Source organism: Alligator mississippiensis, chromosome 7 (genome assembly GCF_030867095.1).
Source record: "Alligator mississippiensis isolate rAllMis1 chromosome 7, rAllMis1, whole genome shotgun sequence".
Taxonomy (NCBI): Eukaryota; Metazoa; Chordata; order Crocodylia; family Alligatoridae; genus Alligator; species Alligator mississippiensis.
In genome coordinates this window covers 51,327,629-51,471,380 of record NC_081830.1, presented here as the reverse complement: position 1 = coordinate 51,471,380, position 143,752 = coordinate 51,327,629, and the positions used below count along the sequence as shown (strand labels likewise).

The 143,752-nt window shown below is 43.9% G+C and overlaps 2 protein-coding genes and 2 long non-coding RNA genes across 6 annotated transcripts in view; 3 read left to right on the top strand and 1 right to left on the bottom strand.

Annotated features, from left to right (window-relative positions):
- LOC132251421 (uncharacterized) overlaps nucleotides 1-1,667 on the top strand; it is a 7,647-nt gene extending 5,980 nt beyond the window's left edge. The window contains exon 3 of the long non-coding RNA XR_009463448.1: nucleotides 1-1,667. This exon is cut by the window's left edge and continues 4,581 nt beyond it. This is a non-coding gene — a long non-coding RNA (uncharacterized LOC132251421).
- A 41,736-nt stretch (nucleotides 1,668-43,403) lies between these two features.
- Nucleotides 43,404-48,518, bottom strand: LOC132251422 (uncharacterized). Its single transcript, XR_009463450.1, has 2 exons — nucleotides 48,117-48,518; nucleotides 43,404-47,376 (listed from the first exon to the last, which is right to left on the bottom strand). It is a non-coding gene; the product is annotated as an uncharacterized LOC132251422 (long non-coding RNA).
- SERPINE2 (serpin family E member 2) lies at nucleotides 48,514-95,545 on the top strand. 3 transcript variants are annotated; one of them, XM_059730947.1, is made up of 10 exons: nucleotides 48,514-48,617; nucleotides 76,375-76,648; nucleotides 78,251-78,370; nucleotides 79,907-80,134; nucleotides 81,375-81,572; nucleotides 88,939-89,137; nucleotides 89,267-89,367; nucleotides 91,542-91,628; nucleotides 92,664-92,747; nucleotides 94,860-95,545. In XM_059730947.1, the coding sequence occupies exons 2-10, from the start codon at nucleotides 76,396-76,398 to the stop codon at nucleotides 94,895-94,897; spliced, it is 1,308 nt and encodes a 435-aa protein (XP_059586930.1). In that variant the 5' UTR covers nucleotides 48,514-48,617; nucleotides 76,375-76,395; the 3' UTR covers nucleotides 94,898-95,545. The 3 variants fall into 3 exon arrangements, with proteins under 3 accessions (XP_059586930.1, XP_006276541.1, XP_006276542.1); XM_006276479.4 differs by having other exon boundaries at nucleotides 78,248-78,370; XM_006276480.4 differs by lacking the exon at nucleotides 78,251-78,370.
- A 13,593-nt stretch (nucleotides 95,546-109,138) lies between these two features.
- On the top strand, nucleotides 109,139-136,819 carry WDFY1 (WD repeat and FYVE domain containing 1). Its single transcript, XM_006276478.4, has 12 exons — nucleotides 109,139-109,398; nucleotides 117,425-117,492; nucleotides 118,531-118,604; nucleotides 119,364-119,418; nucleotides 120,965-121,115; nucleotides 124,994-125,106; nucleotides 127,624-127,750; nucleotides 129,085-129,190; nucleotides 130,093-130,194; nucleotides 130,945-131,075; nucleotides 131,578-131,686; nucleotides 133,710-136,819. Exons 1-12 carry the CDS (start codon nucleotides 109,262-109,264, stop codon nucleotides 133,767-133,769), a joined length of 1,233 nt encoding a protein of 410 aa, XP_006276540.1. The 5' UTR covers nucleotides 109,139-109,261; the 3' UTR covers nucleotides 133,770-136,819.
- Nucleotides 136,820-143,752: the final 6,933 nt, after the last annotated feature.

The window sequence follows — 143,752 nt, the reverse complement described above, 5'->3', positions numbered from 1 at the left end:
ATCGGTAGCTAAGTTGTCTTTCTGTATTTGTATTAAATTATTGAATCAGTAGTTTGATAGCAGCATCATGTAGGCTATTAATAGAAGACATTATGTGGACTAATAAATCCTTATTACACTGGTTTGGAATCCTAATATAAATTTTAAAGGATGTGAATCCATTTTGCATATAGGTCCCCATTTTAAGCCTAGTCTTTCAAGCCAGAGAAAACATATAAAAGGAAATATTTAAAGAAAAGCAATTCATTTTCCTCATAAGTTTCTGTAAGTCTCGTAAGTCTTAATGCTAATTACCAGAGACCTCCTTGTAAGAATGTTATTGCCAGTAAGTCAACTTCTTGTGCTGCCCTCCCTTCAGTAAGTAAGTTATAGTCTCATGGTCTGTTTATTTAAATTTTACAAGTTAATTGAGTGTTTGTGAAATGTGCCAGATTGAAAGCCCCCAAAACTGAAGTCTTCTATGTATCCACAGATCAGATGCAGTGTGGGTTGTGGTAATACAAGTTTTCCTGCTGTGCCCTGAAAATATGTCTCGTCTGATGTGGAGTGGCCCCCTCCAAGGGTGACTTTAGTTCAGCCTATTAACTATTTACTTGATCTATCCTCTAGGACTGCCAGTAAGCATTCCAGTTATAATGGTGTTTTTGTGATGTGGAGGTCGGTCCACTGTGAACTGGCCTGATGCCAAACACTTATTCGCATAAGCCAACAAACAGCTGTCATGTGGTAATTACTTGTTGTTGGGGCAGGATGCAAACTGGTAGAGTGGATTAAGATTAAATGGGACATGGGTACAATGAAGAATGAAGATGCAATGCTGATTACGTAATTTTCATCAGCAGTGTGGAAAACCATATTAAAAAGTCCCCAATACTAAAAATATGTCATTTTATTTCTAACCCATCTGTCCCTTTTCCTCTTTGAATGGGTCAGTCCACTTATCCATAGAAACATAGAACTCTTGTTTCTTCTCCAACCCATATGGTCATTCAAATTCCCTGTTACAACTTCCCCTGGTATGCAAAATTGGACCTTTTAGTACATTTTACAATGAGCAGGGAATTCCTAAACTCATGATGTTTTACACCCACAGTCACGCCTTGCAAGGTATATGTAAAGCAACAGAGCATCAGGCTCTCTCTGTGTAATATGGATTCACAACTAAAAGTTTATCATTTTTTAAATAACAAGTAGATATCAGCACAAAGATTAAATGTGTGAAACAGGAAGACTTGATATGTACTTACTCATCTAAGCTTGATCTGTGTAGACTGTGGAAATGTATTTGAATGATATATTATGTCAGTAAATGTAAAACCACTTTGAGGTGGTTCTATTAGATGCGACTGAGACTAGAGATGCGGGAAGCCAAATTGGCTTCTGCAGGTTCCACCATGTAATTCGACCCAATGAGTGGGAGGAAAAAAGGAAGCTAGGCAGGGGAAGAGAAGCACTTATAAATCTGCCTCTGACTTTTTCTAAGGCTGTTTTATTTTTTCCTGAAAGACATTTTTCTCTCCCAGTGGGAGAGCTTCACTCCCACTCATGCTCCTTTTGTAAGGGTTTCATTTCAGTGCTAACTTTTCTCTTCTTTCCCGATTGGTGTTTGTCTGGTTTTCTTCTTTCTGATGCTTTACATTCTACACTTCTTTCTCCTCCTGCCTGCTGACTACCACACAAGTTTGGAGCTAGAACATCTGAGTTTTAGTCCTAATTTTGTCTAAGATTCTTTTCCTTGTCTGTAAATTGAGTATCTACATGGCTGTTAAGAGATCTAGGCTCAAAAATTTCAACTGTAGTCTTTTGGTGCCACTCCATCAGTGTTGGTGCCCATATCCTCACCAATGGATGTAGCCATTGGAAGCGTTCTGCTGCCTGATAGCATAAAGTCACCAAAGGGTTCTTTGACACTCCCATACTGGCCAGGGCCTTAAATGTAGTGGCCGTGGGAAAAATGTGTCTGCACCTTGGCAATTCTTAGCTGCCTGAAGTATCTTTGGGTAACGGTGTGAAATACTAGAATTCCGAGCAGCCTGAAGACAGCTCAATTTAGGCAAGTTTCTCGCCCTTAGGATGAGGAAATACAGCACTGTCTTTAATCTACTGAAAGTCCAGAGCCCAGCCCTCAGTTTTTAAAGTGGATTGGAAAACTCATGAGAGGGCCCATATAAGTGAAAAGTAAGACAATTATATTAAGTTTTATTTTCTCCATGTTCTCCTTTTCTGCACAGAGTCCAATGTTCTACTGGGAAAGAGAAGATCATCATCAGTTAGTAGGAATCTATGGGCTGTGTCTTTTTAAGCTCTCTGAGTAGAAGACCCTGGTCAGAAAATGATGACTCAGTAATGGAGACATCCTATCCTGCTGTTAGTTACAGATGAAAACCAGTTACTTAAGTGAGGTGGTGACTCCGTGCTCCGTTTCCTTGAGCTAGCCAGGCTCTCTCAATGGCTTTGTTTGTGATACAGCAATCTGTTTCTATGGAAATGGCAATGATGTGACATTTCAATTCAAAATAGCTTTTTGCAGGATCAATTAGAAGAAACAAGCCTGTGAGGGAGGTATTTCCACATCAAAGTCCACTGAAATCAACTACCTGAAGCAGTAAGGCAAACTATAAAAAACATACAAAAGGTAAGTGGATTTCTTTAGGCTATAGATCATAACATGCAGAGCTGAGCACAAGGTTTTTTTCTGGTGCACAGCATTTTAAATGTTGCTCAGCTTCTAACAATTTGTTTTCCTCCCTTGAGGTCTGTAACTAATTCAGTTTATTATGGTTACCAAAAAAATTTATTCTAAAAGCTGATCAACAAACTTTCTTGAGAGAAACAGCTCTGTCAAATAAAAATCTAGAATTCAATAACAGTAAAAAAACCTGTTGGTTTGTGACAAGGTCTGAAGGTTTTTTCAGACACCGTGGTGGAAGAGAGGTTAACTGGGACTGTTGTCTGTTATATGGTTGAGTGTGGAGGAGAACGGGAGCAGCAGCTACAAGGCCAGTAGAATGCACTTCTTTCTCCTCCGAGATGGCTACGAAACTGGGCATATTTCTGGCAGTCAGGATCTGGTGCTCTGAATAGCTTGGCTTTTTTGTTGTTTGATTTTATTTTCTGTTGTTTTTAATCCTTTGCTTATGAATCAATAAAAGAAAACTCTGCCACTGGGAAGAATTATTCACCTTCCCTGGGCTGGTGGTTTTGTTTACTGGCCTATAGAGCCAAGTTGTGCTTGAGTTATTAGTCAATGAGGTACGTGCTTGTTTGAACAGAATCAGTTACCATGTGAAGATGAATTCCTGAACTTGAGGAAATGAGAGAGTTGGCCAAATGTTGATGTTAGTTACATGAAAGTAACCCCAATGAAATAAAGGAGTTAGTGTGGTTTTACTCTTGTGTAACTGAATGAGTCTTGCTCAGCATCTTCAATAATTCATGATTTTAGGACATGTTCTAGCCTTGATCTCTGCTCTCTCAATGCTGTCCTTCAGTGTTAACCTTTAGAATGTGCTGTGTGAGGTGAGTAATGAGGGATGCCTGAATAATATTTTTGTGATAGTATTTAGTTTATAAAGAAAAAAGAGAAGTCCTGTCTTCTCTTAGTTCAACTCTGGGCTTGTTGCCTTGATTTCATTCTATATGTGGGTACCATATATTTTTAGAAGTTTTTTATGTTCAAGTAACCTGATTATATATACTTATATAAGTAAATAAAAATTCTGTGCAGCTATATGCAAGATAGCATGCTCTCTAATATGCACAATAGCATGCTCATTATTGCCTAGTGAAAGTAATGTTGCTGATATAAAATTTGTGTAAGAATAATTCAATATGATTACAGAAATATCCATTCTTCTTCCTGTTCTTCCAGTACAGCTAGAAATGGGCAAGGGAGAGGATGTCTAAAGAACCCAGCAGGTTATCAGAGACCTAATTAGCTATTGCGTGGAAATAGTTCTTCATATCATGTGACTGTATGCCAGTGATTATCATCCTTTTTAGACTCAAGGTACCCCTTGTTAAACGCATGGCCCCCCTCAGAGAGTCCCAGCTCTTAGTTTTCAGTCTTTTTAACTACAGAAAAATAATGGAGCAATTGTTTTGTTGTGAAGAACTCAGAAAGACCACAGCAGGTCAGACTGTATTTAACACTATGGATTCCTGTGTGAAATCTCTGGGTTTATCTTGTGAACTGTGTGCGCCCACCTAACAGTGCTAACATTATGTGGCACACTATGGCACTGTTGAAAGGATCTCAAGGCCATGGCACCCAGATTGAAAATCACTGTTCTGTGGTAATCACTGACAGGTTAAATAAACAGGTTGAAAACTTTGAGGAATGTAGCAGTCATGAAAGACCCTATTCCATATTTAATCACTGATAACACATCCTTTTTTGGAAGCAGGTTGTTAGTAAACTTTACTTAAGTTTACTGTAATGTTAGTTAAAGATTGGAGTATAACATAGAGCTCTTTGCCTGTCACTTGTCTCACTTTATTTTCATGGGACAAATTCTGGAAGGCCATATGGGCACCTAATAAGGAGCCTGTATCCAATAGTGCAAGGATTGGCCTGCTTCAGTCCTGTCTTCCTTGCCCGAACTCAAGAAGTGGCCTCTCCTTAAGCCTTTGCTCTCTACTGTCTAGGTAATTTAAGGACATGTCCTAAGGATTAACATTTGGTGCTAGATTCTAGTTCCACTTCATGCATTTAAGTGGCACTAGCTCAGCCACATAACCACAGTTTTTGTTACTTCACATAGTTTGGGATTAAGTATTGCCCCACACTTCCCTTCTGAATAACCCAGTCAAGTGTATAATACTGGACAAGTCCCAAAACATGAGTCCTGGGAAAACCATGACTAGTAAGTGTTAGGTGGAGGAGGAGTGAGATGGCTGAAGGGCACTCTCAGCAATCCCTAGGTCATGGCTCAGTGGTTAGAGCACTTGCTGGGAAGCAAAAGGCCTAGGTTCAAACCATCTCTGGCTAAGGAATGCCTAGAACCTGGGTCTCCCTCTCTCTTGGCAAGTGTCCTAACTATTAAGCTATTGCACTATGAAGTGGAAGGCCTATTTCCTACTCCTCTGTTTTATTTCTGGTGACTGTACATGTGGGGCAATCCTAGGGCAGCGCAATTCCAATCCAGGTGGAAATGGAATCCCAACGTACGCCTAAATCCCAATAATTGCAATTTCAGTTATTTATGTACCACTTAGGCAATGAAGGGTAAAAAGAATTGCTCTACATATTTTTGGGGTGTGCATCCCTTTAAGATGCTACAGGCCTATATTATTAAATTAATAAAATGTGCTAATGTTGGTGTCTGGAATAATCAGTGCACAGGACTACTGATGTACAGAAAGCAGCCCACATTGCTACTACCTTGATAGCAGATATGTTTGAACAAGTAGTGAACAATGGAACCACTTTGAGTGCTGATTTGGGAGTGGGGTGAAGAAAGTAGTTGGTGGCAGTAACTGTGCAATTGCAATTGTGATCGCAGCGGCAACCAGAAATCACTGCTTTCCTTAGGCCCTGGATGCCCAGCTGTGTCCCTACAATACTTCGGAAGATGTCTGTACCTTTGACCAAAATTTGTCTCCATGTTTCAATAAGTGAAGTTTGGCTCTGTATATAGCCACTTCACAACATGCTAATTAATGTTACCTTAATTAGTATTCCCTTAGACATAATTGGCTCTGGTATGATTTGTGACCAAGTTAAATTGATAAAAGTTAATGCCTTGATCTCTCTTAAAATACCCACTTTTCCCTTTTCCTGAGGTTACCTACACTTTAAGCATTTTAATGCCTATTCACGTTACCCTGTTACTGTGAGATGCTGCTCTTCCTCAGATGTGTTATTTGTGTTTTACTTCACTGTCAGAGTATTATCCATATTGATTTGCAAAAATGTTCTCATATAGTTTCCAGAGAGATGCAGCATTGAAGCTGTTTTTCAGACAATATTAACTAAACCTTCCAGGAACATCACTATTCACATGACAATCCATCTGCTATTATTATTCTTGCTGTAAAATAAGAAGAGGCTGCTGCTTATACTATAAACAGGCTGGTGGTTCTTGTTGGATCTGAATATGAGCATACCAGGCCTGCCCTAATTTTGGTAGTAAGTCTCAGTATGATTCATCTGTGAATAAAGTACAGTACTGAATCATTCAGAGTCCAGTTCTGCCACCCTTGTTCATGAGCTATACCAAATATGTGATCCCACTGAAGTGAATAGAACTTGTCACACACCATACTGAGTAGACCTGGGATCTGTTCCTTGTTAAACCAGTTCTAGACCAGCTTAAAATGATTATGTGATAAGAGGTGAATTGCTCATCCCCATACAGTATGTCTCTGCCTCATGTAACCTTGCTGCCTTGCATATTGCAGATCGTTAAATCATGAGTATGTCCTGACTGGTACTGTACATGATGGTGTATGCATGAGAGAACTCAGGCCTCATAACTAGATGCATGAGGTGGAAATTACATAAGGAGTTTCTTACAACCCGAATATTGGTGCATATTAGTGTTGCACTTTGTACTTCATGACCTCCTGTGTGAGGGATGATTCCTCAATATGATGCCAGATGCCTTCAAGGATGGGAAAAATAAATAGTAACAGCTAGTAAAATAATAAGTGTGATTAGTATGAGATAACATGAGCAAAGATCTTTTGCTGTGATCCTCTACTCAGAGGTGAATTTCATGCACATTCCCTATCTGATATTGTTTATGTAAGTTCCATCTTTTACTCATTGGAGAGCCACACTCATTTGTCCCTGTCTTGATTATTCTTTTATATCTTTCTCTGCATATACCAGCTGGTTCTACGACTGACAGTTTCATACACTGTTTTGATCTAATGCAAATTTTTCCATTCAGCAGTCTCATGCTGTGGGAAATACACTGTTGTATAACAAGTGACATAAGACTAAGCTATTATATATGTTTGAAGTATACAGTTCGTAAATTAAAAGTGCATGCTGATAGTTTAGTATTGATTTCTGAGTTTATAAAAATACAGGATTTTTTCTTTAAAAAGCCACAATCATCTAACTCCTCCTGCATCAAAATGCCAAAAAAAGTGTGTTACATGGGAAATGTCCCACCCAGTCCTTTCAAATGTAGTTTGTTTAATCATGTATTTATAACTCTACTGTCTTATACAAAATAGAGCAATATAAAACTCTTTATTGTTTTACTTCATGCTCTGTTGCAAATAAATACAAGCCAAATTTACTATAGCAAATGCACAGGGTAATTAAATGATGTATTTATTGGCTTTCATTAATTTATTTTCAGAGAAATCTTTCAAGTTTTCTCCTTCTTCACACTAAATCTTTGGTGTTTTCCCTCCATTAACTTACATGCCTTTTGTTTTCTGGAAATGCTTCTTTTTAAAATTAAAGAATGTAAACTAAATTTTAAGGGGTACATTTTTAAGTGAAGGGCTAGAGAAGAAAGGCTCCTTTGGCGAATGTATCTTCAGTTGTTCAAGCTTTATTTCTCAGTTAAGCATGTTGTTCTGCAACACACTTCCCACCTTACAAAATGTGGACAGAGCCTAGATTTACAGTAACTTTAAAGCAAAATATATGGCTCAGCTGGTAGAGCATTGGTCTGCCACTCCAAAGGTTGCAGTTCAATGGCAGACTTTCTTACTTTCCTGAACTTTTCCTGTTGTTTCTTGTGTCCACTTTACCATTCAACCTCAAGCCGTGTCGTATTCAAGCAGAGAAAAAGAGAAAAATCCCAGTTCGATTAAACAGAAGGCAGGGCAGGGTGGCACCTTAGAAGCTAACTACCTCTCCCTAGTTCAGTTAAAGCACTTAAATATCCACTAATCAGCAGAATGCTTAAGTGCTTTACTGAATTAAGACTGGCGTGTCCAATTTGGTTCAGTAGGCCTATTTTAGAACTTAGCAGGCAGCTGAGAACAGATATTTAAGGAAAATAAGGAATACAATGCATTGCCATTATGCTGACTTGAATTTGTTTCAGTCTTATCTGGACGGCTCAGTTTGTTCATATGAACTTATTAGGTTGTGGATTGAGATCATTGTTTAGCCAGATGCTTGTCTTTCACTATCCTGCAGTATTATGCTTGTTCTTTCTAGTTTTGTGTCACACTGCAAACTTGTATCATATCTGAACACATTTTAGTTTGATACAACATAGCCCATTAATTAGCAAACAAGGAAGAAGATGCAAGTTGTGTTCAATGCTCTTATCTGTGTAGCATTAAACCTTGCTGTCTAGGGTTAAATCACGGGTAGTTGGTGGGATGATGAAAATAATTTGTTCTCATCTATGCTGACTGCTAAATTATGGTAAGGTGCATGTCACCTAGTTTAGCTGTTCACCATCCCATTCAAACACAGTTAAAACTCTGTAACATGACTAAACCAACAGCTTGCCGTTTGTTGATGAACTTCATTACGATGCGCAAGCAGAGATTGTGTGGTAGTTCTGTCTTCTCTGCTGTCATCTGTAAATTCCACTCCCAGAATTCCCATTTGGGATAGAGCCAGTGTAGGTGGCTCTTCGAAACCTTTTCCATCTGAATCAAAGAAGCAGGGCTAGAAGGGACTTTCATAGGTCATCTAGTCCAACGCCCTGCCTGAGGCAGGAACATCCCTATTCAAAGCATCCTATACAAATACATTGTCTAAACCTAGCAAAACTACACAGTCAACCCAGAGACAATTCAAGAAAACACTCTAATCTGCCTCAAGCAAGGAGACCACAGCTGCCAACATCCTGCTGCTGCAAAGATTGTTAAAATATGCTCAAGAAATCCCTGAAAGAGGGCCATGCCCCTTCAGTAGAGGGGAAGGCAAAGCCCCCCACAGTCTGTACCAATTTGACCATGGGGTAAAATTATTTTCTGTGTCAAATATGGCAATCAGCCTGGCCCTCAGCAGAGAGACAAGTTCCTTTAGGCAGGAGCCTCCAGGGCTATGTTCCAGTAGGAGAATTGGCACACACCAGTCAAAATCCCCAGCACTGGCTGCAGCCAACACCCAGTGGCTCTGAGGAAGGCTTATCCATCCCCCAACATGTAGCAACAGGAGGAAAAAAAAAATCACTCCCAGGCCAGCGAAGTCCTGAAGCATGGGAAATACCCATAGTAGAACATAGCCATAGCTACACCTAAATTATCCCTGACCAATATCTGTCCAACCTCTTCTTGAACACCTCCTGTGGCAGTGCACCTTTGGGTGCCTGCCACTTTAAGGGTTGGGTCAGGCATCCAGCAGGTGCCTGATGGCAGCAGCCATTATGAGACTCTAGTATACAAAGGCTGCAGTCTGCTGCTGCCAGCCTGGATAGAAACATTGCCTGCAGCAGGAACAACCAGGAGCTAAGTGCAAGAGCTTATGGGGATGGCTAGGAGGCTCTTGGTCCTGGGCATGACCTAAAACTGCACTCTGCTGGGGATGGGTGGCCTAGTGGGGCTCCCAGTGGTGCGGGAGCTCCCAGGAAATACCAGGCCAGTTACCACCCCAGTGAAAGGTGGGTCGGGGTGTCTTAATAACGCCAGCTCACACAACCAAGTGGGTAACCCCATTGTAGGGCCAAGAAGGTGGACCCATGTTAGAGAGTGGGCTAGAGGCTCAGAAGATTGACTTGAAAAGCCCTCATCTGGTCAATGTTGGGGCCAGGACCGGAAGGGTCAAAAGGGCCAGGGCCCACCACGAGGGACGCCCAGAGCTGAGCGCCTGGGATTCCAACTGGCCTTGGAGGTGAGGCCAGGGCCTGTGTAGCCAAAGGTCCTGTGGGGGCCATGCCCAAGAGGGGGGAGAATACAGGGAGCTAAGTAGCCCAGTATGAAGGCAGAGTAGGCTGCCTGATGGGAGGGATCCAGTTGGGGTCCTGATTGGAGGATTATAGGGCCCAATGTGGGGCTGGAGATGTTAAGAACTGTGATGCCATCTGTGAAGCATGGCCTGCAGTGTAGGGGAGGTCAGAGCCACAGATAGTGCCCCCTAGCATTGGGGCAGGGAATGGGCAGCTTCTCGCATTATACTGTCAGTTTATGGAAACATCCAGGACATGGCAGGTGAGACTGGGTGGACTGCCCCACAGGGACAGGTGGGTGGGCCAGCAGGAGATCCAGCCCTGAGAGCTATCCCCTGTCACACCTCCGATGATGGAGCTTTCACAACTTCCATGGACAGACTGTTCTACTTTCTCACTATTCTGACAGTGCAAAAATTTTCCCTGCTATCCACTCTAAATCTGCTTTACTGCAACTTCAAGTCTTTGGTCAATGTCCTCCTCTCTGCCGCCAGTAGGAGAAGGTGTTTTCCTTCTTCTTTATGGCAGTCCTTTGGAGAATGATATCATGTCCCCTCCTAAGTACCTTGTTCTCAAACTGAACATGCTGATTCCTTCAAACTCTTCTTGTACATCTTACCTTCAAAATCCTTTGCCATTTTTGTCACCTGCCTCTGGACCCTCCCTAACTTCTCTATGTCCAAAATGTGATGCCTAAACTTCACACAATACTCTAGGTGAGATCTAAGCAATGCTGAGTAGAGAGGCACTATCACCTCCTGTGTTTTGTACCTAAAGGAAATGTTTTGTTATTGATGCATCCCAAAATCTGCAGTCTCATGTTGAGTCAGTGATCTACCAAGACTCACAGATCTTTCTCTGTAGTGCTGCCATCCAGTTGATGTGCCTTCTATATGGTTTAGCTATGTGTGCTGGAGTTTTAAGGGGGTGGTGCTTTCAGCCTAGTCCCTTTGCCCACTTGTAAACCTGCTCTTCTTCCCATAATGCTCAAGAAGACGGTGGAAGAAAGATCAAAATCTTGCTTCATGTATTTACACAGATCCCTGAGCAAGGTAGTTACTATATTAATTAACATACCTGCCCAGTAAGAGGAAGGTCTAGCTCTAGTTCCTTCCTCAACCTTTATCTTTAATCTCTCAGTATAGAGATTAAGTATGCAATAACTGCCTATAGCCACACTAAACATAGGATGTTGACAGACATGCAGCTCCCTGGTTTAACTCATGGCACTTTACAGAAAGCGCCATGAGTTAGACCAACCGCACCCCCCCTGACCCAAGAAACATTTGCTGTTGGGTTGGTGGGGAGGGAGAGGTTGATCAAGCTCTACTTTGGAGCCAATCCAGCTGGAGAGCTGCCTGCCTGCAGCCTGTCTCCCCTATCCCCATCTCCACCCTTTCCCCAGACAGGGCTGTCCCTTTGGGGGCGGGGGGCAAATCAAGGTGACTGCCCCAGGCCCCACACTTTAGGGAGCCCTGCAGAGCTGGGCTGCCACCACTGGCTTCACGTTTGGCCGCTCACTACCCCCCCTCCCTGCCCACTGCTGCCCGTGGCGACAGCAGCTTCTTCGCATCAAGGTTACATGGGATCGGGGCAGGGCCCCTCAAAGACTGCTTTGCCCCAGGCCCTGCACCCTGCTCAGGTTCGCTCTGTCCCCAGCTCTGGTGCTGCCTGCAGGATGGGAGGGGGGAGAAGGTTGGGGGGATGGAGGCTGTGGGTTGCCCAGCCTGAGCTGGAGAAGGGGTGGATGGACTGGAGCCCCCCGCTCCTCCCGAGGGGTGGCCAGGGGGCTCCAATTCACTTGTCCCACTCCAGCTCAGGCTGGGTAAACTCCAGCCCACAGCTCCCTTCCCTTGTCCTCCTCCCATCCTGCAGACAGCACCAGGAGTGGGGATGGGCTGGGCTGCGTCAGCCCACCCTGCTCACATGCAAGGACTTACAGAAGTTAATGAAGGTATGCTGCTTTGGAGCACCTTCATCTGAACCCTCATGTAATGAGGGTTAATTTGTTGCATGATTGGGCACTTTTAAAGCACTCTGCAGCTGTACACTTCTGTTAGGGCATGGCTAGAGAGTGCTTTTCAGGGGCCGATAATGAAAAATGCCACTTCTGTCAGAGCCTACGGAATTCAATGTGGTTATTTTAGGTGGAATGCTGCATGGAGTAAAACAAGCATTTACTTTCACTTTGGCATTTCTTTTCATTAGAGCCTTTAGTAACATTCTTTCCACTGCAAAACCTGGTATGTTTTTTTTTTTCTGATTGCAGTCCATTTCATTCAGCTAAGCATAATGCTATCCAACGCAACACACTTCTCTAAAAGTAATTTTATTGCTATCATGGAAAGTACTGTATGTGAGGCTGCAACCAAAGTTCACATAAACAGCCACATACTCTGTTTCTAATCTTTCTGGTTTTCTCTCTAGCACTGCTGTTAGCAAATTTGTGCCTGTATATCCATTCTTAGTTTTGATCTGACCTCTTTTTTTCCCTTTTTTGTTCAGTTACCATTGTAGTACAACTCTGCCCATGATGTTATTTCCCACTTCACAAGCACTTGAGGCTGAAAAACTAGAGTGACCCACATTCCAGCAGGTCAGTTTCAAGTGTTCCTAAATCACAGTTGTGGAAGGTGTTTTCGGTGACTAACAATGGAAAGATTTTCATGTTTATGATGATGGTGTACCTCTGAAAGATAAACCTTGAAAGTAGGCTCTTTTTTATTTAAATAGCAACATCAAAGAAGGAAACTTCAAAGTTTTCAGAATAATCAGATCTCGGGTTCCTTCCTTTTGCCTCCCCTCTCCCCTCTCTTTTACTGTTACTAATAAAAGCATAGCTATCAGAAATAGTGAATGGCCTTTCAGGTTATCAACCAAAAGAAAGAATTTTCTTAGACGATGAAAATCTAATCGAACACCAAGGCTGTTGTGGAAAATCAGGGGGAGAAAGTTGGACTTTTAACTGACTGAGAAGCTTAGACACCCTGCCTCTAGGACTAATTCCTGACCTCAACAAAGATGAGGGTGGGAGCAGTGCTGTTGTGGAAGCTTGGTGCTGGATTGCCTATAGCATTAGTCTTAATTAAATGTGTATTTATATAACTAGGAGCTCAGTAATGAAAGTATCCTATAGCACTATTGTGCATTGTATTTCAGCGCTATAGAAACACCAGTGGAGCAACTCCTGCCCAATAAAATCACATATTCTAGGTAGAGACAGCCATGGCAAAGACATCCTTTGTGGTTCTCCCATTACAGATTTGTTTGAACTACTTTCTAAAGCTTCTGATGGCTGACTGTAAAACAAGGCCCCAGTTGATTAAGGAATGGGGTGAGTTTGGCAGCAGAAACGAGAAGTTCACTTTAAATTCAAACGAGTTTCCATTTTCTTGGTCCTTTCCATGATTTGCTGCAAAATCCTTCATGTTTTTACCCAATTCCTTTGCTTGGCTGAGTGACTAGGAAGATTGTTGATGACCATGTTTTGTTTTTTGGAAACTTCTTGCTTGACACCTACCACTGTTCCTATTTCATGCTCATGCCACTAAAATACACAGTTGTTACTGCACCACAGTTGTAGAAGTGGAAGAGGCAGTGGGACCTAGCAGATGGACTGCTGCTCCAGGATTCAGGAGACCTGAGTTCTGTTCCAAATTCCACCATTGACTTGGCATGTGAACTTGAGCAAGTTATTTAATTTATTTATGCTTCAGTTTCCCCATCAATAAAATGGGTGCAATGCCATTAACCTCCAATTCCATGCTCTTTCTGTTCGACTGATCTAAATAGCTATATGATAGGTAGATATTATTATATGACCAGAAGACAGTGATATCATTAGAATAGTTAAAACAGATGCCAAAATAGTTAGGATACAAAACATGGAATATCAGATTTCTGCATGGTAACCATCAGCCAAGTTTACATTTTTATAAAACAGATACAATATCAAGGCAATCACTGGAGTGAAAGCCCCTACCTGATGTCATTGAGTAACAGCAACCAGCACTTCCCAAGAGGAATATGAGTGATTCTCACACTCAGGCAAAATTCCAGACAGCACTGTTCATACTGCATGGCTCCTTATCCAATCTTTAGTTAATTTGTATCCTTAAGCAGAATCAGCCAGGGGTTATGAATTTTGCCTAAGAAAAGGTAGCAGCATTAGTTCCTTTGTAGAACCCAAATTAAGCAAAAGGTTGCATTCCTTATGAATGCCTCAGGTTGAGCTGCGCTGGCAAGCAGGAAGAGGCACACCACTAAAGTACAAGTGCCAGGAGGTCTTATGCCTGTAGGCTATATAATGTTTCTACTAGCACTGGGGAGCTCAAGGAAAGTGTCCCTTGTCAGGTCTGTTCAACAGGTACTGCAGAGTTCCCTCTTTTTATCCTGACATGAGTCAGGGTATGTTCCTTCCTTTGTCTAACCTAGTAATATCCGCTTTGGGACAACTAATGAAACTGCCTTGTGGCAGGAGGCAAGACTGTACAAACAGTTTTTTCAGCTGATCTGCATGTCTGTCTGTAAAATTCCTCACCAATATGAAACCTGAAACATGTAGAGTTTCATTCAGTCTAAAATGATGTCTTACATTTTACATCACTTACAATAGAGAAAACCTGTGCCAGTGGTGGTGGTGTTTTTGTAATCTCTCCTCCCCCTCTGTCTTTCTCCCAGTCACGTGTAGCATATGGTCTCTCATCTGGGATGTGGACAATGCAGATTCCATTTCTCTCAGGAGAGCACACTAACAAGGTATTCTGGCATTGAGTGCGCTTCCTGTTGATGATCTTCCACTTTGCATAAGCAATTAAACATTTACTGGATCAAACAGTGAAACCCAGGTATCCTGCCTTCTGGGTGAGTGAGTGTCCTACCATGCAGAGGAACCCTTTTCTCTGTCTCAGTTACTATTGAAGTATTTCATATGAAGTGGAACAGTTCCCCTAGGAAAGACTGAGAGAGACCTACCTCAGAGTAATGCATAGTAATGAAGTCTCTTGGAAAGTTAACATTGGAAGGAAATGTGAATATGGAGGTGGGAGGAGAGCAGGAAAATAGAGACAAGGATCTAACCTGAATACCAGTGAAGGTCAAAGCATCTCAAGAGTCATTTAATACTAGCAGTAAGTTGATGTGGAGGTGAGGCAATACTCTCACATTTTTAGGTGTATTGTAAACCAAGAAAGGAAATGACTGGTGGGACCCAAAAGTGAGTAACATTTTGGGAGTCATATGTAACTTGTCTAAAACTGGTTCTACAGCATGCAAATTTTGACAGGTGTGTGAGTCATCACCAGATACAAAAAGAACTCATTTGAACATCAGAATGAGTCCAAGCTGGATCATTAAAAGAAATGGTTTGAAGTCTTGAGCTTTCCATAGGTATTTGCACAGCAGAAATATGTAACAAGTTTGGTGGAAACAATGTGAATGTTTTTCCCTGTAATAGATACCTGGAGGTTAAACTCCTGTTTCTGAATCAGCTCTGATTATAAAGATAGGTACAGCATTAAATTAGTGCTTAGATATAACTTGAACTATAACCATTCATTTCCTTGTACATGCACATAGATAGATAGATAGATAGATAGATAGATAGATAGATAGATAGATAGATAGATAGATAGATTGTTGTAGAAATCATTGGCAAAAGAGGCTAGTAAAGCTGTTACGCAAATGGGCAAAGGCAGTCTGCGTGTTCCACTTTTGGACAGCATTGGAATTGTCCAAGATATTGCTTCACTATAATGTGCAAAGGCTGCAAGGAAAGGAGTCCAAAAATGCCTCCTTATTTTAGAAGCAGAAAAACTGCAGGGATTCAGAGTAGCTACAATGTGGTACTTTAAAGAATGCTGATCTACATTATAAGGGACAATGATGCAGTAAATGTATTTAAATCACTACAGGCAATTATCATACCTTCTAACTGTAGGACTTGAAAGCAAGATTTCCTTACATACTTTGACATTAGGGCCAATAATTTATTCAGGACAGTGAGTATGAGTAGGTGGCAAAATACATTTCTAATTGTTCCTATGGCTAAAGATGAGCATTCAGACTTTCAGGTGGTAGTGGTGTGATTTTAATTAAGCTTGCCAGTAGGAACAAAAACCAAGTGCAGAGAGTCAGTATGGCGTATCAAGAAAGACTGAACACTAACTTTGATTGTTGTGCTCTTAGATGTCATCAGAATGGCAGATTTTCTTGCCTGACCCCAGAGGTCTTTAGTAAGGTAGAAAAAACCATCAGACAAAGTAAAGCAGGGACAGGCAAAATATGGCCCGCAGGCTGGATCCAGCCTGCCAGGCCATTCTATTTGGCCCATGGAGCCTCTAAAAAATTTAGTAAATGTATATTTCTTTGCCCCGGCTCCCTGTCAAAGCTGGCCAGAGCCAGGGTCAGTAGGACCCACAAGGAGCCCTTAGCAGGCTTGTGGGCTTGAGCAGCCCAGTCCCGCCCATCCCTAGCCAGTTCCCTGCTTTCCTGCCCTGCCCTGCTCCAGCACCACATGGCTGTGGCTCCCAACTGTATCCCCAGACCGCGAAGCATGGGACCATACTGGTAAGGTTGTGTATGTGTGTGTGTGCACGCAAGTCTGCAGGCACGGGGCAGAGTATGTGTGTGTGCAGGCACAGGGGCAGAGTGTGCGTGTGGGTTCATAGGGTGAATCCTACATGCACACCCCTCCATACACATGCACCTATGCCTCCCTTCGCACTGCCATACACAAACCCCAGTCACCCTCCCCCTCATACCCACCCACACCCCACACACCCACAGCCCCCACAAACCTATACCCACCCCCAACAATGTACAAGAATAAGACTTCATTTTAGGTTATTGTGCAGTCAGCTCTGCGTACACTACACAAACACATGTAAATCGGGACAAAAATATTATTTTGAAATCAAATTAATGAATGTTGTAGATGACAACTTTTTAGAATATAATTTGATATTTTTCTGGTTATGAGGTGACAAAACCCCTTGCTGAAAGGAGTACTTCTGGGGGCAAGGGGAGGGACTTCTGGTGGCAAAGGTCAGGGGTTAGGGGTGGGACTTCTGGTCACAAGATGGTGACATGGGGGTGGGGCACCTGTCAAGAGGTGGGGCTACCCATGCGGCTCTTAACAGCTCACCAAAACTTGGTAAGCGGCCCTCCACCTGAAATAATTGCCTGCCCCTGAGGTAAAGCATAATACCATAAATTCATCTTGGCAAACTCAGTAGTAGCATTTGATCAGCTTGGAAGAGGTAAGCTAAGACTCTGCCTGGATATCAAACAAGACAGTAAGCAATGTCTGCCACCCAGCAGGCTTGCAGTGCTAAAACTGTCCCAGATTAAGCATTGACTGCACTAGAGTTCCACTGCAAATTAATTTAGCCCACTCCAAGTTAAATTCATTACAGAGTGCTTGATGAAAGAAATCTCAAAAATGTTTGCTTAGCAAAGCTCTGAATCCATCTGGGTTTGCCAGACTGCCTTGGGTACAGAATATCAAAGCAAATATACCCAAATGTTGAAAGTTTGTATTTCTAGATATTTTAGTGTGAGGAGCTAAAAATAAGCACATAATAGTAGGTTCAGGAAAATATTAAGAAGGTGTGGGAACAGAAACTTGAGATGAAATAAAAACAACTCTCATTGATTATCCAAGAACCTAGCTCATAGTGTTGCAAGAGAAAAGCCCAATGCTAATTTTTAATAGAAAACTAGCAATGGCTAAAGTGAACTACAAAGCAGATTGGCACAGGTTTCCAGGGATGGCAACATGTTGAGAAAAATCTACATCAAATATATTGGCTTCAAGTGCAGTATTGAGATAGCTGTTAAAGAAGGGAATGCTGATTATCTTGAGGCCAGTTTAAATCAGCATAAAGTACTGAAAGCAAATGATACAATTTGCAATTCTTAACACTTAAGTGTGACAAGGAAAAAAATAGACCCTTATTAGTGGTGGCATATGCCAAACCCTTACTTGCTTCAGATTGAGGCTTCTGTTACATATCTATCGAATAATACCCAATAGCTGGCCATACTCAGATTAGTGAGGTACAGATATGTCCTTCTCTACCACAGTATTAGAGAACCATGCCCTCTTCAATGTATTTCTCCTCACAACCCCACAAAGGTAGGGAAGTGTCATTATCTCCATTTTACAGATTAGACCTGCTACAAAGTGAAGCTTCATAGTTTCATAGAAGTAGGGTCAGAAGGGACCCTAAGCCCTGCTGCCCCCTGATCATACAAGTGGCCCTCCTCTGGACCCTCTCGATACCGGCCTCATCTCTCCTGAAGTGCAGCGCCCAGAACTGGACACAGTACTCCAACTGTGGCCTGACCAGTGTTGCATAAAGGGGGAGGATCACCTCCTTGGACCTGCTCGTGATGCATCTGTGGATACATGACAGGTGCAATTAGCCTTGCTGACTGCATCCTTATATTGGTGGCCCATGTTCATTTTGGAATTGATAATGACTCCAAGATCTCTTTTTGCTGCTGTGCTTTCAAGAACAGAGTTCCCCAGCCTATAGGTATGCTGCTGGTTCTTCCTGCCCAAGTGCAGTACCCTGCACTTGTCAGTACAGGTCAGTCGCATCTTACGTGGGGATTATGTTCTAAAGGCAGCGCGTAAGGTGAAAATTGCGTATAGTGAAATCACGTATTACCATGCCAGCAGTGACTGCCTCTGCCTCCAAAACCTCCTGCTGCCGCCGCGGAGCCATGCTTAGAGCTGCGCGACCAGTGGCAGCGGTGCAGCGCAGGGTGGTGGTGGGGATGGCTGCATGCTGCCCAGCCACCATCACACTGCCACTGCCACCCAGCGGCCGGCCACACAGCTCTGGGCATGTGTGCAAACTCAAGCCCCGCCCCACCTCCCACCCCGCGTATAGTTGAATTCGCACAAGTTAGATGCGCATATGATGTGACTGACCTGTATTGAATCCCAGTATTGAATCCAGTTGTAACCTGTCCTTCCCTTCTAGCATGCTCACCTTGCCCCAAATCTTGATGTCTTTAGAGAATTTGAACAGGGTGCTTTTCACCCCCTCATTCAAATCGCTGATAAAGAAATTGAACAGTATGGGCCTGAGGACCAAGCCCTGGGGGACTCCACTGCCCATCTCCCTCCAGATCGAATATGACCCATCCACCACCACTCTCTGGGTGCGGCCCCCTAGCCAATTTGCGACCCATCTGACTATGTAGGCATCAATGCCACAGTCACCTAGCTTTTTAATGAGAATGGGGTGGGAGGCAGTGTCAAAGGCCTTCCTGAAGTCCAGAAAGACTACGTCCACCGCGATACCTGCATCCAATGATTTTGTGACCTGATCATAGAAGTGACTTGCCCAAGTCTTCAAGAGGAGGTTAGACGAGTATCTAGCTGGGGTCATCTAGACCCAGCACTCTTTCCTGCTTATGCAGGGGGTCGGACTTGATGATCTATTGAGGTCCCTTCCGACCCTAACATCTATGAATCTATGAATCTATAAGAGGACAGAGGCAGACTGTGGTAGGCCCACGCCCAGCTTACCTCACCACTAGGGCTATGTGAAGCTCCAGGTGCTGATTCAATTTGGAGGAGATCTGGCCTGATTCGGTGGACAAATCTCTAAATCTGAATTGAACTGGGGAACCAATAAAAAGGTCTGAATAGTTTCGAAGTTCTCCGGATCTTCAGAAAAGATTTGGAGAGCTTTGATGATTCAGATAGTCTCCAGTGGCTGCAGGCGGTCTCAGAGCTGGTAAGTAGGGGCAGGGGAGTGGGGCTGGAGGGTGGGGGGAAGGAACCATTGGGAGACCCCTGTCAGCCCCCATCCCCTGCCTGCTATCCCAGCCCACCCCCCCCATGGCTGACCCACCTGACCCCAGCTCCCGGTGCTGTAAAGAAGAAAAAAGCCCTGACTCACGGGGTGCTGCTGGGTGGGGGCCAATCCCCACTGCCCCGTGCTGCATGGGGGGCTCTGCCATGAGCCCCCTTGACCCCTCCTGCTCTCCCAGCACCCCCATGGCTGCCCCCATCCACCCCAGCTCTGGCCCTTCAAGAAAAAAAACTGAGAAAAAGCCCGGGACTCACCGCTCCTGCAGTGGCCTTGGGGCTTCAGTGGGCTCATGGAAGAGGAAGCAGGGGGCAGTGGGGATCCTTGCTGGGCAGGAAACGGTGAGTCTGGGGATTTGTTGTTTTTTTTTCTTAAAGGGCCGAAGCTGGGGCAGGCAGGGCAGCTGGGGGGGGCTGAGGGAGTGGGGGGGGAGGGCCAGGGGGCTCCTGCAGAGCCCCCTATGCAGCATGGGGCAGTGGGGGGTAGCAGGGATCTCCCCCTCACCCAGCAACACCCAGTGAGTCTGGGCTTTTTTTTTTCCAAGTGTCGGGAGCTAGGGTGGGTGGGGCAGCCATTGCCAGGCTGGGAGAGTAGGCAGGGGATGGTCCTGTGTGGTTTGGAGATTCAGCGGTAGCCGAATCTCCAAATCAGATTCGGCTGAATCGATTCGGGACAGAGATTCGAATCACTGTCCCCCAAGTCGGCTAAATCCAAATACAAAATGAATACTAGCTGCTTTGCACAGGCCTACTCACCACCATAGCCCCAGCATCTGGCCTGCGACTGGCATAGCTGCTGCTCCACAGCTTGATGCACCAGGCCCTGATCAGAGCATGGCTTGGCAGCTGCACACTGAAAAGCAGCCCGGAGACTAGAAACGTGGTGGGACATGTCAGGTGCCAGAACCAGAACCAGACACATGCCCCACTGCCAGAAACACCTTGCTGCCACTTTTGCCAGCCAGTGAGCTCGGGGAACTGGCCCAGGCCCACCTGAGCCTGAAGGGGGCCAGACCAGAGGGAGGCTTTCAGACCCCAGCCAAAAGACTGCCCGAAGAAAGGCAGGTACAGCTTCTGTGGCCCATCGGGGCCCAATCCCCTTGCCGGAACCAGGTAACCAGCAGCGGAGCCAGCCAGCCTGCACCAAACTGGAGCCTGCTCTGTCAAAGGTCAGATGGGGATGGGAGAGGGCAGGCCAGTGGGCCCAGAGGGCACCCGACAAGGGTGAACCCTGGAGGGACAGCCTGCAATGCTCTAGCCTCCTGGCAGACTGAGTTTGTTTCTTATAATGTGTTCAGATGGCTGTTAGCACAATGGGATCTCTGTGGTGCTAAGGGCAAATGCAGTAAGTAGTGTTTCTCATACTGGCTTTTGCTGGTACATCTATGGAAAATTAAACAGCACTAGGCACAGCTCACTAAGTGTTTGAGACTTGTTTTCAAGAACCTCAGTTAAGTAGTCCACCAAGAATAGGGAGATAGCTGTTAACACTCTAGAAATACTGGGTGAAAGTTTGACGGTCAAAGCCAGAAAAGGAGTTGAAAGTAGAGTAGATGGCGTATCAAAAGCACATTGGAGAAGGTGTGAATAGAGACGTTGCTGTCCTGGTATATCTCATGATGCTGTACTTGCTAATACTGGAACAAAGGCTTAAAGATATAGACGCAGTGAGTGCTGTCATATTGCAAGTGTTGTGGAAACCTCACAAAACTGATGGTTCCATGAACATTTTCAAGTACTGATGATACAAGAATACTGGGATTTCAAATGGTATGTAACAGGATTGGTTGTGGGATGGAGCAAAGAGAACGCAGCAATGGCTGAAGAGAACTGACATTTGTCCCTGGATGGGCTGGCTATGTGTGATCTATCCTGTATGGACTGTAGCACCAATGCTCAGTCAACTGGAGCCCTATCAACCAATGATCCAAGGGCAGTCCTCCCCTCCCCATCTCAGGGAAAAATGGGTATGGAGTGCAGTGGCTTAGAGTGTATTACATTGTGAGTGGAATGAGCAAGATCTGACAAAACAGCACTGTCTTTTCTGTTTTTGAACTTTAATATTCTTGATTTTGAAGAACAACTTGGAACAACTTTCAAGGGAAGATATGACCAATTCCAAGAAGTAATAGGGGATAGAGACATATAAAAGAAATGTTCAAAATGTTGTATATTGACCAGCTGTGAGTTTCCAAATTAATGCTCAGCAGGTTTAATGCCTAGGTGGACCATACACAGATGCCAGTTCTTATGAGTACAGTTACTGTGTTTGTGCAAACAGATTTGGCATGCACAGTGGTATGGATACACATTCTGAAAGTATAATATCTATTTGGAGAGATGTAACTAAGCTTGGATTTGGAATATTTCTTTGAACCAATACCAGTGTTTCAGCATCACTCTGATAATGATTTGAAGAAAAAAAATTGTGTGATAGTCTTGTCCTGACAAGTTATATTCATGCTGAATAGAGTGAACAGGTACCAATCTCTGATATTCTTGCATCTCCTGTAGCGTCCCACATCAGAGTAATGTGAATTTTAATTCCTAATAGATCAACAGTAAAAGACATGATTCTCATTTTCATTTATGTTCTTTTTGCACCTTTGGATTATGCATGATACAATCTATTAGGATCCTCTGTATCTGATAGGAGAAAGCACATGGAAATTGGGTATCTGGAGGCTTACTTAGATGTTTCAGAAAGTTCCCAGAGAGGACTAAATTTTAGAACAAAAAAACAGCTCCCAGCAAGCACATCTCAGAGTACTGTTGAAGAATGTAATGCCTAGAAGTGACCCTGAAAAACAGATTCTCCAGAAGTAAGGAGAATTTAAAGTGCTCTCTGCATGAGCTGGATATTAAAGATTGGAATTTTTTGGACAGTAGCATAACTAAGGGTGGGAAAGATGGGCATCAGCCCTGGGCTCTGAATTAAGAGAGGCACCAAAATCATCCTCCAACCTCGCAGAGTTTGCACACTGGCAGCTAGAGCAGTGTCTTGGTCTTGCAGCAGCTGCTGGTGCATGGACACTGCAGGGCTGCTTTAAGAGCAAGAAACAAGGTGGAAAGAGCATACAGTGGCAGTAGCGGTGCAACAGCAGTCAGGAGCCGGGTAAGACTCCTGCACCACCCTCCCATCCCCACTTCTGGAACCTGTGCCCCCTGGGTACAAACCCTGCTTGTTACCTACAGGTTTTAGATGCCTTTAAAACTCGCTAATTAGCTGCTCTTCTCTTGCATAGAACATTATAGTATCTTCTATACATGAATATTCAGCAGTAAGTGATAATCCTTTTTTTTAATGCTCTTTTTTTTTTAAAGCAGAGATACAAACACTCAGCAATGCCAGTGATTTTTCTTTGGCCTGTGGCTCATACAAGGCATTCACAGGAAGTACTGTGCAGGTCTGACGGATACATTGAGGATGTTTCTGGGTCTTCTCAGTAACTGGCAGATTGCCAAAAATAGCAGCTTTGTGATGTTCCAGGACAATAGAACTAATATAATAATGGCTTTAAAATGTACATCTTGTGTCATTTCACAAGTGCCCTGCAGCTCTCCATCCCTGATGCATAATTACAACAGTCTTCCATTGGGGACACTAATTGCAGGCATTTTTGAGCTGCAGACATACTGAGCTGCCTGGACATGTAAATGTTCTTCTGTGATTTCTGAACTTCACAGCACAAAGACTGAATTATACCTGGCTGATTTAAAATGCCAAGACTGGCAGGAACTTCATTAATATTCTATAGCAGAAAAATGGCTGTCAGTGTCTTTTGTTCAGAAGATGATAGTGTAAGTCTGTTGTCTACATCTCAGTGGACCTTCCTAGAAACTCTAATACAAGTACTCAGAATTGCGAAGGAGTTAACCCATTAGATAGACAAACATGCCAGCATTTCTTTAATGATCCTCTGTGCTCAAGGCTTGACAACTTTCTTAAACTCTGTCATTCCAAAGGAAGGCATTGGAGCCACAAGAACAAACATTTTAGGAGTGATGTCAGACCTGATCAGCCAAATCAAGTCTGAGTAGGGAGACACTGTTGCCAGTGTGCTGGATTCCAGCTTTAAAGTTTACCCATCTCGTTTTGGTACAACCCACGCGACTGCAAAAATGCCACCCAGAAGCTGGCTGAAGAAAGCCAAAAACAGAGAGAAAAAAATAAAAGCTGAAAAGAAAGTCAACGTTGTCCAGGCACTAAATGAAAAGATTAATTTTATTTGGTTAGCCCAAGTGTAGGTAGCCGCTGTGAGAAGATCATGCTGAGGACTAGATTGTGTGCAGTCCTAAAAAGGGGTACAATCATATGTAACATGCAAGATAGAAGGCAGCAAAAAGAGATGGAGTCTGCCCAGGGAGTTTGCCCAGGAGGGAGCCAGAGAGCAGGACACTCTGTGCATGACCATGCCTGTGTGTGTGGGTTGGAGTATGGGCAAGGACCCTGGTACAGGTTCTTGTAGGTTCCCTTCCCCCCCCTCTCCCTCCCCCCCCCAGCTCCTTTTTAAAAAAAATCCTTACAGTGTAGGTGTGCTCCAGGGAGAAAAAGAGGCACAAATGGAGTCTGGGTCAGCTGTTGTAACCTACATGGGATTGTTGCCCTGTGAGGTCATGCCAGCTCTCAGGATCTCAAAATTGCACTGTTAGACAGGAGGGTATGACACAATTGCACATATACAAACACACAAATCAATTAGATGCATACACACACACACTACCAGCTCAGGCACATACACATCCAAACCAGCCTAGGCACATGCATTCCTATTACCAATTCAAGCACGTACACTATACACCCCAAAAGTTAGATACAGATCACTAATTCGTATATCATATACACAATGACATATATATACACACACACACACTCACCAGTTCACATACATACAGCCCACCTACACACAGGTAAGTTCCTAACTTGGATGGTACAGCGTGTATGTGTGTGCTTGAGGTACTTGGGGGAAGGTTCAGGTGAGAGAGAGAGAGAGAGTTGAAGTGTAGGGAGTGGAAGTTGCCAGAACCAGGATTAGAACCGGTGGACTACAGAGCAGCTGGCTGAGGAACTGAGGCTTGGGTTTACTTAAGATAGACTGGGGCCGGAAGCTGGGGCAAACAGCTGCGATTTTGCTGGGGGGGGCAGATAAGTGGTGGCAAGGAGGAGACAGCCAGGAAAGAAACGGAGGCAGAAACCTGGTTGCTCAGGGGAAAAGCAAAAGGCAGTGGGGATAAGACAGTGGCAAAGAAACAGGGGGGTTGGAGGCAGAGAGGCACTCAGGACAGGTGTTGGAGGTGGCAGTGAGCCAGACGCAGGAGAGAGAGAAATGAGACAGAGGGGTGAGGAGCAGAGATTGGAGCAGAGTCAAACCATAGTAAAGCAAAACCCAACTTAGGGGTCCAAATAACAGTTTTATTAAACAGATAACACACTACACAGCCCCATGAAGTTATTGGTTCACACACACACGCACACATACACCCCCCCCCCACACACACACACACACTGGCAGCAGGAGAAAGAGACTCAGAGGAAAGGTTGGAGTCCAGGTAGGGAAGAGAAGCAGAGTCCAAGTCCTAGGTTGAAGAGGGGGTAGGGGTGATAGCTACCTATCCAGGCTCGAAAGGGGTCCTTGTCCAGTAGGTGTTGTCCATAGGGGGTCACCAGCAGGGCCTCTGGGTGGATAGGTGGTGTGGCATGGTGCTGGTCCAGATGGAGAGGGTGTCCCACTGGGTCTGTCTTCACTGCTGCTTTTTATAGGGGCAGACTTTGTGTGACAAGAGGCATGCCCAGGCAAGGGTCAGCCCCTGGTGTACTGAGCATGTGTGCTCCATGCAGGGATGTGCAGTTTCAGGTGTCTGTAATGGTGGGGTACAATGGTAGAGTTGCTGGTTCTTCAGGGTCTTTTGTCTTTCAAATGCTGGGTTCTTGTCTCTGTTCCTGGGTGAGGTCCATGGTGTTGATGTGAAGGCTCTGGCTTATTTGACAGTGGGCTGATGTTCCTGGGAGTAAGGCTGCTAACAAAAGATGGGATCCATCTGACAAGAATGGGGAAAAGCATCCTTGGGCATCATCTGGCCAAGGAGGACTTTAAAAAAGGTTTCACAGGGGATGATGTTCAAAACCCTCCAGCAATAGAGCACTCAGTCCAGGCGGGGAAAGCACTCAAAAAAGCAACTCAACTCTGGCAAGGGCCAAAGAGCTACAGGACTGCAACAGGTGGCACAAAAAGGAAGTGAGGAGGTAAAAATGTAAAATACAACAGATGCATGTATGTGAGAGGTATGGGGAAAAACAAGATGGGCACATCTGGACGATCATGCGCATGCATTTCCCTGGGGACAAATAGCAGCAGCACATAGTTGTGCCATTGCTACTTGTCCCTGGGGAACGCTCATGCATGTGCACTCTGGCTTGTGGCAAGTTGCCCTGGATGGGATAGGGGAGGCTGGGGCCAGCACCTGGGCTGGCCCCAGCAGCCTTACCTGGGGTTCTGGGGGCTTCCTGGAGTTTCAGTGGCAGGAATCCGGTGTGCAGAGCCTGGGTGGCAGCTGGAACATGGCTCCAGCTATCCAGGCTTTGGTTTTGGGCAGTGCATGCTACTGCCACATGCGCAACTCTGCTCTTTTAGGTACAGGCTTTTTTGACACCAGGATGTCCCAGTATCAAAAAACAGCTGTGCCACAAATTTGCAGTGTAGTGAATATCTGCATGTGTGGTGCTACATACTGCATGTGTCTGCTAATCTGGACATGCCTAATGAGTTGGAAGCTGCAACCTATGAAAAGAACTACAATCTGATTACCATCACTGAGACCTGATGGGATGGGTCTTATGACTGGAATGTAAACAGTGAAGTTTACACTTTGTTTCAGAAGGACAGAGTTGGGAGAAAAGGTGGTGGTGTTGCCTTGTATGGCAAAAATGCATACGCTTGTTCCCTGGTTCAGGAGGAAGAAGACAGCAAAGCAGAATGAAGATGAAAGGTGAAAGACATGGCACTGATATAATAGCGTGAATTTATTATAGGCCATCTAATCACAAAGAGGAGGCAGATGAGACGCTCTTCAAGCAGGCGTCAAATCTATGGGATAGTACTTTAATTTTCTGGACAGCCGCTAGAAGAACAATGCAGCTAAACATAAAAATGTTGAGCCGGTTCCTAACTTGTGTGAAAGACAACTTTCTTTTCCAGAAAGTGGAGGATACAACTAGGAGATAATCTGTGTTGGATCTTGTCCCCTGACCAACGAGGAAGAACTGGTAGAGGATGTGAAGGTGATAATTAGGCCTGTGCGAAGCAGCAAGTCTTCGCTTTGGATTTGGATTCAGCTGATTCGGAGGACAGTGATTCAATTTGGAGATTCGAATCACTGTTCCAATTCGATTCGGCCGAATCAGATCCGAAAGATTTGGCGCCACTTTGGAGATTCAGCCATAGACTAAACAGGCAGCTGATATGGCTGCCTCCAGCTGGCAGGTCTGTTGGGGTTGGGGGAGGGGGAGGGAGGAGCTGGGTCAAGCTGCCCAGCCAGGGCAGGGGGCACGGGTCACTTTACTTACGAGGGGCTCAGGATGCGGGTGCGGTACCACTTGGAGTGGGGCTCTGCCCTGCTGCCACTTGCCTGGGTAGGGGGTGGGGGCTGGGATGCAGGCACAGCTCGTTCTGGGCAGAAGGGGGCAAGCGGCAGCAGGGCATTGCCCTTGCTCCCAGTGCTGCCACGCCCACCTCAGTGCCGGGAGCAGGGACTCTGTCCTGCTGTCACTTGCCAGCCGGCATGGAAGAGCAAGCACTGCCACCGCTTGCCAGCCGGCATGAACGGGCAGTTACTGCTTGCCCAGCAGCATGGAGAGACGTGGAGGGTGGATGCTGGCGCCACTTTCCACCCAGTGCAGCAGGGTATGGGATAAGGGCACAGCAGTACTGGGAGTAGGGGCAGTGCCCTGATGCCACTTGCCCCCTTCCGCCCACAGTGAGCCACACCCGCATCCCACCTCCCTTCCCCCCACCCCCATCTGGGCAAATGGCAGCAGGGCAGTAGGGCTGTGTGAAATTTTGCCAGGTGTTTCATTTCAATGATGTTTTGACTCATTTTGAGCTTGAAACAGTGAAATCGAAATGAAATGAAGGGCTTCAAAACAGCCTCAAAATGAAATGAAGGCAGTCAAAAAGTTTTGAAAGCTTTGAAACGTTTTGAAGCTCAAGCTGGGCTTGCCTGCAGGGAAACAGAAAGTAAGGAGAGGGAGGGCGAGCGGAAAGAGTCGGGTAGGACTGCTTTCATATTGACTGTGTAGCTGGCCAGTGACTGAATCTTCCCTGAGGTCCCTTCCAATGCCAGTGCTCTGGGGGAGGGATGGAAAAACAGCATAAAAGGCAGCATTGTTTGAACTGGCCTACTTTCTGCATTGGGGTCTGACAGTTACTGAGCTATTTTCCATCAGCTCGGGAGCATTAGACAAACAAGGCTACTACTGCCATTGATTTGAATGATTTCCTACTTGCTAGCCTAGCAAGTGGGATTCCACAATACCTTAGACCCTTTTATTTTATTATTACATGTATTGATTTATTCTTTTCAATTTTATAATTATATTGGATATTACACTATAGAATTTATATCGAAAGGGAGATGCATTTATACTTTATTTCTATACGTTTATACCTTGCAGAATATTACATACACATTATAGAATTTATATAGGAAGGGAGATACATTTATATATTTTTATAAAAAACAAGACGCTATGAAACGCACCATGAAGTGTGGTAGAAAGGCAGCTGGCAAGCCTTCAGGGAGGGGCAGAAGACAGGGTAGAGTTGTAAGTTCCCCTCCCCCCGAACTGAGACGCAGCCTCTTTCCTACAACCTAGCAGGGATGAGGCTTCCAGAAGCAGTAAGGAGAGGGGAGCAGTGCCAGTGCCACTGTCTGTGCCCGAGACTGCATCCCCTCCAAGTGCACTAGCCATAACCGCATCTCCCACCACCACCATGATAACAAGCAGCAGCACCAGCATAACAGTCTCCTCCACCCCCATTTCACTTCCCATGCTGAGCCTTCTAGTGCCAGAGGAAGAGCTGGAGCTGGATCTGGATCTGAGTGCCCTAGCAAGGGAAATTCTGGAGAAAGAGGAAGAATCGGCTGGAATCAGCTCCACACCCCTCAAGTTTCCCCTAAAGCCAGGTCTTCTTCCCCAGAAGGCACTTCAGAGGAGGCTGAGGTAGAGGTTGCAGAGGCAAGCGGCTCAGCCGAGTCTGCTCTCCTGTTGCTGTGCCTCTGCCTGCTGAGGAGGGAGAAATTGCAGCATCCACACATGCACCTGCACCCCAGAAGTGAACAGGTCGTGTGGTTTGGGATCATTTTGAGCTGGCAGATGATCCCATATATGCTATCTGCCTGCACTGCCGAGCCAAAACCAGCCAGGGCAAGGGAACAAAACACATGAGCACCACGGGGATACTGATGCATCTCCACAGGCACCACCTCATTGCCCTTGCTCCTCCTCAGCCTGGCACCCGTGGGAGCGTGCCCAAAGGGTAGTCCCCCTCTTTCTCTAAAGCCCCTGTCCCCCCAAAGCAGAGGCAGGCCACACTGGAACAGTGGGGGAAAAGCAGACAGAAAGGGGGGGCGCATTGCAAGGGTGAGTGAGATCACCCAGAGCATTGGGGAGATGCTTACATTGGAATTCTGACATACTACAACCTGCCAGGCATCTGACTCCCCAGGTACCTCTCCACTTTTACCTGCACTGCTACATCCTCCTTCCCCTCCCCACCCCCCACCCTAGCCTGTCCCTAACCTCCTGATGCCTCCATTTCCATTTTCACTGACTGGCTTTCTTGCCTGTGTTGCAAGACAGCCTTTGGCTTCTTTACTGTAGACTATCCATAGATGCTTCTCAAGCAAATCCCGGGACATCATTCTCTCATTGTACTCGGCCTTGGTGAGACCGCAGCTGGAGTACTGCATCCAGTTTTGGGCTCCACAATTCAAAAAGGATGTAGAGAAGCTTGAGAGAGTCCAGAGAAGAGCCACGTGCATGATCAGAGGTCAAGAAAACAGACCTTATGATGAGAGGATGAGAGCCATGAGACTCTTCAGCCTGGAAAAGCACAGGCTCAGGGGTGATCTGGTGGCCACCTATAAGTTTATCAGGGGTGCTCATCAGGATCTGGGGGAATGTCTGTTCACCAGAGCACCCCAAGGGATGACAAGTTTGAAAAGACACAAACTCTGCCGCAACCGATTCAGGCTGGACATAAGAAAGAACTTCTTCACTGTCCAAGCCCTCAAAGTTTGGAATAGACTGCCAGTGGAGGTGGTTCAAGCACCCACTTTGAACGCCTTCAAGACACATTTGGATGCTTATGTTGATGTGATCCTATGATCCCTGCTGATTTCCTGCCCCTGGGGCAGGGAGCTGGACTCAATGATCCTCTGGGGTCCCTGCCAGCCCAAATGTCTATGAAGTCTATTCCTTACATCCAGGAACAGCATGCACACACACACATACACCAACTGCACGTGGTTCCTCAGCCTTGACAAAGGGTTTTTCAACCCAAAAGCTTGCTAAGCTTGTTTCGCACAGCCCTACAGGGCAGCGCCCCCGCTCTGAGTGCTGCCATGCCCACGCCCCGCATCCCCCCACCCCCAAGTCCCGTGCCCCCCAACTCAGTTGGGCAGCTTTTCCCGGCCCCAGCCCCCACCCCAATCCCTCCCTTCCCCATGCCCTTCCCACCCCCTCCCCCAGCCCCAACGGACTTACTCACTGGAGGCAGCTTTGTCAACTGCCTGTTTAGTCTATGGCTGAATTGCTGAATCTTTTCTGAATATATTCAGATGCTTTGAATCGATTCGGAGCTTTTATTTGGTCTCCTAAATTGATTCGGATTTGGAGGTTCAGTCCCTGAATCAGGCCAAATCTCCTCCAAATCAAATCAGCTACCAAAGATTTGCACAGCCCTAGTGATAGGTAACTTGGGAGGAAGTGATCATGATACTCTAGAATTCCAGATCCTGAGATGGGGAAAGCATGAAGTCAGCAAAATTAGGACACTAGATTTCAAAAAGGTGAATTTCATCTGACTCACATAGCTAATAAGCATGGTATTGTGGGAGGATAGATTGAAGGATAAAGGCACCCAGGAGGGCTGGGAACTTCTAAAGGGCACACTGGGGCTTATATTGGTCCTGACACAATAGAAGCACAAGAATGACAAAATCCCAGTGTGGCTGCACAAGGAGCTTCTAAAATGCCTCAAATGCAAAAGGAAAGCATACAGGTGAGGGAAGAATGAGCAGGTCCCCAAGGACACATACCAGGAAGTAGCAAGAACCTGCAGGTACAAAATCAGGAAGGCAAAGATAAAGAATGAGCTACACCTGGCAAAAGAGTTTAAGGACAACAAGAAAAGGTTCTATAAGTATGTTGGCCAGAAAAGGAGCACCATGGAAGCTGTGGGGGCTGTGTTACAAGCCAAGGGGAGCTCCTAACCAAAGAGCACTTATACAAATACCTTTCTGTCCCGTGAGGTGCTGGAGCACATTCCATTAATTGAGTCTGCTCTGCACGCAAGCTGATGCAAACTGCACTGCTCCATGTGCAGTTGTATAAGTGGCAAAATGCAGAAAATGGAGGCGGTACACTTTTGAACTAAAGCATCTCTGATGTGTTTTAGTTCAAAAGCACATTGCCACCATTTTCTCAGCACTGACACACATTTTGCTGCTTGTACAACTGCAAGTGTTGCAGCACGTGTAAAAATGCCTGAAGATACAAAGAAGGTGGAGCCACTCAACAGCTATTTTGCCTCAGTCTTCACAAAGAAATTAGGCTGCCAGGCACCTAATTGGGATTCTCTGGATAAGGAAGGGGGCAAGCTGAGGGAGGAGATACCAAAAGAGATAGTACGGGCAGGTAGGTTTTATTTGAGTCTTTAGGATCCAGAGTGCAGCCTGCGTCCTCACACTCGTCTGCCATGCCTTGATGGAAAAAAAATGGAAAGCCATTGGTTGATAGTCATATATAATAAGGACTGCAGATAATGAGGACTGCAGCTTCATTGTCATGATGGGTCCTATTCACAGGGCTCCAACCTCCCCTTTACCCTGTCTTCACCACCCCTGTAGGTGCACTCAGCATCTTTCACTCATAATCCTCTGAACAATGGTCACAGGTTATCCTCAGGAATCTGACCTGAGTGTTCTAGGTCTCAGTCCTTCTCTTCTCTCAGTCCTCTAAAGGTGACCCCTCAGCCAAACCCAGGTGAGGGTACTGTCCCTTCCCTCCACTTTTCTCTGAATACTAAAGTCTGCAAACAGTCTTACCCAGTGCTGGTTAATCCCCTTGAATCCGGGTTTCCTCTAGCAGTCCAGTGTTGCCAGCCAACCGGAATTCTTTGGCCGCCGCATCTCATAGTTTCATAGACATTAGGGCTGGAAGGGACCTCGAAAGATCATCGAGTCCAGTCCCCCCGCCCGAAGGCAGGAAGTCAGCTGGGGTCATAGGATCCCAGCAAGATAAGCATCCAATTTTTTCTTGAAGGTGTTCAATGTAGGTGCTTGAACCACCTCCGATGGTAGGCTATTCCAGACCTTGGGGGCTCAGACAGTAAAGAAATTCTTCCTTATGTCCAGCCTGAAACAGTCTTGCAGTAGTTTATTACCGTTCGACCTCATCATCCCTTGGGGTGCTCTGGTGAACAAACGTTCCCCCAGATACTGACACATCTTGCTGACACATCTCGCTGCACCCTTCATCTTTGGCCTTCTCAAGCCTTCCATTTGATGGTTTCATCAACTCACTGCTCAGCCTAGTCCTGAGTCTCTGCACAGGTATGCACCACTCTTATTCTAGAGACAATGCCTCTTCTCCTGTCTCTGGGGAGAACTGAATCCTGGATCTTCTAATTTAAATGGACCTGCCTCTGCATGGGTCAATCAGATCCCACTCTCACACCACGTGGTCATCTGTAGTCAGGGAATCCCCAGCTTCCGGATCTTAATCTCTTCCAGATTCACCCTCAGCTATATGCCCTGACTGCCAGGTGAAGCTGGGGTCCTTCCCCGCTGCACTGGATCAGCTGTACTCTGGAACCCCCGCTGTTGTCTCTGGAGGAGACCTGACCCCAGCCAGGTTGAGGTAGGCATTTCTATGTGGTGAACACTCCACGTGGGTCTCAATACCAGGAAGTGGTGAGCCTGGCAAACACCGTGTTCCCACACGTAACAGGGGCCAGGAATCAGATCTCTGTCACAGATGGTCAGAGAGCTTTTGTTGGGTCTGAATGAATGCAGATCATCAGGGCTGGATGAGCTTCAGCCCAGGGCCCTGAAGAAACTGGCAAAGGAGCTCTCAGAGCCCTTGGCAATGATTTTCATGAAGTCATGGGAGACAGACCGGGTACCAGAGGACTGGAAAAGGGATAATGTACTGTCCCTCTTTAAAAAAAAGGCAAGAAGGAGGACCCAGGAACTAGATACCAGTTACTCTCAAAGTAACTACTTGGGTGGATGAAGGGAATAGTGTGGATATAGTGTATCTGGACTTCAGCAAGGCTTTTGACAAGGTCCTGCATGACCTTCTTATAAATAAATTGGAGAAACCTGGCCTGGATAAGACTATTACAAGGTGGATAGATAACTGGCTCAATAGCTGTAAGCAAAGAGTAATTATTAACAGGTTCATGTCAGATTGGCAAGAAGTTTTGAGTGGAGTCCCACAAGGGTCTTTCCTGCCCCGGTGCTGTTCAACATGTTTATTAATGAATTAGATGCTGACATAGAAAGCTTCTTGAGCAAGTTTGCGGACGACATAAAACTGAGAAGGATTGTGAACATGTTAGAAGAGGCAAGTGCAATGCAGAAGGACCTCAACAGATTGGAAGGTTGAGCTAGAGCTAACAAGATGAATCTCAATGCAGACAAATGCAAAGTGCTACACTTCTGGAGGAATAATCAAAAACACAAATACAAAATGGGGGATATATGGCTGGATGGGAAAGGACTTGGAAGCCTTGGTAGACCACAGACTTGATATTAGTATGTAGTGTGACGCAGCCACACAAAAGGCCAATACAGTTTTGGGCTGCATCAGCAGAAGTATTAGGTGCAAGACACAAGAGTTGATATTGCCTATTTACTTGGCATCTGGAGTACTGGGCCAGTGGAGATGGAGGATGTTGCTGAGAAATGACCTCCTGTTTAGGGGCCGGGGAAGGCAGCAGCAGTGGTATGGTCTCCCCTTGGAATACCATTCTGGCACTCTCTCTAAACTGGTGCCCTGTTTGCCCATCCCTAGTTATGTGTCTGCTTTACGTGTCTGCCCATCCCTAATTTATGCTTCAGCAGGTGTCTACCCCATGTGGTGTCAGTTCTGGTTGAGAGTTATAATTGAGCCCAAGTAGCCAGGTGCTGCTCTCGAGTACATCTTAAATCAATGGAGTTACTCCAGTAATTTGCATTAATGTAACTGACAGAAGATTCAGGTAAATGAAAATGACATGGCAAGAGCAAGGGGCTATGGCTATGACCCCCACATGAAACATGAATGCCACTCTAGATAGCTGGAAATTGAATGTTATTAAGCAGCCTCTCTTTTTCCTACTGTAATAGGTTGTGGTACAGTTTCATCTGAGAGCTGTTTGCTGAGGCTATGTACTCTGAACACAGCTGTAGCCTACTCTCAGCCAATTCAGTATGTTGTAAAATGAGATTTGGCCACATTTAACTCTGACTGTGTTTAACAACTCAAATTCTATTTCAAAAAGGTCTTTGACCTTTCAATTTACTGGCCTATTCAATCCAAACACTTATCTTTTTATTTAGAAACTAGCCAATTGCCCATCAAGAATGATGGGGTGGGGGAGTAGATGAGAATGGAGCCCGCCTCCCCTCTGTCTGGGCCCACTCCCCCTTTCCTCCTGTTGCTTAGGGTTAGGGCCCACTCACCCCCTCCCCACCACAGCAGTGGGGGGAAGGGAGAAGCAGGCCCGGGCCTGATGCGGGGGAGGACCAGGTCCGAGGGTAGGGAGAAGCTGGCTCACCGTGGCAGGGAGCGGGGGTTAGCAGCAGACCCAGGCCAACCTGGCAGTGGTTGGTGGGGTGGGAGGAGCAGGCTCAGGGCTGACGCGGGGGTGGGGGAGGAGTGAGCCCAATGTGGGGAGAAGGCTCACTCCTCCCCTCCCCCTGCAGTTGCAATGTTGGGCTGGACCAGCCGGGCTGTGCCCGCTGTCCCTTCCCCCCGCTGCAACAGGCCAGCTTTTCCCCCGGGTTCGACTCACTTCCCCCTCTCCCCCCCATGTTTCAGGTCTGGGCCCAGCTTTCTCCTGACCCCACCATCACTATGAACACCATGGCATGCCCACTCCTCCTCCCCTGAATTGGACCTGCTTGGGGACGGGAAGAGCGGGGGAGGGGGGTGGGTAAGGAGTGGGCCTGGCCCCAAGAGGGGGAAGAGGCCTGGTCCTTCCCTCCCCCAGCTGCTGCTGCAACCAGGTCAAGCCGTGCCTGCTGCTCCCCCCCCCCACTGCAGGGGTCCAGCTTTTCCCCTGTTTGGGCCCACTCCCCCACACCCACATTGGACCCGGACCCACTCTCCTCCCCCTCACGTTGGCCCTTGGCCTGCTCCCCCCCTGCACTGGGGTCCAGGCCTGCTCCCCACTACCTTGCCCTTGGGCCCGCTCCCCCCGCCTCCACGTTGGGCCTGGGCCCACTCCCCTCCCCCAGCATGGACCCAGATTCACTCCCCGCCCCATGTTACCTGCAAGGAGCAGGGCGCTCTGTTGCGGCTGCCTCCAGGGAGCAGGGCTGAGGTGGGGGGCAGAGGCCAGCTGTTGTGGCCTCGCCACCCCCTGCTCCATCCCCTGTGTTCCCACCATCATGGTGGTGGGCTGCATTCTGTCAGAATGCTTCTTTGCGCTCCAATTGGCTGATTTGCTGATGCCATCATTTGCCTCCTGGACTTTGTATTTTTTATTGTGCTTTATTTCTCTGAGAGGGTTCTCAAATGGCTAACTGTGGGACAGCAATGTCATGTACTATAAGCTTATTTCTTTTTTCCTTTTTAAAAGACCTCTTTAAAAATGCTTGACATCAACATGCATGAAACATCTCATACGGATTCAGAGTTGATATTTTAATTTTTTGGCCTGAAGTAGAGCAGCTAAAAGAAGTGTAGTTGTTCCCTCCCTAGTTGTTACAACATACCACAAATCTATCTTCAGTAGACAGGAAATAAAGACAATAAACCACAATTTAGCTTGAAGCAATTAGAAAACTTTCTGAAAGAAATGGATTTGCATCATAAGTTAATGTAGTATGTTTATGCTGCAATCCAAGGGATTTAAAAGCAGCCCAGATTCCAGGCCTGATAATAAGATCCTTTCCTTGTTTTTTTTTTAAATGAAAGCAGTACATCTACCACTTGCTTAACTCTTAAAGGGGATAACACTAAGAACCAATTATCTATATCATTCCAGCTGCTGCAGCACAACGTGGCACAAGGATATGTCAAGATTAAACTAGAGGCAAAAAAGATCAAACAGTTCTATGAAGCAGGAAAAAACACATTCCACTCCTCCAAGAAAGTGAATAGCAGAATGCAGAGGAGAATGGAAGCCTGTCCTGGTACATGGAACACTCAGATCAGACCATATGGAGACAGCTGAAGGAAAAATCTATCAGTACAACAACAACAAAAAGAAAACAAATTCTGCCAAATTGAAGAAGGGTCATGCAGAACATGAGAGAAATGATGGGGGCAGAAGCGGCTTGGTAGATTACTCCCATAGTAGAAGTCCATTTAAAAGAAAGCAAAGACATGTATTGAAGCTTAAAAATAGGTTAGATGAGGCACCTACTTGCATGCTTATTTTAAAGGACAGAATGATCAAAACAAATGTTAAAATATGGATATAAAAATAAAAGTACTGGAAAGAAAAGAGATCCTTGCAAGAAATAACAAAGACTGAAAGGCAGTCAATTAAAAAAAATGTGAAGTTTTCTATAGTGAATAAAGATAGGAAAAAGGGATTTTCAGAGTAAGAGCCAAGTTAGCTGCTACTTAGTTAGCAGAGAAAAACTATTTTATGTGAACAGTGGAAAAGGTTTTTCTCATGAGAAATATATGATTTACCCATATTTTGCATCATGATGGCAAAGTAAGGAACCAAATGGATTTTTTGTCACATCACAGAGAACATGGAGAGCCAATGGGAACAGATTCTTGGTAGCAACACCAGTCCAGAATGAAGTTGAATTGAGTTATTAAAATCCTGTCTAGGAAAGGGTTAAGTAAAGATTAACTAAACTGTATGACTACCAGTAGGTCCTATCAATTTCAAAATTGTATGGAAACAAGTGTAAAGCCAGTGAAGCCATTTTCTACACCGGCTACTGCTTCCTGCCTGGATTAAGGTGGGAAGGGAGCCTTGGAGGAAGGCTGGGCCATGTCAGGGCAAAAGGAGTGAGGATGGAGTAGAAAACCATTTCAGTGGATCTCATTAGCATAACACCAGTAGTATGACACCAGTAATGTCAGTGGCAGTAAGAATAGCCCACTACTGCTCTAACATATATCAGACCAGAAGAGCAATTTTTCTGTCACTTAGTATCTTACTTTATACAATTTAAATCTTAAAGCATATTTTTGTGTGCAGGTTTTTTTTCCCCAGCAGCCATTATAATCATGAAGTAAAACATAATAAAGTATCAAAACTGTAGAGTCCCTTTCATGAAGGGACTCCACCTGGGTTTTTTGTTTTGCTCACTTTACTTTGCTGATTATTTAAGTTGCTGGGTATTAGAAACAAAATTGCTCTGCCTCATGTGATTCTAAAAACTGATGGACTTTGCATCAAAAACTAAGTGATAAAATACAACTTGGTTTATTTATGTCAAATGGCAAAAAATACTTAACCAAATTTGAAAATATCACTGAAAAGAATAAAAGCACAACTGGCTTCAGCCAAAATGGCTACCTTGATTTGAATCGCATGTAAAAGTGCTTTGTTAAATGGGTTTTTCTGTTACTTTTCACTAACTACTTTTCTTTACATTCCTTCTCTCTGTTCGGGAGGAAGGTGGTTTTGTGGGTAAGGCACTGCGCTGGGATTCAAGACTGATTCCAGCTCCCAGCTCTGCCATAAATTTCCAAAGTGAACTTGGGTCAATCCCTTCATTTCTTCTTACCTAGTTCCTCATCTGTAAAATGGGGATAAGTCTTCCTTCGCAAGGCAGTCTTATCCCCACTTGTATTGTCACTAGACTTTCTAGCTGGGATAGCTTTACTTCATGTCATGCTCTAGATTGCTTAGAATTACTCTCTCAGCATGAAGGTTCGGACATTATATGGTTCAGCTCCAGAGTAGATGTCACTATCTGTAAATTCACCAGAGTCCATCCCATTTTCTTTAACCACAGGTCTTGTTGTGTGTTCCTTTTCTCATTTAGGCTGGCTTGTTGCAATTTACTCCACATTCGGTTTCCATGGAAATGATCGGGAAGAGTGGAACAGTTATAGAATGTGTTTGCCTGTATGTTTGTTAGCATGGCAGTGAGGGAATTGTACACACATTTTCTGTGACCTATGCTGACCACCAGTAATGAAAAGATTCAAATCAAGGATTTGCAGATGTATTAAATTCTTTAATACAAGTGAGAACAAAAATACTATGGTGACTACTCTCTCTATAGAATATTTTACCTTCAAAGCAACACAATAAGCATTAACTAATTGAGTTGGGCAATGCCCCTGAAATACGATTAAGTAAAAGTTATCTCCACTGTACACATGGAGAAACTGGAACATACTGAGACTACGTGGCTTTCTTAGACCTGATGCACACAATATATTTTTACCTGCATAGCTATCCATTGATGTTTTCTGGGGAGGTGGTGTAACTATTCTGACACAAAAAACCTTATATGTCAGGATATGTCTCAGGGGCCTCTGCTGAAATAGCTAAACCAAAATTGATAGAGCTAGGAGTCTCTGCAGTGTCAACAAGCCCTTAGAATCATCTAGGAATCCTGTAGCAAGCTGAGAGCACAGTGCAGGAGTTCTTAATTGTTCAGACAGTTGGTCTCTTCCCTGCTTTGTTCCCTTTACCTGTATAAGACACTTGAGCATGGTTAGAGTTCCTTACATTCTTCCCAGCACCAGGTCTGTCTAAACTGAGCCAGGGACAAAACCTCCATGCTATAGTAACTTGGCCATAGATTTCTGAAGACATTGAGGCTTATGGTCTACTTAGCATTCCAAGTCATAATTGATTTAGACAGCTAACTCCCATTTTCAGAATGACTTGGGCACTTAGAAGCCTAAATTTCAGTGAAAGCCAGTTAGATTTAGATGCCCAGGTAGAAAATAGATTAATGACATCTCCTGAGTAAGTATGTCCCTGTGTGTCTCATTTCATGATGAAATACAAAACTTTTCTGCAGGATCAGAATGACCTTAACTTATTTTGGTTTCTTTAATCTTTACTTTTATATTTGAATTTGTTCTGCCCACTCCAATTGATTAAGAGTATAATTTAAAACTGAATAAAAGATTGTGACAGTTTAAGCAACCCACACAGTGAGAATAGGTTGTGACCCCAGTGTAATCATCTGTCTCCATTTTTCTAGAGCTAAATTACAGGCAACCTAAAGTGAATTTCAAGTCATCTGAATGATGTGCATTGAAAAGGAGTTGAGAGTAAATAGCACATCCTTGGGTGTATCTACATGAGACGCTTTACTGTGCAGTAGCGTAGTTTACTGCGCAGTGTGTGCATCTACACGTGTGCATGCTTACTGCACAGTAGGCTTTGCTAATCATGATAAATTTGCTACCTGCAAATACAAGTAGCAAATTAACTTGTGATTAGTTACTGCGCAGTAGCGCTCGTGTAGACACCTGACCGGGAGCAAATCTGCTCTACACTGTGCTACTGCGCAGTAACTAATTGCAAATCTGCTCCCAGTCAGCCAGCCACCAGGGGCAAGAGATTGCTCCCTGCCTCCGGGAGCTGTTTTCTGCTGGGACAAGCTCTGCCACCAGAGCCCCTTGCTCTGAAATCATGATCAGGGAGTGGGGGCTGGGAGATCCTTATCTTCCAGCACCAGCTCTGCAGTCACAGGGCTGGCACTGGAAGATCCTTATAAGGTGCTGGCGCTGGGAACTCCCTGCTGGCAGAGTTTGGGGAGCCTGTTCCCTGCCCAGCTCCCCAATGATGTAGCTGAGCAAGGAACAGGCTCTGCAGCCCCTGCCCCATGATCACAGAGCAGGTGGTGAGAACTGTTCTGGTCAAGAGGAGGTCCCAGCCCTGTGCCTCAATCAGGTGATCGAAGTGCAGGGTTTGAAAACAGCTGCAGAGGTGGGGCAGTTCCCAGCCTCCTTTCCCATCCCCCACTGGGGCAGCTAGTAGTGAGCCTCCAGCTGGGCAAAGAATCCTCACCCAGCCAGGCACTCACCGCTAGCTGCCCCACTGGTGGATCGTGGCAGGAGACTGGGACCTGCCCCTCCCCTGCAGCTCTTTCCAAGTCCACTGTCCCAGTCAGGGAGCTGGGACCAGAAGCTCCTTGCTGCTGGGGCAGGGGGACATTGTCTCTACCTTGGCAGCAGGCAGCCCCCTGGGGACAGGGAGCAATGTCTCAGCCCTGGCCAGGAGACAACTCCTGGGCTAGGTCCCTGCCAGCTCCTGCGCTAGCACCCAGGGGGAACCTAGAGCTCTCCCTGGTGGAAGCAGGGGCCCAAGAAATGGGGCCCAAGAAATGGGAGCAGTTTGCCGCTATCAGCAGCAAATTTGCTCCCGCTTCCCCGCATGTGTGGACACCTGCCAGGGAGCGTTTGCTCACGGGTAGTTTACTTGTGAGTAAACTGCTCCTGGATCTAATGCAAGTGTAGACACACCCCTTGAGTGGGAAACTGTAATATTGCAATGAGGCAGCAGAAATGAGTGTGCATAGAAGTACGTCTGATTTCAAACAGGATCATAAGCCCATGGGCTGAGTCCTAAGAAGACCCATGTTTTGAACTAGGATATTGACATAAGCAAATTCTCTCATTCCCAGCTGTAAATTGCAGAACAATTTCTGCCAATAAAATTGGTAATTCATTCACATAATCCCCTCTGTTGACTTCTTTGTTAGACTCAGCCTTTGTCAACCTTGGGAACCAGCCCACTTCTTGGCTTATGGCTTGGATCTGCCACATAAAGGCAATGGCCAGCCTCAACACTGCCATTCTCCTTGTTTATGCTTAAGGCTGGCTCCACTCACTTTCTTTCACAGAGGCCAGCTTGCTTGCCTATTATTTTTTCCTGATGCCAAGTCTGCTCTTTTTCTTCTTTCAAGCCTGGAGCTGCTTCCCTGCCTGCTCTTTTCCCAGCACTCCAGATGGGCACCACTTACTAAGAAGAGTGCTACTTCCAGCTAGAGAGGCATCATATGTGGTCCAAAACCATTTGGCTCTATGAAAACAGCTGTAAAACTGTAATCAGTAGGATCCGTTTACAGGGATGGAGCCCTTTCAGCTACATATGAACTTTGGGGCTTGTACAAATCTGTAACTTCACAACTATCTTGTGTGAAAGAGCACCCTGGGAGAGTTCCAGTTCCTTTTCTCCTTCTTTCTTAGTATTCTTTGTAGTATTTATAAGATCTAAATGAGACTAGGCCCCCAGTGTGCTGGGTATTGTACATATGCATTCAGTCTATATATTGAATGCCTTGCATTCAAATGATGAGGAAGTATTATGGTCCTGCTTTCATGGAGAACAGAAGAGAGAAGTCCAGATCCAAAATGTAACTGAGATGCTGCAATGCTAGGCACAGCAATGCCTGACTTTTAGTATCTACATCCCTGAATTTGGCATTGAGGCCCCATGATAATGCACAAAAAGAATTAAATATGTCAAAATGGGATCCATGAGTCAGTGCACTGCCTCAGGTAGATAATAGGATATGCAGAGAACAGGGCTCTGCCTTAAAGCCTGTACCTACTCCAGTCCTGTAAAAGGACTTTTAGTGCATTTTATCGTGTGGCTGTTTAAGGTAAGGAATTGAAACAATACTTGAAGCACAGACTGGAGTCATGGTCTCTCTTCCCTGCAGGTGAATTTCCTAATCACTAGGCTACAGAATCATGCTCATGCTTGCTTGCTTTTTGGCTTGATTAAGCTTTAATACTTTAATGCAAAATAGAGCTTCAGCTGGAAGAAATGAAACTTTCACAGACCAGCACAGCCCATAGTTAGAAGGGAGATGTTGTTTTAATGTTGGGATTGAAACCACAGCCTGGGTAAATACTCTAGCTACTGACTTACTGGGTAAAAGCAGGGCTTCTCCTTCCATGTTCTGGATGAAAGTGGGAGCTGCTGCTGCATTTGTCAAGAGCCTATTCTGTAAGGCATGCTCTGAGAACAGCTCTTGAGTTAATCCCCATAGGTGAGATAATAAGAGAAATACCTGATTTTATGGAATCCAATTAGATTCACCCATGAGCCATGGGCTAGGCCCTAAGCAGCTTGGTCCTATGAAGACTGAGGTGCTTTTGGGCAAGAAGTGAAAGTTTAATGTAGGAGTCTGAGCCACCTATCAAGTTGAGGTATCTCTGTAGTTAGATGACAGCTGACCAAAGAGACTGAGGAGCATTATTGGTGCTCTGGTGTGGTGCCAGATGACTGGAAAAGGGCCAACGTGGTCCCCATTTTCAAAAAAGGGAGGAAGGAGGACGCAGAAAACTATAGGCCAGTTAGTCTTACCTTGATTCTGGGTAAGCTTTTTGAGAGAATTATCCTGGCACATGTCCACGAGGGGCCAGCAGGGGAAGTTATGCTTAGGGGCAACCAACATGGGTTCATTAGAGGCAGATCCTGTCAGACCAACCTGGTGGCATTCTATGACCAGGTCACAAAATCCTTAGATGCAGGGGTAGCGGTGGACGTAGTCTTTCTGGACTTCAGGAAGGCCTTCGACACTCTCTCTCACCCCATTCTCATTAAAAAACTTGGGGACTGTGGCATCGACACCTATACAGTCAAATGGGTCGCTAACTGGCTGGAGGGCCGTACCCAGAGAGTGGTGGTGGACGGGTCATTTTTGACCTGGACGGATGTAGGCAGTGGGGTCCCCCAGGGCTCGGTCCTCAGACCCGCACTGTTCAACATCTTCATCAGTGACTTGGACGAGGGGGTAAAAAGCACCCTGTTCAAATTTGCTGACGACACTAAAATGTGGGGGGATGTGGGCACGCTAGAAGGGAGGAATAGGCTGCAATTGGACTTAGACAGGTTACAGGGGTGGGCAGATGAGAACAGGATGGGTTTCAACACTGACAAGTGCAGGGTACTGCACCTGGGGGGGGAGAACCAGCAGCATACCCACAGGCTGGGGAACTCCCTTCTCATCAGTGCAGAGGCAGAAAAGGATCTTGGAATCATTATTGATACCAAAATGAACATGGGCTGGCAGTGTGGGGATGCATGCGATCAGGAAGGCCAACCACACCTTGACATGCATCTCAAGTAGGTCCGAGGTGATCCTCCTCTATGTGGCACTGGTCAGGCCGCAGTTGGAGTGCTGCATCCAGTTCTGAGCGCTGCACTTCAGGAGGGATGCGGACAGCATGGAGAGGGTCCAGAGGAGGGTCGCCCACATGATCCGGGGACAACAGGGCAGGCCCTACGAGGGGAGGCTAAGGGACCTGAACCTGTTCAGCCTCCACAAGAGAAGGCTGAGGGGGGGGGTGTTGGCTACAAATGTCCAACTCGGGATACTTAAAATTCTGGTTTATTAGGCGGATTGAAACACTGTAATGAGTTAAATCATAAACCTTGGGGCTGGTCCTTCCACACACACACACACACACACACACACACACACACACAGTAGCAAGCTACAAGAGTGAGGTATACCTATCCTACAAGCGCTGGAGTCTGTCGTTGAGGCTTCTTTCAGCATGGTGTTATCTTCCAGAAGGGGGTCGCTGGCTGGTCCTTCTGGCTGGACAGGTTGGGTCAAGTTGGAGATCAAGAGGGTGCCACTGAGGGTCACTTTTCACTGCCTTTTATCTGTCCTTGGCAGACTTTGGTGACTTTCCAGTTTTCAGGTTTGCCCAATCCAGGGGTCATTGACCCTCATGGGACTTCCCCCCTCGGTGGCTACTGGATGGCATCTGTCAGCCCCAGGGGTTGTCCGCATGTACGTGCAGGTTTGGGAGTCCATTGATGAATTTTGAATAGGGCTCTGGGAGCGGTCAATTGGGAGATATTCAGCCCAAAAGTTGGTCCCTGGCGTTGATTAACTCAAGCCAGGGCTTCTAGCCCTTGATCAGTGAGGTTTAGAGATTTCCCGGTTGTTACATTGTCTTCTATTGAGTTCTTCCATTGGTTGATCTGCAGTTTTCTTAGGTGTTAATTGCTGCCTGTTACACATTCAATCACTGATTCACTCGCTCTTTCAGGGGCCAGCCTGATACAGGGAAGGGCAGTTTGATTCCTGCCCTTGTTAACATTATTACAATGTATAACTTATTTATGAAACTAAACACATTTAGTTGAAAGTTGAAAGGTGAGGAATATAAAATATAAGCTACAAATGTAATGCCATGGCACACAAATAGATAAAAATACCAAAATACAAGGTGAGAGACAAAATGCACACATACAAATTTCAAAACACAATTCCTTATCTTAAAGTGAAAGAAAGAGGAAGGAAGAAAAGGTAGAAGAGGAAAAACATATCCAAGGAGGGGAGAGCAACTGCAGGCAAGAGGAAAAGGGGGCTTTCTGGTACAGGGGGATCTACTGGCCTGTTACAAACTAATCAGAGGGGACCAGCAGGCATTGGGGGAGTCCCTGTTCCCCTGAGAGCTACCAGGAGTGACTAGAAATAATGGTCACAAGCTGGCAGAGGGTAGATTCAGACTAGACGTCAGGAGGCGCTACTTCACAGTCAGGGCAGCTAGGATTTGGAACCAACTTCCAAGCGAAGTGGTGCTGGCTCCTACCCTGGGGGTCTTTAAGAGGAGGTTAGACAAACACCTCGCTGGGGTTGTTTGCCCCCAGTACTTTTTCCTGCCATGGCAGGGGGTTGGACTTGATGATCTGCTCAGGTCCCTTCCGACCCTACCAACTATGAAACTATGTGCTCTTAGATTTTTATTTATACTTGGTAAATGGCTGCTGTTTGGGGGGGTATGTGTACACATGCACATTTTTGTTGACATTCTGAAGGAACTGGAGTAGGTTATATAAATAAGGGGTTTTTAGCCACTGGCTTGTGATGCCCATGGAGCTTAAGGAACTTAAGTGATTGTGAGGTACTGAAAATTTTATTACAATCTAAATCAAAGAAAATCTCATTTTCCCCACCTACCATACACTGGTACTATTTTCTGTCAGCTTCTCAAAACATGTATGTTCACAAATAAATGATTTAGGCTTCTTGTTGATACATAATTAACTCTTACTTTAATAGGGGGTTGTGAAAGTGTTTTTACTTTTGAATAGGGGATTGCCAACACAAAAAGCCTGAGAAGCACTGATCTTAGACCTTTTGACCTCAGCAGAGATCATCAGTCACAACTTCCAAAAAATGAAGGCATCCTCCAAATCTATAGTGATATGCTGAATATCAAAAGAACAACAGGTTGTCGGGCTTTAGGCTTAATTGCAGTTGAGTCAGTTTCCCTGTATTTCTTTTACTTTTTCTTTCTGAATTTGCTCATTAAGACTGAACCATACAAGAAAGCACATCAGAAGTTTATATTGCGTCCAGAGATTTTTAGCTCTGATATTGCTGATATTTTCTGTATCCTCACTGGTGGCTGTCTGTGACGTTAAACCTGTCCTTTCAAGATGAAGAGGCCCCTTCTGAAGAAACTGTCTGTTTCTAAGTACAGCCTCTGAGCACATTCAAATTGTAGTTGACATTTTCTATTATATACATGCTGGGTGTGTCTACATGTGCAATTAATGAGAGACAAATAAACTCCAGTGCTTATCACACCAGAGTTTATTGCTCCCAGGTGCCACATTTACATGTGCACCCAGGACCACAGCACATAGAACCTAGTCAGAGCAGCCCCAGGTGGCATGGGGTCTGGGGGTGAGGGGGGCAGGCGGCCTGCCAGCCTGGGGCTGCTCCGACTCAGCTCAACATGCTGCGGAGAGGCTGGATGGGGCACAAGTGTGCTCCAGTGCAGGGCTAGCCAACAGGCAGCCACCACACTGAAACACCCTCGTGTCCTAGCCAGCTGTGTCAGTGTCTACACATGCATTGCTATGCATTAAAGAACACTGCCACAGTATGGTACTTGTATATACATATATTAACTTAGGCCACAGTAAACTAATTAACTATGCCATAATAGGGCCACACATGTAGATGTGGTGACTTTACTGTGGAGCAAATTAGGCAACTCCACAGTAAATGTCTCATGTAGATGCACCCATTGTTACTATTTGAATTTATTTGTGGGGAAAAGTAGCTATGTGCAAAAGAAAATACTTAACCAGGCACATGTAATGCAGCTAGGCAGTTAGAGCCAAACCTTGTGGTCCTTCCTTACAACGACAAAACTCCTGCTGAATCCAGTGGGAGTTAGGATCTCTGCATTTGTCTCATTAATTTTAACCTGTCTACAAGTCAGTAAGTATCAATATAAAATAAATAACAGGACTGATATCTGGGTCTTTCCTGAGTGATATTAATCATTAGCTTTTATAATGGATTCATGTACAGTGATGTTGGACCATTAAAAGTATTGGGAAATAATAATTGCTTACCTGGGCCAGAGGTGACTGCCCTCAACTATTTGAGCTTATACTGACTGGGAGCCATGGCAACATAAATGTTGAAGAAAGAATACTGCTTTCTGGCAGCATAACTCTGAGGCTTCATTTACATTGGGCTGGGAACTGTGCTACCCAAAACTAGTTAAAATAAAATTGGAAATTATTTCAGGATAATTTGAGTGAAATACTGTTCCCCTGGTCAGTGTTTCAGTATTTATACCAGAGAGTGATCTAGCACCTAGCAGTTGGAATCAGATCTGAACATTGTCAAAAATGGCATTTTGCTTTCATGGATAAGGGGTTCTTACTTGTGGTTAACACAGAACTGGCTCATCACAAGGTTCTGACTCTTCTACCTCATTCTTAATAGCTGAATTGCATGGTCAAGACTGCTAAAAGTATGCTCCTAATAGTGGTGTTCTATAGAGATCCTAAATAGTCATGAATGCAAGCTGTAGGGGTTTACATGATAACAAATTTGGAAGGGTAGAATAACATCCATGTGACAGTCTATACTGAAATTAATTTGAGAGCCAGCATTTATACTATGCAGAGAGTTTTTGTATTTTGTCCCAGCCTCAGAAATGGATCCTTATTTTCAGAGAATGCCAATTCATACTGGTTGCTATTGCTAATAAAAGGAAAATATCTGTTCCCTGATTCTAGGACCTCCTATGAACTTTGTGGTGGAAACAGAGTACTGCCACCATAAACAGCTCTATCCTGCAACACTGTCTTGTCTTGGGAGTGAGGGCATTTGCAGAGATGGCAAGAGGAGTCTGTAGCGTGCTGCTGTAGGGGCTCTAGGCGGCTCTGGGCCCACAGGCAGCCTAACTGGTATTTGGGGTCTTCAAAGCAGCGCAGTATCTTGAGGGCAGAAATGTGGTTTAACGCACCTGGTTCTGACTCCTCAATGGGTTGCCCCTTCTGTGCTGTGCTTGTAAAACTCCTGCCCAAAAAAAGAACAAAAGTTGTCACTTAAATTTTACTAATATGCAACCAGAGCTGCTGCATTTTGCCAGGCCCACAGGCTGTCTGTTTGGGTACCCAAAAGATGCTTGCTGTATAAATAGCTGGGAGTCCCTCTAGCAGCGCTTCATCAACTTACAAGACACCCGAGCTGTCAGTCTGTTAAAATTCATATGCATTTCTCCCATATTATACATCCCCCTTGTCATGGTGCTACAGTTTTAGGAGCAATGTTAAGCTACTACAAGGGAATGGCAAGTCCTCTCCCATCAGGAAATTAGGGAGCCCCAACAGCACCTGGGATACAGCACTCCTTGGAGTGACAAACACACCCTTGGTGGGTGCCATAACTCCATGACATCTCTATGTGCTTCATCCTACCTTGCTGAAGCAAACTGAGAGGAAATGGCCAGAGGGCTGATTAAGCCAGGAGAGGAAATTCCTCCTCAGTTGGAGAGGAGGGAGAGGAGTCTGTGACAAGCTGGTTTGCACTAGGGAAAAGGAATTTGTTACTGGTGAGTAGATGCAGTGGAGTTTAAGAGGGAGGCCAGTGGCTCCTTATACAGGCAGGAAGTTGAACAATTGGGACGGGGTTTCCTTAGCAACGAGAGATGTTGGCAAAGGGCGGATAGATGCTCCCTGTCTTCTAAAGGAGTGGGGTACGGCCCTGTCACTGATGGGAAGAAGAGGACAAACTGGTTTGAGGTTCTACCTCCTCACCTGTCTTATTTCATTACAGATTATTTCCGTACTTTTCTCGCAAGTCTGTGGAGAGGTTGTCTGGCAGGACCTTTGGCATACCCCATCCGCTTCCGTCCCTTTGCTCGCTGTGGCTTTGCTTCGGGACTTTGTGGAGGAAGGCCATGAGCCCGGCGGCCGGGACGGAAACCAGGACTTGGGCTCTGAAGGCTGCGGCTCGGGTGCCCAGCGAAGCCCAGCCTGAAGCCTTCCTCCCGGGAGCAGCCCCGCCCCGGGCTGCACGGCTGGGACAAGGCCGCTTTCGACTGGCCCGGGCGGCTAGGGCGGGCGGTCGGGGCGCGGGCGCGAGCGGGGGAAGCTCCTTCCTGCAGCGCCGCGGGCTCGGCCCCAGCAACAAGCTGAGGCGGGGAAGCGGGGGCGGGACGGGGCGGGGCGCTGGCCGTGGCTATAAAGGGCGGTCGGGCGCAGCGCGGCGTTGCTGGGCTGAGGGTTTAAACGCAGAGGAGACGCGGCGAAGCTGAGGTGAGCGCGGGCGGGCGGTGGGTGCTGGGGAGGCCCCAGTCCTGGGTGGGGGGAGTGCCCCCGCCCCGCTCTGAGTGCCCCCGCGGGGCGGGGCGGGGCAGCTCTAGTGTAGACGAGGCAGCGGCGGTGCTGGGAGTCGAGTCGCTGGGCGCTACCCCGCTGCCGCCGGGAGGGCGAGGCGCCGCGCAGGGCGGCGCGGCCGCTCCTTTGTGCCCGGCGCGGCCCGGCCGTGCCCTGCCCTGCCCTGCCCTGCTCTGCCCTGCCCTGCCCCGCGGGATGCTCGGGGCGGGCTTGGTGCCCGCGGCTCCCGGCGCTGCCGCAAGCGGAGGCCGGGGGGTGAGGAAACGTGCGGGAGCTCCGCTTCGCCCCCGCGCCTTGAGGGTCCCGCACTTGCTCCGGGTGCTGCTTCCCGCGGGTCCCGTGGGCGCCCTGGGTAGCTCTAGGGCGGCTTTTCTCTCCCGCTGTTACTGGCACGGATCCAGCCTCGCATCACCTCGGCCCCGGACCGCCTGAGGCGCCTGTGCCTCGCCTTGGCCGCCGCCTAGAAAAGAAATAAAACTTGCTCAGTCCGGGTGCCTTGCTGGCTGGGAGCAGCCCGTGGGCTGCTGGTGCCCTGCTGATAGGCTTGATGGGATAAGGTCCCTGGACATCTGCAAGGTGGGTGCTGCCTTGCCTAACACTTGTTTCCCTGACCTCAGGTGGACTCCAAAGCCTGGAGTTAGGTGTCTGGGTTCCTCTGATGCATGGGGACAGTTAGGTGCTTCAGAAGGCCAAAGGTGCCCCCAAAAACCTTTGCCTGCTAAGAACGAATCAACAAGAAATGCGAAATGCTAGGGTATGCCCTAAATCCTACCTCCTCCCTCAAAAAGTAGGCATCTGACTGGGGGCTTCAGGCTGGTGGTGCCTTTGTCCACTTGTGACCCACAGCCTGAAACCCTCCTCAAGAGGCATGAGCACCTTCTATTTTTCTTTGAAGGACCTGGCCCATGAGGAGTTGACAAAGGGTTGAAAGCCACTACACTATTTGCAGACCCCTAAACATTTTTGAATGGAGGTGCAGACCCCTTTGAATTGTAAGTGCGGGTCTTCATATATTTCTGATCATAGTCATCTTTCGCAGACCCCTTAAACATCATTTGCAGCCCCCCAGGGGTCCATGGATCACAGGTTGAAAACCTCTTACCTAGTGGTTTTAGCATTCACCCAGGGAGAGATGTTCCATAGCTTCCTCCGCCTGAGAGGGTTGAAACTGACATCTCCCTCCCTTCCCAAGCATGCTCTTTTGAAAAGTGAGATGTGTACCCTTGCAGTGCCTGCTATATAATCTGATGGTTTACAGTGAAAGGACTGCCTGGCTGCAGGTGGTTGTGGGGCTGGAAGTGCTTTCTTCCAGGATCCCATCTTTCTCCAATGTTCACTTGATGTAAAACGCACAACAAGTATTTGGAACTGACTGTAACAGCTTTGCCCTTCCCAGATGATTTTCTGAACCACTGGATTACAGTCATGCTCCTTGCCCCATGGATCTTGCATTGTTTTCTGTAATTTTATTAATATTGTGTCATTTAACTGAATGACATACTGAATCCATGAGAGCCGAATCCTAAATTCTGAACTCTAAAGAACTTTTTTGTGTGTTTATTACCATCCAGTTGCACAAATTGTTATGCAAAAAATAGGATCATAAATAAGCTGTAGTATGATTAGAATTTTTGGAATAGGTCGCAGCCCCCTCAGTTTTGCTTTGAATTTCCAGGAATCTGATGTCCCAAAGCTACATCTCCAAGCCTAGTACTCTGTGCTGTTATGTGGGTTTTAGTGCCAATATTCAACTCCCTGACTGAGCAGAAACTAATGGTTCAATCCAGTGATGGCTGAAATGCGTTGATTTCTTAAGACTGGTGCTGTGATCCAATTAAGAGAGGGTATCTACAGGCACTGAAGGTGACCCTTTCAATGCAAGATACCACATTACAATGTTAGGCCTAAAGTGTCATCCTAAATGGGGTGAATCCTTACTTCTGTAAGGTTCGGAGGTGTGTGGGATCTCTGCCCTATTAAAGTTCAGTTAAACATTCTTTCTTTAGTTTTAACTTCTGGAGCAGTCATTCAGTCATTGTCTCTCTTTGTCTTCTACTCTGAGAAATGGAACATGAGTGGGAGAAAATGTCAGTTTCACTTTCCATGTCACTTCTCTCAATGAACTTTTCTTTTCCAAAAATGCATTTATAGGTGACAGCTTTATTTAATTGACTTAAGGATAACTGGTAATAACAAGAAAAAAGGCAAGGGTTAAAATTGGACAAAAGTTATGTTTTAAATAGTGCAAGAGTGATTTATGTAGTTGTGATGGTCCAGAAAATATGCAAGGCAAGGATTCTAGTGAAGAATGTCTTGCATTTGAAAGCTTGTGTAACTATCCCGATTCTGCAGTTGGTCCAATAAAATATATTAATCTAATTCTTGCTTCTCATACATTTTAAAGGAAGTAAAAGAGAAGACCAGTACAGGGCTACAAAAAGATGAGATGGCATCTCACAAAAAAAACTACACAAACAACAAAAAACCCTTTTAGTTGATTAAAGCCCTTTCTAGTCTTAATTTGAGAGTGTCTCAATTAGAGCACTGTCAGTGGTTTCATTTGTGGGGGGGAGGGCAGTATATAACAGTTACCTTTCAGACTAGGCCTCCTGCTGAAATAGCAGTAACGTTTTGAGTACCCAGTGTGGGAAGGAACTAGGATCACATTCCTGTTGAAACAAATATGTACATTAGTGTTTTACTTTTCTGAATGCATGGATTTGGAAATAATTCAGTGTGATGCTTCTAGCTTATTAAAATAGGCTACTTTCAAGTTGGAGATCTCAAACTGTAAATTCTCTGTAACTGTTTATTGCTCTACTGTCCTGACACTTTAAAAAAGACCTGCATTACTTTTCTAAAAAATGTTCATGAAGAATCCCAAGCAATTAATTCTCTTCATGGTTTTGGGATTTTTTCCCTCTGTCAGCCCCCTTGTGTTCTTGTGAGTAGGCAGTGGCTCCTCCAGAAGTGTGAATTTTAGTGTAGTGACTGCTCCCAAGAGATAAGTCGCTATACACAGCAGTGGAGTGTTGCATTTGGGGGAGGGTGGAAAAATCTAGAGGCATATGTTGCTGATTCAGAACGTAGTTGCATACTTTTTTTTGAACTAACAAGTGAATATTTTAAGCATAGAAAATAAGAAACAATATAAAATAGGAGTGCAAGGTGACTGAATAAATTAACTCAGTGCACGCAATATTTGCAAATTAAAGGTCAAGACTTGGTATTGATAAAAGAGTGAGAAATGGGGAGCAACAACTGTTATTTGTTAATTTTAAGTAAAACTTACTTCTACAAGCACAACTGACAGGTCAGAACTGAGTAGGTGGGTAGGTAACCTTGATAATCTTTTAAGATGCTCTAAAAGGAGACTGTCAACATCTCATGGGGTCTTCTGGTGCTTGGATACTTGTTATCAAGGTATGCAAGCACTATTAAGAAGGACTCTCTTCATTGAAATTGGAGACCTTAGCAGTCACTGCAGATAGCAGCTAAGTTGTTTCCTATACTCATCAGGGATGGGGAAAAGGAGGAGCACGGGGGCAAAGTCCCTCCCCCCTCTGCCCCCACCTGCCACAGCTGCTCTTCTGCTTTGTTCCAGGTCTCGGGGAGCAGCAGGACAAACCCCTGCCTGCTTCTCACTCCAAGGATTCTGGTATGAGAAGCAGAAAGGGGCCATCAACAACACCTGTTCCCTTTGCTTGGCTGTTGGTGCAGGGAGCCAAGGGAACAGAGCAGTGGGGAAAAACTCCCATATGCTCAATATATTTGGGACTCCAGTGAGAGGAGCAGATAGGATCTTTGCCCTGATACCCCAGGGAGAGCCCGCTTAAGCTTGGCTCTGCTGGGTGGCTTCCCCACGCCCTCAGTTCAGTCAAGTGGTGGGGTGGCTTTTCCCGGCCCAGTCTCCCCTCCTTGCCCCTCCCCCATCTGGCCCCCTGCCACTCAGGCAGAGCATGGATAGGGCAGAGCAGGGCTTGCAGTGAAAAGGACTGCTCCTAGTTGGAAACCAAGGAGGGGGAGCCATAGCTATTCTCTCAGTTGAAACTAAGCTTCTGTACATAGTAATTGTTAGAGGTCATGTGAACACAACTTAGAAAGTGAAAAGGTAAGTATTTGCTGAGTTCATTCCATCCTTAACCAGTTTATTAATACAAGTCAGATTCAGTTGTGTGTACTTTGTGATTGGACTGAAGGTACATGTTCATTTTGGAGTTTATCACTGAAAGAACAGTTTGCAGAGGGTGCAGGCTTGATTGAAACAAATTTTGCTATAAGTAAAACATGCAGTATCTTGTTTAGAGCCATCCAGTCACAAACTTGAAATTAGTGTACTTCAACAGATTTAAAACACTTGTCTCATTGGAGGCTTTCTTCTTGGAGTATAGTTTAGGGTTGTCTAGACGATCTTAATGGCCTAATTACGAGCATGCATAAACTTTCTTTATTATACATGTTTGCAATTTATTAAGGAAAAATTCAAATGCAACCAGAAAGGATTTATTTTGTTAATAGACTACTATACTGGACTAGGTACTGGCAGAATTCAGTGTCCAAGTCTTATTTGATGAGGAAAAAAGTTAAATGAATTCTCTCTGTAGTCTTTAAAGTGCTGCAGACTGTTCTTTCACAAACTATGAATCCATGAAAAAGTCCACAGCAGATATTATCAGACTAATTTAAAATTACATCTAACAATAATTTAGTTTGGCCAACTTATATGCACCATCAACCAATTTTAAACAAACAAGCTGAAAATTCTGCTATTAGGAATTATATATGGAATGCATTTTCTTTTGGCTTTGAGGGGGAAAGTCATTTGGAAGAACCTACCATTCTTAAATACTAGCATACTGAATATTTTAATACTGCAAGCTGAGGAGAGAATTTTGTTATAGAAATAAGTTTACAGAAATAATTCTCTTATTTCCAGAATAGTGTGAATTTGTTCCATGTATGAAATACTTTTGGACAAATAAAAGTCCCCTTGTATGTTCAAGCACACCCTCTACTGGTTGAAACTGTTATACTAGGAAAGAAACAAAGATAATTGATTACAAACTAGGTGTAAATTTCTACCTTCAAGAATAGGTAAATAATTTCTTCATGAAAAAGTACATAGGCTTAGACCCTTTAAAATTATTGTCAAGTGGGGAGTATGTAGTAATTTTTGGGAGACAAACAAGTGTTTTTTTGCAATCCACATTGCAAAACAGTGCGTCTGCAAGTCAGTCACACTAGTGTTGCAAAAGTCGATTGTCTAGGGCAAGTTAGTTGCTCATCAGAAATAAGAAGTTAAATGAGAATACCACTCATTTTCTTTTTGTATATAGATTAATAATTGTTTTGTACTGATTTCACAAGGCTGAAGTATAGAATTCAGCAATGTGGAAGGTGAAGTAGAAGATGACTCCATTCCTGAGGTGGTTTGAGAATAAGTGCAAAACTAATCTGTTCACAGATACCTCCAAAGAAGTCATCTTGTGATGCTTCTCTGGGCAAGTCCTTTTGTACCAGTAAGGTCAAAACAGGAGAACAGTGACAGAGGGTGTTGCAAGTGTTAAGGCAAACTTGAGTGTCAGTATATTCAAATAGAGAAAGTAGCTTAGACTGAGTAGATGTATTTATTTTATTAGCTTTTTATTATTAAAACAAAATAAGCAGGACTGAATAAGCAGGATCAGGAGAACTACAGACCTGTCAGCCTCACTTCAGTCCAAGGAATCCATTTCTAAGCACTTGAAGGAGAAGGTAATGAGGAACAGGCAGCATGGATTCACCAAGGGACAGTCATGCCTAACCAACCTGATTGCCTTCTGTGATGACATGATTGGCTCTAATCAGTGGATGTGGTGTACCTTGATTTTAGCAATCCTTTTGATATGGTCTCCCACAACAGTCTCATAAGCAAGCTAAGGAAGTATGGTTTGGATTAATTGACTGTACAGTGGATAGAAAACTGGCTGGATCATCATGCTCAAAGAATAGTAATCAATGGTTCATTGTCTAGTTGGCAGCCTATATTAAGTGAAGTGCCCCAGGGGTAGGTTCTGTGCTTTTTGTTCAATGTCTTCATCAGCCATCTGCAAGATGGGATGGAGTGCACCCTCAGCAAGTTTGTGGATGACACCAACCTGGGGCGAGTAGTGGATATGGTGGAAGGTAGGACTAGGATTCGAAGACCTCAATGAATCGAAGGTTTGTACCAAAAGAAATATCATGAGGTTCAATAAGGTCAAGTGCAAATTCCTGAACTGAGGATGGAACAATTCCATGTACCAGTACAGACTGAGGACTGACTGACTATGCAGCAACAATGCAGAAAAGAACCTGGAGGTTACAGTGGACAGACAATAAGCTGAACATGAGCCTACAGCATGACCTTATTGCATTTCTTATGAGTAGGCTTGGCAGAATTCTATTTTTATTTTTTAATCATTCTGACCACTGAAATTGATGTTTATTTTTAAGCATTTATTTAAGTTTTTATCAGTTTAAATTTTCACGATTGTGCAAAATTAGGGTTGTGGGGGACAGACAACTTATTAATGATGGTATACTGTTAAGCTTTATAAAAATCACATGTCAAAATATAAAAAAGTATATATTCATAAACCATCCCTGCTTTAAATCACTCTTTTCATTCATCAGGAAGGAGCTTGGTGGGCAGGGACCAGAATAGGCTCTGCAGTCCCAGAGCTCTGGGAACATTTGGAGAGATGGGACCCCTGAGAACTAGAGCCTGAAATGCCCTTCCCCCCCACCCCCCTGGGCTTTGGGTAGGGGTTTATTTAAGTATCTGGTGATCTCCCTCCAGCCTGCTTCCTGCACCCAGAGCAGGTAATTGCTTAATTTATGAGTCATACCAGAAGTGCATCTAATTGCTAAACTGGCCAGTCAGTGATTAGGCCACCCATTGTTTTCCTCTAGCTCCTCCATCCTTCTATTTCTTTCTTCACTGCCCTGTAAGGCAGTGGTTCTCAACCTTTTTTGTACTAGGACTGTTTTGTAAACATTGATGGCCAGTCTTGACCCTGTGCCCCTCACATGTGGCCTGCTGTGGCCCGCCCCCCCCCCCCCCCCCCCCCAGTCCCAGCCTCCCCAGGGTGGTGGGGCTGGAACTCTGCCAGCTTGCAAGGGAAAAGCTGTGGTCTACCACGTTTTTCTCCTTTAAAAAAGAAACCATTTTTAAAGTTTGTTCACAACCCTTTCATATACTCTTGCAACCCACTTTTGGGTTATGACCCATGGGTTGAGAAATGTTACTGTAAAGGATAAGGGGTCATTGTTATAGTCTCCCTCTGTAAACTTTGATCATTACTGTTGGAAATATTTGTTCCTGTCTGTCTGAGTGTGAGGTAAACTGGCTGCTTATCAATGTTTATTAATACAAATTGAATCCTGCCCTAGTTACTTCTGAGGAGAGGCTGAAGGAACTGGGTTTGTTTAGTATGGAGAAGAGAGTACTGAGTGGGGATTTAATAGCAATCTTCAACTACCTGATGAGGGGGTTACAAAGAGGATGAAGCCTAGACCGTTCTCAGTGGTGGCAGATGACAGAACAAGGAGCAATGGTCTCAAGTTGCAACAAGAGAAGTTTTGATTAGATATTAGAGAAAAAACTTTCTTACTAGGAAGGTTGTTAAGCACTGAAACAAGCTACACAGAGAGGTTGTGGTATCTCCATCCTTAGAGATTTTTAAGACCTGGGTAGACAAAGCCTTGGCTGGGATGATCTAATTGGGGATAGTTCTGCCCTGAGCAGGGGGCTGGACTAGATGACCTGAGGTCATTTCCAACCCTAACTTCCTATGATTCTGACACTGGTGCAATGAAGTGAAGAGAGTCTACAAAAGAATAGTCTAAGTGACTCTTTAGTTGGATTTGGAAGACAATTTTTCCTTTATAAGCCTGGGCCTTGATGTAAATATTCTGCAAAAGCTCTTCTCTGTTTTTAAAGATCCTTTGTTTAGCTCTCTGAAAAATAGAGCACAGAATGATCTTATAAATTGATTTGCAGCAATATATATTTATTAGAAACCATCTATGCTTCTCATCTGCTGTCCATGGTCTGAATGTTAGTAACCATCTCTTAGCCTGCACTTTTGTGGAATATAAGGAGCAAGCTGTCTTGTGTCCTGGCTTAAATCTGTTCCCTGGTAGTGCCAAGGGAGAAGTCAAGGGTGCACCTTATCTGCACAGGGATGTGGAGCGAAAGGATGTTAGAGAAAGCTTATGTAGGATGATGTGCTAACATTTTGTCATAAAAAAGTGACTTCCCATATTTAATTCTTGATGAGTCTGAAACACCAAGCTACTGCCACTTGTTCTCAACATGTTTTCTTTGGAATGCCATCAGGGACAACAGACCTGATTAGATTCTGAAGGGGAAATCTATTATTAACTCCCTCTCTCTTCCTCCCCTCTCCTCTTCTTCCCCCTTCCCTCCCCACACCAAAAAAAGTGCCATTGTAGGTTGTGCTCAGGAAGGACTAGATGAAATAACAAAAATCTTCACTTTGCATAGCAAAAAGCTCACTTCTTACCTGGTGGTAGCACTAACAAGTGATGTACCAGTGTTTAGGGAAAACTGGAGGAAACTATGGTTTTGTGTGTTCACTGTGGCAAGCTGCTTACCTGAACTAGGTTACTGTGCTTCAGAAATGTATTGAACATATAACATTGACCTTGGCAGCCAGGCTCTTCCCCTTGTGACTTTTTGGTCCATTGATTATGCTTGATCCTTACTTATGCGCATATACAAAATCAGGGTTCATTGTAACCTAGTTCTAAATCCATGTATAACAAATTCTAAATATTTCCTAATGAACGTTTATTCAGCCTTGTCCGCAGAAGGCTAAGTGGAAACCTCACCTGACTTTGTCTTCACTAGCCTGGCTGCATCTGAAAGGTGGTGGAAGGCTCTGGGTAGGTTCTCAATGGTGTAACACTGGTGTCTGTAAAAATGATCTGCACAATGAAAAGAAGACAAGAGATTTATGCAGTTTCATCTTTTTATGACAGATGAAATAGATGTGTAAGATGTTGGGTGGATTTGGTTTTATGGCAGGAATTCAGGTCTTGCCCTTCTGAAATATGGGGAACTGAATTGATTAAAAGGAAAATTAAATTTATTCACATTTTTAAAAGAAAGTGATCAGTTTGTGTGCAGTGCTTTTAACTACCAAAGCTTGGAAACTTTGTCAGAAAGCATATTTAAATATCCAAGAAAGGACTCTTGATTTCATGCCTCTGATTCTTCACTGAGGACAAGCTGGAGTTTTGACAGTTAACCACAGTTTGTTTGGTTTGGTTTTTAAAAGCGAGGGAGTGAGTATGTTTCAGACAGGTTCTGCACACTAACAAAGCAAAGAGTGCATATACAATTTTCTGTTTTCCTTTACAGGTCATCGTAAAACCTTGAGTTCTCTAAAAGTAAGTTAGCTAGCTAATCTCTATTCGTATCATGCCAGCAATATTTGTGACAGCTGTACAGTCCTCTGGGACTGTGCTGATGGAACGTCTTGCTTTAGTGAAGCTTGAAATATAGTTCAGAAACTGCCATAGTCTCTCTAGAGACAAATGTTTGAGGCTTCTTTTGAGTGTAAAAGACTGCCTACCAGTGAAGTTATTCTGGCTGTACTCTAGTGGTATTGAGAACAGAATTTGACTCATATTATGTCTGTCAACTTGCTATTATAGAGAGTTTTACAGAATGTTAATTTGCCAGACTTTTTCATACTGGAAATTAACATTTGAATTGTTTACATTGCACACAATTATATTCTTGGCCTAATGGCTAAGGTTCAGGACTTTCAAAATTCACTAATGAATCCTTCATACTAACTAGGATCCTTCATAGTGAATCATGTGACTGTAAAGGGTATATATGCAAAGCACTCTAAACTAATTTCTAATCAGATTTCTTTTAACAAATAGAAGAAAGCTGACTTAAAACTCTTGCTGGCATACCTTTATGGCCACTGGTATCACTTAATAAAGACTTGATCAAGATCATATTGCAGCTACTAATGCCGTCTTTGTCTTGCATTTCATGTGTCCTGGTCCTGGACACTGATAAGTTTGTACAAAGGTGAACTCTGCTTCTGAGGTAGATCCTGCCTCTACACGTAATATAACAGAGTTGTTCCAGGTGCTGTTTATCTTTGAAGTTATTTTTGTAGAATAAAGCTATCTCTAAAATTAGTCTTGCAAAACTGTATGAAGCTAGTTCTGTAAGTACGGTCTGAATCCTTAAAGATAATAAGATGTTGATGGAATATAATATGAAGTGTGGGATAGCTTGCAGCGTCTTGAGTAAGAACAATGATGGACTCTATCATTTAAATATCCTCTTAGATCAGTCAAGCCTTGGTCTGGTACCAAGTCCAGACTTCTCATTCACAGCAGTAGTATTTTGAACTCTCAGCATCTTCCAGCCAGTTTAACTAATTTGGCTTTGCAGCTTCTCAAAGAAGTAGAAACCTCCTCATCCTATAAATTGTGGAAACTGAAGATTTGAAAGACATCACAGTGGGAAGCCTATAGCAGAGGTCAGATTAGGATGCAAGTTTTCTTCTCTCTGAGATCAAAATGTCTCCCTTAACCCTAAGATGTAGAGTTGTGGCAAAAAACATCTTGTAGACTTAGTACCCCAATAGAACCCCAGTGTCTGCAATTAAATATAATTTTATAATTTAAATTATTTAAATACAAATATGGATAACTTCATACTTTCTGGCATATAATAGTCAAATCTTCAGATGATGTGAATTGTTATAACACTATTGGATTATTCACTCAGTGTCTCTAATTTGTATAATATTTGGTGTTCAGTGGAAAAATACTTTCTCCAGAAGATTTTTTTTTTCTTAATCCTAACTGTTTTTTTGTTTACAGGGGAAGAGGGGTGTTAAAAAATCAGAATAGATGGAGAGATGAGAAATCATATTCTTTTCCTTTCATGGCCAGTTAGGGATTGTATCACTGTGGAATTAATAAACCTACTTGTCTGAACTTCCTCCCCAGGTTATTCCCATTCCTTTTATGTTTTAATATATCCTTATTCTAACCAGTTTATGGTGCCATGTAGGTATCTTAATTGTAGAAGTTCTCAATCTTTAATATAACACACATTTTTGTAATAACTTACTTAAGGCCACACAGGAAATCTGATGGATCAATGTTCTTGAACCAGTTTGACAGATGCCAGGCATCTGGATTCTTGTTCTACTAGGATGATTCCAAATGCCGTGCTATAGTTTTGCTGTAGAGCCCAGGAACGTTACTGCATGGTGACTGTTTATATTATTTTAAAAATCTTCAACTTCGAATTATTAGAGACAGGCTGACTACTTCATGTTTTCTTTATGATCCCAAACTATTCATAGTGTTATAGAAATGCTTGTGAATAACAAATATGATTTGTTTAAAGAGACCATATTGTATTTAAAAATAAAACTTAAGCGTGTGTTTCTATTTACATTAATTAAAAATGTGGGTAGAATAAATGAAAAAAATTGCAAAATACTACTTCCCCATTTCTGTTTTTAATGTACAATTAATTTTATTTGGGTTAGGTCTCCCTGTTGAATGGAACTCCCATGGATACCTTTCCTCCCCCCGTTAAAGATGCATTTTAAACACCGCATTACATGATGGTTTTACACTACTAGTGGGGGGATAGAGGGATTCAAGGGGATGTGTAGTAATAGAAATTACTTTTTTTTTTTTTAATGGCATAAATTCAAGTTGGGAGTATTTACATGTAAATGAAAAAGCCAAATATGGTATGTAATAGATCTTTGTGTGTTTGTATAGCTGAGACTTGTTGTATTCAATTTCACCATTGCACTTGCAGAGTTGTCTCTGAAATACTTGTTCTCTGGGTAGTCATGCAGCATAAGAAAAACAAATAATTTTAAAGTATAGTTTATGTATAACTTATTAATTGTTTGAAATTGGGGAGTTTCTGTGTCAGACTGCAGAGTTTTATTTTCGTTTTGGGAGCTTTTTTGCCTTCTTTCTACCTCTGTGCTGGACTGAAAGTACATGGGGTGATGATCCTGGGTAAAAATGGAGAGAAGTTAAAAATGGATGGTTTTCAATTGGCATGGAAGCTCCAAAAGGCAACAGTTATCCTAGTCCAGGACAAACCACTTTTTCACATGAGACCTACAGGTGGGAGATATCTGAGCAATAGTTCACCTGTTGGGAGTCTGAGGAGGGTGTGTGTGGTGTGGTCTGTGAGGTATGTGTGGTTTGGGTGCATATGGGGGGATATGTGGCAGGATGTAAGTGTGTGTGTGGAGGGGTTGTGTATGTGGGATGTTGTGGGGGCAAGGTGTGGGTGTAAGGGAAGGTGGGGGCTGTGGGGCCCCCCCATGCCCTTCATGGTACAGCAGCAGGCGGGGTACTTGGGGCATAGGTGCCAGGTGGGAAGTGGCTCCAGCCAATGCTGCACTTTGCAGCAAAGTGCGCAGCCTCCCCCAGGCTGCCTATATTGCCAGTGCAGTCCCTGCACTCACACAGTAGGGGGGGAAGCCCCATGTGCTGTTGCCAGTCTATTGCCAGTGCTCCCTGTCACTCATGTGCAGCCTATGCACTAGCACAGCAGGGAGGCACATGCTGGAGCCAGGTGCCTTCCCTGCTGGGGCTGCACAGCACAGGGCAGAAGCCCTGCAGGCTGGAGCCCACTGCCTTCCCCACTGGGGCTGTGATGCAGGGGAGGGAAGTCCCAGGGGCCTTCCCCTGGGGGTGGGAGGGGGAAGGCAGGCAGCTCCAGCCTGTGGTGCTTTTCTCCTGTGCTGCGCAGCCCCGGCAGGGAACACACCTGGCTCCAGCATGTGCCTCCATGCTGTGCTAGTGCATGGGCTGCATGTGAGTGACAGGGAGCACTGGTAATAGACAGCCCGGGGGAGGCTACGCCCCTTGCCCTGATGTGCAACGCTGGCCAGAGCTGCACCCTGCTGGGCACCTGCTCCCTGAGAGCCCTGCTTGCTGCTGCTGCTGCCTGTCAGGGCTGTGCACTATGGGAGAGTGTAGGGGAGGGTCTCTACACTCCCCCATCCTCCCTCACACCCACATGCTGCCCATCCCAGCACAATTTTGGGGGGGACCCTATGGGCCAGACAAAAGTGCTTGGTGGGCTGTATTTTGTCTGCCCTTGCCATAGAGCCAGAGAGTGTCATATGTAGCAGTGAGGTCTGCCAGGACAGCATCAACCTTTTCCCTAGCTTCAAAGCTCTCTTCAGTATCTTGAGTAAGGAGAGTTACCTGCTCCAATGTTGACCTGTGTCTGAAACTAGCCTCCTTCTTAGGCAGGTGTGGATCAATTATGTGGTAGATTTGGGCATGACTGAGGGATTCCAGTAGCTTGTATAGAATACACAGAAGGGAGATTGGTTTATAGCTCTTTGCATCATCCTTAGGTTTATTAAGGATGAAATCAGGAAGGCCAAAATGCAACTGGAGTTGCAGCTAGCAAGGGACTTGAACAGTGACAAGAAGGGTTTGTACAAGTATGTCAGCAACAAGAGGAAGGTTAGAGAAAGTGTGGGTCCTTTACTAAATGGGGAGGCTGTCAGCTTGAGCACCACAGCTGCAGCCAAAGGATGCAGAAAAGGCTGAAGTACTCTATGCCTTTTTCACCTCAGTCTTCACAGGTAAGCTCCCAAACTACTACACCTGGCAGCATGGTTTGGGGAGCAGGTGAGCAGCCACCTGTGGCAAAAGAGCAGGTTAGGGACTATTTAGAAGCTAGACATGTACAAGTCAGTGGGACCTGATGGGATGCACCTGAGGTATTGGCTGATATGCTTGCAGAACCACTGGCCATCATCTTTGAAAACTCATGGCAACTGGGAGGGGTCCGGAGGGGTCCTGTATAATTGAAAAAGGGCAAATATAGTGCCCATTTTTAAGAAAAGGAAAGAGGAGGATCCAGGGAACTACAGACCAGTCAACCTCACCTCAGTCCCTGCAAAAATCATGGAGCAGGTCCTCAAGGAATCCATTTCTAAGTGTTTGGAGAAGGTGATGAGGAACAATCGGCATGGATTCACCAGGGGTAAGTTATGCCTGACCAGCCTGATTGCCTTCTATGATGAGATGACTGGCTCTGTGGATGCAGGGAGACCGGTGGTCATAATATTACTTGAATTTAGCAAGGCTTTTGATATGGTCTCCCACAACTTTCTTGCAAGCAAGGTAAGGAAGTGCAGGTTGGATGAATGGGACTGTAAGGTGGCTAGAAAACTGGCTGGAGCATTGAGTGGGGAAGGTAGTAGTCAATAGCTTGATGTCTAGTTGGCAGCCAGTATCAAGTGGAGTGCCCCAGGGGTCAGTCCTGGGGCCAGTTTTGTTCAATATCAACAGCATGGAAGATGGCATAGAGTGTACCCTCAGCAAGTTTGTGGATGACATTAGGCTGGAGGAAATAGCAGATATGCTGGAGGGTAGGGCTAGGATTCAGAGGGATCTCAACAGATTGGAGTTTTGTACCAAAAGAAATATCATGAGGTGTTCAGTAAGGACAAGTGCAAAGTCTTGAACTGTGGAAAGAACAGTCCTATGCACCAGGACTCTAATCAGCCTCAAACAAGCAGCAAAGCTGCCTCATGCTGTGTTGCCTCCCCCCTCCCCCCCCACGATGCTTCTTCCAGAAACAGAAGTGGTTGAGAGGGAGACGGTTGGGGACTTGACAAGAAGGGCTACACAACAACTATGCTGTCTGCTTGAGACTAATTTGAGAGCCCTAATGCAAGAGGAGCATGTTCATGGGGCCCAGCCCTTCCCAGGCTGGCTGTTCAGCAGGCATGTGGAAGAGTTTCATGAGGCAGCAGAACCTGGTTGAGAAGCACTGGGGTAAGCTGAAGCAGTATCAACAGTGGTTCTGAGCCAGAGATGAAAAAAGTGGTAGTGGGGTTCTGTGACCCTGAAAACAATGAGAACCATTAAAGTAGAGATTGGTCTTTCTACTCTGTAGGAACAACCATGGTCTGCAGTGCAGCCAGCCTTTCAGGCAAATATTTTTGCATGGTAAGTCCTGCAGGAAAGATCATCAGTTATAAAAAACAAACAAACAAACAAAAAAACAACTGGTCTCTTTACTTCTAGCAATATAAGCTTTTATAAAAAAAAATTAATTTGGAAGTAAAGTATTTGGTAGGTATGCTGACACAACTTGTATTACAACTAAAATGAGTTCTAAAAGGTAAGGTGCTAGCACAGATGTCACTGCATGAGCTTTGCTATTCCAGAAGGGTTCTAATTAACTGTGATATAGACTGAGCACCCAAGACTGCCATGTCGAGTTCCCATCTGCTAGGCCATGTGCTCTATCATTCCCTGGGTCTCAGTAGGATGCAGCAGGATGGCTTTCTTTTTTCTCCTTTGATACCTCTGGTATAATCCCTGGTCACCGGTTCTCTTATCATGTTCCCCTCTCAAAAATGGAGCCAGATGATCCAAATATTTTAGGCCTTCAAGGCTGACCTTAAAATGCCCTTATAGCTTAAGCGCGCTCAGAATTCACAATTGGAGGCAAGAGCCTTCTGCTTTATAATTACCCAGACATCAGATTCCCTTGAAGAGAATTTTGGCGCCGGGGGACCTTGCATAACATTCTGAAATATGTTCCTTTTTTGAGAGAGAGATTTTGGGAGAAAATAATACATCTTAGTGTATTCTCTGCCACTGAAGCATTCTTTGTGCTGGTTGTCTAGGATGAATCCTTTCCCTGTGGCTTATGGATTCTTTTGACTAGGGCGGGGGTGTCTTTTCAGCTCAGCTTGCTTTCTCTGACCGGGATTGATTCTACAACTAAACTGCTTTTTCCTGAACTACAAAAGTCTATTACTTCCATCTCCTTTCCCAAGCATCCTCCATGGTTCTGAGGGATTCCTGTGTAAGATGCATGGAGGTTTTGTTTTTGTTTGTTTGTCTTTTCATTTTGGGGGTTGTTTGTATTTTTGTTTGTTTTTAACATTTCTTTTGTTGCCTATGTCCCTTGAACCCCTTCCCTGCTAGGTATGTAAAGGTGGGAAGCTTCTGTCACACAGCTCAGAAATATTCTGGGGCTAAAGGGCTTTAAGCTGGTGATGAGACAGAGTCATCAGTACAGGGGTAAGGCACCTGGGACATGGGAATGTGAAATGTTGGCTGCAGGTTGTAATCTAATTGGTAGTCTGAAACCATTCCTTTGACCTCATGGCTAGGGACAGACATTACACACAAGCTGGCTTAAGTGATCAGAACATGGTTTAAACCTGTAACAGAACGTAAGCTCAGTGCACATAAATCAGTTTCAAAATGGCTGAAACTGGTTTAAGATAAATTGGTTGAATGTAGTATCATACTTGACTGATTTTAGGTCAAATAGATTTACGAAACTTCTGTCCCGGACCTTTTCCTGCTTTAAGTTAAATCGGAGTTTGCCTGCATCCCAGATGCTTTGTAGCCCTGGGCTGGACTGTCTGCTCCAGAGAGGAGGGCTGATCCTGCCCCTCTCCTCCATAGTCACAAGGAGTTGGGAGACTGCAGGCACAGCACCGTCTGCCTGGCCTCCCCTGCTCCTTCCCCTCCTCACTACTTGCTGTTCAAGCAGGGAACCCCCCCTCCTTCCCTTCCCTCTCCCACAGCACAGATGCCAGCATCATGGACCCTAGCAGGCATGTGGTATGCTAGCTAATGCCAAGAGGTGTCTGTGTAAAGCAGATGGGACAGCGTCTGCTTAAGGCTTTTTGGAGCTAATCAACAGGTCTACTGGTAATGTCCCTCCATTCCTTCCTTGGAAAAAGCTGTTTAAGAAGAGCTTGAACTAATGGGAGAGGCTTTTGTTTCCTCGATGGGCTGCTAAACGTTGTGTTATCAGCTCCGTGCTGGCACCCTTGTCTGTCAGGTTTACTGCAGACAGTATGAAGAAGCACAGAGAGGGAGATTGAAAAGCTCAGTATCATCAACAGATGCATGCACTGCACTGCTCCCCCTACCCCCTTTGTCCCAGTCATAGCTAGGGGCTGGGGTCTAGCAACACTCCTGCCCCTTGAGGAGTGAGCAGGGAAAAGCCTGGAATGGTGCAGGCAGGGTGGGGGTTTACACCCCTCCCTAATCAGAGGTCCTGCCCAGGCCTGGCCACACCCCCCTCCCTCAGCTCAGCATTGTAGAAGGGAAGGGAGGGTTGCTCTAGCGCCCCTGGTTTCTAGCCTGAACCACTGCAGGTATGTGCCTTCATTTCTTCAGTTCAGAGAGGATGTCTTAATGGTTACAACTGGTTCAGCCTAGCCAGGTTATACTAACCTGCAGAGATTGAATCAATTCAGGCTTTTTGAATGTCTGTCCCTAGCCTATGTGTATGAGCATGAAGCAGAAGAAGGAAAATATTTTAGAACAGAGGCTGAAGTTGATTTAATCCACTGAAAAGTTGCAAGGAAACTCCTGTTTCCTTTTAATTGGCTGAAAAGAAATCTCAGAGTTTTGCATGTTAGTCTTTAAATGTACTGTGTCTTAATAAATTACTGGAGTTGTGTGGTACTGTGAACTTGCACAGTTTGACTACTTACTAAATTATCATGGAGCAGACAATTCTGTATTATGTTGGTCAGTAAGGCAATGGGATGATATTCTTATCCATTGTCTGTGAATGGATGCATCCCTCAGAGTAAATATGGCATTACAAAGTGCTCCCTTGTTGGGAGCCTTAGCAGAGATAGGCATTGGATCTGTGTGGAAAATAACTTCTTTCCATCATAAATGTGCTTTTCTCTAGATTAGAATTGATTAATGCTGGCAGGATGTTTTGAGGGAGTCTGTGTTGTGGGAGGTTGTGTTCCCTGTGAAGCTGTCTGTGAGAACTTCAGCTGAAGGAGGCATCTAAATTGCCTAATCCATTTTTTTTTTTTTTTTTTAGATCATTACTAGGATGGCCTAAAAATGAAGTAATTAGACATTTTAACTCTGCAACCCATATATTTTTACAGATATTGAAATAACTTTTGCATTCAGTATAAGTGTAAAAGGCACAAAACTAATGTTATCTGCTCGTTTGTTTCATGGTATCTTTTGGGCGCTTAAGCTTTGTAATTGGATTTCTTGCTTCTTATTCACTTTTTGTCATCTTCCACTTTGTAGAAAATCCTACTAATCCTATTTAGACCCCTGTTTTTCTTTTTAAAGAATGTGGAACCCAGTTTTTGTCCCTGAACATGGCCAAAAATGTGAACATACTGAAATCCAAGGCAATAGTGTTTGTAGCGTAGGAATGCTATTTCTGTTATGCACTGAGACAAACTCAAAGCCTAAATTAGCTCCTCTGAACAATCAGCTGTTCTGCAGTAGGATAGGCATAGCAAGGTCAAGTACTGAATGTTATGTAATTAAGTTTGCAAAGTGGTTTTAATACTAACCTGTTATGAGTATGTGAAAAAAACATTATAGAAACTTTCATTTTCAGCTCCTGGATAAGCATCTGGTGTGGCAAACCCTCTGAAATTACAGCACATGTTCTCTTAGTCTCCCCTGAGGAGGGAGTTTAGGCAGGAATAGTATCACCCCAGGGAAGTTTATGTAAGGGAGACAAAGTTGTTCAGCAAAACACAAAAGCAGAAAACAACCCACGCTTTCCCCTGGGGATAGTGAAAGACATGCCAACTGCTACAGCCTAGGTTTGCTCTGCTGCTTGTGCTGCATTCTTATGTAAGAGGTATAACTCTTATTAGGAAAACTGAAGGTTGAAGTCAGCAGCCAGTTATTCCTACTGTAGTACCTTATCTGGTGACATGCTTCTGCTGAAGGAGAACATTTGAGAATAGCAACAAATTAGCATTAATGCTTCTAATGCTAAATACTTTCTGGCACCAATGCAGGCTGAGTGTATGGTAGAATATTCCATCCAGGAAGAGCACACAACAACTGCTGAAACTTCCTTAGCCTGACGAAGGGTTTTTGAACTCGAAAGCTTATTTAATAACTATTCTCCAACCATTTGGGTTGGTCTAATAAAAGATATCAAATTCACCCAAGGAACCTTGTCTGCCTATGTCCTTAGACCAACACAGCTACAACCTACACCCCTGGTAGAATATTTTACATTTATAATATGATAACCTTTTTTCTTTGTCAGATTTTTGTAACATATATTTCATAGGAGTGAATTATACAGTATGGCAGTGTAATTAATTAAAATGCCTTCTGGGGATTTTAACAACACGTGGTGGCAGCCCCTGCTTTCCTGTATTGGGAAACTTGTCTGAAAAGCAAAATAAAAACATACTGCATGGAAAAAAATTTGCATAGAAAAATGTATAAATGTATTTGAGCTGTGAGGTTCATGTGAACCATCAACCTCCCCCCCCCCCCCCCCCAAGAAAATTGTTGAATAATTCTAGGATCATAATTGCATGTCAGTGATATTCCTGGTCCCAGCCGTTTAGACTGAAACCATAGCTTTCTCTGGTTTATTTGAGTCTGATTTGATTTTTGTCAGATGCCCTGTTTGAATGTGTTATGGCAAGGCTTTTGATTGCAGTTTTGGCACTACTCTGCCAGAGATGCTATATTCATGTAAATATTCAGATTTATTTCATGCATGGCAGCATTGCATATATGCCAAGTGTATTATTGGTGTCCAGTTTCTGGTATCTGGCTATTCAGCATACTACATTACATTACAATCCACATTTCATGTTACTAGGGGGGTTTACACCTTGGACAAACTTTGTAAGAGAGTAGCAGAGGGTTGTCACTGGGTGCTAGAGGTGAGGGGTTGCCAAGCAAGGGGGTAGGAGGAGTGTTGGCAGCAGGAGTCTTACCTGCTCTGGGGACTCAAAAAATTCCCTGGCTGATACTGTTGGTGTGTAGTCTGTTTGCCTTGGTTATTACTGCTACAGCAGTGTGGTGTCTCTGCATCTGGCTGCTGCTGCAACAGCAGTGGTGCAGGGTTGATGATGTTGCCACTGCATGGACTCCCCCAGGGTTGGAGAGGCTGTCATTCTGGCACCCCTACTAAGTTGGTAGCTGGGGCTAGTGTCCCTCTCACTCATCCCAAGTTAAGCATCTGGTTACAGTGCAAGTGTATGTACAGTGTATGTGTGCACTCCTAGTTTAGAATCTCTACAGTAGCCTCTCATGGCTTTTGGAAACGGTTCAGTAAGTCTGACTTTGTGTAGTAAGCATTGGCCTGTTTTTGCTTTTTAACTTCCTCTTCAGTCTTGCGTGAATGAGAGGTAGCCAGAAAGGCATAGTTTGGAGAGGGGATAACTTTCAAGTGTTGGCATTCCCAGTACACTATCATTATCATAACCTGGCTTGCTTGCAAGTAGCAGACCATGCTAACTCTTTTGCTAAAAAAGAAAACACTGTCTTTGCTGCTCATTATCATCTATGCATGCTTTAGATTGAGAAGATTATCTGTCCCCAAACAAAGCTTCAGGTTGTCCGTAAGTGTATTAGTATTAGGAACTCTAGGAAGAATGGTTATAAACAAAATTAAGCAAGTGATCAGGATGGACAGAAATCTATCTTCCTAGTCACCAGACTGTGAGTCTCTCTTCCCATAACAGCTTCTGATGTAGCTGATAGTATCATTCTTAGGATTTGCTTGATGCTCCTCCCCACTATACTAGTCAGAAAAATAGTATTACTACCCTGTTAGCAAGAGGTGTTGCTAACATTGAGTGTCAGTGTAAATAGGATGTTTCCTCTGTTCTTTCTTCTTAACCTCTATCAGTGACTGTTCAAATCCACTCTAATTTAGTTTGCAGTGTGCTAGTTCACCTCTTTTGTAAGCTAACTGCTTATGAAGTAATCATGAAGAATAGGTTAACAGTCCTCCAAAGTAAGAGGACTGAATTCCTCTTCTAGTTAACAAACCAGAGCCACAGGTCACTCTTGGGATACATCTATACTAGGAAAACTATGTTCGAGGATGAAGTTACATCATGGGTGCATAAATTTCTTCTCTACTACAAGAGGAGAAACAGGACTAAATTCTGCCCTTTGAACCATGTTATAGGCTTGACTTGTCCAGCTTCCTACCTGTCTGCATAAAATCATAAGAAGGTAAGGCTAGAAGGGACTGCAGGAGGTCACCCAGTTCAACTTCTTGCTCAAGGCAGGATCTTCCCTCTGTTCTTAAATGTTGGGGGCAAGCCCTCTTGTACAATCACCAGACAAAATGACTGAAATATCAAAAACACCCTCTAATTTACCACAAGTAAAGCAGAGGAATGAGGGAACTAGATGTCCTGCATAGTTTTTAAGTTGGCAATATAGCTGGCAGCCCTTGGGCCACATGCACCCTGCAAGTGGTTAATGTGCAGCCCTTGGGCTCTCACCTGGCTGCTGCTCCCCCATTGCTCCATCTGCAGTATCAACTAGAGCTTCCAGGCTCCTCCCTACTCCTGCTGCCACTTTCTGCCTTTGCCGTAGAGCAATTATTTCAGCTGGAGGGCCACTTAATGACTTTTGGTAACCTGCCAAGGGCCGCAAAGGTAGCCCTGTCCCTTGACAGGTGCCCTGCCCCCTGGTCGCCATCTTGGGACTGGAAGTCCTCCTAAACCCTGACCTTTGCCATCACAAGTCCCTCCCCTTGCTCCCCAGAAATACTTTTTTTTTGGGGGGGGGGGGGGGATGCCATTTTGGAACCAGACAAAAAACAAATCATCCAGTAAAAGTCAAACACCTACTATAACATATTTTCATTTTATTATAAAAAATATTTTTGCCGTGATTTATGTTTGTGTAGCGTATATAGAGGTGTTTGCATAATAACTCAAAAATAAAGTCTTAGTCTTATACATTGTGTGTTGGGGGTGGGGGGGGTTGTGAGGGGGGTGGCTGTGTGTGTGGGGGCAACAGGGTAGTTGGGGGCTGTGGGGGCAAGTGTGTGGGATGAGGGGGGGACATGTGGGGATGCCCCACACACTCCCTACTCCTCCCCCCTCCTCCCCCCTCTGGCTCACTGGCGGCAGCAGCAGGCCTTCGGGGCTCTCATGGCCCATACAGGTGCTGCTGCCTGGCAGCCCACTGCCCCAGCCAGTCCTACAAGTGGTGGCATAGAGGCAGCCAGGCTAGCCCACCTCTATCACATGGGGCTTCCCCTGGCAGTGTGCAAATGCTTGGACCTTCATGTGTCATGGGAAGTCCCATGTGATAGAGGTGGGCTAGCCTGGCTGCTTCCTTGCTGCCACTTGCAGCACTGGTCAGAGCCATGCACTACGAGGCGGCAGCACCTGCACGGGCCATGAGCTTCCCTGCCTGCTGCTGCCACTATTGGTGAGGGCTGTATGCCATGGAGGGAGGTGTGTGGGCAGGGTCCACCCCACCTCCACCCTCCATTACACCCCATGCCCTGCCCACCTAGGCTTTGCACTCCAGCCCCCCTGGGCACAAGCTCCATGTTCCTGGCCAACTGCAGCTCCCCCTCCCCCGCCCCTGCCACTTGAGCTTGCTCCGGGCACCAGGTAGGGGACTCCAGGGAAGTCAAGCAGGTCCCCCAGTGGCTGCAGCAATGGCAGCAGCAGCCCCACCCAGAAGCTGTGTGGTGGCCTGGCCTTTCCACCCACAAGGGTGGGAGCGATGCACACGGGGTACAATTAGTTGGTGGGTGCCCACGGGCCAGATGAAATTGTCTGGCAGGCCAGATCCAATCCATGAGCTGTACTTTGCCCACCCCTGCCCTAGGGGCCCAGCCAGTGGGTGAATCTGGGGCTGGGGGGGGGGGGGGGGGGGGGGGGCAGGGAATGTGAGTTGCAGCAGTGCCTGCACAGTGCAGTGATGGGTGGGAGGAAGCATCTGTGGCCCCCATGGGCTTAAAAGTTTAGACAACTCTGGTATAAGTATACTAGTAAAGGATTCCATCTATAAAACAACCTTTTTGGGTTTTTTGTAGTGTCCTGAGATGTTTAGTTCGTAGCATCAACAGGCTTTGAATTGCAGTGCTTTTGAGTGTATATCACACCACTTCTCTCCTTTTGAGCAAGCACAGTGCTGAAATATGAGAATATTTCTAACTTTTTTTAATGTTTTAATAAAATGCTTCCTTTGCCCTGCATTTTTACATAGAAGAATGCTTGTCAGACAAACCAGGTCCCCTTGTGAGTTTGAATTTTACTTTATACAAGCTCATGATGTCTTCATGAACAAAGTGCTCTTCAGAAACAGTTAATTCAAGTAACTAATTTACTGTGTATGTTACTGTTTGTTGCGTGCCAAGAAAAAGTCATTCTGTAAATTCATGAGTAATGTTATACAATTTTCTTTAGGTGCATTTAAAGTACGAGTTGCATGCAGGAATGTCAGCTGAATTAATAATTTGTGATGTTTTACTGAAGTTGATCACACACAATATTACATGTACGAGAGTTATATTGGCACTGATTATGGGTTACACTCTCAAGACCCACTTTCTCACAAAAATGCCTATTCCATTGAGTTTAAACACTGTAAATGGGTTGTGCTGTCCCTCTCACATACTCACTTCTGTGTTTTTTCACTCTTTCCCCAGTATTTACTTGGTTTTTCATGGCAGTGGCATTCCTTTTGGTGGAGGAAATCCAGGGCAGACTACCTTAAATCTAATTTGGGGGGTGCTACTCTCTAGTTCAATAGACAGCTAGCTACTTGCCCTGGAGGCAGTATGCCAATCTGTTTTTTGAACCATTTTCCATTCACATTTTTTTTCCCTTTCTCTTGAAGCTCAAGACCAGCTCACCTGTGGCTAGCTGGTTATGCTGGGAAATATATACGTGTGTGTATCAGTTGAACACAATGTTTTATTGATATATTTACAATTTTAAAACCTACCAGTGCCTAGATCATTATAATAAAATTAATCAATTTTGCCCTGCAGGTGAGGTAACGCTCGGGGCAACCAACATGGGTTTATTGAGGGCAGGTCCTGCCTGACTAACCTGGTTTCTTTTTACGATCAGGTCACAAAGTCCCTGGATAAGGGTTTTGGGGTGGATGTCATGTTTCTGGACTTTAGGAAGGCCTTTGACGTGGTTTCCCGCCACATTCTCTAAAAAAAAAAAAAAAAAAACAACTTTGGTGACTGCAGCATTGGTGCCTGCACAGTCAGATGGGTGGCAAACTGGCTAGATGGTCGCACCGGAGTTGTTTTTGACCTGGAGGGATGTGGGCAGTGGAATCCCCCAGGGCTTGGTCCTGGGGCCTGTACTGTTCAACATATTTATCAGCGATCTGGATGTGGATGTGGAATGCACACTGTCCAAGTTCGCTGACAACACCAAGTTGTGTGAGGTAGGCATGCTAGAGGGAAAGGACAGAATACAGCTACATCTAGATGGGTTACAGAGGCGGGCGGATGGGAATAGGATAGAATTCAGTGCAGACATGTGCAAGGCACTCCATCTAGGGAGAAGGAACCAGCAATACACCTGTAGGCTGGGGAGCACCCTTGTCAACATGGCAGCAGAAAGGGATCTTGGAGTCATTGTTGACTCCAGGATGAACATGAGCCGCCAATGTGAGGAAGCGGTCAGGAAGGCTAATTGCACCTTGTTGTGCATCTACAGATGTATCACAAGCAGGGCCAGGGAGGTGATCTGTCCTCTCTATGTGGCATTGGTCAAGCTGCAGTTGGAGTACTGCGCCCAGTTCTGAGTGCAGCACTTCAAGAAGGATGTGCCTAGAATCGAGAGGGTACAGAGGAGGGCCACTCGCGTGGTCACGGGGCAGCGGGTCCAGCTCTACGAGGAGAGGCTAAAGGGTCTGAATTTATTCAGCCTCCACAAGAGAAGGCTGAGAGGGGATCTGGTGGCCGTTTACAAACTCACCGGGGGGACAAGCGAGAATTGGGGGAGGCTCTGTTGCCTCAGGCACCACCTAGGGTTACTAGGAATAACGGCCACAAATTGTTAGAGAGAAGGTTCAGGCTGGACATCAGGAGACATTACTTTACAGTTAGGGCTGCCCGGCTCTGGAATGGACTCCCAAGTGAGGTGGTACTCTCTCCTACCTTGGTGGTCTTCAAGAGGAGGCTGGACAGATATTTGGCTGGGGTGATATGACCATGGCACCCATTCCTGCCTGGGGAAGGGGGATGGACATGAAGATCTGTTTATGTCCCTTCCAACCCTAAGAACTATGAAACTAAATACCTGTATATTTTGGTGTTTGAGTTTGGGTTTTTTATCACTGAAGATCAGAACTCCCCCTGCCCCCGTTGATCCTCCTGGATCATGGTGTATGCATGAGGACCACCCAGACCTGAGATGCATAGTCCTGTGCAGGAATTTTTTTTGGAAGAGTGGAGGCTGCTTTGTGGCACTAAGCAGCCCTGATATGCCTGTGCCCTGCTTGTGCTGTTGCCCTTTACTCCCAACAACCCCCAGGCCCCTGGCCCTGCTGGTGCCCCTCACTCCAGACTCATAGTACCCTGCCCCCCAGCCCTGCCAGAGGGGGGCCCCTAGCTGCCCCTGGCCCTGTGCAGACTCACAGGGCTGAAGTGGGAGAAGGGGACAGGGCGTTCCTTTGTGGGTGGCAGGGAGCTTTGTGGCCAAGCTACTAGGGACCAGTGCCCATGCTCTTAGGGGCACATGGCTAAGAGATGCTGCTGTAGGGGTGGTGTGGCCAGGCTTCCTGACATGGTGCGGGAGCCCCAGCCTGGGGCAGAGGGTACCACAGGCCTCCCCTGGACTCCAGTGGGGGAAGAGGTTGGAGGGCTGTTTAGGGACAGTAGGGAGCTGTGTGGCCATGCCACTAGGGTCCAGTGCCCATGCTCTTTGGGGGTGGGGTGGCTGCATGCGGCCAGGACATGCTGGGGGGTGGGGAGGCATGGCCAGGCCACGTGGTGTGGTGTGGGAGCCCCAGCCAGGGGTAGAGGATGCCACAGGCCGCCTATCCTCTCTAGCCCACGCTGGGGATGGAGACTGCTTGGAGCCCCTCACCCTCCTCCAGCTGACCGCAGCATGGCCCAGGCCAGAGTCTCACTCAGCTTCATGCTGCTGTGCCGGTTCTCCCTACCACACTGCAGCCCCAGCCACAGCTGGTGGTGTGGGGCAACGTGTGGTGCCCCAGCCACTGCCTGTGCCACAAAGCTCCCCACTGCCCCCTTCCCCCGCTGTGGAGCTGGGCTCACTGGCAGCACCCAGCAGCTGGGTGCCCCCCTACCCTGCATCGGCCCTGCTACCCTGCCACAGGTCTGGTGCCCAGACTCCTTCCCCCACTGCTAGTAGGTACCTGCCCCCCCACTGCTGGTAGGTACCTGCCCCCCCACCCCCAACACCTCTCCACACATATACTGCCCCCCATCCTCTCCACACACAGACACTTGGACAGTTCCCAAGCCCTGGCCCTACAACTGCCAAGGGGAAAATCTTGAGTTTTCTCCTTTAAAGGGGAAAACCTGTGTGTTGTCAGTGTTCTAGAGTAGGAGTTTCAAGCCATGGGTTGGATCTGCAGGTCTGGTAGCAGGGAGACTGAGGGCTTTATTGCACAGCCCTCGCTTGCCCTTGTGCTGCCTCTGGCCATGTTCAGTGAAGCCCAGGGACCCTGAATTCTGTGGCAGGCCATGCCCCCAACTTCCAGTAGCCCAGCAGTCTGGCTTAGCGCAGTTACAGCATGCAGGCCAAATCCAGCCTGTGGATGTTTGACACCCTTGTGCTAGAGCTGACAAAATTTACATTAGCAAATAGGATGACAAACTTCAAATATATCAGGTGGAAAAATAGCCCAACATTTTCATGGAGTGTATATTTTTTATCATGTATATTCAGACTAGTGATTATAAGTTGTATGCTATATATTATCTTTTCTCTGCTCTTACAAACAAATCCTCATATGGAGGCAGCATGTCTTGATGGATAGAGCACTGGACTAGAGTTCAGACCTGGTTCTTTTCCCCACTCTTCCATTGGGCTGTGCTGGGAGTCCTTAACCAAATTATTTCTTTTGTCTGAGCTTCAGTTTCCCTGTTTGTAAAGTGAGGATAATGGCACTGAGGTCTGTTGCAAAGTGCTCTAAAAACTGTGGATAAGAAATGCTCTATAAGAATGGAGCAGTGATTGATGAGAGAGAATCAGTTGCATTTCAGTTAGCAAGCCTTTTTAGTTTGCTAACTTGTTTAAACAGTTTAGAAAAACCTAAGACACTAAATTCCAGCTTTTAAGTTAGCAAATATTCTTAATCCCTTCCTTAGTGTGGAAAAATGCCGCTTATGCTCAAAGTAAATCAGTAAAAATAGAGAATTATCCTGAAACTCCAAAATCCAAGATCCTGCAAGTGTTTATATGTCTATTCTCAAGTATCATGGAAAATTTGACCTGGTGTGTACATTTGTAACACCTATTCTTATGAAGATTCTACAGTATTAATAGTACTGAACTCTAAATCCTATTGTGTGGGTGCTGCAATAGTTTTATGACTTAAACTACATGTGAAGTCAATGAGGACTTCCCTAGGGTCTTGATTGTGCCATTATAACATAGCCATATGATGTACCCATATAATATGAGCCTTGCTTCCAGAAATATCTGGTTTTGGAATGGTGAAATCCATATATGAGCCTTATTTGCAGAGCTCTATGAAACTTATGTAGTACATGCACTGCATGTGCCTGATTTTTCAATTAGTGTTAAGATGTAATTTTTGTTTACTAGTTAACTGTTATGTTAATAAGCTAGTATTTAATAGTACTTTTTGTTTTCTTTAGGTTATTTCTGATTTAGAAATCATGAACTGGCACTTCCTGCTCCTGTGTGCTGCTGTGACTCTAACATCTGTATGTTCCCAATTTAATTTTCCTCTTGAGGAACTTGGCTCTGATGTTGGAATCCAAGTTTTCAATCAAATAGTCAAGGCAAGGCCTCAGGAGAACATTGTGGTCTCTCCACATGGGATTGCATCAGTCCTGGGGGTGCTTCAGCTGGGTGCTGATGGCAAGACGAAGAAGCAGCTAACAACTGTGATGAGATACAGCCTAAATGGTCAGTTCCTCTCTCTTATTGCACAAGTTTTTTCTATTGTAGTGATTCGAATTTTTTTTCTTGTTTTAAAGTTTGAAACATTTTATGGGAAGAATTTTTGCATCATGTTAGCTTGCATGACAAACCAGTCATAGTAAAGAGAGAAAGGTCTGCCATAAGAAAAGACCAGGATGGGAGAAACACTTGGTGACTTCAACATAGTTCATATCGACTGGATGTTCTCACTGCATATTGTGTAAGTTCCTTGTTTGCAGCTTCAGCAGAGGAGTCAAGGTCTGAATCAGAAATCTCTGTTCTCTGATGCCTTGCAAATGGTTTCTTCAGAACAGAATTGCAGTCTGTTCCCAACATATGGTGTTTGAAACATTGCTTCCTTCCATCTATATTGTACCAAACAACCCTTAATCCATGATTCTGAAATTGTTGGGCAATAGAATACTTGAACTGAGCCAACAGAGTCAGATGGATCTCTGCTTTTTGTTAAGATTTAGTGCTGTAGCCATTCTGCTTTGTGTACAACAAGGATAAATGTGACTATCAGACTACTTAGCCTTCTCACAAGCAGGGCCATACACCTTAGTAGACCCTTCAGGCTAGATCCAGACTGCAGGGCTTCTCATGAGCTGATTGACCCACCTCCAGTGGCAAGGTACTTGTAACTGCAAGCAATGGAGCTACTGCATTGACATGGCTCCAGAACATAGGTGGTGAATGCTGCCACCATTCACTCCCTTCCCTTTTCCCTTGCTGCTAACTTGAGTCACACCGGAGAACCTAAATTTGGTGGCAGGCAAGATTTTTGGGCGGGGAGCGGGATGAGCACTGGCAGCTGCTTTCACCTGGTGGGTTCCAGAGCTGTGCCAGTGCAGTGGCTCCAGCAGCCATGCCACCAAGCCCCATGAGTTGCAGTTTAACCACTTGTGGGCTGCATGCTACCTACAAGCTTTCAGTTAGGCAGCCCTGCTCCAGAGGGTAGGGTGAAAGGTACTTGCCATTTTTGTGAGCATGCTGAGCATCTTTCAAGTCTTAGCAAGGTATATATATACAATATATTAGTGCTACTGATCCACCCAGGAGCTTTTATTCTACAATGTGAAATCAACTAAAAGGTGAGTGCATTTTCAAACCTGTGAAATATGAGAGATTTCCTGTAATTCAGTGTTTTGTCTTTTTACTTGTTTTTGTTTTGATTTGGTATTTAGAATACACCTAGATGTTGGGTATAAAAATCCAAATGTTAAATGTTTTAAAATGTCCTATGGGGTGGCACTGAACAAAAAAGTATTTGGGTGTTCTAAATATAAATATGTACAAGAAGTTCAGAAGTACTAAAACTACCTGGATTTATTTGGCTGAATTATCTCATGATAAAAATTTTGGCTATGAAATGGAGGCTCTCAAACTTTTATTTTGCATGGGCTTTTTACCTTTTAAGAAGGGAGGTCTGATGGACCACAGCCTTCTTACACTTGCACAGACCTTCTTTGCTGCTGTTAACAATTGTGTAAATTCTATGGGAACTACAACAATTGCTTATTCAAAAAGATAATGCTAGGAAAGTATTTTAATGTATTTTAGCTGTCTTTTAATGCACTTTAGCAGCTGAAAGCAAGGAGGAGAGCCAGCGCCATGTGACCAGCCAGCTCTCCCCAGACATCCAGCAGCAAGTGCTTCCTGGACCACCAGTGGTCCACAGACTACTGTTTGAGAACCTTTGTTATGGTATGTCACCAAAAGAACATGCTCATAATACTGAAGACAGTGAACACAACTTGTGAACTACAAGTAAAGCATTCACAGCAATACATATAGTAGGTTCATTGTATAGGACTTTATCTTATATTCAGCTGAGAATCTTTAAAAGCCTTTTTCCATTTACATCTTCTATATTTTAAGGCAGGGGACTACCTTGGAATGGCTATTGCATAATGGCTGTTTTACATTAAGTCTCCATGTGGAACTCTTTTATTCTGTGTGGAATGTCTGTAGAATATGAAATAACTATTATGTTCTTAGTAGGGTGACCACATTTCCCATTTTAACTGGGAGAGTCCCAGGCTTCAGAAGCTGGTCCCAGCTGGCTGTTGGGAATTATAATGGGCATCCTGGTAATGCAAGAGTGTGAGAGGTGCTGCCCCCACCAAGTTGAGTGGAGGAGAGGCAGGACGGGACAGTGTCCTGATGGGGTCCCAGGTTTTTGGGATTTCCATATGGTCAGCTTAGCTCTAAGTTCATATACTAGGTTACTAGAAATAATGTCCCAGTGCAGATAAGCCCTGATTTACAAGCAGTGATGTGTCTTTTACTATAGCAGTTCTCCTGTGGTATTGTGTGGATATTTTGGTGTGCAGGTAAAGAGCCAGTGCATAGTCAGAACACTTTTTGGGAGGCCACTTTTTCATACCCTGAAGACTCTTATGGAGGAAATGAACAATTTAATATGGCTGATAATCAAGCATAGGACTCTGACATCTAATTTTTATAGGAGGGTAGTCAGATTTAATTTTTGGTTCTGCAAACTTTTCTACATATTTTAAAATTACTTCTTTGTCTCAGCCCATTCCTTGTGAAATAAAACAAGGGGTCAAAAATGACAACTGTAGCTTTGCACATTTCAGTTTTAGGGCTCTGCCATGTATTCTGGATCTTAGAACCTTCTTTCTTCCCTGTGTCAGTGATCCTTCATTTCAAGTGACCCAGTGGAACACCACTTTTTGCAGCAGTCATAAGTAAAGGGGGAATTGCCTTTGGCCCAACATCCTAATAATGTAACGTCATCAAGATAAGTTGCTGTTCTGCAGGTTAGTCAATGTAGGTAGGTGGGGATTTCCTGAAATTTATTTTTTTGACTCTCTAGTCTACTTGAAAGTAGCTTGTATATATAGTTTGTTCCACCTGTGGATGGAGGAATATAGAATGTAACAGTATTTTCCATGCTAGAAAGTCCTTGCCTACTATACTATTCCAGGACTTGAATTCATCCCTGATGTTTACCTTAACATGCTGCTCAAGGATTAGGCAGGGGACCAAATTATTCACTAAAGAGTACTGCATTTCAGATGAGATGTCAGAGATCCTGTTATCCAGATGGGTGTTTAAGAATGTCTGTCAGAGGGGATAATGCGTGCCTTGGCCTTCTTTCTCTATTCTAACACTCTTAATGTCTGATTCTGCATGTCAGTAACTGCTTATACAAGTTAACTTTGTTTAACATTTATTTTCATCTTCTAAATTAAACTTACTTTTATTTTCAACTAGGAGTTGGGAAGGCTTTAAAGAAGATAAACAAGCTTATAGTCTCAAAGAAGAATAAAGACATTGTGACAATTGCTAATGCAGTATTTGCAAAGAGCGGCTTTAAAATGGAAGTGCCTTTTGTTACAAGAAACAAAGAAGTGTTTCAGTGCAATGTCAAGAGTGTGGACTTCGAGGACCCAAATGTGGCATGTGATTCTATTAACCAGTGGGTTAAAAATGAAACAAGGGGTGAGTATTGTTGAGTGTGTTTTATGTGTGACAACCTAAAGATTACCTTACAGATGCACTACGTTTGAAAGAACGGTAAAAAAATGTGGGAACAATACGGCTTACCTTCTAAAAAAGCTAGAAGGTACAACAGGCCTAATTAGCAGGATTCCTGTTTTGCAGAGGCTGTTGCTTTTTTTCAGTCTAGTCTCAGACTACAGCACTTTAGGGCTAGAACCCTGCAGGGGGCTCCAATCCACCTGCTGTCCCTACCAGCAGTCTGGGTAAACCCCAAACCGGAGATCCCTCCCATTCCCCCTCCGATCCTAAAGGCAGTACTGGTAGCAGGGCTTGGCTGCATCAGCCCTGCTCCCACTTAAGGACAAGCAGAAATTAACAAAGGCACTGCTTTTGGAGTGCCTTCATCTGAACCCTCATTAAGATGAGGATTAGCTTGTTACACAATCAGGCACTTCTGTTAGGGCACTGCTGTAGAGCACTTTCAAGGGGCCAAGTAAAAATTACCTGTGTTGGTGCCCCAGCACTCAAATGTTCTAGGGCTTGCTGCCCTGAGGCAGTGCTCGAGTAATCAAGGGAGGGCTCCATCAAAAACCATGCCTTGGATTTGGGGAAAATTCATGATCCTAAGATGTTTCTTTTGAAATGCTTTTGGGTCAGTTAATTGGCTTTTTTTTCAACAAAAGTTTTGTCAGATATTTTTCTGATAAGCCCTAGTGCAAGGGCTATATTAATTTGACTGTTCCTTGCTAACTAATTTCTTGGTATCCATTGCTAAATGTAAATGATAGATGTCCTATACAGTTATCCATTCTCTCCTATCCCCCTTCTTCTGGTGATTTTTTGCCTTCATTTTTTGTTTCTAGTGTTTGTTTGTTTTTTTTAAAGGTTATGGTCAATGGATCATGCCCCAATTCAATCTTAACTGTGCAATACCAACCTTAACTCTGCCAGAAAGCTAATTTAATAAAGTGGTGCATCTGCACACATGCTAATGCATAAGGCCCTATCTAGGTGCATATCTCAGTAGATGAATACAAAGGTGTTGCTCTCTAGCCTAGAATAAGGGTCTAATTGGAGAATAATAGTCTCCACTTGTAGTCCAAAGAATTTTATATTTCAAAGGACCCTGAAATAAACAGAGCGCTACCTAGTAAAGAGCAAAACAAGTTTTACTGTTTTGGTCTCTTATCGGAAAGGAAATGTTTAATTTCTCACATTCCTTCTTGAATTTTTTTTCTAGGTATGATTGATAAGATATTATCTCCAGATGATATTGATGCTGCTTTGACCAGACTGGTACTGGTAAATGCAGTATATTTTAAAGGTTTATGGAAATCACGTTTTCGACCTGAAAATACAAGGAAACGCCCATTTTATGGAGCTGATGGGAAGACTTACCAAGTACCTATGCTATCCCAGTTGTCTGTTTTCCGCTGTGGTAAGTTCTGAATTTGTGTGTGCTTGCGTGCGCACTTTGATTCTTTAAGCTCCTTTGTCTAGGTTTTAAGTATTGTGGCTATTGCATCTTTTTTTTTTGTGTATAGATCTTCTGTTTCAGGCTGCTACTTTTTAGGGAGATTGGTATTTTTTCCCCATCTTTGGCAACTTTTTGAAAATTAGGTAACTTTATTTAGATGCTGTGCTTCAGATGTCCAAGTTCAAAATATTTGGGACGATCACTTGTGTGTCCTACTTCTCTGGTCAAAGAAATAATTTGAAACGCATTATGATAAGAGATGGTCTTAAACAGTCAATGCAAGTTAAAATACAGCTCTTTATTTGGCAACAGAAATAATTGAGCCTATCCAAAGTATGCTTAATTTTTTTTCTAGATTCTGTGGTAGAAGAGCATTAGAAATGGTTATTGTCTGCAGAACCATGGGAACATGAACTGAAGTTTAGGCCATGTACAGATGTTATGTTTTCACCAGGAGAATCACCACTTTCCTGGTAGAAATCTGGAGATTAAGTGATCATACATTTTCTCCTGTGAGAAATGTGGACCTTCCTGGAGGAAAGATCTTTCAGGTTAATACCTGGAAGATCTCCCATGTGAGTGTCTCGCAAAGATGAACACCTGTAGGCTACTCCACTTCTGTTGCAGTCTGGTCAGGGAAGGGAGTGGAGTAGCTGCTTGCTGCTCCCCACCTCTTTCCCAGACTAGGAAACTACCAGCTGAGTGGGATGGATGGTGATTTCAGAGCCAACAGGATCAGAAGCTGGGCTTGGAGAGAGCCTTCTTGTACACTGTAGGGCTGAGAACTGGGGCCAAAGAGGATCTCTGTGTCTTAATTCTTGGCTCCAGGGGCTTTAAATGCTGTGCGCACCACCAAGCTGGGTGATGCACAAAGTGATTTATTTATTTTTTTTAAAGTTGGAGGGGCTGGTGGCACATTTTTTTTTTTTTAACAGTCAGTGAAACTCTCGCTGGTCCCATTTACCGTGCTTCTGGCTTTAAATCACCCCATTTGCAGCGCAGCCCATCTGAGTTATGCACAAAGTGACTTTTTTTCTTCTTTTATAAAAGCCATGGGCTACCTGTTAGCAACTTGTCCCCTTCCCAGGCAGGGGAGAGGGCAAGTTGTTATGGTTCTCCCCTAAGGGGCCCAGGGAGAAGCCCCATAGTGTTTCCTGGCTCAAGAGCTTACCTGTGCTAAAGTGAGTGCTTGTCTGTGGCCTTTGTACTCTAGTTGTCTCCCAAGGTAAACCTTCATTTAAATTTTAAATTTGGTCACAACTATAAAGGAATTTAATGAGTTCAGCCTGCTTGTCACTTGCATATCAAGTTCCATGTCAGATTTGTGACGCATGATTGGCAATTTCAGCTCAGCTCTAGATCCACAAGGGTTTTGCTAGTCAGGCTTAGGGTACAATGGCAGCATTTTTGTAAGAAATTGCATAGTACTTGTCTGTGCTCTCCCAAGAACAAGCCATTGCTTTTTGTAATTTGCTTGTATATGCACTGAAGACTTTTTGACAGGGATCAATTTAGCAACATTTCTGAAAAAAGTTACTAGAAAACACTGTCATTAGATGATCACTATCATCACCATTAGAGATTTTTGGGGCCGATACTGATATCTGATTTTTTAAAGAGGCATATCCGCCGATACCAATCCAATTTCTGATACAGCATGGAGAGCTGCCTGCAGCTGGTAAGTCTGTTGTGGTGGAAGCGGAGAGGGGAGGGAAGGGGTGTGGTGGGGTAGATCAGCACCTGCGGTGAGAGAGGGCAGGGGCAGGCACTGCCCAGCCAAGGCTGGGCTCGTCAAGGATGTGGGGGGTGGCTCCCACTGCTGCTTGCACCCTGGCAGGGCATGGGGTTGGCGGGGGTGTGCCCCTGGATCTGGGTGGGGCAGGGCAGGCAGCTGTGGGCTGGAGCTGGGGCTGCACCAGGCTCTTCTTGCTGGGGGCTGGGCTCAGGGCACGGGCTACAGAGGGGGCTGCAGCTTGCCCCTGCTCCTGCCCCCTCCATCACGGTGGGGTGGTTGATCTACCCCCCCCTCACAACCCCCCTCCCCTTCCACCACAATGGACTTACCAACTGGAGGCAGCTCTCCACACTGCCGGGCTCTACTCCTCACTGCCTGAGTGCTGTGCTGTGCTGTGGCTGAGCGCATGCACTGGCACTTATTGGCCAAATTATCGGCCGCATCAGGCTGACTTCTGATACAGCCAATTTTCTTTATATTGACCGATCTGATATAAGACCGATATATCAGTGCACCTCTAACTGTCATATATCCAAGAGGGCAAGCATATACATTTTATTGCTAGCACTTTTTTTTCCTGGTTTAAATGTGCTTGCTTTTCCCAAAGTGGGGTTTAACAAAGAAACCATTCCTATGTGTTTTTTAAAGAATTTTCTGTCTCTAGAATTTGTCCCCAAATTTTTTAAAATCTTAAACGGTTTGCTTTTAGGTATTGAGGGATATAGTCTGCCTTAATGAAAGAGCTGTACTTAAATATTTAACTCTACACGTCACTAAAAGGTTACATAAGAGAATTTTTAGCAAGACTTGTCTATAGTAAATTATCTAAAAATATACGCCCTGATTCTGATCTTGCTGATGCTGCAATAAATGGAAAGTAACTCCTTTATTACATAGCAGCCACAAGCCTAATTCAGTTATTCATGTCACTGAATGCAAATTCCTATTTCAAATTAGAGATTTTGGTATAGGCTATTTAGAAAGTTCTTTTTTAGACGACCAAAAAAAGTGCCTTGGGAATAAAGCATCCGACTACTCCTTTGCTGTTTGTAATTTTGAAGATTACTTTCCCTTCCATGTGTTGCCTTGGCAACTGAAGCAATAATTTGCATGGAAAAAGTGTTAGTAAACTTGTGATGTATGTTACACTGCCTAATGCAAGGACCAATATGCAGGTCATGAGTCTGATCCAGCATGGAGCAGTGTCAGCTGGCCCATGGGGCTCCCTATGGGTCCAGGTATTTGGTGATCAGGGAGTGGTGGCAGCATTATGGAGCGTGTACACTGGATCAGGTTTGTAAACTGATCCCATGACTGAATCAAGTCCATGGGGCCAGATGTGTTTGGCACCCTTACATAAGACCAGTGGTGCTCAACTCATCCAGGCCCCTGGATTGGATGAAGGTCATCTGGTTTGTCTGCAGATACCACAGAGGGGCTAGTCCAGGGCTCTGCATATAGCCTGTACCGTTTGTAGTTCTGAGTCCAGCTAGTGTGCCATAGGCAGTGCATGTCCACTGTTGGCCCACCATGCACAGTGGTCCCTGGGGCCAGCGCATGTTACATGTCACATGGGGCTTGGCTGGTTGCACATCCTGCACGCAGCATGGGGCCAGTACAAGGCATGCTGCATGTAGAGCCCTGTCAGACTCATCTTCATGCTAGCTCTGTCTTGGCCTTATCTGGACCAGAGCCAATGTGCAGGGCTGGTTGGGGGTGAGGAGGTGCTGTATGGTGCATCCTGAACTAATCATCTATGCTGCATGCTGAGCGCACAGTACTGTGTCCACCCCATGTGTCACATACAGCATGTGGTTCATGGACCACAATTTCAACTATTAACATAAAGGAGAATTAAGATATCAAAGCAAATTTTATTTTGTCTTGATTTGTCTCGATTTACACAACATACTATGTTTATGTGATTCTAAGATGAGGATTTCTCCCCCTCACACATGCACTCATTTAACATAGGAAGTGGGGGAAGCCCCCTTCTCTTGAGAGTCAAGTATTGGGGGGGTGGGGGCAGGCAGCTGCTGTATCTGGGTCTTCTTCCCCTACCTGCTGCCTGTCCAACCCCCTTCCTCTGCTGCTTCTGGAGCCTGCCCTCTCTGTGTATCCTCTTCCCCCATCTTTTTCCCCTCCCCCCCCATGCAGCCTCTGCTTCCCAGACTTCCCTTCTCCTTCCCTCCCTGCCTCACCCTTGCTTTGTGCCAGCAGCTCCATCCATACAGCAGCCTGGGGCATGCAGCAAGGCCCCAGCTCAGTCCCATTGCAGCAGCTTGCAGCCCATACAGTTGGTATGGGGGCTGGGCTCAGGCCGTGCACTGTGCCCCAGGCTAGAACCAGAACGGAGCCTGCTGGCACACGGAGCAAGGATAAGGGAAGAGCAGAGGCTGCAGGGGGGCAGTTGCTTCACCTTCTCCAACCACCTGCCTCCCCACTGCTTGCCTCCGTGCAGCAATGGGGAAGATGGATTCTACACATGGAAAATTATAACACGCTTATAAATTTTGCATGTATAGAAACTAATTATTGAGGGTTGCCTTAAATTCAGGATTAACTTAGAATTGAATAAATATGGTATAGAGCAGGGGTGGGCAAATTAGTTTAGCTGGAGGGCTGCTTAATGAGTTGTCCTGATTTGTTTGTGTAGTGTACATAGAGGTAATTGCATAATAGCTCAAAATGAAGTCTAACTCCTTGTATATTGTGGGGGGGCTGTGGAGGGGTGTGGGGGTATGGGGTTTGTGGGGGACTGTGGATGTGTGGCTGTGTATGGGTTTGTGAGGGGCTGTAGGGGGGGTGTGGGTGGGTATGGGGTGTGCTGGGTGGGGGTTGTGGCTATTGGGTTGTGCATGGGGGTTTGGGTGCATGTGTATGGTGGGGTGTGCATGTGGGGCCCCTTCTACAAATATACCTCCCCTCACACATGACCCCCTATTGCACACAGCCCACGGCAGGCAGAGACCCCTGGTGACGCACCATCCCAGCACGCCCAATGACTGGGCTGCCGGCTCCGTGTGGGGCTCACATGCAGTTCTTGAGTTCTCTCCCTGAGCGCACACCACCAAGGGGAGCCTTGTGCGATGAAGCTGGCAGTGCAGGTTGTGGGGCTTGGCTGGGGCAACAGGGAGAGAAAGCTGGCCCAGTTCCATAGTGCATAGCTCCCTGCTGTTCCCCATGACCTGCATGTGGCAGTGAGTGGGGCTGGACTGCCAGCTGTATTGCGCAGAGCTGCCCCCAGTGGCATGAGGCTTGGGCAGAGAACCCGGGAACTGCATGTCAGCACCGGGGAGCTCCACACAATGGAGCCAGGCAGCCCCACATACTTGCTGGCCTGGGCTCTACAATTCTGCCTCCCCACCATGGGCCCCTGCCAGCATAGGCCCCATGCTCCTGCCCAGCTGCCACTCTGCTCCTGGCTACCACTGCTTCCCTCCTGCTCACCCGCTTGCCTGCCTGCTCACCAATGCCACTGCTTGCCAGTGTCTCTCCTGCCTGCCTTTGCCACGTCCATCCTCTGCCCACACGCCACTACCGCTTCCTTACCTGTGGGGCCGGAGTCAGGGCCATTCCACGGTTGAGGATAGAAGTACAGAGAGAAGTGCCTCTGTGAAAGTTATCAGGGCTCGGCCCCATGAAAGCACAGCAGGGGCAGCCTGGGGCTGGGCTGGATACAGTGAATTAGTAATCACCTGCCCAGGGGTCAAATGAAATTGCCTGGGGGGCCAGATTCTGCCTGTAGGCTGCATTTTGCCCTCCCCTGGTATAAAGTGATCCAGGGAGGAAGAAAAGCTAACTGCTCCCTGTTCTTACTATAGTTCTGCCTTGTCTTAAGGCTTCAGGACACTGCCAGCAAAGTTTAACTCTCTTGAAGAAAATCAGTCAATATTCAGTTTGCTTGACAGATGTGGATTTGAGTGTAGCAGTGTAGGTGCAATTCCCACCCATCCAATGTATAGCACATTGTAATCTGTTGCAATTTTAAGCTAGTTATTCTTACTTGGAAAACTCCTGTTAAGTCTCTTCAAATGTCACTTGGACTTATGACCTATATCTAAAAATTTGATAACTCTGAAGAAGGGAAATCCACTGAGCTGGGGAAGTTAATTTAAAATCTTGATCTGTAGTCATTGTAATTCTTTTACATGATTGTGTGTGAGATTGTGATTCTTTTACGTATAACTGAGGAAAGTGTCAATTAGGAAACTGACTTCTAATAGGATTATAATCTTCCGTGGTGTCGTCAGAAAATAGAGCCTGTTTTCCAAATCTAACTGCTGTAATTAGTGGTACAAAAGACGTTTTGATTGCTAATGGACATTCTAGGTCCTTATGCTGTCCTCTGAGACAGGACATAACTAGATAAATTGCTAGTTGCAAGCCTCTCTGATCCCCATCCACAGCTCCCTCACACTTGGTGTTGCTTAAAGCTCCGTTTAGTTGTTTGACAATTAAAGGGCATTCTTTCTTTGGAACTGTAGCATGATTTGAAGAAGATGGAGGCATATATGTTATGCTTTAACAGCAGGGGGATTTGCTTATGTAAATCTAGTAAACTTCAGGGTGCATTTCTTATTTCTTCCTTTTTGTGAACCAGTCTTTATTTTCAAGTAAGCATATGGGTAACTTCACTTTATCACCCCAAGCGCACCCCACTACTAATTAAAATAAGGACAATTTTACTCCCTTTCCAAGACAAATTCTCAAACATACACTTGGCTTCAGTGTCAGACTTCCTGTAAAAAAAAAAAAAAAAAAAAAAAAAAAAAGAGAGAGAGATCGATTACTATAAGTACCTAGATTTTTGTTCTCTGCTTGTTTCTTTTCAAACTGGAAGAGTCTGTCTATCATGCCTTCCAGTTGCCTAACTACAGTAATTGTGGTCTCTGGTTGATTATCAAGAGATGGGGAAATGCTAACATAATCTCAAAGAACATGTTGCTAGCAGGCCTGACCAATATATATCACCTGACATCTATTGTGCAGGATTTATTGTTGTTGCAACGGATTTCACTGCTGGATTATTTCTAGCCCAAACAAACTGCTAATTGGGGTAGCAGAGTGTTACAAGTTCAAGTGATTCTTTGATTCATTGCTTTAACAGTATTTTAAAGTTAATTAAAAAAAAAAACAAACTTTTCCAGTCTAATATTGTTTTTCAAATGTTAGAAACTTAGAGATTTAGAGAATTCATATATAATGTTCCAACTCCAATCAAAGCTCTGCCCTGAATCCCAGTCTAATCTCCACCGGGAGCTGGGGAAGGCAGAGTTGTCCTTTCAAATGACCTCCAGCAGTACACTATGCATGGAACAAGAAAAAATTAATGTGAATACTATGAACCAGATTTTTTTCCTGGCCTGCATTGTTTTATCAAACCATAATAATCCATATGGGCCCCATGCTGTTTATAAAAGGAAGCTGTACTGAAAGGTAATAATTGCCTCTGACATCTAAGCTTTCTAGTTTCATGACAGTGCTAAAGCTTTCTTGACATGTTTGAAATTATTATCTAGAGCTGTATCTGAATAGCTAATAGAGGTTGAAGACTAAGAATTGTAGCTTATTATCTTTCTCTGTCTTTAGGTACAACAAGTACCCCAAATGACTTGTGGTACAACATAATTGAATTGCCTTACCATGGTGAAATGATCAGCATGTTGATCGCTGTGCCTTCAGAAAGTACTACCCTGCTGTCTTCTGTTATTCCCCACATCAGCACAAAAACGATAGAGAGCTGGCGGACGATCATGGTACCAAAAAGAGTGCAGGTGACTTTGCCCAAGTGAGTACTAGCTTCTTCCAGTGCCCCCTCTCCTTTTCCTTACTCTTTAAAAAAGGAAGAAAATAAAAACCCTTACATAATAGCCCTATGGGAGTAATAATTCCTCTGTTTCTTGTCTGATTCATTAAGGTTCACAGCAGAAGCAGAAACAGATTTAAAGGAGCCTTTGAAGTCTCTTGGCATCACAGATATGTTTGAGCAGGCTAAGGCCAATTTTGCAAAAATAACAAGTAGGTGGTCTTGTTTTGGTTTTCATTCCTGTTTTCTTGCCATTGCAGTTTAATGCAATCTGTTCCATAGATTATCCATTAAAGGACACATTTCTAAATTGCTACTAAGTGAGAGAGAAACAATATTAACAGTCTTGTACATGCCAATATTTTTCCTTTTTGTTATAAAGAAAATGCCTGCATCTTGGCAACAAATAACATTGATCAAGTGCTTGTAAGTTGTTGTTTGCCATCACTAATTAAAGGTCTCTCAACAGCTGAAATGTGGAAAGTCTTCACTGACACCATTGAAGCAGATCATTGACAGAAGATATAATTAGGACACTTTCTTCTCAAATGTACATGTTTTGGAAACTGTTTAAATGAGCTTGAGACAGGCAGGATGTGCACCGAATTTATTACTCCATTTCTTTTACTTGATGTGACCTTTCTTGTAAACTGTTTGATTTCATCCATAAATATTAGGGCTGTGTGAAATTTCACCAGCTATTTTGATTCAACACTGTTTCGACTAATTTCGAGCTTGAAACAGCAAAACTGAATCAAAATGAAGGGCTTTGAAACAAAATGAGGCTAGTTGAAATGTTTCTTAAGTTTCAAAGCAGCCAGGTGGTGGGAGATGGGGGAGAACCAGGGCTGCGCTCCCAGCGGCTCCACAGCCCCATGTGGTTCAGGCAGGAGCGCATCCCTGGCTCTCCCTACCTCCCATGGCCAGGATGTGGGAAGCCAATCACAGTGTAAGGGAAGCTCCCTTCCCCAGCTCCCCTGTCCCAGGTGGGAGCACCCGGCTTCCCTCCTTCACATGGCAGGCTGATCAGGGGCCCGCAGCCCTGGGAGGACTGGCACAGCCCCCGCAGCCCTCCTGGGGTTGCGGGCCCCCATCTGCCTGCTAGATGAGAGAGGCTGTTTCAAGCTTCCCCATTATAGCGTGTGGGTGAAACATCGAAACAGCATCACTGTTTTAATGGAACAGCAGTTTCGAATCAAAATGAAATTTGAAACTAAATGCTGTTCCGTTAAAACGGAATGGAGCTGTTTCGCATAGCCTTAGTGAATATCTATAAAAATGGAATATTGAGCTCTTTAAAAACACTGGAATGAAAATGGGTGTCTTATGAATTTTGTCTGTTGAACTTTGATTCGTTTTTAGGAGAAGCGCAGAAGAGCTTGTTTGTTAACTAGTATCTAATATGTGCTTCTGCCTCCATGAAATAAAGGAAACATTTTATTATTGGAAGCAAAATGTTCTTTTCATATAATTCAGAGCATAATTTTAAATTCATACTGAATCTCATTGCGTCACTTCTTTATTGAAAATTAAAATAAACACTTGTAACTTCAAACTATCAAGCACAATCTAAGGCTGTATTGGTTTTAAAGATTTTTATAGCATTATTTTGGTGTCATATTTGTCTAATTTCAGGTATGATGTATATTTCCATGTACATATATGCACATGCTTTATATACATATCATAATGGGCATGTATACACAAATGCTGTAGCTGACTTAACTACAAAACACATACCATGCTATTGCTACATTATAATCTGCCTGGCAGCTGACTCCCCAGCCTAGCCCCTGGCTTCTTTACTCTTCATTCCATCCAGGAAGAGCACACACGAACTGCTGAAACTTCCTTAGTCTGACGAAGGGTTTTTGAACTCGAAAACTTGCTTAACTATTCTCCAACTATTTGGGTTGGTCTAATAAAAGATATCAAATTCACCCAAGGAACCTTGTAGACCAACACGGCTACAACCTACACCCCTGCATGCTATTGCTAATGCAGGTGATGAATAAGAAGAGTATTGGATATCTCAGGAATGTGCCTGTGTAACATGCATCAATCGCTTAACCCCAGGACAGGCAAAATGTTTTACAAGAAATAATTAAGCAAAAGCTGCGTGAGTCCAGTCCATTCCATTCCTTTTGTACATGTAGCATGTTTATGGTCTTGGTATGTGCTGTTTTTATGGTCGTCAGATCACGCACTGCATTTGAAGAACAGTAGCAGTAAAGCCCTTTTGCACTGAACATGATTTCAGTCTTTGCAAGAATTGTAGTGACCTTCAGTATCCCTGCTCTCTGCTTCCAAGTTGCTGAGCTATAAGAAACTAGCTACTTTGAGTGGTTGTGCGCAAATACGTAACTCTCTGTCTTTGTTTGCACAGGAACAGAAAGTCTCCATGTATCTCAGATTTTGCAAAAAACAAAAATTGAAGTTAGTGAAGACGGAACCAAAGCTGCTGCAGCAACAAGTAAGCAGCTGTTACTGTAATTGTTCACCTTAAACATTTAATTAAGAGTAACTTCACATAAACAAATTGGTTTTGACATTAAATAAGCATCTTTTTCCTGAACTGATAGAATAAAACTATTTCAATAAAAGCAGCGTGATGTGAAAGGACTGGACAGATTCAAGTTAATATTACCATTTGTTCTGTAGCATTCGGGCTTTTAAAAATAAAAAGCCTGAATGTTTGGCTTTGGCATCTTTACCATTTTGCATGTGCAAAAGGATGCAAGGTCCCTTTTTAGATTCCCATGACCATACCTGCCAAGGAAAAAAAGGAAAAAAATACATACCAAGGAAAAAAATTTCTTGAACGTTAATTGAAAACCTAGAACAGTGGTCACCAACCAGTAGACCTCAATCCACCAGTAGATCTTGGAGCCTCTTGGAGCTGATCCGAGGCTGGGGTGGGGGGCCGAGTGCTGCATGCAAGCACACATGCGCCCTAGCCCAGCAGGTCAGTCCATGGGGGAGGGAAGGGGCAGGGACTAGATTGAGGCCCCCGCGGTGAGGGAGTGTGCTGCAGAGGCAGGAGCAGGGGTAAGCTGAGTGGGGCCCTGGCTGGGTGGGACTTACTTGCTGGGGAGGTGTACCCCCAAATAATTTTGTCTCGATCTGCCCCCCCTTCCCTCCCCACAGACTTACTTGCTGGGTGGGGGCAGCGGTGCACAGTAGATCTTGGGTTGCTTTTAAGTGCCAAAGGTGATCTCCTACTTAAAGGTTGGAGGCTACTGATTTAGAAGAATAGCGTAGCTTTTATTGAAGATGTCAAAAGTCTCAGTAGATAGTGATAGGAGTTTGTTGCTATGTAATCCAGTGCTGACCATTGGTGCCATAAAATACTTCATAAAATGGTACCTTATAGAGAATTTGAATGTCTGTCTAAAAGTCCAGGCATGCATCTAGTAAGCACCATAAAGCTGTCGGCTTCATTTTCACACTGCTTTAACATGTGAAGTGTTTTGCTTTTTCTAATTATGCATCCTGTTTTCCTTGCCAGCTGCAATTTTAATAGCCAGGTCATCCCCTCCTTGGTTTATAGTAGACAGGCCATTTGTATTTTTCATCCGGCATAATCCTACAGGTAAGCAGCAATTTTACTTTTGTTTATAATGCGAGTATACACACTACGCTGATTTAATGATAAAGTGATTATTTGTCACTGATTGGTGACAAGCCTGATTTATTTCCAGGAAGGAATAAATTAGTTTATTCTACCTAGGAATAAACTTTTTTTCCTTTGGGTACTTGTAAGCTAAGCTAGCACTCATATCTATGACCTGCATTACCACATCCATCTTCAATGTATTTTCACATGCCCCTCCAAGGTAAGGATATTACTTCCATTTTACAGATGGGTAATGGTGTTGAACAGAGGTTTAGTGACTTGCCCACAGTTATGTCAGAAGCCATTGGCAGAACAGGGAACTGAATCTGGGCCATCAATGTTATAAGCTTCATTCCCTAAACTCCCTCAGGTAAAAATTTTAAAGACATAGCCGCTAGGTCTGAATTTTTATGATATTACAAAATGAGTGCTTAGACTGCCAACTGGAGCTGACCCAACGTGGGAGGTATGTAGCCATTGTGAAATAGGATGCAGCTGCCAGCCCTGAGGAAGGAGCAAACTTCTGACAGCAGTCTCCAGTCCTGGACTCAGAGCATCAAAAGACCTCCATATAGCTCTGCAATATGACCACTTGGCTGCTTATCAAAATACACACCTCTGCTTTACTTCTTTCTCTAGTTCATTGCTCTCTGCTCCCTGCTTTTCACTCTTCCCAGTCAGTAATACAAATGTAATCCTAGTCCTAGTTCCTGAGACAAATGTCTTGCTATAAACCAGTAGTTCTCAAACTGTTTGCCATAGTGGGCCATACTTGCAACTTTAAATGTGTTATGTGGGCAGCACCCACACAACTTAATTCCTGGATATCCATTTTAAAAAATGTTTTAACAGGATGTCACATGGGCCACAGCAGTGTGCTGATTGAGTGGTCTGCGGGCCATGGGTTAAGAACCACTGCTAAAAGCCATGATACTCGGGTCTCAGATGCTAGTCATGCTCCGTATGTGCTGTCTTTGCTCCAAGTGGATTTGTGTCGTAATGAAACCCTTACATAGCTATAGTCATCAGCACCCTCTTTTTTAACCATTCAAATGTACATTTTAGGTTTTCAGTCTTTTTTTTTTTAAACTTGTTTTTGATACTGAAAATTATATCAATAAATAAGATTTGTATTTTGTTTGGGTTTCATCTGACTTCTTCCTCTAAAATCTGTGAGGAAGATAGGTGCTTTGACCAAAAACAATCCACATTCAAATCTGTAACTGGTGCTGAGGTTTGAGGAGGATAGCTGTTCTACAAGGGCATATTAGTAACATGTAGATGTCTACAGTAGCTAGTAACCAGGATTATGCTGTAAAAACCCTTTAGCAGTGTAACATGCTCCCAACCTCTCTCCAGTGGTTCTGGAGTCTTCTCTACAGTAAGGGTATTTAGCAAGGGTATTTGCTAATGGCAGTTCACTCCCAGCAGTATTAGCAGCTTTGAGAAGACTGATACATACAGGATCTAGATGACTAAAAGTGAACACAGCAGTTAAAGGGAGGCCCAGGCACATACTTAAATGGATACAAGTTTAGATGCAGGACATTAATAAAGGGGCTTTTAATGGGGATAAATAGAAAGTCACCCTTAATCTAATTCTATAAATTCCAAACTCATATAAGCTAATGTAAAATTCCCCACTACTTGCCTTCCCCTGTTTTGGTTATGTGGATGGGTATGGAGAGGGTAAATGTTGGAGGGTGCAGGTACTGGGGAGAGGGGAGGTGAAGCGGTCTGCTCTCCATGCTGCACTTCTCCCCTCTTCCCTCCCCCCATCCTCCCTCCCTTGCATTCTGGACTGCTTGCTCTCTTCTTGCTGTTCTCCTCTCCACAGTGGTGGGGAATTACAAATTTAAAACAACCCTCTAAATAATTAGATTCAAGACATGAAAACCTACAACAAATTTAGAATTTTCCATAGCTAGAATCTAATTATTGTGATGTTGTCTTAAAATTGAAGTTGTTTTGGATTCAGTTAAATATGGTGCCTTGTATTTGACCCCATATGTTGAGGTTATTAAATTATCCAATCAAAGATTTACAAAATATATGTGTAGTAATTTTAGTTTTTATTTTATCCTTCAGGTGCAGTCTTGTTTATGGGACAAATAAACAAACCTTGAATGTGGAAAAGGCTTTCTTTTAAGAAGCAAAGTAAAGACTCATTTGATACATCCTTGTCTTGTTAAATATTTTTGTACACTATTCCTTGACTTCACACACGAACTAGTTTTTAAGCGATTGACTAGGTTTTGAAAAAGGAGTCATCGTAGTTCTGGTTTTGTGGAAACATACAGATTGAAAACTACAATGCCTTTTCAAAATGTCTAAAAGATTCTTTAAACTACTGAATGGTTACCTATGCTAACAAGCCGTTGGAGCTTTTTCTTTTTTCTCTGAATTTTATGTATGGCTTTTGTGAGAGGGTTTGAACAAGAGTGTGACAAAAAACAATGTCTGTTAATAATAGTGATTTTTTTTTTCTGTGGAAAATGTTTGTTATGTAGATGCCCTTTCAATACTACTTTTGTTCTTGAGTGGCTTGGAAATTGGGCATCTTTTTGGTAGAAATCGATGACAAATTCCAGTAGTGTTTGTTTTATATAATGCATGTAACAGAGTTTAAGAGGATTAATGTCTTGAAAGTAACACATTGCATTAATGTCCTGTTTTACTGTAAACTTGTCATTGCTAGTATACACTTTCTATTGGATTAAAATTTTATATTTGTTTTTGTACAAAGGAAAAATAAACTGCATTATGAACAGTCAGATGATGTGCTGGAAGGTATGTGTAGCAGAACCCTAGGGAACCTCTTGTTAAAAATTCTAATGCTGAATTGAAAGGAAGAGGCTCATCTGATGGAGCTTAACCTTCTTTGCAGCCTGCCAAATCATTCCTGCCAGGGATGACTTATCCCTGGGGATAATGGAGATGTCTGAGGAGCAAGCACTTCTGTTTTTTCAGGGCTGCAAGTTGCATCTAATATGTATTTTTAAAAATGCACCTGAGGAGATGACTACAGTGGGCCTTATAGTCTCCTTGCTCCAAATACTGCAAATTAAAGCATCTCTAAAAGGAAAGTAGAGTTGCACCTTATCGGCCAGCTAATTCAGACATGTATAAGCTTTTCTAACTTACAGCTTACAAGCTATAGCATCTAATGAAGTGAGCTGTTGTATTTGAAAGTTTATGCATCTCTGAATTAGTCTGAGGTGCAACCCTATCGTGCCTTCTGCCTGATTTAAGACAAACTTAGCTAATTACCTCTCTGCTCATGGATAAAACATGACCACACCCTGAAAATATTGTTCTAGAGCTGTGTGCATTGCCAAACTATTCCAAAACAAACACTTCTCCCTAGGTTGGTTTGTTGCCTACTGATATTTTCTGACTTGTTTGAAAGTATTGAGAGAGCTCTAGATCTGCTTTTCTACCTGATTCTCTATCTCTACCTCAAAAAATACCCAAAGGATTCCTTTGGCCCTATAGACACTAGGCTGTCTGCCCCCCCCCCCCCTCCCCCTTCCAGTAGGTGCAGCTCTACAGTTACAAACCTGCCTCCACCCATGCTGTGTGGGGAAATACAATTCCTCTTCAGTGTTCTAAAGGAAATTTGTCTACATATGGATGCCATTGTCAGGTTTTAATTTACCATCTACTGCTTACTGACATAAAGGAGCTATTTTGCCCAAACAACTCATGTAGTTGGAGTAGAGCACCGGGCTAGGCTCAGGAGACCTGGGTTCTCTTTCCACCTCTTCTACTTTGTTGTGTGACCTTAAACAGATGACCTCCCCCTTGGTACCTAAGGTTCCCCATCTGTAAAACACATTATATACTTCCTTTTGTAAAGTACTTGGAGACCTACTACTGAGAAAAAAATCAGTTGTAGGGAGGGGAAGCAGAGAGGGAGGAAGCACTAGGATTTTCTAAAGGAAAAGTTGTGATCATCAATCTCCTGGATATGAAAGTGTATATCCTTATAAAACATTCAAAGGTGATTGGGGTAGTGGTGCAAAATAGCTGATATTTAAACATAGCTTCTTGAAACCAATTTGTCTTCATTTAGAAAGAAGTTTTTGTTCATCTGCTGAATCCTGTGCAAATTTTTTCCCCCCAACACTTCCAAAAGGATTTTTGCTATTCATGCTTCTCAAATCTTATTTCATTTCTGAAATGTTCAGATTTCTTGTAATCTGGACATGCTGTCATCTGGTCCTGCTTAAATCCAGTTTTAATTTTAACTTCTTAAACTTTACCCTTTTTCAATCAGGGCCAGATTCTTAGTTTGCAGAAATTGATGGTGATATTTGGCATCCGCGAAGCCCCTCCTCCCCACCAGCTGGAGAATTTCCAAGGGTTTCTCTCAAAAATGGTGCATCTCATGGCATTATACTATTAGACTCAGTCCAATAAAGAGTGAAAAGAAGAGCTTACAACAAGAATGGGCTAGGACAGTGATTAAATAGATGGAATGCAGGTCCCCTTGCTCTCTATCTACTGAGCCTCCTGCCGATGATTATGGGTGTGGAGATAATCAAAACATGGAGCATCCAGATGTTCCCTAGCTGCTGCGCTAGCACTCTACAGTGTGCATAGACCGGTGAGGTTTTTCTGTGTGCTAAGTGGAAACAAGTTCATGGACTGTGAGTGTAGTATCTTTTTAGTTCCTTTTTAGAGTACCAAAAGTACCTCAGCATTTTGTGGTTCCTAAATCTATCTGCCCTTGCAATGGTCCTGTTCCTTGATCTCATGGGTGCTAGTTCAGTTGTTTAGTGCTATGACTGATGCTTCCTGCAGTTCTTACAGGTTTGCTGCCTGCTTCCATAATGTTCCATCTTAGTTCCTTCATGAGGTCCTCCTCCGAGTGACCAGAATAGAGTTTACGTAGTAAGATGAGACCATTTGGATGTTTTTGTTATGAGGCTTCCTGTCCTGGGCCATGTAAAATCACTTAATAGTAATGGACCAGATTCTTTCCTGTGCCAAAACCTGCTTCATTTGGATGGGTGGGTGGGGAGATGGCTTAAGGGGCTTATTAGACTTCCTTGATTTCCCTAGTTCCAGCTTAATTTCCCCCTTCAAAAATACAAAGGTGGCTGAAAGAAACGCCCACTCTGCTCCTTCCCTGAGATTGGGGAAGGCAACTGGCACTGGACCTAGATCCATTAGCTTCTGGCAGCTGCCCCAGGGGAGTTTTAAGATGAGCAGTTACAGCATGTGTGCAGGCCCTTTTGTGCAAAGGGGTCAGAGTGAATCTGGCCTTGGGAAATGCAAAAGGGAGTTTGAGATCCTGGGAGCTGAATTGTCACCAAAATTTTCCAAGTGAAATAAGTGAGACCTGTCCTGTTGGACAAACTTGAATACCGTTTTCACCTGTCTGACCCAGGTACTTGGCTCTCACTCCAGCCTTGTATCTCCACCTTGCCAAAATGTCTGCAGTAGTAACAGGGTGCTTGCTTCCTTTTAGCATTTTCATTTCAATTATTACTCTTCTTTCAGGTTATACTATAAACTTTTAATTTTATTTTGTGGTCATTGTTACCATCATATTGGTTCAGTCCAGTTATGTTCCCTGTGACTTTGTTAAACAAAAAACTGAACTTTAAGAATGGGAGTGATCTTGCTGAATGGGATGTCATTACAGCTGACTACTTGATTTCCATGGGATTATCCACGTGTAAAATTAAATACCTACCTTAAGGTTTGGTTGGAACCAGGACAGCTGTTGGTAGTGTTAAGTGTGAAACCCTTCCAGAAAACTACCTTTTGTTGGAAAGCCTCTTGAGACCTAGGCATATACAAGGAGCTTATGAAATCTGAATTTTTTTGCTTTGTATTTTTTCAGTTTGTCTGTCAAAATTATGCAATTTAAACAAAAAAAAAAGTTTTACGAAAGGAAGGTTGGTGAATCTTCTGGCTTCTGTGGGCTTTAGATATGGGGCAATATATAAACAGCCATCTTAGTCTAGTCTCTTAGCAAGCATCTTTAATAGCTGACATTATTCATGGCTTGTAAAATGTTTTAAGACCCACCCTTTAAAAGAATGTGTTTACCAGGAGCAAGATGTGGTTATAGCACCCTCTTGTGCCCAACATATGAACTTACATTTGTAAGAAAACAATTAAATTAGTGCAGTGATTCCCTGTGGAAAATGCCAGCTCTTACTTTACACTCATCTTTTGACTACAGAAAAATAAATTGAGTAATTCTTCTGTTGCAAAGAAGTCAGAAAAACCCACAGTGTTAAGAACATCCTGGGCTGTTTTGATCTTTCTATTTGAAATCTCTGTTTATCTTAGGAATCATGTTTGCACACCTCACAGTACTAACATTGGCACCCTTGTAAGGCTCTCAAGGCACCCCAGGGTGCTGTGGTACCCTGGTTAAAAACCACTGAACTAGTGTTTTACAGAGCCTCAGCCACAAACCAAAACTGCTCTGCACTGATAAGGGTTAAGAATTATCTAAGAAAAATCAACCATATATATCTTTGAGATTGGTGCCCACCTACATAAGGCATTATAAAGAACAAAGTCAAGATTCAATATTGATATTTTTCAAAATATCTTGGGGGGGGGGGGTGTGTCCCACTTCCAATCTTTATTAACATAGATATCACCTGAATGATCCATCAAATCAACTATCCTGTCATCTCAGCATAAAGGGCAAAACTTACTGCGTCATAGGAAATAAGGATAGTTGTGGGTTCACTTGCCCCAAGGGAAGGTTGTTTCTGCCTCCAGTCACTAGACACTAAAACTGATATCCTAGAACATGAAGGAGGATATTGCTTCCAATGATGTCACAGGACTCATGAGATCAAAGAGCAGCATGGATGTAGATGTTATTACAGTTATTCCCCACCCTGTCCTGAAAGCTCAGAGCAACTCACAATGAACAAATTATCCTGGACAGATCGTGACACGAGGAGGAAAGTGATGACTAGAAGAATGGATATCCAGTCATGTTTATTTGCTCGGCACTACTGCAATAAACATAAGTCTCAGCATTGCAGGAGGGTGGTGGTTGGTAGCAGGGCAAATAAAGTATGTGGTAGATCACAGCTGCACGGGAGAAATGAGCATCAGATGAAGTTTTTGTTTCAAGGAGAATCGGAGAGTTATATGAGGGAGTATGGGAACTGCAGAACTCCAACATTCACTACAACATTAATTTGGGATGATGAGTGGCACTTCTCAAGCAAATCCCAGGACATCATTCCCTTGTACTCAGCCTTGGTGAGGCTGCAGCTGCAGTACTGTGTCCAGTTTTGGGCTCCACAGTTCAAAAAGGATGTGGAAAAACTTGAGTGTGCAAGAGAAGAGCCACGTGCATGATCAGAGATCAGGAAAACAGACCTTATGATGACAGGCTGAGAGCTATGGGGCTCTTTAGCCTGGAAAAGCACAGGCTCAGGGTTGATCTGGTAGCCATCTATAAGTTTATCAGAGGTGACCACGAGTATCTGGGAGAACATTTGTTCACCAGAGCGCCCCACAGGATGATGAGGTCAAACGGTTATAAACTACTGCAAGACTGTTTCAGGCTGGACATAAGGAAGAATTTCTTTACTGTGAGCCCCCAAGATCTGGAATAGCCTGCCATCAGAGGTGGTTAAAGCACATACATTGAACATCTTCAAGAGAAATTTGGATGCTTATTTTGCTGGGATCCTATGACCCCAGCTGACTTCCTGCCCCTTGGGCGGGGGGCTGGACTCGATCTTCCGAGGTCCCTTCCAGCCCTAATGTCTATGCAATCTATGAAAGGAGGAGTCAGAGAAAGTAGGGGTGGAAGGGACTTCAGTGGGTCCCCTATTCCAACTCTGTGCAAGGCAGCCACATCCCTGGGTAAAAGGTACTACAGGGAAAAGGACTTCAGAGACCATGGCTGAGGGCATCAAGTACAAGGAGATTGGGATGCAGATGATGGTGGTACTTTATTTTGTGGAGCAGACATTTCAAAAGGAGTAAGAGATGGGGAGGAGGGAAATGGAAAGTGCCTGGTTGAGAATGAGACTAGCAAGAGAGACACCAATGAAGGAAGATGAAAAAGATGGGCACAGGCAGGCTAGAATTATGGGTGAAAATATCAAATGAAGTTAAAATGTGAGGGTTACAGAAGAAACCAAAAGAAGGATTTAGAATTATAGAATCAGAGAAGTAGAGCCACAAGGGTGATGGCTGTGAAAGCTTGGTCAAACCTACACACAGAATCTAAATAACCTAATTGAAATAACAGTGCATCTTGCACAAAAATGCAAGATCATGGCTGGGACCATGCAAAATAAAGTAATCCCAATTGATTTCATTTTCTGTGCTAGATTATGCCAAATCATCATAGTGTTTGTAATCACCTGAAAGTTTTTATAGCTAGGAAAGAAATCCTCCTGCACAAGACACTGGCTGAGGCAAAACTGGATTCTGGTGACAAGACTGCCACAAAGATCAGTCTCCACTGATGGTTGCAACCCATTAGGCACAGACAAACTGGAGCTTGCAGCACCCAATACCAGACACATGCCATAAAATGATAACGGTCATAATGAAGGCTGGGGCAAGAGTGGATGAGGATAGTGAGAGTGCTATCAAGAAGAACAAGCAGTTCCTCCACTTGTGGTTGCTATCCACTAGGTCTCAACCCTCTACCACAGCCAAGCCTAAAAATAAAAGATACGGTTCCTCTAAAAGGAAAATTGTTGGCAGAGACCTGACATGCTCATCACGTTTATAACAAAGCTAAAAGAGCAAGAGAGGGACACAGACTGTCTGTGCTACTGTAACTATAGAAAGCAGGAAACTACATATACATTTCAATTGAACTAGTAACTAAAGACTAAATGTACATTTTTCTTTTTCTGTCATCTAGTTTTATAGCTTGTTTTTGGTATTGTTACTAAAGCCTTTCTGCCATGAATTGAACAAGGTGTCATGTCAATCCTTAACTACACTAGGTTTAAAGTCCAACTTTTAACTGCAACACAAGGGACCTCCAGAAGTAATCTAGTCCAACTTCCTGCCTAGGGCAGGATCATCCCTTATTCAAACCCATTGTCTAACTTATTAGCAATGGAATAGAAGAGCTGGTGAGAGTAGTATGAAGGAATGGTAAAAGAAATCAAGGAGAGGGAGGAGGTGGAGATTGAAGTTTATGCCACAGACTTTGTATAAACAGCAGTCAGGAGTGAGTGTAACATTTGGAGACATACCCTAGTTGACTTCAATTTAGCTAGTTCAGGTACCAACAGATGTGTAGCCATTCTAACACAAACTTCACAATGAGCTGAATACCTACCAGAGACTCTGTATATGTGCTCAAGCAGTTAGCCCACCATGAGGTCTTTGTTGTGCCTACTTCATGATTCTCAGTTCACTTACTAGCTAAGTTAGAAACTAGCTCAGCTACACCTACATGGGCTGCTGTGATTTAGAGTGGAAAGAGAGCAAATCAAGGGATAGTTGAGTCAAATTCCGGTAAGAAACAGCCAAGTGGTAGGAGAAAGGGGCACCTGGTACTAAATGGGTTGTGGGGCAATTTAAGTAAATAGGTTGAAGATGAGTCTCTTCCCGCAGCAGAAAATAGGTAAAGTGTGAATCCAATTACACCTCCACAGCCTAGGACAGGAGTGTTATCTTCCTGTAGTAGTCTGGGTGAGGCCAGCCTTCGTGCCATTCTTTGCCTGGAATGTGACACTGTTCTAATAAAATATCTATGGGGAAGAAAAAACAAGTGCTCTCTGTCCTTTCATATTAAGTACACTTGAGCTTTATGTGGACACACCTGCTTTAGAATTCCAGATTTGGAAAATGGTGTCACAGCTAGGTAGAATAAGGAGCAGATCATATTCATGTGTGGTAGTAGAAAAAAGGATTCTCAAATTGACAGCATGAGGAGGTGGGGAGAGAGTTTTTCCTTGTGTTGTGTAGGACATGGTGGTCTTCCTCCAAGGATCATGTAAACATATTTTAACCAAAAAAATATTCCCTGCCATTTCCAGGGATATGAAATTGGAAGTCCTTGTCTCTCCTGTTCTTTATCTGTGGCTTGATAAACAGTATTGTTTTGGGCTTCTTGTGTTTATGGCATGTGAGACAGTTTAAAGTGGATGATCATGTGAACCCTTTTGGAAAAATGGTTGCTTGTGAATGCAGGGAATAGGACTTTATGGCCCCTTCTAGTCCAACGTTCATAACAAGATAAAAGGTTATGGTATTACTATACGGCAATGATAATATCTATGCAGTCACCATTCCCTTAATTTTTCTTTCAAAAATATTTTTCTCCTGCTGAACCCTCTGGGATAGGCCATACACAAGCTGAAAACTGTAAGTGAACTTGTCATCTCCAACAGTATGTGTTATTCTATTCCAGTGTCTTCTTTTGCAAAACAGGCAGAATTTGATTTTCTCACAGCTGCCACAAGCTATGAATTCTGAATTTAGCAAGTAAAAGAGAAACAGGCAAGTGATCTGTACTATTTTGTGTAGTAGAATAAGAGCAAGGAGCATGTCAGTGTGGTACAATGCTTCTGGTGGATGCCCCACAGATTATGAAGGAACTCTTTACTACTTATTATTTTGTACTGCAGTAGTACACAGAACCCCATTAAGGCTAGGTGCTGTTACTCCTGCAAGCTCAAGAAATTCTCCTTAAATGGTATGATTGAGGTGCATGTTTATCCTTTCAGAGTTCTAGTCCTGGCTATATCACATGGCTGAATTGTATAATTGCTTGTTAATGATGCACGCATTTGTTGGACCAAGGCAAAATACTGCTAGATGAAGTTTAGTCAGCAGCATAAACTGAATTTAGCCCAAATTCTTACGGGGTTAAAGACTAACAATTTGTCTAAAGCAGTGTTTCCTAACCTTTTCCAGCATGATTACATTAACATATGTTTTCTATAGCACACCTGTTAAGGCATTCCCCATCTCCATACCTACCAGCTCATTGTAGCTTATTGCCACAGCAAAGTCCTGCGGCACACCTGTTCATATTTGACCTTACACCATTGTGCTGTGGCACACTGGTTGGGAAACACTGCCCTGAAGTAACTATAGCAGTTCCTTTACATCTTCTGAAATGTGCTAGACTAAGTAGATATTTCCAGCATTTGATTAATTAATCAGAATTTCCAAAGGGGGGATTTAGTTGCTAACGTATTAAAACAAAGATTCCCTTAAGGTGTAGCAAAGGCTAGCTTGCAAGTATTTCCTGTACATTCATGATTCTTATTATTATTAAATAGGATTGCTAACCACCAAACAGCAGTTTTGTGAGTGATCTCAGTCAATCACTTGGCAGAGGAGATACGAATATCATTTAAAAGCAAGAGCTGCTATAAACTCCTTCCCTCACCCTCTACCAGTGCCAGATGGCAAGTAGCATGGGCTACCTCTCCCCTCCTGTGGGTGAATCTCTAACCACTAGTCACGCTTACTGTTGCTTGCTCTCTCTCTGGCTCAATGAATAATTTTCAGTGTATGTGGAACAGATTTAACAAAGAAGGCCTGAGAGAACTGTTAGCAAATAAAAAAATAGGACTCCAGACTAGCCCAGGGATTAATACGGCACCTCATTTGATGAGTGACAGAAAGGCTTTATTTACTACTAGTATTTAAAATTAAGTTAAGTGAGCCCAAACCAAATCAAAATCCAGTAATTAGCTATAAGGTGATGATTTTTCACCAAACAGGCGACAGAGGCAGTCTGCTTCTCTTCAACTTCTTAAGTAAGTCGGGCGCATCAGCAACTGGTGTTCCAGAGATTTCTTACTTTTGAAGCATGCACACTGTTTGCTGTTTTACTGCCTTTTTATACCCTTAGTTTAGCATTTTTAAAGCATTCTGTTAGTTGTGTAAATCAAGTGAGTCCCAAGCAATAATTGATAGGAAAATCCTGTTAATCAACCAAGTAAGAACGTGATTCTCCGAGGTGGAAGTAAACCAAGGCACAGGGATTAACGTCCCTCTTAAATAAAAAGCATAATGGAATCTGTTTGCAACAAAAAGAGACTGGAGAAATTCTCCAACAGACCATTGTTTCCCTCCTCCCTGCCATAGAAGGACTTGGTTTGAGGTCCTTTCCACCTCTACTTTTTTATGATGCTGGTTCAACTCTGACTGAAAGGGCCAAGAGCCATCTATATTCAATCACTGCTAATCACCCAAAAAAACTGCATAGAAAGGAACAGGAAAACAATATTATGGATTAAATGTGTGGAAAGTGTCATCACGTCTTATGAATGTAAATAACAATCTGCCTGTCCTGATTTTTAAGAATTTACAGGTTAAAGTGTTACAGCTTGTGTTGGAAAGACATTTTGCATTTACAATGTTTATACATGTTCTTTCAATCTACATTCCCCTGTCAGCTACGACAACTTTTATACTATGACTGGACAGCATCTAGGCTTGCTGGGTGCCATGATAACGCAATAACAATTAATACATTAAATATAAGGTGAACTGTATTGTTAAGAGTGAATACAATTATTTAGCAAATAACATATCACAAGTTTTACAATTTACATGTTTCAAGCAGATTTGATTCTCCCTCCAGTCACTCCTTTTCTCTCATTATCTGCTTATTCTTTATCTGTAATTGCCTATGATTGCATCTTGAACAATCTGAGTACTCTTCAGTTTATGGGAGCCATATACAAATTTTGACCTCAAATGTTTGTGTGTGCATGCTTGTTTGTCTATTATTTTTGCTTCTTTTATATCACGAAAATGGTATAGGACACCTGAGTAACACACACAGGCCTGTGTGGATAAACAGGTGAGTGTTTCTGGGCATGGTGGCATGCATCACTGCTCGGGATTGCATAGGAAAAGAATTGCTCTGTTGTGAGCTCTGGGTCATTCTGTCAATGAAAATCATGATTCTTCTTTAGAAGTCTTTTCTTTTGTAACTTTAAGGACCAAATCCTATTTTAAGTGCTATCATGATCACTTGGTTGGCATAGTTTAATCAGAGACAATCCAGCTGTGAACAGGGGGCTAGACTAGATAACCTCAGGAGGCTCCTTCCAGTCCTGCTTTCCTATGATCCATTCAGTTCAAAACTTCCAGCCCTACATTCCTGTGATCCTATGACCCTGTGAAGTTCTGAATGGCCATGGCATGAAGCACTGTGACAGCTATCTAATGCTAAAAGACAAGATATCTGCTGCTTTAACTGGATATGGGAAAAAATAAGGATAATTCAGTCAAGGACTGTCTTCCCTTTGGCCTGGACTCATCATTCTGTTTCTCCTCTGTTCTACTTAATGCTGTTACGGAATTGTAGCAACTCTGATCTTGATGCCAAAAAATGTCCTGGATTTCTGTAGTGTGTCTCAAGGACCTGAGAAATCTCCGTAATGCCTGAAGCCAGGTTGGTGTTTTTCCCACTTTGCAGTCAAGATGGGGAGAGTGACTGATCTTTCCTCCTCTCTTCCTACATAACTTTCATTCTTCCCTCTATGTGGAAGAAGGGTAGTTTTCAGGGCATTTTCAAGAGCTGGACAACGAACATATTAATCTGGCACAACTAGCTTAGTAATAACAAAGCTGCTTACATCAGCTCTACACTAGAAACTTTTGCTAGTATAACAATGGCAGGTGTGCAATTTTTTGTAATATTTCCAGGCCTTCAGTAGGTGCTACCTGTGGCCATGTCAACCTCCCAGCCCCTAAGGCTGGGGCCACCTGTTCGTGGAGTGCTTTCCCCACACACTGGAGTACATAGGCTAACTATTTACGCAGTTTATTATTTACAAAAGTCAACATATGAATGAGGTTAATAGCAAAACAGGATATCAATAATTTAATTGTCAAAGGCAGGTATCAATGAAGTAAAACATTGTACAAATTGAATCAAAGACACCCTCAGTACAACTCCCCAGCTTAAACCTTGATACTCCAGTGCATTTCAGCAGGAGCACACAGGGTTAACAAGACTTGAGCTCTCCTTCACACTGGCAGTACAATACCCATGGCTGGTGCTGCTGGTCTAGAAAGCCCTGCTCTCTGCTAGAGCCTGTGTGGGGAAGAGCAGCTTTCCTCGCTTCATCTGTTTGTGGTATCTGCAAAGAAACACACATTGTCTCCTTTCCCCAAAAGCACCTTTCTCCAATCCCCAGACACGGCCCCTTGTGCTGGTAACTGAAACAACCCTGGGTTTATCACCTATCTGGCCCCAGGCTGGTTCTCACTTAACTCTCCCCAGAGCCTTCCCAGGTCAAAACCCTGCCCTCCTACACAAGTCCACCTCACTATCCTTTATTCCTCCACAGAGGGAAACAGGATACCAAGTTATCTTCTCCCTGTCACTAAGGGCAAGTTCACTTCACAGGCAGGCGTCTGCCCAGGCTCTGTGGTCCGGGGACTCCTTCCCTTCTCTGAGCCTGGCTGAGTCCTCAGCTGAGTTTCCTCCCTTCTCCTGCCTCAGGAGCCAATCAAAAACATGCATATGCTCTTGCAAGCAACAACTTTCTGCAAACTTTGCCTCTCTGCCTTTGCAGGGACCCTGAGCCCTGCTGCAAATCCAGCAGCAGCTGTTACACTAGTGTAGATAGGATTATACCAGCATAAAGTGCTTTTCTTGGCATCACTTTTACTGCTCACTGCATCAATATAAAGCACTATTATAAACTGTGGTTATAACAGAACAGTGTTTTTCTGACATAGTGCATACATACACTGCAGCTGTACTATAAGACTTTTAAGTGTAGACTAGGTTTTAAAGGCCTCAGTCATAAGACTGTGGGTTCTGCTGATCTCAAATGCAGTCTCACTACTGTGAAACATCCAAATGTGTGTTGGGTGTAAGAAGCAGGACAATTGAGAAGTGCCATCATTTATTTGTGACACTTCTATTGAATGGGAAAGAAAGCAAAAGCCTCAAGGCCCTAGATCAGTGGTTCTCAACTAAGGCATTCCTCAAGGCATCCCTCATAAAAAGGCAGCCCTAGAAAAATACCAGCTCTTAGTTTTCATTCATTTTACGACTATGGAAAAATACTACGATCATAGGAAATAGGGCTGGAATGGATCTCACAAGATCATCTAGTCCAGCCCCCTAGTCAAGGCAGGATCATTCCTGATGCAAACCATCCCAGCCAAGTGTCTGCCCACCCTGGTCTTGAAAATTTCCAGGGAGGGAGATTCCGCAATTCCTTTTGGTAGCCTGTTTCAATGTCCAAAAGTTCCTCCTAATCTCCAAACTAAGGATGAAATTACATGTTACACACAGACCACACTAAAGGCACTTAAAATGTGAGAATCCACGTTACAGCTTATTCACTGGTGCTAAGTGTCCTCTGAGCATTTCAAAATTATGCTGCTCCTGGCAACAGTTAACTTTGGGCCATGTGCCCCAACTCATGTTAGGGCAACTTCAGTCCACTTCACAGAGATAAAATGAACACTTTGCAGTCCTCCAGCATCTCAGGAAGCACCACTCCCAGTCCCTTCCCCCCACCCTTCAGCAGGGATAGAGCCCACCTGTCCTAACCATGCCCCTGCTTGCCAGCCTCTAGTGGTCAGGAAAGAAGAAACACTGTTAACCCCTAATGTGTGACTGCTCACAGCGGGCTCTAACTTTAACATGGCTTCACCTTCCACAGGTTCAGCGTGGTCTACGTGACTCACCCCAGTGTCCCCTGCTGCAGCTCGAGCCTCTTGCTCCTAGTCCTGTTCCCCAGGGCCACACAGAATGGCCCATTTCCATCCTCTCTACAGTGGCCCCAACAGCTAGAAGGGGGTTGACAAAGTGGAGTCCTATTTGAAAGCTCTGGGTTATCTTGTGACTTGTGTGTATGCAGCTCTCACACTGCCACTGCCAGATAGAGTCTCAGGGCGGGCTAGGTGCTGCAGCACCCAGTGGAGAATCGCTGCCCTGGACAGCGAGTACGGTAGTGCCCTGACCATGCAGACCCCAGCCCAGGGGCTGAAGGTTGGGAACGGAGCAGGCAGACCGGGAGAGGGGAGGGTCAGGGGGTGGCTGCCTTTCTGCCGCAAGGTGCCCTGGGGCTTTTAGAGGTTACAGAGAATCTGCATACTGAGAACTACGACTAGACGGTCTTTGGCTCCATCATATATGGAGGCTTCTGCCCAGTGCCTCTGGAGCTGCGCTTCTAATCCTGCCATTACAGGCGTCACTCCACCCTTAACCTGCCTTCTTGCGCTGCTGCTATTCTGGACATTACGGGATCCTCCAGCATCGCGTCCTATCGGGGGTTGGGCGCCGCTGCTCCGAACATTACGGTACCTTCCTGCGGCGCGTCCTCTCGGGAGGAGGAGCCGCTACTCTGGATATTACGGGACTCTCCAGCGGCGCGTCCTTCCGGGAAGGGGCGCCGCTACTCCGGACAATACGGGCCCTTCCTGCGGCGCGTCCTTCCGGGAGGGAGGAGGGGCGCCGCTACTCCGGACATTACGGGCGGCCGCTTGGCTTTTCTCCGCGCCGCCGTCAGCTGACGGGCGCCGGCAACATGGCGGCCGAGATCCACTCGCGGCCGCAGAGCAGCCGCCCCGCGCTGCTCAGCAAGATCGAGGGCCACCAGGACGCGGTCAGCGCCGCGCTGCTCATCCCCAAGGAGGACGGCGTCATCACGGCCGGCGAGGACAGGTGGCGCTGCCGGGGGGACCGCGGCTCCTCCGCAGCCCGCGGGGCCCGAGCACCGCAGCACGGGCCGCCCGGGGCAGCCGGAGCCGCTTCTCTGCTCCCCTCGGGCCGCCCCGGGAAGGGAAGGGAAGGGGAGCCGGGGCGGGGGAGAGGCAGGCATGCCCGGCGTGTCGCACCGACTCGGTAGCTGAGATCGAAGCTCCCAAGCGCCAGTCGCTCTTTCTCGGCTCTTGGGGGTTTAGTACCTTCTCCTGAAGAGCGATGGCACTAATTACCACCCCCCTTCAGTGTACTGCTGAGACTTTCTTTGGGGTTAAGCAAGACGTTGGTGTGAGTTTAACCTCTCTCTTATGAGGAAGAGGCAGAAGGCGGTGAGGGTGATTCTCGTGGGCACCTCATGTTTCAATGTTGACATACAAAAAACTAGAACTCTTGGTTCTAAATGATACCTTTTATTAGATCAACTGGAAAATATACATGTGCAGATTAGTGGCTCACTTCCTTTGGCAGGTGCCTGAGAGCCCCACTGGGTCACGGGTGGAGCTGGGCAGCACCTGGGCCTGCTGCAGTACTACTGAGGGCCTCGGCGCAGGCACCAACCCTTGCGCTCCTGCTCAGAGGGCAGTCAGTTTGGGGAGGGGGTCTGGGTCTGAACTATGACAATGCGAATGGGGAGAGCCCTGCCAAGAAAGGCTTGTCAAGACTTCAGTGTCCCTGCGGCTGGAGTGATTTTTGGCAGAACCTCCTTGGCACAGATGTAGTTGCACATCTAACTTCTGCTAGTTTAGCTAAGGGGGCTAAAAAGTGTGATCTTTTTCACACCTGAGTATCCTGGCAAAACTTCACTAGTGTGAAGTAGACCAAGTCCTTTAAGTATGATGTGAGATGACAATCTTCCGGCTTTCTTAAATTCAGCTGCCTTCTGCTTGACTTCAGACTCACTTGGCTAACTGTCTATCTGAAAATTATGGGCTAAGATGAAATGTTTTTAAATTCTCTGAATTTTTCTTGGACAGCAAGATGACGCAGCGTATATATAAGCCATATTACATTTAGTGGCACTGCACTACCACTTATTACTATTATTTCATTTGGGGGAAGGTGTTCTTCCATTCAGTGGCCTCCAAGCTAGTTCTTACAAGCAATAGTTTCTGTGCCAGAACTTGGAAGAAGCTGCTTGAGATTAAACTTTTTGTTTTGTTCATTGCTGAGATTGTTAACCACACTGGTTTGATTTACAGCTTCCTCATGGCAGCAGGTTCTAAATCTTGTCTTCATCTACAGTCTTTATTCTCTTCTGAAAACCCAGTGCAGCCTTGTTAGCAGCTATGGTAAAATGGGTTAGAAACCTCAGTATGTGAACTCTTCCATTATAGTTCTTCCATCTTGTAAATCCACCTCCTCAAATTAGGAAGTAGAGGCAGACTTCAGGGAGATAGGGAATAAAGGCTGCAGTGACTGATTGATACATGCCCTCTGCTGCAACTTACAGAGCTACTTCTGGAACTTGTAAAAGTTGGTGGGGGTGGGGTGGGGAGGAAAGGATCTAAATGAAGCATTCAGTAATGTGCAGTAGACACATGCCTCCTTTATTCAGCGGCAGTAATAGGAAGGCCTATGCAAAGAAAGAAGAAACATAGAAAAAGCAGGATATGAGTTACCACAGCTCTACTGTTCCTGTTGACTCTGAACAGGTAGGCTGTAGATTCTGCTTTCGGAAACACTTTGAAGTGTAAAGTGTAGCTAACTGATTTTGTATGACAGCATCAAGTCAGAAGCCAAGCCAGTTTTTAATCTATTTATCTAAGCACCTGTGTGTCTCATGAGCAGAGATTTTTCCACTTCCCACGGAAAAACAAAGTAAAACAGATTTTCCCCTTTACTGGAGGAAAATGAAGATTTCTCATTTTAGCAGAAAAAACAATGGATTTTGCTATCTTGCAGTGAGCCCTCTGCAGGCTGACAGACTTCCAGCTTGCAGGGGGCTGGGAGGGAGCAGGAGAAGGGCAGTCAGGCATGGGGGACCATGGGCATGAAAATGCCCATGGCCCCAGGCAGCCTGGAGAACAGCTTCCACAGGTAAGTGGGGGCAGGCCAGAGGGGATTGAAGCCCCCCTAGGAAGGGAAGGAGTTGGACAGGACTGGGGATGCTGCTGCCCAGCCCAGCTGTGCGGTGTGCAGGCCTTGGGGCCTGGGGCCACAGGACCCAGCAGGGAGCAGGACGGCTGCTGGTGGCTCATTCCGGGGGTGGGGAAGGGGTAGGGCCAGCTCCCTGCCTCTGTGCGTACTCCCGGGGTGAGGGGGAGACCTGTACCCCCCAGACCTGTGCACAGGGTGGGGGCAGGCACAGGATGCCTGCTGTGGGATTGAGCTCCCCACCTTGCTGCCCTGTAGCCTAGCAGGTGTGACCTGGCACTGCAGGGAAGAGTAGGGCTGCTCAGGAAAGCTGCTTGCTGCTGCGAGCTATGTACGTGCACAGCAGCACCGGAGCCAAGTGGCGGCGCAGGGTTGTGCCACTCACTGGTGCCACGCACATGGGGGATGTCTCAAGGGCAGTGCAGAGCTCACAGCGGCAAGCAACTTTCCTATGTGGTCTCGCCCTTCCCTGCAGCACTGGGTCACGCCTGCCCTGTGCACAGATCTGTGGGGTGTGGGTTCCCCCCGCCTCCCTGGGAGTGTGCACAGTGATGGGGAGCTAGCCCATCCTGCAGGAGCCTGTAGCAGAGGGGTGGGGCAGGGCTGATTTGTGCTTCACTGCAGCAGCTGCAGCCTCCTACTGGGGGCAGGGGGCTGCGGACCCAGGTCCCTGGCCCCATAGCCCTGGCAGCTGGGAGCCCCCTCTGGTAGGGCTGAGGGAGCAGGGGCTATGTGTGGGGGGAGGGGGGAAGTGAGGGGCACCACCAGCAGGGCTGGGGGGTGCGGAGTGAGGGGCACCAGCAGGGTCTGTGGAGGGGCATTTCATCTTAATCATAGACTTGGCGGGGGGGGGAATCAGAATTTGTGATCTTTTTAAATTGTGGGGGGTGGGAAGCAGGATCCCTGCTCATGAGATGGGTGAAACACTAAAGGAGCACCAACATAAAATGTTATATGTGGATTATGGAAAGCTTAAAAAGGCAATTTGAGAGAGAGATTATAGGGTTCTTGGTACTTATTCTGCAGGCATTTGTCTCAGCAGTTTCTTTAAATGTCAGCTGTTTAGTGCATTCACTGTAGTATTTGTCTATAGTTTCAGTAGTGTATTTGTATATAACCAAATTCTGGACCTATAGAAGTTGACTTGATTGCTGATGGTTTGGGTTTTTTTGTTTTTGTTTTTGTTTTTTTTACCAGGATTTGACTTTGAGGCAGTAGCTTAGAGGTTGTAGAAAAATGGCATTTTATGTAGCTAGGTATAAATCTAGTTACAAAATGAACTGGTGATATTTGTTGGGGGGAGGGATAGGTGCCAGGTGTTGCCTGGTAGCTTGTCTTCCAGAATATTCTTTGAAAGAAACAACATGGAAAGTAAGTTTTCTTAGGGACTGTGTGACTATTGTTGGAGTTCCAGCCTTGGACATGAAAACCTTGGGTTCAGTTCTTTGCCATGCTGTAGACCAGTGGTCACCAACCAGTAGATCTTGATCCACCGGTAGATCTTAGAGCCTCTTGGAGTCGATCTGAGGCTGGTACGGGGGGCTGAGTGTCCACGTGTATGCATGTATATGCCCCAGCCCAGCAGATCAGTCCATGGGGAAGGGAAGGGTTAGGGGCTAGATCAAGGCCCCCATGGTCAGGGGCAGTGCTGCAGAGGCAGGAGCAGGTGTAAGTTGAGTGGGGCCCTGGCCAGGCAGGACTTGCTTGCTGGGGAGGTGTGCCCCCAAATAATTTTTTCTCCTTCTGCCTCTATCTGCCCCTCCCTTCCCTCCCCACAGACTTAACTGCTGGGTAGGGTGGAGGGGCAGGGTGGCAGTGCATGATAGATCTTGGGGTGCTTTTAAATGCCAAAGGTGATCCCCTACTTAAAAAGTTTGGAGGCCACTGCTGTAGACTCCCTGTGTGACTGGGGTACATCTGCATTGTCCAAGGTTGGCATTGCAGCTTGTACAGATGTGTCTGAATTGGATATTAAACTGACTAGCTAAGGCACTAAGTGTAGTGTGGCTGTGGCCCAGGCTGACTTGTGCAACTGAAAGCAGTGTAGCTATGGCAGTGAAAAGTATGGCAGCCTGAGCTAGCTTGGCTGTATGAGCTGCAGTTGCATCTTTGTGTTGCATTTTAGAAATCCCATACTATCATGGTGTCTGCCTTCTCTGTCCACAGCAGTGGAATGATTTTTAAACTTTCATTGCAGTGTTGGTCATACAAATACAAAAGGGGGATCCGAAGTGCTCGGACAATGTTTATATGGCCATCTAACATGCCTCCTCTTTCTTCTTTGCCCCCTCCCCCCAGTGTTGGTCTTATCTTTTCAGAGTAAATAATGACAATTATAACTTTTTTTTTTTATTGGTAGGAGTAACTGAAATGCAGAAGTTGGGGGTTCCACTGGACCCATCAACTTTCCATGCTCAAAATGTCTTTAGGAGGCATACAAGTAATGTCACACTTGTTCAATAACCCATTAAGAGAAAAGTGTTCTTGTTGATCCCATTATGAGGTAACAGTAAATGTTATGTAGCAATACCTGTTACAATCCTGTGGGGTTTTGTTTTGTTTTGTTTTTCTTTGCCTATTTTTTTTTTTTCAGTGCACTTTGTTCACAGTGCAGTGTAGATCCAGAAATGAATTTCATTTTTCTAGCTATGAACTGTAATATGTTTTCACCAGGATTTTGTTCCTTGGTATCAAGACTTCAATTTCAATGTAGCCACTTAAACTAGCTCAAAAATATTTGGAAGAACCATTCAGCTTAATTGAATCATGTGCTTCTAAAGTGTCTCTTGACTAATGGGCCCCACATTTTTTTTTTTTTTTTTTAAGATGCTAATAAAGTTGGTCTTTCAACATACTTTGAGGTAAGCTAGTATTTATTTCTAGCTTGCATAAGAGAAACTTGAGCTCCAACCAAATTCTGATGGGTATTGAACATGAGTTGTTTCCTTAAATAAAACTTGAACTGAAACTGGATCTCAAGAAAGATTGGGGGATTTTTGGCTGTATAGTTGTGGAGCTCAGATGAAGAGCCTTCAAGTGTGAGGAGATTGTGGAAAGAGAATTATAGGAGCACTCAATCCAAGACTCTTGTTTTTGGACTAGACTCTTGTCTACCAAGAAGTTCATTCCCCGCCCCCCTTAAAAAAGTTGAACATACCATAGTTGCCAGTGGGGAAATGGAAATGTTGATTGATTATGCACCATATGTTGAAATTTCATTACTTAAGGGAATCTCTTCAGGTTTTTGTTGTGCTGTTTAGAATCGTATATGTAATACTCTGCCCTCAGCAATAAATCTGTCATCCGTAACTGACTGAAAAATGCACACCAATTATTAGTTCACTGCTTAACTTGCATCAATTAAGGGAAAACTTTCTGAGGCACAGTTTTGCCAATTTTGTGACTTCAGCTCTTGTGTTTGAGAGGAACTGTGTGTTCATAAGGCTAAGTATAAACTGCATGCTCAAGATATTACTTGATTAGCAAATAGCTGGCAAACCATGGAAGCACAACACAGTTTCCAAGCTCAGTATAATGTACAAGAGTCTTGGGAGGAAACAAAGGCTACTGTACATGCAAAATCTCCTGTGCATTTTTCTCTATTTGGTATGGTTACCAATGGTTTATTCTGACAGTCAGCAGAAAACAAAGGTAATTGAAGGACTCTGGTCAGAAGTGGAAGGGGTTTGAATTTATTCAAACCAGTATTGTAAACCTAGAAGTTGTCTAAAGCAGTGGGTAAAAAAAGTCTGTTTTTTACCTCTGGCTGCTTAAATTTACTGTTTGCTGACTTCAAAAACTTGGGCCTAAATGGAAGGGGTATATTGCTAAGAATCCTCATGTGTCTCATTTAATGAAACAAAATTTAGCATCTGGTTCATGCAGCAGGCAGGATGGTAGAGAAGCCATGTCATTTTTAACTGCGTGACATTTTTTGATACACTGCATGATGATGAGCTTGGGAAGTGTGCGGTGCATGAGGATGGATGCTGAATGAAAGCTTGTTTGTACAGTAGCTTGCTCTCTAGGCTTTGAACTGAATAAAGCAGTAGTCTTGGGGCAGGAGAATGGTGTCCAGCCATACCTCAGAGCTTGTCATGTAATGCAAATGCAAAACGACCAGGCTGGAGGATGTATGGCAGCTCTTATATTAATGTACTAACCTGAAAAGCCTGCTGAGCTTAAGCATAATTTTAGGTTAGAATCTTAACGCACTGGGCCAAGCTGGAATGTACTAGTTGTCTGTATAGGCTTACCCTCCTTCTCTATTTATTGTACCTAATTATCTGTTAACTAACAGATCTGCATGAGTAACTTTTACATTTAATCAGTCTTATGTTTATGTAAGTTCAAACTTAAAAAAAAAAAAAATTCATTAGTCCACTTGAGAACACCACTATTAGTTTCTGACTTTGTTTGATAACACTTCAGTGGCAGAATCCTGTAATTTCAGACTTCCTTGTTCCTTCAGGGCATAATCTAAATATTTCCAGTATACCACTGTAAACAAGTTCAGGTTTGTTATTCATGGATTCATAACAGAAGAACAGTAGCTTGGAAGAAGCAGAAGATTTAGCTTCTGCTTGAGAGAGAAACTTTAAAGGATACTTATCTACTTGAGTTACTTTAAAATTGGATTTTTTTTTTTTCCTGATGGAGCCCTCTTCAAATATATCCAGGATGTTTTAACAAGTTTTCCACTATTCTGCTGACTTGATCAAATTCTCAAGGTCTCCCTTTCCCTTTTTCTGAGCATCTGATTCTGCACTATTAAAAACCCAGGGGTGACTGGTGCCTCCTGAGTCGGGGAGGGGGGGGGGGGCTACAAGTTTGTGGGCAGGCCCAAGGGCAAGCCAAAAGCCCCATATCCACTCCTGTTCTTCTGTGCCACAGCTTAAGTACCCTCCCCCACCCCGCTGGCCCATGTGGCAAAAAAACTGATGTATCCTGAGTGGTGCTGAGCCAGGGGCCAATGCCTCCTGTGCCCCCTCTACCAGTCACCTGTGTTAAAAACCATGTAGGTTTTCCCTTTTTGTCCTCCGATTCGAACTGAGGCAGCATCAGGCTTATCTGTCACATCTTCACCTTGACTGTTTGTTTCAGTTCCTGGTCAATATTAGTCAATCTTTCTTTTCTGCAGCCCATGGGGAGCATTGTGGAAGTGAACTTCATGCATGAGCCAGTGCACAACCTTTAAAAAAGGAAATATGATCATACACAAAGCAAGTGCTGCAAAGACGATTGGTTTGTTTTTTTTTGGGTTTTTGTTTTTTTTTTGGAGGGGGGTGTCAGGAGGGCAAGAATCATATCTTCATCAGCCTGTTTATGGGTGACTTTGCATTTGACTTTGTATTTTCATCTCAACTTTCATTTGAACTGTGGAATGGACTTCAAGAAGAAGAGGCTTGGGCCCAGTCAGCCTGAGACTTGAACATTAGCCACTGATAACATGAATACTACTATTGTCAATCCCTGAAAAGTACTGAACAGAGTGGTGCCTGTGAGCTGAGTGTGCTTGCATGGTAGAAACACTGAAGTTGCTTGTATACACAAAATAAAACTGAGTCTGTTTTGACAGCAAGAAGGCCTGATCTATGCATCTGCCCCAAGTCAGACCTGAGTTTTGTCTGTTTTGTTTTTTACCAACAGTATCCACTTAATAGACATAAGCTGGACTTTTGGGCAAGAAGTTTGAACTGGTCTTGCAGCATATAGATGGCTATGGGGGGAGCTTATTGGTGGCACTTTATGGAGAGGTTATTCAGCACTGTAATAGCTGTTGGAGTAGCTGGAAATCCAAGAGGCCTGGAGACTAACCAGTGCAGTTATGTGCATCACTCCTCCTAACTTCCCTTTTTAATCTCCGTTCTCTTCCCCTTCTCCCCTTCCACAGAACAATTCGAGTATGGCTGAAGAGGGACAGCGGGCAGTACTGGCCCAGCATCTACCACACCATGGCATGTAAGTATCAAGGTATCTCAACATTTGGAAACTTACTCTTGCCAAGCTCAGCCATACATAAGGCTCTAGTTCTATGGAGCTGATGTAACAGCCATTTGCTATTGTTTTTGTTCCTATATGAAGCCCCCTCTCTTCCTTCCCCCATATAGGTTTCATTAGAAGGGCAAATCTACCCAGGTATTGCAGAGAAAACTGATTTGGAGCCCATTCCACACAAAATATGTTCTAATAATTACAACTTAACTAATGTAGAAATCTATATGATTAAAGAGACTTTGGCTATGTCCTCCTGAGGATGTTTTATCTCACTTTAATTCTCCTCTCCCCCCCCTTCCTCTTCTTTGAGCACTTTCCTGTCTGTCCTGCAAACTTTATATTTCCAAGATCCTCCTCCTCCTCCTTTTTGAGCTCTTTCTTTTTTTCCTGGTCTTACACTGACTGTCAAAAGAGCCTGTGGGTAATCAGATGGCCACAGACAGAATTTATCCCTCCCCTCTCCCAAGATGCAGATCTTGAAGTGCTTTCTTGCATCAGGTTAACATGATCAAATGTTATTTCTGTCCTGCCATCCCTGCCCTGTAGTGCTGATTACCATGATCAGATCCCAGAAAAATGTGTTCCGATACAATTGTACTGCCCTGCATGTCACACTTAGCACTTGAAATGCCATTTCTTTGTCTTTCGATGTGAAGCTTCAACTTCTGATCTGTAACTCCTTTTGGCCTTGATCAAATTATTTTATCTTTTGCCTGAGGCTTGCATCTCATCTTCCAGAGGCTGAGCACCTTCATGGAGGACTTTTTTTTTTTTTTTTAATGGTATATGTACTTCATAAACTAGTAGAGGAAATTCAATCAAAAACTATTTCTGCTTGCTTCCCCCACTCCTGCTGCCAAACAAACAAACCTGAAGGCAGTCTAACTGTCTGCTGGTCATCAAAAACAGTTTTTTGGTCCTTGTTGTCCAAAAGGCTGAGTTGCTGTGATATGTGTACTTTAACATCTGTCTAATTTCTCAATGTACTGGCTTTCTTGGCAGCTCCTTGTTCAGCTATGGCTTATCATCATGACAGTAGACGAATATTTGTAGGTCAGGATAATGGAGCTATTATGGTAAGTTACTGCAGCAGTTTCTCTAAAGAATTCCAGTTAAATGTAAATCTTTTCCAGCAGGCAGCTTGATAATTGTGGATTTTACTAGACTAGTTGTAACACATAAATGGAGTTAGTTATAGCTGGTCCTTTTATTTTGTAATTGGAATAACTGAAAACCATTTTTGAGTCTTCTCTTGAACAGTTTCCATGCTGCTGATTATCCTTGCTTGTAGTGTAGATGTCTGTAGAACTAGGCTTTCAGCTCTAAGGGGAGGGTTAACTCTGCACACCTTGCATCCTTCCTTTGTGTAGGCCCTGTTCTTCTTTATTTGCCTTTCATATGTGTATGTAGGTGGGAAATCCTAATCCTGCCTAAACTTCAAAATGATTGAGACTGGAAACTTCTTTTCTAGGAGGAACTGGTATATGGTGTGTACTGGATGAATGTATGCCTGAAGTATTAGAAGACATTTTTACACTTAAACAGCTAAAGTTAGCTGGTTAATGCATCTCTTACTCGGGCAAAACCTGAGGAAGATGCTAATAGAGCATCTGCTAGTTTTGCGGGGTTCTGAGACCTTATCAATTTGTAGCACAAGACATTTTCTGCCTCTGGGTGCCAGTCTGTTCATTCTGTGAGGTTATTGCTTTGCTTTCTTTGCCTTGTTTTGGTCTCGGTATGAAGGATCTTCTTCAAACAGGCTGTTTTGCGTCAGCCTGAGTTCATGTACCCTTCTGCTGTCTAACTTTTTTTTTTTTCCCCCCCCACCTTCTTAGGAGTTTCATATCTCAGAAGACTTTAATAAGATGAATTTTGTCAAGACCTACCCAGGTAACATAGTGTGGTTCCACAAATATACCGCCCCCCCCCCCCCCCTTCCCCCCGGCAAAAAAAATAAAATTCTCTGAACTGGTCCAGGCTGAATTGTGATGGTGCCTGCTGAGTAGTTGCATACCAGAGATTGGTGACTTGCAGTAAATGATGGCTGTTACCTTGGTTTCTGTTTTTAAAAAAAAAAAAATAAAAATCTTCTGTATCCTAAATACAGGATTAAATGTCTTGGACTGGCTTTGGTTTGTTACAGAGCGCTACAGAGAATTTTAAGTTTCAGATCTGAATGTTAGAAAATGGAATATTCTGACATGCAGTCTGAGTAGTTTTTGGGTGGGATGTGGGAGGTGATTACTGTTTTGTTTTTAAGTGCAGCTTGTGGGATATTGTACAATTGGAAACTATCTGTCATCAAAAAGTTGAGTTTAAATACAAATCAAAATCCCATACAAGTGTAATCTGCAAAACACTGAAGGTTTTAGCTGTAGCTATTTCTGTTCAGATGTAATAATCTGTCCCTAGATACTTAAATCTGTGGATAACTAATTTATTTATTTAGGGGCCAGTGGAAGTGGCAGAAACTGACTTGAATACATCTTATAGAAGACTACATAGACTCTCAAAATAGCAGTTGGTGTATATGCTAATAAGGGGAGGACTTGTATGTAGGTGATAATTAAGCAAGGATACCTTCTGACACTTTGGAGCTTAAGTGACTTAAGAGCCAAGAAAGTTTCCCCACTTGAGTTCTAACATTAACTTCACTAAAGAGACCCAGTGTGGATGAAATAACTTCCTTCCAAGCATTTAGTACTTCTTATAAAGAACATTTGACCAAAGTCATTTGGTTAAGTTGTTAGTATTCAAGTCTACTTCTCTTTCCCCTGCATATTTCTGGCCTTTAGCATAAAGTCATCTGTAGGCCTTTGAGGTAATAATCAATTGGTCTTATGACTTTCTGACACAATGTTCTTGCCTAAAATAAAGAACTCTTTTTCTTTAAAGCAACAAAAGCTCTTTTATCATAAAGCAGATGATTTTATGTTTAATCAAGGAAAAAATACTTGCATTTAAAAAAAAAAAAAAAATTGGGGGGAAGGTGCCTTTTTACTTTGTTTCCTCTTCAGCTTTTTGCATTGTTTTCTTTTGCACTATTCTACATAATCCTGAACTACCTAATTCACTGGGGATCAGCTACCAGTCTGTCCTGACTGGAAGGGGACTTTCATTTTGTGGGAGTTGTCTTGGATTTAAACCAAGTGCCACTCCCCCCTTGCAGTCTTGCTCCTTCAAACATACTAATTTATTAATCCAATTACTGTAGTAGCAAATTCAGAGTTGAACTGTGGTAACTCTTACTTCTGGGTTGCAGTCAGTATGACTAGAGGTTAAAGCCCTGTTCTTCTGGAATTGGTGTCTCCAACTGCCACAAATACCTCTTACCTTATGTTTTGTGTGCTTTTTTTTTTTTTATGAGACTTCAACTAACTGAAGCACTTGTAGCAAAAAGTTCCAAAACCATTTTATTTATTTATTTTTTCCACAGCTCATCAAAATCGTGTGTCTGCTGTCACTTTCTGCCTGACATCAGAGTGGGTTATCAGTACCGGCCATGATAAGTGTGTCAGCTGGATGTGCACCAGGAGTGGGAGCATGCTGGGGAGACATTACTTTACCTCCTGGGCTTCATGTTTACAGTATCCTTTGCTAACCAATTGGAAGACCAGATTTCTTCCCCTCACCCCCAATTTAATTAGCTTGAAATCTGAAGTTTCCTTTCTGTATAACAATGAGGTTCAGATTTGTTTGTTTTAAATCTACCTATGCCTCTGCTTTGCTTACAAGGAAGGTTCTTGGCCAGTTCTTAATGGCATAAGTAAGTTTCTTAGTCTTCTGCCATTCGTTATCTTCTATACTGAATACAGGAGTTTTCCACCTTTTTGGGTCAATGTATCCCTGGCGGCCGGTTGAGAAAGCAGGAGTCCCCCGGCGGCCAGACAAGTGGTGAGGGGTGGCCCTGGCAGCCAATTGGTGAGTGTGCTGAGTACCTGCTGAGGCCATCCCAAGTACCCCCAGTTAAAAAAAAAAAACCCTAGAATATAATAAACCCAGCAACTAACTCCTAAGATAGTACCTTGTTTTTATTTTTCAAGCTTGTGAATTTAAATGAGACCAAAGGAAGTGAATCTGAAATGTATCTACTGGTTACAAAAATGAATTGCAACTCCTACCAGATGTTAAAGCCTAGTTACGTTTTGTTTGGGGTTTTTTTTTTTTTCCTGTTACTAAACTATAAGAAACTGGACTTTATGCTTTACAGCTTGTCTGCATGATATAACTTTTGTTTATCAGGTTATACTTTCTTTTTAGTCAGAGACAACACTGTAATTACACAAGACAATGTATAAATAGTCACCAGATTGACCTTGTGTAGAGAAAAAAAAAAAATTAACTGACTTGTATTATTTCCCCTAAGATGTATTTTAAGTACTAGAGCAAGGTAGCTGTGCATGCTGGTTAGGTTGTAATCTCTTTTAGGAATGCTTATTCTTGGATGCACCTTTTATTGGATGCTCTGGGATCTCTCTCTTACCTGCCATCTCCTACTCAATCTCTTGTTAAAGCTGCTTCATATCTGTAACTAATGCCCTATTAGCACATGGAATTTTATGGCAATTGGAACACAAACTTGGTTCATTGTTCCATGGTAAGTCTATCTCAAGGAGGAGGTTGTTTCTTCAACCAGTCTTCACTTTACTTTCTAGGGTTCTCTAGGCCAGCTGGAGAATAGCTTCTTTGGAAGCTTATCCCTCTGCATGGTAGGGTTGTGCTGTAGATAAGCCTTACCTGGCACTCGGTCTTACATTTTTTTTTTTTTTTCTTTAATTTCCTCTCAAGCCTAGTTGGATCGCCTCAGAACTGGTCTCCCTCTAATTGCAAGCTTGTCCCCATCGCAGCTGGGTGCAAGCTATGCATTTCTTCAAAATCTGTTAATCTTGCCAGTCTTTGCAGTTTTATATATTACTATTTATGAACTGTCCACTTTTTTCTTTTGTCAGTTACCAGTTTTTATGGTAGTTCCTCTGTAGCCAAGACTTCATATGAAGGATATACAAGCACCACATCAAGAGGCACTTCCTATCTTCCCCTTACTGTCCTCTTATTTCTGTTTGACATAAGTTAATTTTACAGCCTTATCTTCAGACTCTGACCTTCCAAGTATAGGTCCTTTCCAAGTTGCTCTAGCAATTGTTTCAGAGTTGGATCTGGCTTATTACACTACAAAATTATTTCTGTCCCTTGATATTCATGTTCAGGAGCTGCCTGCAGCTTGCCCCTCTGTTGCTAGTTTTTTTTCTTCTCTGAAAAGCTGGGATGTACACATTCCCTTTGTATAGTGCTGTGGGGTTTTGGGTATATAATTAATTTTGCATGGGAAGTATGTGCATGAATAGTATTGTCATTGGTTTTTTAATGTGCTTTAAACTAGGTGACTTATTAGCAAATGATATGCTCATAACAGCATCACCTCATAAACTGCTTGAGGCTGCCACATTGACCTTCAGCCATAGTCTACTTCCGAGCCCGTCAGTCCAAGTGCTGGGAAAACCAGGTTTATGAACTGTAATTGCCCAAAAAGAAACAGCTGTCCAGCCCAATGCCATGCCCATTGCCTGATTTATTATTACTTAATTAGCTGTAGGTGTTCAGGATTTGTCATTGAAAAGTTAAAAATAAATGTTCTAGTACTTGAGTTCCTTACTGATTTCAAAGAAATGTACTTACAGCATTGGGTTCCTTTTTAAGGTCTCCTATCTGTGCACTGGCTTGGCTTGCTCTGTTTGTGAGAATTGAGTTACTCGTGAAGTAACACTGTAGTAGAGTAGAAAACAGCGCTAAAATTGAAAGCAGTCTGATCTTACTGCATATTTATTCCATATGCAATGCTGCATGTTCCAAATGGCCACCCCAATGAGAGGCTAGAATAATGCGCATTTGTGTTCTCATTGTGAGATTGACCTGAAGGGCAGGCAAGGGAACCAAGTCCATAAGCATCCAGTTTCCACTCTTATTGTGAACCAACTCCAGCTACCTTGTAGGAATATTCTGGTATAGACTGTTAGGGTGAAATTATAAAGCTTGGTATTTTTAACAGAAAGCCCCTTATTTTAGTTCTTAATGTCATGACTCCTTTTCTTGCTCTTTTAGATGAAATGTTTGAATTGCAAACAGCAGGTAGCAAATTACCTTTTCAATGTGTTCTGAGTATTCAGCATCCTTTATGAATCTAGATATACTAGTTAGTTAATTCCAAAAGGATTAACTACAGAGAGAGAGAGACAGCTGAGTACATGTTTCTTGGCTGAGTGTTGTCTTCAAGGTGATGGCAACATAAACTTCTGGAATGAAGGAATACTGATATACTACCTTATACACGTTATTAAAGGTCAACACAATGTATCGCCTCTGACATGAAGCTTAATGGCACAAGGTGTTTAAACATGTTGCAGTAAACCAGATCTCGAAACATCTGCTTTCTTACCCTTGTGATAATAGGCAACAAACCGCTGTCAGGCACCTCCAGTTTATTCGCTGAGTAGGGTGGTAGACTGACTTCTGAGATCACTTCTATCCCTGTGTTCCTAATGGTCATCCTGATCACTTAGTTTATGTGGTATCCTTTCCTTTTTCACCCTTTGTCTTACTTGTTTACATTGCTGGCTGATGGGGAAGGGACTTGCTTGCTGAGCAAAAGGAGATTTCTTGTCCTTTGCTTTTAGGCCACAGATTTGGAATACAAATCTAATCAGGAAGCAGAACCCTGCTCTGGGAGGTGAGACTAAAGCATTTCCTATATGATGGTCCAGCTTGCTTCTGTTAGGCCTTAATTGTCACAGCAATGAAACATGCCTTCCCCCCCCCCCCCCCCCCTTCTTTTCCTGGCATGAAATACATAGGCCATTCCTGTTCCTGTAAATCTAATGCCATCTGCACACCCCCATCCCATTCCCCACAGCCTCTGCTTCTCTTACCCTGCTCCCCCACAACTGTCAGATGTTGTCTGGACTCTGTTCCCTTGAAGAGCTTGACACATGGAAGCACAGTCCTTCCTGGGTCATGCAGCGGTGTTAGCTGCTGATTTGGCTGAGCAGGGGGCAACGTTTCCATGTGCTCTGTGCTCGGGAGGGAACCTAACCTGATCCAGAGCAGAGCTACACCTTACAATATTGGGGGGAAGGAAGGGGGCACAAGTGCAAAGGGCAAACGGGGGGTGGGGGCAGGAGGCTGCTGTGGGTCTGACTGGCCCTGAAGCTTCTTGCCCCCCACCCTCCATTTGCAAATCTGCAAAGCTAAGACAAGGGGCACTTTTTCCTTGCTCCATAATGATATGGGGAGAAGGGGGGCATCTCACCTCAGATTTTGAGTAAATACAGTAATTATGGGGCAATAGAAAGCCTCATTAGAAAGCTTTGGCTTCTGTTGTGGTGTTTGTTATAGCTTGCTTTAGTTATCCAGATTGAGTATGTTAAGAGGGCAGGTGATGCTAGCTTGCTGGTCCTTGACTCTTCTTCAGATACGATTTTGAAACTCAGCATGCTTTTGTTGGCGATTACTCTGGACAGGTCACGCTGCTGAAGCTTGAACAGAATATCTGCTCAGTTATAACAACACTTAAAGGGCATGAAGGTAAAGTAGCTTCCCTTTCACTTTGACCAAAATTTGGAATAGCCACTTTGTAGCAGAAGGCATGAAATTCAAACTTGCATACCTCTTGATGTAGGTTCTAGATCAGTGGCACTCTACCTTTTTTTTAAGACTAAAAAAGCACCCTTCTGACTTCTGAATGTAGTGGGCCCCCCATTTAAAAAAAAAAAAAATAGTGCATTAAAAAATAACATGACTGGAAATGTTTTAAAAAACAAACTGGAAAAAGCATACATGAATAACATTAATATTAATCATAAGTCTGCCAATCCCTAGATGAGAACTGCTGCTCTAGAAAAGTACTATTATGGCTCCTATTGCTATAAGGTCTGAACACCCCAGATTTCATTTCACTCCTGATGTCTGAGGCACTTGGGTATTTAAGTGTGTGGTCTAGAAAAGCTTTTTAAAAGCAAAATAAGATTCCTTCTAGGAGCAAGGGCTTCTTGTGCAAGACATACGATTAGCAATAAAGCCAATTTTCCCTAGCTTGGTGGAAACCACTCACTTCTACTTTTTTTATTTCTCCTCTTCTTTCATGCATTATATTGAAGGGGCAGTTCTGTGAAACAAGGAAAGGAAAAGCTTCCCCTGCAGGACAGATACTTCTACATAATAGCTGGCTCCCTGCTGTGGGAGGGGTCCAGCTGGCACAGTGCAGTGTGGCACAGCTTAGTAGCAACTCTCACTAGCTTTACCGTAGGGCTTTGTTACAGGTTCCTTCTTGGAAGAGCTTCTTGGCATAGGGCCTCCCACTGTCTTCCTAAGGAGTAGAGAAGGGGCTGGCTTCCTTCCAGAGCTCCTGCCTTGTTTTTGCCTGGGTCTTGCCTATATCCCCAAATGAACCATATTCTGTCCCAGAGTTGCATTAGCTTTTACTGCAGCTGTTCTAGCATCTCCTAGAAACAGTGGGGTAGTTGGCCTGGGAGCAGGGACACTGCATCACCCCTTAAAAGGAACTTGTGGCACCCTGGTTGAGAATCTCTCCTTGCTGTTTGGCTTATTTAGAAAAGTGAAGTAGTAAACTTGCTGAAGCTCTGTAAGTACTCCTCTAAAGAAATATTAGGAATTAAACTTGGATGCTTCTAAATAACCTGACAGTTCAAATAGCTAAGAACTCAAGTTTTTTCCTAGTAAGCTGTATGGTCTTCACTCAAGGGCTGACCTCTTGACCCCTCCCCAAAAGTTGGGTAGCAGCAACTTTTAGAAGTAGCTAAATTGTGCATACAAATAGTTAAGCTTGCAGCACATATGCACCCACTAGATGGCCACCTTTCTCAAATCTAGCTTACATTCATTGAAAAAAAGAAAAGGAATGGTCCATCTAGGTGACTTTATATTTAGCCATTTCTAAGGCAAAATGGCTGTTTGTTTTCTGCATACATTCCTCTTGCACAATTTAATTTTAACCAATTGTAACTGTGTAGAAATGTATAGGGTAGCTTCTCTAAATTATGAGATTAAATGATTGAATTGATGCATTAGATTCTAATTTTCTATCTTGAAAAGAAATGGAGAACTTGATAAACAGGGCTCTAACTAAATATTCTAATGTAGGGCCTTGTGTGTAAAATGCTGAGTAGAGAGAGGAGCCAAAATCTGATCCTGTAAAAACAAATGGATCATGTACAGGCCCCTACTTCAGTGTTGGCTAGGTTACTTCTGGTGCCAAACCAAAAAACTGAGCAGTAAAGACATTCTGCAGGTGCCCCATACTGATCTTCTCAGTCATACTGGGGAGATCTCTTGAGAGCAGTGACAAGAGACAGTCTCAAGATGCTTTCATTCTTGCTTCTGGGTTTGTCACTGGCACAGTAGGAACAAGTAGGCAAGGTATGAATTTTGAAAATACCAAGGAAGACATACATACCCAAGCAGAGTTCATTGTGAAATTGAGCTGGGGCATGCTGAGAAGTCACAAACTTTGCGACGTCACATGCTTTTGTTGATTTGAGTCAGTTGACGTGGTGATGAACAGCACTGAGTGGAGCACACCGTCTCAGTCGTAATGTGGAGAACACAAGTTTCTGTGTATTGTGGTAGCTTTTCTTTCCTGTTTCTGCCCAAGAGTTGCTAACTTTCTGCTTTTAAAGTGCCTGAAGTGTATACATTTTTAGGCAACTGACACGTAAGTACAGGGGGTTGAAAGGAAATGGGTAAATGGAGTAATCTCTCAGCTCCCCGTGTCCTACAAAAAAACAATAAACTTGCCATTTAATTGCTTCTATTTTAAAAATAAGCGGTTCTTTCTTTTATTTGAAAACTTGAACTACTATGTGAATGTACTTAATAAACAACTGAGAGCATCCCATAAATAAGAAGTAGTCTTGCCAAATTGAACACTATTGGTTGGTTGCTTGTTTGTTTGTCTGTCCTTTTCCCTTTAAGGTTTATTTGTGCACTGTAGTGATTTATTGTTTAAGTTGGTAAACTGCTAAGCATGCTTACAATAGGGAATATCCCCTTTTGAATTGGTTCTTAAAATTTCCTTTCTTCTAGGAAGCATTACTTCCTTGTGGTGGGATCCTGTTCAACGTCTCCTCTTCTCTGGAGCATCCGATCACAGCATTATCATGTGGGATATTGGTGGAAGAAGAGGACGAACACTGCTGCTTCAAGGCCATCAGTATGTAGCAGTGAATTATGGGGGGGAAGGGTTCTTCCTCATACTCTGGCTTTTGGGCATCTCTTCAGAGACTGAATGGGTGGAGCAAGCTCTCGCGTATTAGTCATGCTCTAGACAAGATGGAACTCAGCAGTGTATCAAGTAGCATTGCAGTTGTAAGAGGATTTTTCTGTCAGCTTGGGCTCTACTGGAGTGGGGAATGGCAGGATTGCAGGCTAAAAATAACTTTCTGAAGTTGAGGTGGGAGAAAATATTGCCCATCTGATGCTCCTAAAAGTTCCTAATATTGCAGTGCAGCAGTCAGATTCCACTGACATAATTCACCTTTCATTGGAATACTTTTGGAGGATGGAATAGAAATGGGGAGGAAAGGGATAAAAATGTAGGACTCTGAAGGGAGAACCACAGTCCTTCCAGGGAAGAGGGGCATGCAGACTTGGGAGACATGTGCAGGGGCTCCCCTTTGCGAAAGATAGTGGAGGGAGAACGGGCCCACAATGGCAGGGCAAAACGTGGGAAGAGGGTTTCTGTCTGCATAGGACCCAGATATGAATGAAAGTTTAGAGTAGAGTGTTGCTTGTAGAGCTTGTTTGGTTCATACTTTGAGCTTCATTGTAAGCTATTCTAAGCCGCCTTTATACAAGATGGCATAAATGCATGTGAATGCACTTATTTATGTAAAGTCACTTGTTCTGATGTGTCGTCTTTGTCTTGGTTTAATCGGAAAAGTACTTTTTACCTGGCACAGCTACAAAAATCTCTGAAGCATCTACACGCATCTTTTGCTTTTTTTGACAATCTTGATGAATTCCTACTAGTCTGTATAGCAACATGCAAGTCTAATGGGTTTGCTTAAATGTATATTGCTCTATGAATTTTAGATTGAAATAAAAATAAGACACTTGTATGAGAGGTTTTTTAGCTGTATCTTAATCTGTTTGGTGTATGGAAATTAGTTCAGATGTTCATGGAGCCTAAAAAGTCCCATGACTTTGTCATTAGTCATTAGTTATGTCAGTGTCTTGCTGGTGATCTCCCTTCAGTGTAAGGATTTAAACTTGCTGCTTCCTGGCCTAATATAGTTTTAGCATAACTGCATCAAGGCTGAGCACTCAGCAGTTCAAGTACCCAGCTGACTTCTAACCTACACTTGGGCATTGCTAGCACACTAGGCTGTTGCTTGATAGACTTGCTTTAAGATAATTTTACAGTTGACAAGACCTGGTCACTGACTTTCAGCTTAGGTGGGTCTTTGAAAATTCACACCTGAACATAAGAGCATTGCTTTTTGCTTGCTTTTTTTCAAGGGCAAATAATGTTCACTCTGTTTACAGTGACAAGGTGCAGGCCATCTGTTACCTCCAGCTCACACGGCAACTAGTGTCCTGTTCAGCTGATGGCGGAATTGCTGTTTGGAATATGGATATCAGCAGAGAAGAGGTAAGAACTTGTGCTAGTGCAAAGATTTGTGCTGCTGCCAGGCAGACTATTGTGGAAAATATTACTAGGCTAAGTTTAATTTTAGTAACCTTCACTGTATAAGTCTGTTCCCCAGGAAACACTAGAAATTCCCGGGAGCTCTAGAAATATTTGGAAGCATTACAGACTTGACTAAAGTGTCCCAACGCTAACTTCAGTGTCAAGTTTTCAGATTACAACAATATTTCTGAAAATGCTAGTGCAACTTCTAGCACATCTGTAGTTGTCTTAGTGCATTAATCTCCAAAGCCTGGCCAAATGGTTGCAGAGAAGGTAAGGAGGAAAACTAAACACTATATCTTGTGGGGGGGGGGGAAAAAAAAAATGAGGTTGTGGGTAGTGTTGTTCATCCTTCATTGACAGTTGGAGGGGAAAAGGATGTTAACACTGGAAATGGCTGACTAGATGAGAATAAAGATGTTCCTGCATTTTTGGCTTACTCCACAGCCCTTCGTGATCAGCAGGATCCAGACAACAAGATCCAGCAGACTTCAAACCCTGCAGCAAACTAACAATTCAGCTATAGTTTAGTCCGTTTTTCTTATTAGAGTACTGGTAACACACAATGTTGTGGGCTAAAAGCCATGTGTTAGGGGTGCACGGAGTTCTTGTTAACAAATAACTGCAGTTATGACTCCTTCCCCCTGCATGTAGCTCAGCACTGCATACTCTGGTTTTTATTTGGCTAACTTCATGCAAGACAGTTTTTTAGAACAACTGGTGTAATGCCTTTTAATACCCAGAGCTGTTGCAGGAAGTATTTCTTTAAATTTCACTGTGAACATCTAAAACGGCCCCTACCGGTCATGGTACAGACGATGACTAACATGTCAAGACTGGGATTCTTTTCTCTCTTTCCCCAGGCTCCTCAATGGCTAGAAAGTGATTCTTGTCAGAAATGCGAACAGCCTTTCTTCTGGAATATAAAACAGATGTGGGACACAAAGACACTAGGGTTGAGGCAGGTGAGGATATGACTCCTAAATCTTCTGCAGTGCTTCTACTGTTTGTAATGGACTATGGTGTCACAGGTCTCTACAATCTGTCTGTTCTTCAGCACTTTTAAATGTAGCACTTTTTCACTTACTTTTCCATGTTAAAGGTTTAACTAAAGAAGCTCATGTGGCTCTAGTGGTCATTGTCCTGTGTTTATATTGGGTAGTGTTGAGTTTGGAGCCAGTGAAAATCATCTCCCTCCCCTTACCTTAGGTTGCTGTGGAGGTGGGGAGAAGATTTAAAAAAAAATCAGTCTTAATGAAGTGAGCTGGTCTTCAATGAAAGTGCACTATGATTTGGTACCATGCCACTTTGTCTTTTTTCACAATACAGTTTTCAGTGCTTGCATTGACGAACTGTTACCAGTGTGCAGACCCTGCATTGGACACCTAGATGGTGTATTGAAACACTAATGCTCTTTCCTCTGTTATTTTGCTGTATTCATTCTATAGTGTGCAAAGAGAAATCTGTTTACCCTTCTGGGGAACCCATGGGTAGGGAAAGGATGTAGACTATATGAGATAAGAGCCTGACTCTGGAAGTCTGCCATCATTCCAATTGAATTAAATGGGACTAGGATTTTACCCATGGCACTATGGTCTTTAGGTGTAAACTAGTACAATTTCATACCAGTTATAGTCAAGTGATGCCTCCTGATGCAGTTGCTTTTAGGAAGGCCCCTCATGTTCTGAAATGCCTGTTTTTGTACTTCTATGAAGCATCACTGCAGAAAATGTGGCCAAGCAGTGTGTGGTAAATGCAGCACCAAGCGGTCCAGCTACCCAATCATGGGCTTTGAATTCCAGGTCCGTGTCTGTGACTCTTGTTTTGAATCCATCAAGGATGAAGAGTGAGTATTTTGAAAGCTCATTCAACAGTTAACCTCTTCCAACAAGTATTTTGTTTGTTAAAAGTGAGAACTTTCTAAATAATTAAATGAGGTTATTTTGCCCCATCTTTCTGAAGGGGCAGGAGGTTCGGCAAGCTACAGGAAACTGGTAAAGGTACATGGAAGAACCTGGAGAAACCTACAGGGGGGGTTTTTTGGTTTTAAAGAACAGTAGTGTAAAGGAGCATACCAGTACCTAGCAGACCTTGGTCCTCTCTAGACAAAGCATAAAAAGAGTTCCACAAACCACAAAGTTCTAGCTCAGGTTTGTGAGCTCAAATTCTGCTCTTGAAATTGAACAGAGCCTGGACTAAGCAGGGCTTTCTTATAGATAGCCACTGTTGTGAGGATTGATTTAGACTTTATAGGAGAGTTGTTTTACTTAACTGTTCTGTATTGTTGTAATGTATTGTCTGGCTCTGTGTAATGGCTGTCTCTTATTTAAACTGTTTTCTCTTGCTAGTCGTGCTTCCTTGGCAACCTTTCATGAAGGAAAACACAACATTTCCCACATGTCCATGGACATCTCTAGAGGCCTAATGGCGACCTGTGGGAGTGATCGAGTTGTGAAGGTAGGATTACTTCTTCTCTACACGATGTAACACTCCATCTTATGAAGATAAATGACAATGTTAAGCCAACAAACCAAATTAACTTTCCTTCTTTTAGTGGCTGCATTTCTCAGTCTGCTACAAGCTGTGTAGATCTGACTTCCCTAACTCCCCCCCCCCCCCTTTTTTTTTTTTTTGCTAGAATAAGAGTAAAGATTACTTAGCTGGTGGGTTAACATGAAGATGATCTCCATAGATTTAAAAGATTGCTTTTATAGTTCTGCTAGTTTGAGATGATAAAACACTGCATGATAGGGAAATAAAATCCCTTAATTTAAAATGCTAAGGATTCAGTTATACAAAGCAATCCCAGCCATGCATGTGACATCCACTGACCTACTCTATATTATGCAAATTCTCATTATGCACTTAAACTTCCCTAGAGGATCATCCTGTCTCTTGTACACTTTAATTTAATTCCCACATGTAATGAGGGGGGAGGGACTTTGAGTTCACTGAGCATCTTGGCTGCTTGCAGACAAAGGTGGGGGGGGAAACAAAAAACATACTTTACTGGAACAAGCAGCACATTACTTCAGCCCAGCTCTGCAGCATCTGTATAGATTGGGTGCTTCAGTCAGGCTTTTTGGCACTTTTAGCTAAAACTGATTCAATCAGGTGTTGGGTAAAAGCCCCACTAGAGCACCCAGTCTTTACAGATGTCAGGTAAGCCAGGTCCAACAAAAGCGCTGCCTTTTTTTGGGCATGTGTGGGGCTTGGCACAGGAACATGCAGAGTTTAAAGTAAAGCACCATTTGTCTTTTTTGTTTTTTAAGGGCTGCAAGCAGCCCTTAAGATTAGTCTCCTGCATGTGTATATGCTTGGGCACTTCTACCTTTTTAAGTATAGGCTAGTGACTATTTCAGACTCTCAGATTTCAGATAAAATATTTATTTTCTGAGAGGAACCACTATGCATGCAATGCCAGTGTAACAGTTGTATCATAAGACCAGGCTGGCAGTAGAACTTCTAAACCAACCATACTGAACTTCTTACTGTGACTGAGAATACCTGCATCTTTTTTTCTTGCCATCACAACTGGTAAGTAACAAGATGCCATCAGGGTCCAGTATATTTGCCTTTGTGTGCTGAGGAAGGAGATATCATGTGGAAGAAAGCATAATATATTCCTCTAACCTGCATTAGATAAAGCCAAGTAAGTATTGTGGCATAAGTAGCTCTGAATGCTGCTAAGAACCATGGCTTCAGTGTTGGTGGTGGTTAAGCCATGTTGTGGTAATGCTACTTTTGGACTCTAACTGAAAATGTGCTTCTTCTGTGCCTAAATGCCCCCTTTAGCAGCTCTCTCCTCACTTTTTAAAAAGCTGCTGTTGGAATGTGCTATTGAATTGCATCAGGTGTTGTACTGTGTTTCTGCACAATTGCAGTGATACAAGTAGGCTAAATAGTCCTGATTTAATTCAGCACCAGAGAGGTAAGTTCCACTTTCACTGCATGATTATGTAGTGATACATAAACTGCTCATACTTATTTGAATCGAAACAATTATTACCTCTCTGTGCCTTTATTCTGCTTTCAGTAAGCTGTTCATGTAACCTGTATGCTGTTTCACAAATGTATTTGAAACACATGTTTTCTTGCACTTCCTTTCAGCAAAATGTGCTTTTTTTCCTGTGCTCCCTGCTGTGCCTCGTGCTCCACCCTTTTAGCACCCTCCTACCCTCTGCTGTCGTCATGTGCCCTCACCTGGGTGTACACACTGAATCGCCTCCTAGCTCCTGAAAAATGTACCCTCTTCAAACAGTAATGCTTTTGCATGTTGGCAACATCCATCTTAGCTTTTAGATGTGAAGCTGGGGTTAAGCTGAAAAACAGCAGTTCCTTCCTACCATTGTATAGGACAAGCTTTTTTGGAAGTAGAGTTTTTTTTGTTTTGTTTTGGCAGGTGGTCAAAAAGAGATTTATGTTGTTCGGTATTGCGTGACACCCTGTGCAATTCCCCATATTGTGTTTTTTCTTTCAGATATGGGACATGACACCAGTAGTTGGTTGCAGCCTTGCAACTGGCTTCTCATCACGCTGATGTGGGACCTAACTGATTTATGCACCTTATGTACAGCACCATGCACCGAATGAATGAAATCCCTCCTAAGATTATTGCCACAAAACACTGGTTGCTTGATCTTCTGCTGCTCTTCCAGGATGGACAGTCACTGTTGTACATCACAGCTGTACTGGACTTGACAGGAATCACCTTGATTATAGAAATGCAGTTTTGCAGCCTGTTAGATGATCGGGGTGGGGGGGAAATAGCTTCACCTGCAACATGACACCATGATGCAAGGACCTGGTTTACATGTGTTAACAATGTGCTCTGTCTGCTGATAACTCTAGCTACTGTACAGGACTTATCAGAATAAAATGGGTTTAGTGCTCTCAAATTTGTGCAAGTAGTAAATAACTTTTATTCTCACTTCCAGTAAGCAGTCTCTTTGGAACTACTTGTCTGGTGCATAGTCACTGTCTAGATTGCCTCCAAAGGGCAGATTTGGTTTCCTTTTTGGAAGGAGGAAATATATCTTTCTTTTAAGCTGCATTTGATTAACAGGGTAGACATTCCCATAGAGGCAGCACTGGAAGTAACTGTTCTGATTTGTAGGAAATCTTATCCACTAGCTGGCTTGGAGTGTTGTCTGCAAGTTCAGTTATGTTAACTCATTTTTGTAAGGCATCTGTTCTGTTCAGATTATTTGCAGACAGTTGCAAGCTATCCCAGGCTCTTAGACATGCTCAAGTTATATTTAGACCCTTTTTTGGCTAATGTGTATACTTTTAAAACTCTTCTATAGTAGAAAAAAGCTGCATGTGCTCACAAATAGTGAGAGAAGCCCATGATATGCCTCAAACCACATGCACAGTACAGATTTATTACAGTACAGTACTGTTCCAATGGAGAACCATACAGACCTTTCTTTGAGTGTAATGTTAAAAAAATAGTCCCCTATATAATTCTAATGGATTAGACCTTTCTGTTTGTAGAAAGGTTGATAGTTTGTTCCTTTATCATGAAGAAACTGTCTGCAGTTGAAGTGTAGCATTAATTTGAATAGGAATATCTTGGTTTTGCTTTAAAATTGACATTTAACCTTGCTGAAATATTATTTTCTAAAGCAATAGTTTACCAAGGTACCAAATATTTCCTGGGAATAGTTGCCTTCCACTGCACCTCGGGTCTAATGCTAGGAAATGTTGTCCATAGTACTGGTCCTTGTCTCCGCTAACCTGAGAACAGTGGTAAAAACTGGCACTTCTGTGGGTGGTGCATTTGCAGCGAACGTCTAGATAAATATGGTTGTGATCCATTGATCTGTCGGTTATAAACTGCTTACATTCCATAAATATTTGTGTAATACCATAAGGTCATTGGCTTACAAGGGCATATTAAGTAGCATAAACAAACTCTTTAAGTTTTTCAACTTTTATCATGATAGTGCATGGTGCTTTATCATGTGCTTTATCATGATGGTGCATGACCAAGTGGTGCTATGGATATTAGAAAACTAAAATTTATTGTCATATATCTTGATAGGTGATGATGATTGCATTTGGTAACATACTGCAGTTAGTGATTTGTGATGTATTATCAAACCCTGATCTTAACAATGGACAACTGTTATCTAAAAGTAAGCTTAATTGGGTATCCAGTGAGGCACTAAAATCACATTATCAAATTTTAGCACTGGTCCTCTTCCTTTAAAAGTGGCTTTGTCTAACTCCTTGTATAGACCCTCTTTAAACATACTTTTATAAGGAGAACTTGCTGGACTTCCTATTGCCTCAGACTTGGCATCCCAGCTTGCCTACTTTTTTTAAATATTGCCCTTTCTAATTTGTAATGTAAAAGAATAAGTAGCAAGTGAGGTGTTTTTTGGTTTTTTTGCCCAGTTTGTATTGAGAGAGATACTAAAGAAACAAGTATGTCTCTTTCCAAAGCTATTGATATCCTTTTTGCCAGAAAGCGCACAAATCTCCAATTCATAACTCCTTTAGATCATGATACACTAGGAAGGGAACAAATGTTAGAATGGATGAAAAGAGATTTATTTCAAACGTTTTTTGCTCTTCACCTGTTTGTGTCCCATCTGTGTGGTTTGCTAGCAAAGAATAGATGTAGCACTTGTGAAAACATTCTTCTCTGTGCTATGTGCAAAAGAAACCAGAGGGTGTGTTTTGTAGTGAAAAAATCAGATTTGGTCCAGTCTTGACTGCCACAAAAGAGAAGGAATATTTTGTGAGCCACAGTATAATCTGTTCCTCAGGGGCTTTTTGCAGGGAAACCCTGGTTTCTCTTTAATAGCTACAATATCCCAAAGCAGAAGTCAAGAACTTTAGGACTAAATGCCAGTTGATCAGAAGTATGGTGTTCTTAAAGTGGCGTATGTTTCAGGGATAATCTTTACCAGGAAGTAAAGAGCTAGCACCACCTAGCTTCAGCTGCTTCAGTTCTCTTTTTAGATCACACTGGTATTCTAGCTGTCCAGTCTTTTCCCTTTTTTATGAACAAGTTCTTCCATTTTGACAATCACTTTTTTCCCCCCAGTCTTACTTCAAGGTTTTACCAGTAGATCACATATTAAATCTACTTCATAATTAATCCTAAAGAATTATATTTTCTATGATATACATTGAAATAAGAATTATAGAGTCACTTGGATACAACAAGGTAATTAGAGCTGACAGGACATCAGTTGATCACTTACAAATTACTCAAGGTTTAATTTTACAACCCACTTGAAGTGTACATGTCTTGCTTTAATTTAAAAAGGCACATACTGTATCTTGTGCAATTTTAACACACAGTAACTATCCCAGTGAATCGAAATGTGCAATTGAGGAGACTTGATTTGAAGTATTACCAATATCTTTTTTTTTTTTTGGTTTTTTTTGTGTGACCTTTTTAATAGAGTAAGGGGTTCCTAGTTTATGTATCTTTGTTTCATTACTAGTTATTTCTGTACCCTGCATAGGTAGAAGAACTAGATGAATCTGTTCCTTGCTCCCTCTCGTCTGTCTCTTTTTTTTTTTTTTTTTAACTTTTGAATAAATGTATAATAAAATATTTCTTGATATTCATACAGTTGCAGCAGATTAATCTGTTTTGACCAGCTTGCAGAAACACGGGTGTAAATGTGCTACCCACAGAGTTCTAGTGCTCTAATCCAGCCTCTGAACAGGGGGCAAACTCAGGCTCCTGGTTGAGAAGATGGACATGTTGGACTCACAAAAATCATTCAAATGGAAGTCCTATAGTGTGCAGCAACTATGACTAGGGGCACTAACGAGTAGAACCAGGATGTAACCAGGAGTGTTACTGAGTGAGTGGCCACATGATTTTAAATCTCATGACATTCAGCTGGTTACCAGAAACTGCACTATGGAGCTCCATTGTTCTGCTAATAATGGAAATGGCCACCTTCCTTATTTCTTACTCCTGCTTGCTTGCTGTGACCACTTTCCATTTACCCTTTGTCAGTGGAAGTCACAGGCTAATGTCAGACACCATGTAAAATGCAGTGTTTTCCTATACCCCATCTAGTTAACATGGAGTGGGGTGGGGGAGGTTCAAAGACTATCAGGTGAAGTTTTAAGACAGGCTTTTTGTTGGTAGTAAGCCTTGCTGGGAGAGCATCTCCACAAACAGGCAGGAGGTGGAAGAAGAGTGGGTAAGGAACCCTTTTCCAAAGTTGAGCAATATCTTCCATGAAGGGGATTTCCTTTCTAGAGTAGCCATTTGTAAATATGGGAAAGGCAGGGCAGTCCCATCTAACCTCCTGATCAAGAAAGCAATTAAGAATATTGCCCAACTTGGCTTTACTGAAGTGCTGGTCTAAATAGCCAGTGCAAAGGCTTAAGATTCATATGCTACTGAATTTATGCTCTGTCCTTAGTATCTTATTATGACCTCAATATATGAGGTCATAATTGGCTAGACTAACTCTGAGGGATTCCAGAAAGTTTCTGTTGTTGCTTTGCTTTGTTTTGTTTTTGTCCTAATGGCCCTAAGCAGTCTTATTTTAAAGAGAGATATAATATTGCACAGTTAACAAGACTATTAAACTTACTCTGATCTGTTTAGCTTGTGACTTCTATTAATCACAAAGAAGTCCCTTGGGCTTATCTGTAGGTTTTCTAACATCCCTGGGCTGTAGGCAAAAACGTTTCTACTCCTCTTGGTTCTAAAGGGAAAAAAAAAGTATGAGTGCATACTTGGTCAGTTCCCATCATGCTCTCCCAGGAACTCAAGTTTCAGCAAAAAAGGAGCTGTGATGACCTCTGCTGGGCATATTTAGTAGTTATGTACTTCTTTTGTTATGTTCCTCTCAATTGGCCCATCAATCTTGAACTGCAAATGCCACTCTTACACAAAGATCTCTCTTACACAAGGCTTCTCAATGCTCATTAGACTCATGGACCCCTTGGAAAATGCCATCTCCTTGGCTTTCAGTCTTTTAACTGCAGAAAAAGAATTTGTTGCAAAAAAACTGAAAGACCACAACAGAATGATTTTGACATTATGGATTCTTCTTTGAAACTTCTAGGTTTAACTTTGTTAATCATGCATAGGTGTTAGGTTTGCAAACTGCTAATGTTGTATGACACCTTTTACAAGAATCTCACACCAACTTAGTTGAGATGCTGCTTTATGCTGTGGTGTGGGGCTTTTAAAAACCAGAACGTATCTAAGAGCTTTATCTGCAGTTCATCACTACTGTGCCTGCAGGTTCCAACCTCACTTGTTACTACAAATCCACATAGAACTTGGACTCCTTTGTGGTACCATGAAGGGAGGCTTTTAACCATGGTTTTAGAGGGGGAAAAAAGACCCTAGAGAAATGGAATAGAGGCTTCTAAAACATGACATCCTTCCTCTGTTATGTTCTCATCAGTACCATCCTCCACATCCTTTAAGTGACAAGGGGCCTTTTGGTGCTGTTGACAAGCATCATCCTTTTGCTGTTTCAGATTGAAGATTTTCACATGCACAGATTTTATCACTTGCAGAAAAACAACAGAAAATTGTTGCGATCTTATTCATTCATTGATTTAGTGTGATTCAGGATTAGGTGTCTGCATTTGTCAATTGAACAATCTGTCCTTTTCTGAGGCTCTTTCCTAGATGGGTTGTGAAATATCAGCCATGAAAGCAACCCCTAGATCCTAAAACATCTCAATGAAGCTTCAAAAAGCAGGTACTAAAAAATCATTCTTTAATATTGTCTATATCCCAGAAGTCTAAATAGGAGTTGGTTGGGGAGGAAATCCTGGCAAGCTGTTCTGTGCATTTTAAAACTAGTTTTGAAGCTAGTATGCCTGTGACTATTGGTGCTTAGATACTAATAGTGGTCTAATCTAACCCCCCCACCCCCCCCAATTGCATGGAGAGAGGCCGAATTGAAGCCCCTTTTAAAGCCAACATTTTAATCTCATGCATCTTCCTTGTTGGGGAACTATCCTGTCTCTCTTTTAATTCACTTCCCTTGAGTAATTCCATATTATCATTTTGATTTCTGCTTTTTCCAGGTGTTCCCAGCATAATAGGGTTGGGGCCCTGATCTGGGTTGAAGCTGAAAAAAGATCAATGTCTAGCTGTAGTCCTTAAAGTGCTGTGCATTAAATGTAATTGTCTGTAAATGTTCAAAAAAATCATAGATAACAAAGACTGAAAGTAAAGGTGATGTCTATATTTATGCAAGGAAAAGCCAGTTTGTATTGCAAGCATCTAAGGTATGCAAAAGAAGAATGCAGACCTACTCCCTGCTCTGAAGTACTATCTAGGTAAAAAGGCAAAACAGATAGATAAGAAGGGAAAGGGAGACAGAGGGGACTGACTTGCATGGTACTTCACAGTAGAGGTGAGGCTAGGTCTCCCAAATCCATTCTATTTGCCTGTTCACAACACTATACTTCCTCAACATCACATCTGTTTGAGAAGTGACTTTAAATTATGTTTTTACTTTCCCCTTTGTAGAAGTGCTATTTTCTATTAGAATTTTTTTTTGGCCTTTTCTTCATTTTGTACATGTAGGACAGACACATTCTTCTATACTTTTTCTTCCATGTTCTTTTTACCAGTTCCTATAATGATCTAAAATCACATGGTAAAGTTGAGCCAGATTCTATGATTTACACTCCATGGCCACATCCAGACAAGTGTGGGTGTGTGGTATCTGACGCTGCAGACCTGTCTGTGGTGCCATACACCGCACATACAGGTGCTGCCCACTCTGCTACCTTGCAACATGGGGTGGCATTTTGACCCCTAGAGATTCTAGGGTCAAAAAAACCCCATGGCTTTAAAGTGGGGTGGCACGCATAGCAGTAGCACATGCCACCCAAAACTGGATCCTGGCCAGCTGAAGCTATGCTGCAGCTGCTGGCCAGGCTCCCAGCTGCAGGAGAACCATGGCTGCAACTCCCAGAGGCCCTCAGGACCCCAGGTAAGGCTGCTGGGGCCAGCACAGTTGTTGGCCACAGCCTCTCCTATCCCACCCAGGTGACCTGCTGTGCACCAGAGGGTGCATAACATGGGTGTTCCCTGGGGACAAGTAGCAGCAGAACAAGGTGTGCTTTTGCTGCTTGTTCCCAGGGAAACAAGCATCCACACTCATCTTGCTGTGGCCCATGTGACTGTGGTGACTGCAAGAGACTGTGTGGCTTGGCATGGCAGCCATGCACCTCATTACTTCCCCTATTCTTCATTGCACAGCTAGCCTGTGTTGCTTTGTAACCAGATGTTACAACTGCTTTAGCTGATTTAAGTTCTGATGGTTTTTTTGTTTCTAAAGGCCCCCTGACTGCCAGTCAGGCTCTCTGAGAAATAGTTCTATTGAAGAATCACTGTTGATATCTACCCAACATGAAAATAAAACATGTTCAGTGAGGAAAGGGAATCCCAAGTCCTCCAATCATCTTTTGCCCTTCCAAAACCCCTGGGCTAAGTCACTACCAGCTAGCCCATGTTGCACAAATTGCTAGTTTCGTGCCCCTGGAGGCTTAATCCAAATACCTCAAGGAGGGAGTCACACATTCAGGCTAGGTCCATTATAAGTTTATTGATTGCGCAATCAATCGACAAAGGGGTTAAGTAACCCAAAGCAGAGTCGACCCCGGGGTACGGTCCAGGGGTCTTTTATAGCTTACCTAAACAAAGAACCGTAGCATGCTGTGACCTATGCATTTATTGGCTGTTTTACAATTTCTACAAGCTTCTATTCAAGATGTCACAGTTTCCATGATCACATCTACGTTTCCACAGGATGTCAAAGTTCAAAGGTAGCTATGCTCAACTTATTATGGGATATGTTGCACCTGCGTGTTTTGCACAGGGGTACTGCGGTAAACTTGGTGCCCTTTAGTAACCCCCTGTCTTCCTGTAACTCTAGGTCACTGTGCTAGTTCTAAGTGTTAAGCAGTCTTTAACTTATATGCAGAATCTGCTTGCAAGCCATACTGGATACAGAAGCACATTTGCCAAAATAAAGCATTAGGTCTAAAGTTAGGCATAAAATCTAGCATATTTGTACTACACCCATCACACTTGCAAATAGCCACCGAAGCACACACAAACAACAAAGGCTTCCATCAGTGACTGGCCAGAAGCTTGTACCTCATCCTGACGCAAGCAGTTCTCCACATGTGCGTTCAGAAACGTGCTCCTACAGTGTACTGACAGTTGTGGAAAAGATGCTGCCTTAGTTTGTCCCTGTAATTGCCTGCATAAGGATGAGGAGAACAAGAGGGATGAAAGGTGAGTGCTTTTTGAGGCAGCAACTGTTGTGTTGCTTACAGCTGCAAAAACACTCTTCTGTTGTGCGGCAGGTGCAGTTCACACAGGATTTTCTCTCGCACTCTGTCCTCCCAAAGTGGAGAACACAACTGCAAAGGCTTTTAACAGCCCTTTCACTAACTTTAACACTTCTTCCAGTCAGGCAGTGGCTCTTGTCCTTGCAATTGTACTGTTCCCTATCAGCCAGGAATATATGGACAACCAACTCAGCCACCCATCATTTTATAAATAACAGTGCTTTTGGGGAATGTCTGTGAGTTGAGCAAGAGCCTCGAATTTCTCTGAAGGCCTAACTATTGCTTTTTGGAAAAGTAAACCTTAAACCTGTTCTTCTAGGCCCAATGTAATACAGTGGGGCAAGGGCTATTTTAAACTTTCTTTGGGAGAAAGAAAAGTTTAAAGAGATGGTTACAAGTGATACACTAGTTACAGTCCTTTAAACAGTTAAATGGTGCAGCTTACTATGCTGAGAACGCAGGTACTGAGTGCTTCAGCACAGAATTCATATTGGTTACATTTTCCTACTATATATTGAGCAATTAGAGTGAAATGGGGCACAACAAAACCATAAAAAGGGAGAGAGTGGAGGTGGGGGATAAGAGTGTATGTAGGACAGGAGTGGCGAAAAGCAGTGGCTAAATGGCAGTGTGGAGAGGAACACGTGTGAAAGGGAACCATTGTAATTGTTTACAAAAAAAGTAAAAGCGGTTGCAAAGAAGCTAAGGGAAACTTTAGAGGGGAGAAGAAACCTGAGGCTCCAGAAGCTGTTAGTCAAAATGAACACAAGAGGGCTAAAATGGAGCTCTGTATGAAACCTATTCTAAATGTCTGATCAGTGCTCTGGGCTGCTTTTAGCATTTTAATTTATTTTTTACCTGTATAGAACTATTGGACACCCTAAGAGGTGCCTAAATGCACCCATTGAACTCGGTATTGATTATAACAATTTCAGATTAGATTTTAATCTTTTTCTCAATAGGCTTAACTATTGATGTTAGTGCTGTCTCTCAAACATCTCTCTGTTGCCAGGACAGATAGCAACATGTATGTCACAAAAACATAATATGACATGTAACCTTCACTTTGTGTAATCTTTATTTTGTATTTGAGCTACAAAGAAATTAAGTTTTGTGTGCAAATGATGAAAAAGGGAGTAAGTCAAATAGAAGGAGAAATTATTTTTCAGAAGTGCAAGTACTGAGGAAAAATATTACAGTGCACCTCTATTGATCTAAAGGACTATTAAAAAGTACCTCCCACTGCTGAATTTAGATTGGTTTCTGGATGAGGTTTAGTGTCAAATGGAACACAACCTGTGCAGTAGTCCTCGTACAAAACCATTGTGTGTAGCATGATTCATCAGTCTCAGTCTTCAGAGGGCTACTTATCTGAACTGTTCACCAAACTGTGTGTGTTGCGAGTGAAGCTCAACCTATATACTGTGAAGTAAGCCTATGGACACACATCTACATGTGTGATTAATGCAAACAAATACACTCCAGGGCATATTGCTCTGGAGTTTATTTGTGCGCAGCGTGTGGTGCCTGGTCAGAGAAGCCCTCGGCTGGCAGGGGACCTGAGGCTGTTCCGCAGCAGCTTGCCAGCCTGGGGCTGCTCTGATTCAATTCTATGTGCTATGGAGGGGCTGGCTGGGGCACAAGGGTCAGCAGGCAGCCCTTGCACTGAAGCACTCTCGTGCCCCAGCCAGCTGCTCCTCAGCACGTGGAGCCCTGTCAGAGCAGCTTTGGGCTGGCAGGCTGCTCCAGAGGCTGCCTGCTGGCTAGCCATGTGCTAGAACACCCTTGTGCCCTAGCCAGCCCCTCCACAGCACGGTAGACTGCTCCAGAGGCTGCTGTGGGGCTGACAGACTGCTCCAGAGGCTGCTATGGAGCAGTCCCAGGTCCCCTTCCAGCCCAGGGTTTCTCTGACAGGGCTCCATGTGCAGCAAGGTGGGTGCACTGGCTGAGGCACAAAGATACTTCAGTGCGGAGCTAGCCAGCAGGTAACCCCTGCACTGATGCAACCTCATGCCCCAGACAGCCTCGTCATTGCTTACATGTGCACTACCTTGCAGCAGTATTAATTAGTCTACTGTGACCTAATAGGGTTGCACCTGTAGATAGTGACATTTTACTGCCAAGCTAATTAGTCAGCTCTGCAATCATAGGTGGCAGAAGGTGGGGGCTAACAGAGCTTAGCCTCCCCAAATGCAGGGTAGC

Bases quoted from the DNA above. Each gene is read 5' to 3' on its own strand.
- SERPINE2 (XM_006276479.4), top strand. From the start codon at position 76,396: ATGAACTGGCACTTCCTGCTCCTGTGTGCTGCTGTGACTCTAACATCT. The intron at 76,649-78,247 runs GTCAGTTCCTCT...AATGCACTTTAG, and splicing joins GATGAGATACAGCCTAAATG to CAGCTGAAAGCAAGGAGGAG. The intron at 89,138-89,266 runs GTGAGTACTAGC...TGATTCATTAAG, and splicing joins GTGCAGGTGACTTTGCCCAA to GTTCACAGCAGAAGCAGAAA.
- WDFY1 (XM_006276478.4), top strand. From the start codon at position 109,262: ATGGCGGCCGAGATCCACTCGCGGCCGCAGAGCAGCCGCCCCGCGCTG. The intron at 117,493-118,530 runs GTAAGTATCAAG...CTTTCTTGGCAG, and splicing joins CATCTACCACACCATGGCAT to CTCCTTGTTCAGCTATGGCT. The intron at 121,116-124,993 runs GTATCCTTTGCT...ACTCTTCTTCAG, and splicing joins TCCTGGGCTTCATGTTTACA to ATACGATTTTGAAACTCAGC.